Source organism: Neoarius graeffei, chromosome 28, assembly GCF_027579695.1.
Source record: "Neoarius graeffei isolate fNeoGra1 chromosome 28, fNeoGra1.pri, whole genome shotgun sequence".
Lineage (NCBI taxonomy): Eukaryota > Metazoa > Chordata > Actinopteri > Siluriformes > Ariidae > Neoarius > Neoarius graeffei.
Window position 1 is genome coordinate 6,925,094 of NC_083596.1, and position 144,179 is coordinate 7,069,272.

General features: G+C 43.4%; 6 protein-coding genes and 1 pseudogene across 13 annotated transcripts in view; 6 read left to right on the forward strand and 1 right to left on the reverse strand.

The window, feature by feature from the left end:
* Positions 1–16,297, reverse strand: part of golga2 (golgin A2) — a 48,399-nt gene extending 32,102 nt beyond the window's left edge. For 4 of the 5 annotated variants that reach the window (XM_060913109.1, XM_060913108.1, XM_060913105.1 and 1 more), the window contains exons 1-2: positions 16,204–16,297; positions 9,264–9,386 (exon numbers count right to left, since the gene is read on the reverse strand). In XM_060913109.1, coding sequence (XP_060769092.1) covers positions 9,264–9,386; positions 16,204–16,251 — 171 coding nt within the window. In that variant the 5' untranslated portion in view covers positions 16,252–16,297. Of the gene's footprint in view, positions 1–5,443; positions 5,525–9,263; positions 9,387–16,203 lie in introns of all 5 variants that reach the window. The other variant, XM_060913107.1, reaches the window with a different exon arrangement.
* A 13,062-nt stretch (positions 16,298–29,359) lies between these two features.
* On the forward strand, positions 29,360–43,737 carry haus4 (HAUS augmin-like complex, subunit 4). Its single transcript, XM_060913178.1, has 10 exons — positions 29,360–29,445; positions 30,180–30,240; positions 35,145–35,284; positions 35,458–35,592; positions 38,805–38,945; positions 39,116–39,212; positions 39,325–39,470; positions 40,459–40,589; positions 42,805–42,873; positions 43,130–43,737. The coding sequence occupies exons 2-10, from the start codon at positions 30,186–30,188 to the stop codon at positions 43,302–43,304; spliced, it is 1,089 nt and encodes a 362-aa protein (XP_060769161.1). The 5' UTR covers positions 29,360–29,445; positions 30,180–30,185; the 3' UTR covers positions 43,305–43,737.
* A 2,588-nt stretch (positions 43,738–46,325) lies between these two features.
* Positions 46,326–65,623, forward strand: ddrgk1 (DDRGK domain containing 1). Of its 3 annotated transcripts, none has more exons than XM_060912189.1 (9): positions 46,326–46,493; positions 57,290–57,460; positions 57,556–57,695; positions 60,863–60,964; positions 61,425–61,547; positions 61,674–61,712; positions 62,546–62,602; positions 65,197–65,245; positions 65,366–65,623. In XM_060912189.1, exons 1-9 carry the CDS (start codon positions 46,406–46,408, stop codon positions 65,524–65,526), a joined length of 930 nt encoding a protein of 309 aa, XP_060768172.1. In that variant the 5' UTR covers positions 46,326–46,405; the 3' UTR covers positions 65,527–65,623. The 3 variants fall into 3 exon arrangements, with proteins under 3 accessions (XP_060768172.1, XP_060768173.1, XP_060768174.1); XM_060912190.1 differs by having other exon boundaries at positions 57,293–57,460; XM_060912191.1 differs by lacking the exon at positions 46,326–46,493 and adding an exon at positions 53,082–53,573.
* Positions 65,624–67,203: 1,580 nt separating this feature from the next.
* LOC132876082 (transmembrane protein 127) lies at positions 67,204–89,114 on the forward strand. Its single transcript, XM_060913338.1, has 4 exons — positions 67,204–67,513; positions 80,526–80,705; positions 84,194–84,355; positions 88,089–89,114. The coding sequence occupies exons 2-4, from the start codon at positions 80,528–80,530 to the stop codon at positions 88,406–88,408; spliced, it is 660 nt and encodes a 219-aa protein (XP_060769321.1). The 5' UTR covers positions 67,204–67,513; positions 80,526–80,527; the 3' UTR covers positions 88,409–89,114.
* A 21,415-nt stretch (positions 89,115–110,529) lies between these two features.
* LOC132876007 (leucine zipper putative tumor suppressor 3) lies at positions 110,530–117,947 on the forward strand. Of its 2 annotated transcripts, none has more exons than XM_060913206.1 (6): positions 110,530–110,558; positions 110,687–111,307; positions 111,914–112,489; positions 112,599–112,919; positions 113,754–113,984; positions 115,625–117,947. In XM_060913206.1, exons 2-6 carry the CDS (start codon positions 110,777–110,779, stop codon positions 116,366–116,368), a joined length of 2,403 nt encoding a protein of 800 aa, XP_060769189.1. In that variant the 5' UTR covers positions 110,530–110,558; positions 110,687–110,776; the 3' UTR covers positions 116,369–117,947. The 2 variants fall into 2 exon arrangements, with proteins under 2 accessions (XP_060769189.1, XP_060769190.1); XM_060913207.1 differs by having other exon boundaries at positions 110,687–111,277.
* A 14,223-nt stretch (positions 117,948–132,170) lies between these two features.
* Positions 132,171–136,134, forward strand: LOC132876036 (FAST kinase domain-containing protein 5, mitochondrial). Its single transcript, XM_060913259.1, has 2 exons — positions 132,171–132,269; positions 133,569–136,134. Exon 2 carries the CDS (start codon positions 133,581–133,583, stop codon positions 136,023–136,025), a length of 2,445 nt encoding a protein of 814 aa, XP_060769242.1. The 5' UTR covers positions 132,171–132,269; positions 133,569–133,580; the 3' UTR covers positions 136,026–136,134.
* A 1,140-nt stretch (positions 136,135–137,274) lies between these two features.
* LOC132875579 (phosphoinositide-3-kinase-interacting protein 1-like) overlaps positions 137,275–144,179 on the forward strand; it is a 21,013-nt pseudogene continuing 14,108 nt past the window's right edge.

The following is a 144,179-nucleotide window of genomic DNA, read 5'->3' on the forward strand; positions in this document are numbered from 1 at the left end:
CCTCCTGCAGATGCCCAACATTGAGAAGCGGCTTTCATTCATTTAAATTAAAGCGGTGTTTCTCACCGCTGTTTATCAGTTCTGTGGCGCACAGTGCCTATCCTTGTTAATATTATCAACCGCTTGTTTTGTGTAGCCTTGTCTCCGGCCTGCTCACGGGCCGGCTGTCTTGTGTGTTATATTCGTATTGGTTGTTACTCCATTAAGCTGAGCGCTCTCGCTCGGTGGAGTTAGCTGACTAGCCCTCCGAGGCGTGTCCTCGCTGCTGGAGGCCGGTTTGTTGTCGCTCAGGTAAGCGGTCTTCATTCATTTAAATTAAAGCGGTGTTTCTCGCTGCTGTTTATCAGTTCTGTAGCGCACGGCACCATCCTTGTTAATATTCCCGACCACGGGTGTGTTCGCCCGGTCGTTTATTTTTTATTTCCGCCTGATAGTTTATTTTGGGCTACTTACTTGGAGCGTTCTCGCCCTATTTAAGTTCCTTTCTGCCAGCCAGGTGTCATGGACCCCCAGACGCTGGAGGGGACGAGCGCGGCATCACGGGAGCTGTGTGACGCGGCTCCAGGCCTTTGCCTACTCGTCGCGGGAACTGGGCCGGCTGATGTCGTATCTCACCCTCGGCCGCCAGCAGATATGGCGGGCACAGTCCCCTCTGGCCGAGCCCGACCGGCGTGTGCTGCACTCTCTCCCTGTTGTCCCCGGGGAGCTGTTTGGCGAAGCCACTCAGCAAGCCCTGGATCGGAGTGCCCAGGTCATCTAGGCGTAACAGCAGTTCGCTGGCCCCCGCCAGGCCCACCACCATGGCAATGCTGCCCAGTCCTTCAGGGGGCCCACACCGACTCTGTCTCGGCCACGCACCCGCCAGGAGACCAGACGGTTGATGACTTTCGCCGCCCCACCACCTCCCGGACCCGCGGTGCCGCCCCCTACACCCAGTCCACTCCTCGTCGCCCCCATGGTGACCGACGGGGGCGCTCTGGACGGCGCTGACATCAGCGCGCCGGCGGTCGGCCGCTTTTCCAGCGAACAGCTCCAAAGCTGGAGAGCGTTGACCCCTGGGTGCTGGTGACCCTCACCGAGGGTTACCGCATCCAGTTCTGCCGCCGTCCACCACGTTTCATGGGGTCAAACACACCACCGTGAGCCATCCGGGGAAGTCCCTCGTCCCCCGGCAGGAAATCGCCACCCTCCTGGAGAAAGGAGCAGTCTCTCCCGTCGACAGGCAGAGACAGCAAGGTGGGTTCTACTCCAGGTATTTTCTGGTTCCGAAGGACGGCGGTATCCGCCCGATCCTCGACCTGAGGTCCCTCAATTCCCACTTGAGGACCATGAGATTCCGCATGCTGCGTACAGTGGATGTCTTACACCACATCCAGGCGGGCGACTGGTTTGCCACCTTCGACCTGAAAGACGCCTACTTCCATGCTCCCATTGTGCCACACCACAGGCAGTTCCTGCGGTTTGCCTTCGAGGGCCAGGCTTTCGAGTTCAATGTTCTGCCCTTTGGGATATCGCTGGCACCCCGTGTGTTCACCGGGTGTGCGGCATCGGCACTACTTCAGGCAAGGGGTTTGCGTGTCCTGCCTTACCTGGACGACTGGCTTGTCTGTTCACGGTCAGCAGCTCAGGCCCGCACCAACATCGCGACTGTGCTCTCGCATGTCGTAGAGCTGGGGCTCAGGGTGAATTACAAGAAGAGCTCGCTGGTGCCTAGCCAGGAGACGACTTTCTTGGGCATGTACCTGGATTCGAGGTCATTGATGGTAACTCCCTCCCAGACCAGGATCCACAACATCCGCCTACTGCTTGGCCGCTTCGGACGGGGTAGGTCACTCGCCCTGAAGACCTTTCAGCGCCTGCTGGGCATGCTTACGGCAGCCTCCTCTCTGGTCCCGCTGGGACTTCTGGACTTACGCCGCTTCAGAGGTGGTTCAACGGTCTCCACCTCCACCCGGTGCTGCACGGGCGCAGCACATCAACGTGCTGGAGCTACGGGCTGTGTTCCTCGGCCTACAGCACTTCCTCCCAGGCCTGACCGGCAGACACGTTCTGGTGCGGACGGACAACGCCACGGTAGTGTACTACATCAACCACCAGGAAGGCACAAAGTCCCTCCAGTGCTTGGAAGTGGCTGGCCAACTTCTGCGGTGGGGCCATCGACATCTCTTGAGCCTGCGTGCCATGTACTTGCCAGGCACTGCCAACAGGGCAGCAGATCTGCTGTTCCCGCCAGGACCCCGATCCCGGGGAATGGAGACTCAACCCAGCGGTGGTTCTCGCCATCTGGGAACGTTTTGGCAGGGCAGAGGTGGACCTCTTTGCCTGCCAGGAGTCGACACACTGCCCTCTGTGGTTCAGCCTCCACGGCCCCAGTCCCCTGGGCCAGGATGCGCTGGCGCATGCTTGGCCGAGGCAACTGCTGTATGCCTCCCCCCCTCTGCTGCTGATCGTGCCAACCCTACACAGGGTTGCGATGGACCACCACGGGCTGCTGCTTGTCGCCCCTCGGTGGCCGGGCCGAGTGTGGTTTCCCAAGTTGCTGCAACTTCTGAACGGCGACCCCTGGTGCCTGCCAGTGAGGACGGACCTGCTATCACAGCTGGGAGGGCAGATCTGGCACCCGGATCCAGCCCGTCTGCAGCTCTGGGTATGGCCGCTGAAGGGCCGGACCCCCTGCGAGGTCCTTGTGAGCCGGCAGTGGTCAACACCATTGCAAGCTCTCGGGCACCCCCCACCAATGCCCTCTATGCCAACAGATGGAGGCTTTTCTCCAACTGGTGCTTAACTCGGGGGAGGAGCCTACATGCTGCCTCCTGCCGACCATTCGACTGTTCCGCCAGTCTCTGCTTTGATAAGGGTCTTACCCCTGCCACCATCAAGGTCTATGCAGCTGCCATCTCTGCTCAGCATGCCAGAGTTGGGGGAAGGACCGTGGGGTCCCACGCCTTGGTGGCACGTTTCTTGAAGGGTGCTCTCCGGTTGAGACCCCCCCGACGGAGCCGGGTACCCACATGGGACCTTCATTGGTGCTGCAGGCTCTCTGTGACGCACCGTTCTGAGCCCCTGCTCACGGCAGACATTTCATGGCTCTCCCTGAAGACTGCTTTTCTTCTGGCCATTACATCGACGAGGCGCGTCGGGGAACTACACGCGCTGTCAGTCAGTGGGGAGTGCCTGCAGTGGCACTCCGGCGACAGTGGGGTCACCCTGTGGCCTAACCCCTCTTTCCTCCCGAAGACCCTCTCTGCTACCTTCGTCAACCAGCCCCTTAGCCTTGCGGCGTTCGAGGCGGGCCATGGTGAGAGGTCGGAACTTTTGTGCCCAGTTCGCGCCCTCAGGGTGTACGTGTCGCGTACAGAGAGCTTCCGTAGGAGTGACGCCCTGTTTCTGTGCCACACAGGACCGACGAGGGGTCTGGCGCTCTCTAAGCAGAGGCTATCCAAGTGGATAGTCGAGGCCATATTACATGCCTACAGGCACAGTGGCTTCCCGATTCCTCCGGCTGTCAGGGCACACTCTGCACGGGGCGTGGTGGCCTCATGGGCATCACTGAAGGGCGTGCCCCTTTCAGACATATGCAGCGCAGCCTCCTGGGCTTCCAGCTTCACCTTCACCAGGTTTTACCGCCTTAATGTCGTCCCACATAATCCTGTGGCGACGGCTGTCATTCCAGGCCCGTCGCAGCAGCACTGGGTACGGGTAGGCACTCCTCATGACCTGGTTGGTATTAGTCATCCATGTGCTGAAAGCACCGCCTCTGGCGGTCAGTAGAAACGAAATAGAACGAGGGTTATGTATATAACCGCGGTTCTATGAGTTTCGGATGACCGCCAGAGCTTGGCAGTCACTCGGAGTGTACACGAGAAGATTTGCCAAGAGGTCACTTCCTGGGTTTACCGGTCTTTTATGCCGGGGTCACGGGGTGACGTCACCCAGGTCACACGTGACTTTGTTGTTACTATTACTCGACCTGCACGTTCGTGTGATGGATATCCATGTGCTGAAAGCACCGCCTCTGGCGGTCATCCGAAACTCATAGAACCGCGGTTATATACATAACCCTCGATTTGACCACTCAAAGTTTCTGCTCTTTCTTTGATCGGTGCGTTTTGGTTTTTTTGAGCCTAAAGACGGCCTCCTTTACTTCCATCAACACCTCTTTGGACCAGATATTGAGAGTTCACATGAACAGCTACCACCAAATGCAAAAATTCAACACTTGCAATCAACTCGACACCTTTTATCTTGTCATGGAATAATGAGGAAACAGGCCACAGCAGGCCACAAAACTGCTTACCAGTCAACTGTCCGGTTACTTTTGAGCCAATGAAAATGGAGGGACACTGTATTAGGAATTGGCTGCAATTCCTAAACAGTTAAAAGATTGGAGTACTTTTATTCAATGCCTAGAATTAGTTCAAATTCTACACTTTAAAGTGCATATTCTGGACCAATTTTGTGTGTGGGGGGGGGGTTTATATGAAAGTATGCCCCTTTACACACTCATCCAGAAGGGTAATTTTGCACGAGGCCGTCTGTCTACAGCAGAAAAAAATTAAATAAAATGTGTCTGGAAAAATCCCAAGGGAGTCTGGAGCCAGAATCGTGACGTCACCTGCGGAAGCGCCAGCAGGCTGCAAGAGCTTTGCACGGTTTCAGTGCACAGCCTGTGTAGACCAAGCGCTCCCATTTCTCTCTCGTTGTCCGGTCTTTTGGAAAACGATGAGTACTAATCCCATCAAGATTGGTGTTGCTACACCCACCTACAATACATCTGTTAACCATTTTAATAATTACGTGATAACGTTGAAGAAATTTGCAGAAAACCACCAGGTCGTTTTCTCATAAACAAACCAGCGCTGACGTAGGATTCAGAGGGAGGCGTCCCGCACGCGACGTCACGAAAATCAATGTTTGCCAGGAAATCCAAATGCCAAGTTTTTTCAGAGGCGGACCAATTCGCCTCAAACGGCTTGATTTCAACTGAATTTTTCTGGTATTGCGCAAGAATGCAGAATGTTACAGATATTTGACCAAAGTTTAATATAAAATAGGAGAATTACATTGATCTTGCTCCTGAATTTACCCGTGATATGCACTTTAAGCACATCTTGCTTCATTTTAAATCAACTGTGGTGTAGTACAGAGGCAAATTTATGAAAATTGTGTCACTGTTTAAATACTTATGGACCTGATGTTATATGCAAAGCAGCTTTCCTGTTAAAGGCCAGTGTGTTCGACATGCCAGGACTTTTATACAGCAAAGGCAAACAGCTGACAGATTTAAGATGCAAAAAGTTTTTTTTTTTATTGGGGGGGGGGGGGGGGGGGGACACGAACGAACAACTGAGCCTCACTAACTGGTCAAAGTAACTGCAAAATATACAAAATCTGTGCATGCAGAAACAGGAGGGAGGAAAGGAATAAGACAGGACCAGCTCACCTGGCTGCTGCCCAAAGAAGGAAGAGCTACTCCATTAGTCAGACTAAGATCAGACACCATAACTTTGAGAATATTCTCAATCTACAGGAGAAGGAAAAGGAGGAGTGAAGGAAGAGTGAACGAGGGAAGTGTCCAGGACAGTGAACAGGTAAGACAGGAGGTACAGCAAGAAAAGGAAAGGGCTGGAGATTTCTACACTGTTGTTAGTTTCAATTTTTTTTGGTCAGCCGTCCACCATTCAAATACCTATGAAAGAGCCGTTACTATAGAAACGATAACGCATTATTAAGGGGCGTACACACACACAGATCACGGAATGTCAATGAAATTCGGCGACTTATAGCGGTGACAGGTGAAATAACCGTTAGTAATGCAATACCAAGTTAAGCTAATCTGAAATTCGAGGCAGTGTGACTAATGCAGGGCTCGACATTAAGGACTGCCCGGGACAAGTGAAACACATTCAGACAAGTGGGATATGCCCGCGAAATGGCAGGTTGGAATTAGCATTTATTACGAACTAGCACCACAAAAATTAGGCTTTTTGATCCTTTATTTCAGTTCCTAAAAGCATCCCTCACTATGTATCCGCCATTATGTCTCGGCTGTTTTCTTAGTCTTGGTTTCATTTACTGCTTTGCAAGTTATTTTATATACCCCCGCTGGTGTAGTATGGTACGCGTACTATTTATAGACTCCTTGTGCATGACGTCATACATCACGTGATAATTACAGCTGGGATCAGACAGACACCGTCCTTCATACAAGTGAGGCTTAATCTGTCTTCAATAGGGTTCATTTTTGTGCTGTTTTTGCTTGTTCAAACGGAGAAATAGATAGGCATTACCGTCTCCCTATCAAGAAAAATGTTAACAAGTGAGAACAATGAGGAAATGAGTGGTTAAAGAATACGACGAGAGGAGAACTCAGCCTAAAAACTGAGAAATTCATGACTGTATTTAAAATGTATTTTTTACAAAAACAGAAAATCGGAAGCATGTATGGAAGAGTTCGCTTAAGAAGCTCGTTTTATTTTTTTCTGCTCGCATTTGAGTTAGCTCCTTCATGAAAGTGTTTGATTTTCTTAAAAAGGTGAAGCTGCTTCTTTATTCGACACAGAAAACCCAGATTGGTTTCAAACAACTCAGGCATTTAAAAAAAAAAAACGAACAGATTAAGAGCAGAGAGCGCTGGAGCTTTGTTTCTCTTATCAGAGGAACACAGTCCTGTGCAAAATCTTTTTTTTTTTATCAGCCACCTCTAGGTTTATTTAAAAAATAAATTTAAAAAAAAAAAAAAAAAAACACCACCACCACACTGCATCATGACAGACCAGCTGCACTGATTCAGTTACAGGTTGCCAGGTCTGTATAAAACACCCACAACCTACACAAGAAAATTTTGAACTCAAACATTATCCTGTCTGTCATGACGCAGCGCAGGTTTTTTTTCTTAACCTAGAAATGAATGATAAATAAAAAACCCCGATATATAAATGTTCTCAAACGGTACTGTTCAAAAGTCTTGGCACCCTATTGTTTTCTTCCTATAAACTTTTTTATAGATTTCTATTTAATGATTTCTCCATTATCGAGTAATGAACCTATAGTCAGAGAGTTCTACACAAACACACTGAACTTTACAACAGCTGCATGCGTGTGAAATGGAAATAAATCGACTAAGGCAGGAAAAAATATTTAGGATAAAATTGATATTGTCCGTTACCAGTAAAGTAACCAATCACCAAACTTAATCCATCCATCATCTGTAGCCGCTTAACCTGTTCTACAGGGTCACGGGCAAGCTGGAGCCTATCCCAGCTGACTGTGGGCGAGAGGCGGGGTACACCCTGGACAAGTCGCCAGGTCATCGCAGGGCTGACCAAACTTAATCAATAACCCAAGTTCAACTCAATGTGTGATCTTCATTTTATGTTGCAATTCACAACTATTCTATGGTTTTCCAAAAAACAAAGGGGGGGTGCTCGCAAAATGGGGGCAGGTGGAAATGAACCCCCACTTACCTCGCAGGGTAATTGGGTTTAAAAGTTAACATCGAGCCCTGTAAGGCAGGTACCAATGGACGTTAAGTATACCTTTGAATGACAGAACGCCAACAACGTGTTCTGAGCAGTGACAAGCGAATTGCTTTATATGCAGACAGCCCTAGCAATCAACCATCAGCTATAAAGTGATGTGCGACAAGCGAATCACTGTGTGTGTACGCAGCTTTACAATGAACTACCGTAAAATTATTCAACACCTTCTGAGCAATCAGATTTGAGATTTCAACCTCGCTGTATTAGCCGCAGTAATACTGAACACAGCACTAGCAATATCCAAACGTCCCAGTTTGCTTTACTGTATGAAAAGGCTTAAGTGCTGTACAGCAACAGAAACACAACGTTATTTTTATCCCCATCATGCTGCCTTAAAGCTCAGAGGCAACGGTTTTCAATTTATGCACAATTGAAACTTTATATGTTAAAAAAAACCCTTTGTAATTTTCTTCTGGTCCCAAGAATTATTGTTAATAAGTAATAATTAAAATAAGTCGGCACGGATTGCGGCAAATTTCTGCTCGGCGATTTTCGTGACCACTCGGCGCGTGACGTCATTCGAGACAAACCAACCGCTTGTGTTGAGTCCACTTCAGTTTATTTGCATTGCCGTTCAGCTTGAGTGCAGATGTGTGTTCAGGAATTTCCAAAGAAAAACGCCCCATGCCTTGTTGTTGCGCAGCGAACTGTAACAACGGGACCGGTTCAGGAAGAAGTTTTTACCTTTTTCCGAGAGAGGATAAGAGGCGGATAGACTGGATTGGCTTTTACCGGAAGAGGAGGAGCGAGTGGGTTGGCTTTTTCCAAAAGAGGACATGAGGCGGAGAGAGTGGATTGTGCGCGTGAAACAAAATCAAGCAGTCAAAGAAGAAACGGAGCAGCAACGCTCAAGCAAAAAGGAGGAGAAGATTGGAGGTAAACATTTTTACTTTTGCTTGCAATTGACAAGTCAAGAATCCTGAGGGATCATGTACAGTCATTGTGGAAATGAGACAAAGGGATAATTCCTCGCTTAGAGTCAGCTATAAATAGTATAATGCCGCGGATGGCAGGCTAATGTGGCCTACTGGCGCGCTGTCCAGTAATCGTTCCCTATATCCACTAGGTAGGGCGGTTTAATTATTCTTCAAAAGGGCTTTTATTTAGTATTACGACGAAAGTAGGAATTTATATCATAACTACCAGGATAAATCGTTTGGGCGCGAGTCTTGTTGAGGTCACCGCGATCAGAGTCGGCCGAGTCGCTGTCCGATTCCGAGGCCGCGCAGTCAAACCAGTGAGCCACATTCACTGATTGCTTCGCAACGGCCGTAGGTTCATACATGTATGGTTTCACCTCTCGATATTTAATTTGGAGAGTTCCTACTTCAAAATCGTTTTCAGACGTTTTACACAACCTCTCACGACCAAAGTCCGTACACGTGTGCTCGGTTTGCAAGTAAACACAGAACTGCTGCCAGTCTGTTTGGCTTAAATGACGTCTTACCGCCAGGGGACCGGCGTCATAAGTGCACATAAGTGAGATGTAAAACCTTCGGAAATTGGGCAAAACAGTATATTTTAACCGTTTTATTCACTTTTAGGGTGCAAATTAGAAACCAGGAAGATTGAATTCGCTTTTTGGGTCGTTCTAGACAATAAAGTCGATATTCTACGTTTCACCTCTGACCCTTGCCTATGACCTTTAATGGTTCTCACCACTAACCTGTACTCTCCATGATGCGAAATGCACCGAAATCAACAGCCAAAGTGCAGACTCACGTGTTCTGGCGAGTGTCTGTCGCTGGCTTGAGTTTCTGCCTGACCCCCTGCTTTCACCTTCCTCTTCTTCTTCGGTCCAGTGTTGACTGGGGACTGTGTACTCTTCTGCTGAAACTCTTTCAGCTGCCAATCAGAGACACAGAAGCGATCAGTTAGGAGGTAGAAGCACGGAAGAACGCAAAATTGGTCTGCATGTGATGGCAATTACCTAAAATCCAGTAGTCACACCTTTCACGCTATTTTTTGTGCCACTGCACTCAGTGATCTAATCATGGCTAAGTCAAATATACATAATCATGATGCCTAATGGAGTATTTACTTGGCAGTAGAAGGAAGTGAAACCCATGCAAGTTTTTGCATGCACGTCAATCATGAAATTACTTCTAATAAACGCAATATCACTTCATTTCATCCTACCGGTAAAGAACAAAATTACTCCGGCATTTTACTGACTGCAAATTGCACATGATGCTGTCATTTTAGCATTTGTGCTCATCTGCGTGTACATCTTGTGTCAGTCAGATGACCACGATGATGCGTTCTCATGGCTCGTAATGACTTTACCACTTTTTAAATGCTTTCTCCAAAGACGTACTGTATGTAGATAACAATACTAAAGCAGCACGGATACAAGTTAAACAAGTACACTTGCATCCGATTATTAAAACGGCGCACAAGAATCTCCAGAGTTGCGAAAGATCCACTAGACCCGAGTAAAGTGTTCGCGATGGGTTATACCGCTTCGCTAAGACATCCCAGAGCCTTAAATATCAAACAGGACGAGTGTAGCTTGGTGTAATGATCTCTTATTTACTTTTCCTGATAATAGACGCATGCCAGCCAGAAAGAAAAACACATTGTAGTAGTCTGATCTAGAAGTAACTCATTAACTAGAAGAGCACTCAGACCTCCAGTAAGGACAATAGTTAACTTCTAATACAGGAAAATCTGCAACTAGTTTGTGTGTCTGGATTTATTTCCAAAATAAGGAGAATTATGTGCCTGTGTGCGCATCCCCACGGATTGCTGGTACGTTCTGCTGTATCTCAGAAGACTGCATCGCGACATTACACTTTTTTCATTTCCGGTTGAGTGTACACTAGGGCTATAACAATATGCGTATCGAAATCGAGATACGCAGAGCCACGATCCGTGTCACGATACAAGAAGGCAGAATCGCGGTACACCCTTTCAAACTTCTCAGCCCAAAAACAGAGGTGCTTCCAAACTTCAATTTATGAATACTTTACTTTTTATTTAAATTACATTTTAAACTTACTTAAATTACTTTTATTTTTTATATCTATTAGCAAGTCGTTTTTTCGCCGACCTGCGACAATCTTCTGCAAGTCACGCAACATCCACACTCGCCACTGGCAGAGCATTCATTTCCTTTAAGCGGTCGCCATTCTGGTTGCGACGCGGGGAGCGAATCTGTAAACAAGCAGCTCATTGGCTGGCTAGGTGTGCCACAAGCCAATCACAATCACTTGACCGGAAAGGCATGCAGTGTTGCCAGATTGGGTGAGTTTAGGTGCTTTTTGGCCGGTTTTGAACATATTTTGGGGTGGAAAACGTTACAGTATCTGGCAACACTGACCATCTGCTTGGGCGGAAGCCTTCTGCGGCAGTTACATTTTGACACGCGAGCAATGTTTCACTATAAAAATTCCGTAATTTCCATCCGTTTTCCGCGATCACAGAAAATCATTGGCCCTATGAGAGTGAGACAGTGAGAGAGCCACCCCTGTACCCCCCCCAAAAAAAAAATCTTAACGGATTTACACGATTTGGAAAAATGACTTTTTCAGAACCGAAAAAAACCAGAGCTTCCGGCTCAACAGTATTATTTTGAGAAATAAAACAATCTTTGGATATACATTTATTCATTTTTGCATACATATTACTCATTCTCTGCAGTGGTCTGAATTATCTGTTATTAAATAGTTAATGTAAGTAAGTAAATGTTAATAAGTCAAATTTACTACTTTAAAAAAACATTTAAAAAAAAATATCGTGGGTGTATCGAATCGTGGGTCAAAAATCGCGATACAAATCGAATCGTGAGTTGAGTGTATCGTTACAGCCCTAGTGTACACTGTGAACATTTTGGCTGCTGCTTCTCACTGAGGCCTTTTATTTATTTCTCTCTCTCTCTCTCTCTCTCTCTTCCCCCAGGTTTTTTTTTTTTGTATGGGCTGATGTTTGTTCTTTGTTTGAATGCTTTGTCTGCTGATTATGGCGTAGCTCCAGACCCAGGTTTGAGCATCGCTTTCCTCAGGTCTTGGTCCACCATGGCCAAAAGATCGATCCACGAGCCGATATCGATTCACGTTCAAAAAATACGAGATCGATTCAAAAATGTGTGGATCGATCTCTTCCAGGTGGCTATAGGCACTATTTTCTCGACCACGCAAGGACCGCTATAAAAAGTGGGTGCCGGCAAACGAAAACGAAACTTAAGAACGCGAGACGGCTGAAGCTGCACAGCTAAAATCACCGCCTGGCTTGAAAGCTGATGTATGGCATTACTTTGGATTCAAACGTTACGAGGACAGAGACGAAGTCGACAGAACAAAAGCAGTGTGCAAACTGTGCCACATAGAGGTAAAATATATGGGGCTGTTCCTGTCAATAGGGACAGTTTTTACTTTAAAGTGACAATCCAGCAATATCTAAGTAGATCGATATCGGATCGAGTCGCATCGTGACCTTATGAATCGGAATCGAATCGATCCAGGAAATCTGGATCGATTTCCAGCCCTAACCATGGGTGATGCCTGTGCTGCTCACTATGGACTGCAGCGAGCTCAATGTGCTCTCGAACATCATGGTTGTCCAGCGCTCTGTGCGGCGGCGCTTCTGTTCTCGCTTTCTGGATCCACGGCGCGGTGTTCTGAGCAACGTTGATCAGCAGCATTGCAGCAGCTGTGCAGGCAGCATGGGACATACCTTCGTGCGCCTTTTGGTCAGATTGTGGGCAGCTACACCACTGAAAATACATCCTGACCTCCTTTGGTGGACTTTTTTTTTTGGTAACTGTAACGCGACTTTGGGTGTGAGAAAGGCGCCATTATAAAGCTGAACTTATTATTAACCATGAATAGAGATCGTAATATAAAGTCGCCATATTTCTACATTTGCTATATTTTGTCACTATTGAAATTTACTGCCATATACTGGATTTTAAAAGGGGCTGGCTCACCCTTCTCAGAACAGCGGGAATCTGCATTTTTTTTAAGCTACTCCGCTAGCTTTCTGTGCAGCAAAACCTCTGCAAAGTCACTGTTAGTGATCACTTCAAAACCCATCTTTAACTTTTTCCTTTGTGTGTCATAAACGGAAGTTTTGAGTAGAATATGCCCAATATTCTCTTGCCTTTGAGGCAGTCCACGAGACGGTCAAAGCTGGTTCTGGACCTTTACAAATGAATAACCATGCAAAAATGGAACGAATCAGTTGAAAGAATTCAAACTATAACTACTCTAAAAAAAAGTTCTCTTCAATTTCACGTCACAATTTACGATGTATGGTTTAGGATGTCGCCAGATTGTTTTTCAAACAATGGAATATCCATGGATGCAAAAACAGCGACTCACTACTTGGCGCAGAGGCTTCTGGGAAGGGTGACCCAGCCCCTTTAAAGTGCATATTCTGGACCAATTTTGTGCTTTTTTATATGAAAGTATGCCCCTTTACACACTCATCCAGAAGGGTAATTTTGCACAAGGCCGTCTGTCTACAGCAGAAAAAAATTAAATAAAACGCATCTGGAAAAATCCCAAGGGAGTCTGGAGCCAGATTCGTGACGTCACCTGCGGAAGCGCCAGCAGACTGAGAGAGCTTTGCACGGTTTCAGTGCACAGCCTGTGTAGACCAAGCGCTCCCATTTCTCTCTCATTGTCCGGTCTTTTGGAAAACGATGAGTACTAATCCCATCAAGATTGGTGTTGCTACACCATCCGACAATACATCTGTTAACCATTTTAATAATTACGCGATAACGTTGAAGAAATTTGCAGAAAACCACCAGGTCGTTTTCTCATAAACAAACCAGCGCTGACATAGGATTCAGAGGGAGGCGTCCCGCAGATGACGTCACGAAAATCAATGTTTGCTGGGAAATTCAAATGCCAAGTTTTTTCAGAGGTGGACCAATTCGCCTCAAACGGCTCGATTTCAACTGAATTTTTCTGGTATGGCGCAAGGTAAAAAAAATTGCAGAGAATGCAGAATGTTACAGATATTTGACCAAAGTTTAATATAAAATAGGAGAATTACATTGATCTTGCTCCTGAATTTACCCGTGATATGCACTTTAAGACGGACGACAAGTGCTGTATTGCACAACATTAATGAAAGTGAAAAATCCATGAGTCTGCCCTGTGACTCAGATCCACTCCAAAACGTAATGGGTTCTTCCTTGGCCCATGCCACACCTTTCCACCATATTTCATGGAAATTGGGTCAGTAAGTTTTGCAAAATTCTGCTTAAAGGCAGACAAAGAAAGAAAAAAAAAACAAACCATAGTGCACTGAAAACACAACCTCCTTGGCTGACATAATTAACTCGCACTAACTGTGCTTAGTATCATTCAAGAAACGAAAGTTTCTATAAATCTGTGGAATACCATCCTTCATTTTTCACTGCTGTTCTGCTGAATCTAACCGAGATAATGGTTATAAAAATCATCAGCGTGATAACAAATAACACAGCTCGAAATTCGCGGTGGTCCAGTCACCCGAGGCGACTTAATTTGTCATTTGGCGGGTAATTCCTGTCACTGGCCAGCCCGGCTGGCTAGTTGAAAATAAAAAAATATATATGAAGCGAAGATTCAGACACACCGTCAACTAAAGCCACCACATATTAAGCACGTGCCGTGTCTGTTAATCGATGTGTTTATCGGCAGGACGGAAAATACCGAAGAATTCCGAATCATATCGTGTACGAGTCAGGCTGTCGTTTTTTTTCCACTACTGCGCATGCATATAACGCATCTCGTTGAATATCGCGGTAATCACGTTATCAAATTCAATAGACGTGGCCACATTATCGCCCATTTAAACACGCGTTTTTGTTGTTTACATCTACATCTGCCAAAGCTACGTTGCAATGTGGAATTTTCTGAAAGGTGTACAGAAACCGCCAGAGACGGGGACAAAGCGACCTCGGTCTGAAGAGGAGGAAAAGGCCGGCGATAAAGCGTACGAGAAGGAGAAACGACAAAGGACTTATAAGCAAACGTGGGAGCAGGGTAGGCCTTGGCTGCGATACGATTTTTATGGAATAATTAATTTTTTTCAAGTTGATTCCGAGTCAATATGAAGCTCCTAATGCTCTCTCTCTCTCAAACGGTTAAATACAGAAAGCATGTTGGACATATTTTGGGTGCTATAGTCATGATAGTAAGTATATTTGTTTTCAATACTCATACACCAAGTTTTCCAATATATTATTATTTGTTGATATTATATTATGGTGCTCTGTGTTGTTCTCATTTATGTATTTAACAACAGTATCAAAATACTCGGGTCTTGAAATAAACGCACATTAGTCATGAACAATGGTAACTACTCTCTTTTGCGTTATCTTTGACAGAAGTAAAATTCATACATGAACAAATTTTGGCGAGTTGATTTTCTGTTTGGCGAGTTACTTTGGAAGGTAACTAGTCCGGCTGGCTGGTGAAAAAAAAAAAAATTTCTAGGCCTGAATAGCGACATGATGTTCGAGAACTGGGATTGCTACTAAAATGCTAAACCATAACAGGCCTAAAACCGAACCTTGTGGGATACGACTGCACGTTTTGGGTTTCTAGGAAAACATTCAACGAAGTTCTCGTCAGGTTTAGATGTCATCACTCTGAACGTTGATTAAAAATTTCACAGTCAACTTTATGGTCAAAGGCTGAACTCAAGTCCACCCTCAATATAAACCCATCTATGCAATACCTCCAGCAAGTGTAACAGCTGTCAGGGGAGGAGGCCGGCATCTGATAAAATCTGTCATAACTTAGATTCCTCTGTGTAATCCCAACTCAGAGTCAGAAAGTTCTCAGGAAGCAGAAGGACTGATTAGGACCAAACAACTTAAAACGAGTTTCTCTGTCCTCCTGGTTTGGGTGCCCTAAAGTCACCTGACTTCCACTGTGAATAGAGGCATTTTGAGTGTACTAGCATGCCCTGACCATCTAGATACTGACCAATCTCCTGACCTAGAACAGATTATTTTATTTTAACTCGTATTATTTAGTTACTATAACTTTTTGTCTCGCCAAAATTCAAGAAAGAGTGTCAACTTGTCAAAACATCAAACATCTGTTAAATCAGAAACTCAGCCTTGGCTAAGGTACACAGCTAGCGTGTGCAGATTTTACCAAATTATTATTATTATTATTATTATTATTATTATTTTGTACAAACCAAACTACCTATATTTAGTTGAAAGCCATGAACATAACTATTCTCTCAATCCGACTGGCATTTCAGTAGAACCAAACTCAAGTGGATGAAAATAGTAAACATGCCCAATAGGACGCCACATAAGCGTTAGCTAGCAGAATAATCACTACTAAATAAACCAACATATTTAATAATTTCACTCCACACAGCACCAAAAGTCAATCCCCAACCCCAGTGGCTTGAGATTAACTCATTAAACGCGCTCTAGGTCTTTTTATCCATCTATCTATCGATCCATCTCTCTTTCTCTCAGCTAGCTATCATGAAGGCCGCAGCTACATCCCCGGCGTCGAGTTACACGGTCAGCCCCAAACAAGCGCCGCAAAACCGGGGAACTCTGAAAAGCTGAACCGCAGACGTGGAAACGTCAATCATTGGCAAGCTAAAGCGTTTCCATTCCGACGTTTTTTAGCCAAAATGGTGAAAAGGTAATATGGTGTGTTGTAGATAGAAAGAAAAGATGACAAAAACAAACCTTTTTCTTTGCTGCGGCGAGTTTAATTTGCCTGCTCTGGTCGGCCATCGTCGTCCCGGCACCACGTCATCAAGTTTAGCATCCGCGTCCTGTAGAGTAGAGCTCCGGATGACTCCGCCTCCTCCTCCTTCTTCTTCTCCTCTTCCTCCTTCTTCTTCTTCTTCTCTTCCTCCTCCTCCTTCCTTTGGTGCATTATCTTTGAAAGCTTTTTCCACACATACACAGAGCTATTTACACATTATTTAACTTGTTGAATTTTCGAATCAGAAGCTGAGAGTCTCCTAAACAAAACACACACTTCACAGAACATTACTCCATTTTCTCAAAACCCAAAACACACTTCACTCATCTGTCTCATCTCATCTCATTATCTCTAGCCGCTTTATCCTGTTCTACAGGGTCGCAGGCAAGCTGGAGCCTATCCCAGCTGACTACGGGCGAAAGGCGGGGTACACCCTGGACAAGTCGCCAGGTCATCACAGGGCTGACACATAGACACAGACAACCATTCACACTCACATTCACACCTACGGTCAATTTAGAGTCACCAGTTAACCTAACCTGCATGTCTTTGGACTGTGGGGGAAACCGGAGCACCCGGAGGAAACCCACGCGGACAACATGCAAACTCCGCACAGAAAGGTCCTCACCGGCCACGGGGCTCGAACCCGGACCTTCTTGCTGTGAGGTGCCACCCTCACTCACCTGTACCAACCCCAAACTCCCATCCCAAAAGCAAATATCTCATCTCATTATCTCTAGCCGCTTTATCCTGTTCTACAGAGTCACAGGCAAGCTGGAGCCTATCCCAGCTGACTACGGGCGAAAGGCGGGGTACACCCTGGACAAGTCGCCAGGTCATCACAGGGCTGACACATAGACACAGACAACCATTCACACCTATGGTCAATTTAGAGTCACCAGTTAACCTAACCTGCATGTCTTTGGACTGTGGGGGAAACCGGAGCACCCGGAGGAAACCCACGCGGACAACATGCAAACTCCGCACAGAAAGGCCCTCACCGGCCACTGGGCTCGAACCCGGACCTTCTTTCTGTGAGGCGACAGCGCTAACCACTACACCACCATGCCGCCCCAAAAGCAAATATGAAACCCCAAATCATTCAGTCTTCCATGGGAACCTGAGAAACGGCTACCACATCCAAGGAAGGCAGCAGGTGCGCAAATTAGCCATTCCCGACATGGGGAGGTAGTGATGAAAAACAACGATACAGGTCTCTTTCGAGGCCCTGTAATCGGAATGAGCGTATCCTAAACCCATGGGCGAGGACCCATTGGAGGGCAAGTCTGGTGTCAGCAGCCGTGGTAATTCCAGCTCCAGTTACGTATATTAAAGTTGGTGCAGTTAAAAAGCTCGTAGTTGGATCTCAGGAGTGGGCTGGGCAGCACAGTGGTGTAGTGGTTAACATGGTTAACCTCACAGTAAGAAGGGTTCCAGGTTCGAACCCAGTGGCCGGCGAGGGCCTTTCTGCGTGGAGTTTGCATGTTGTCTGTGTGGGTTTCCTCTGGCTACTCTGGTTTCCTCCACAATCCAAAGACATCCAGTGGGGTGGCCTTGGGCTGAGGTGCCCTTGACCCCTGACTGCTCCTCTGGTGTGGCTCTGAGTGTGTGTTCACTGCTTCAGATGGGTTAAATGCAGAGGATGAATTTCACTGTGCTTGAAGTGTGCATGTGACAAATAAAGGTTTCTTCTTCATCTAAACCAGACCTTCCACTTTTCACAGGGCTCAGTGCTGAAACCAGTTGCGTTCTTCTACACCAACATCAGCAAACCATGTCTTCATGAAGCTTGTTTTGTGCACAGGAGCATTGTCATGCTGGAACATCGACCTCATTAGCTTTTTTCCACCATTAGTTTAGTTGTCACAGTTGCAAAATATTACAAACCAAAAGGATTATCTACTATACACAAACAGAAAAAAATATACATAGTATACTTTAAAAGGAGTTCATTTAGGCTAAATAAAAGTCTATCTTAATTTAGGTGTCTAACTAAATAATAATGAGATACACTACTGTTCAAAAGTTTGGGGTCACTTTGAAATGTCCTTATTTTTGAAAGAAAAGCACTGTTCTTTTCAATGAAGATCACTTTAAACTAATCAGAAATCCACTCTATACATTGCTAATGTGCTAAATGACTATTCTTTTTTTTAAAGATTTTTTTGGGGCTTTTTTCACCTTTATTGGATAGGACAGTAAATGAGTGGGAGAGAGAGACGGGGAGGGATCGGGAAATGACCTCGGGTCGGAATCGAACCCGGGTCCCCGGATTTATGGTATGGCGCCTTAGCCACGACGCCCCCTAAATGACTATTCTTTTTTTTTAAAGATTTTTTTTGGGCTTTTTTCACCTTTATTGGATAGGACAGTAAATGAGTGGGAGAGAGAGATGGGGAGGGATCGGGAAATGACCTCGGGTCGGAATCGAAACCGGGTCCCCGGATTTATGGTATGGCACCTTAGCCACCTGAGCCACGACGCCCCCTAAATGACTATTCTAGCTGCAAATGTCTGGTTTTTGGTGCAATATCTCCATAGGTGTATAGAGGCCCATTTCCAGCAACTCTCACTCCAGTGTTCTAATGGTACAATGTGTTTGCTCATTGCCTCAGAAGGCTAATGGATGATTAGAAAACCCTTGTACAATCATGTTAGCACAGCTGAAAACAGTTGAGCTCTTTAGAGAAGCTATAAAACTGACCTTCCTTTGAGCAGATTGAGTTTCTGGAGCATCACATTTGTGGGGTCGATTAAATGCTCAAAATGGCCAGAAAAATGTCTTGACTATATTTTCTATTCATTTTACAACTTATGGTGGTAAGTAAAAGTGTGACTTTTCATGGAAAACACAAAATTGTCTGGGTGACCCCAAACATTTGAACGGTAGTGTATATAAAATGTCTCCTCCTTCCTTAGGCAGCCTTCGGTCTCGAGAGACCATGGATAGTGCCATGGAAGGTCAGTTTCTGGTTTGTAAGCAGCGTCTAGAGTGGCTGAGGAGCCCTATTCTGGCATGGCAGTCCTTGCCGCACTTGTTGCAGATGAAATGCTGCTGGTTTTGTTGTCTCTGTTTCCTTGTCGCTCTTTTCTCCTCCAACTGGCGGGCACGTCTTTCATCACCACTCTTCACTGCTTTCGTGACAGCACTCTGCCAACGGCTTCGGTCATCTGTGAGGGACGCCCAGCTTTGGATGTTGATACCAGCGAGCTTCAGGTCGTGCATACACACATCCTTGTACCTGAGCTGCGGTCTGCCAGCAGGGCGGGATCTCTCAGCCAAAGCGCCGTAGAGAAGGTCTTTTGGGATGCAGCCATCCTCCATTCGATGGATGTGGCCAAGCCATCGAAGACGCCTCTGGCTCAGCATGAGGTCCATGCTAAGGAGACCTGCTCTGTCCAGGACCTCAGTGTTGGGAACTCGGTCCTGCCAGGAGATGTCAAGGATTTTCCTAAGGCATTGAAGGTGGAAGCTCTCGAGCCAGTTCTCCTACATACCTGACACATGTTTTCCATGATTCACTGCCATAGAGCAGGGTGCTCAGGACACATGCCTGGTACACTTTGAGCTTGGTGTTCTATGTGAGGCACTTGTTGTTCCACACCCACTTGCTCAGCTTGGACAACACAGCAGCGGCCTTGGCGATACGTTTGTTGATTTAAAAATGTCTAAACAACCTACATATAATAACTAATACAGTTTATGGAGCTTGATAAAATGCTTGTTTCGTGTACTAGAAAGAGTTAATGCAGGTTTTGAATTTGTACAGAGACTGTTGACATTTCATTTAGCTTTGGAGGCTGTTCCACAGATCAATCGAGCTTGGAAAAAATGAAGACCTGTAGTAATACTGCTTGAACTTCACCATTGGAACAAGATTGTTCTTGTCAATTTCTTGTTTGGTACCTTGTTTCATTAGGAACCAGGAGATAATCTCCTTCTGTGATAGCTTGTACATTCTTAAACTTGTATAGTTGGACCAAGTCAAATATCTGACGTCTGTGTTCCAGTGGTTGGAGTTCCAGTAGGAACAGCCTTTCATTGTATGTCACGTCCTTGGGATAGTTAAGAACGAACTTGGTGGCTCGTCGCTGTACATTCTCAATGAGTCGCTGATGTTTGACAGTGTATGGTGACCAAACACAGGAAGCATATTCAAGCTGTGGTCTCACTAGCGAGCAGTAAAGATGCTTCCTGGTTCTTATATCAGTGATGTGTCTTCCATATGTACGCTTCACCAGGCCGAGGGTCTTGTTTGCCTTGGCACACATATTTTCAATATGTTTGGACCATTGCGGTGCCAGTACCGGTGTCTAATTTACAGAGGTGGACAGTAACAAAGTACATTTACTTGAGTACTGTACTTAAGTACACTTTTTGAGTATCTGTACTTTACTTGAGTATTTTTTTTTTTTTTTGGAAACTTATGGCTTTAACTTCACTACACTGTAAAATATAATAAGTTGACTTTACTTAAAAAAAATATGCAAAGTCGTTGCCTCAAAAAAAGTCATTTATGTTGATTTAGATAAATTAGATTGGGTTAACTTATTTTTTGTGAGTTTGCAGTACTCAAATTAACCTAGATTAGTTTGATTACATTAACTTATTTATTTTGAGTTTGCAGTACTCACATAAACTTATATTAATTTGATTACATTAACTTATTTATTGTGAGTTTGCAGTACTCATCTTATATAATTTTGATTACATTAACTTATTTATTTTAAGTTTACAGTACTCAAATCAATGGCTTTCAGATATCTTTTTTCATAAATTTGACTTAATATTCATGAATTCCATTGATTTGAGTACTGTAAACTTAAAATAAATAAGTTAATGTAATCAAAATTATATAAGATGAGTACTGCAAACTCACAATAAATAAGTTAATGTAATCAAATTAATATAAGTTTATGTGAGTACTGCAAACTCAAAATAAATAAGTTAATGTAATCAAACTAATCTAAGTTAATTTGAGTACTGCAAACTCACAAAAAATAAGTTAACCCAATCTAATTTATCTAAATCAACATAAATGACTTTTTTTGAGGCAACGACTTTGCATATTTTTTTTAAGTAAAGTCAACTTATTATATTTTACAGTGTACATTTGAAAGGCAAATATCATACTTTTCACTCCACTACATTTCTGTCAAGGTCCTCGTTACTATGAAGCAGCTTTGAAAGTGGATGTTTTTTTTTTCTTTTCTAAAACGTGATTGATTTTTTCCCAGGTGACACTGAGAGCCTATCAGTAATCACTAGGGTCACGTCACATCCATAGACTGTATAAAATCAAGTTCAGTGATTTCTCAGCAGCAGTATTTAACACCAGTGGCGTGCACAGACATTTTGGGGGACAAGTGCTCAAAGGGCACTTTTTTGCGCATGTGGAACACCTTATTATAAGTGTAGAGGCTCGTTCGTAGTGAGACCTTGAGAAAAGTGCGATAGCTTACGCTGACGAAGTCTCTGTCCCAAAGTAACTGTTTCCACTCTGTGTCTGTGTGCCTTGCAATAAATCCACTTGAAACGACTTGAAAGTTGAACTTTAATCCTCGTTTAACAATTACAAAGGTTCTAAGATACAGAGAGTCGGTGAGTCAGAGGGTCAGTGAGTCAGGTAAGAAAAACTGTTCGCTTCCACGGCTTCTCGAGATCTGCCCTGAGAAGCACGAGACCATTCTTATATAGCTGAATGAATTCTAATTCTAATTCTTGAGAAGTGTGAGACAGTTCTAATTCTTGTTCTAATTCTTCACATATGAATTCTTAAGAAGCGTGAGGCAGTTCTAATTCTTAACATATGAATTCTGATTCTTTTAACCTTGCCACATATTATTCATCATCTTAATAAACTACTTGTATGAAATTACACACTCAAATGAAATTATATATACCATGTAACATAAATTGTAATTCACATCTATATGAATTCTACTTTGGCCGTTACAATAAGTCTGAGATTAAAAAAAAAAAAAACGCACAGGTTGAATGCAATTTGACATTTATTTGAAACATTCTCTAAAACTGAGTTTTTCAACCTATTTTCAATGGGAAAAAATAATCAAAAGTCACACCACAAGTGTTCTAACTTTCTCACGGGAGATACCTCTTTAAGACAGTAAAAGATATTACTGATTTTCAATCTTACCCGAAGCGGGACAGTAGTTGACGAAAGAAATGGAGATAGCCTAATCCACAAAAACGGAGAGACATCCAGAAGCATGTCTGTCTACTCATAATCATATCAAAGTTTTGGGTATTTTTCTGTAGTTCCATCTTTAAAAAGTCTGATAAAGTCTGAAAGTCTGATCTTCCCGTCACTGACTTGAGTCTCAAGACTGTGTTTATTCACAGATTTCCGTGAGATCATCTTAAAATTTGTAACGAAATATACACACTCAATGGGCTCAACAGAGCTCTCCTTTATTTGCATAACAGCGTGCATACTAGCATAACGTGATATTCTTAATCATGTTATAAAAACAGGTCGGAATTGATGGAGAGTGGGTTTGCCTCAATGGTTTAGGCTACATTTAAAATGTTGTTCAGTTTGTTTCTCCATATGGAAAGGGAGCAAATAAGCTGGCAAAGGCTGCCATGTGCAGTTGTTTCTGTATGCGACGGGCTACTTCACGACAAAATAATTACAGCTTGGGCTTAGAGGGCAAACAATACATTTTCACTCGATTCATGTGTTACCTGGCTGGTGGGGCAGGGGAAGAGCTGACTGACTGCCCGATGTGTTGTCTGCGCTACGACAAGGCCGTGGCTTCCAGGACGCTATGCTGCTGCAACCTCACATTGAATGCACTGCACGCTTGTTCACGTGACAGAGCAAGAGAGACAGAGGTCCGGTGTGTGTGCGGAGGGGGCACACATCGGGACATTATTTTCACACACGCTTTTAATGCCGCGACTTTTCTAAAAGATCATGTCGACATTGGCCTCAGTAAACTGTAAAAAAAAATTCAAAAGGGCACTTTTTTGGACAGAGGGCAGAGGGGCAGGTGCTTGAGCACCACCTCGTGTCTATCTGTGCATGCCACTATTTAACACGATCAGTTGATGGCAGAATGGAAGGAGGCAGTTCTTTTGGGGAATGCGTGCACTCATGACCCACGTTTCAGTTTTCTGAAAGGATGAAAGGTTCGTTTCATTGTAAATGTTTGCCGAAAACAAACCACATCACGGCCTACAAAAACCCGCCGTCCAATCTGCGGAAGCATATTGAGTTATGTAAATATTTTATTCCAAGAGAAAGCTTGCAATCAAGTTGTCTGTGCTTTAGAGCTAGTGATAACGTTGCAATAGCTATGCAGTCTGGTTAGTCAAATGACTTTCTATGGATTTGCCCGCCAAGTTGCCATCGCCTTGTCCACGGCTAACGTTTACACATAGCTAGTTAACTTGGACACTGTTAGTTAACATGTAAAAATGGAGTTACGCTAACATGAATAACGTTAACTTATCTGAAGTCCTTTCAGAAATATGTTTGAGCATAATCTTCCCAAATAAACAGAATGTAGAAATCTTTCTTTTCTAGTAACATTAGCGACCCAATGATTTCGAGTTTGAAAAGCGTTTGCTAGCATGTCAGGTGGAGTTTCACTGACTAGCTAGGTTAATGTTAAACCACCATGATGGCACAGCATGCGTTTATTTTGTGAATTCACATTTCTATCTTTGGTAACGGCGTTAGGTTTTGTAAGTGTTGTGGCAATAATACAACAATGCATTGACAGAAAATGTACTTTTAATACTTAAGTATTTTTTAAAAGCAAGTACTTCAGTACTTTAGCTTAAGTAAAAATTTGACTGGACAACTTTTACTTGTATTGGAGTAACATTTGACCAGTGGGATCTGTACAGTACGTTGACTTAAGTCATGAAATTGGGTACTTTGTCCACCTCTGCTAATCTAGAACCATTTCCATGCATTTTGACCAAAAAGAGCCTGGTGCCGTTTCCAAAAAGCTAGCACGGCACAGCACTACAAAGTTACTGCTCCCAAAATTGAAACCACTGATGTCAGTGGTTATAGAGGAGTGACCACTGGAAATTCACCACCATTTTGAAAAAAACATGAGCAAAATCAGAAATCGCTACACACAGGCAACCTTCAAATGCAAGATGTCCATCCATCCATCCATAACCACTTATCCTGTGCAGGGTCACAGGCAAGCTGGAACCTATCCCAGCTGACTATGGGCAAGAGGCAAGGTACACACTGGACAAGTCACCAGATCATTACAGGGCTGACACATAGAGACAAACAACAATTCACACCTACAGTTAATTTAGAGCCACCAGCGCAAACCCACATAGACAACATGCAAACTCCACACAGAAAGGCCCCTGTTGACCACTGGGCTTGAACCCAGAACCTTCTTGCTGTGAGTCAACAGTGCTGACTGCTACACCACCATGCCACCAATGCAAGCTGAAATGACTTTAAAAGTACATTTATAAAACGCAAGCAAAGCAGATTCATTCTATCCTATCCATCCTGATAAGATTTCAATGGAAATAACCTCAACTTCTGCTACGGTACATAACATTCAGTTCTCAAAATTGTCAAAGAGCTCTGCATTGGCACTGTCCTGGTCCATCTTTTGAATTTTCAAAGACCAAAGATGAGATTGTCTAGTGAAAGGAAACTGTAATGCTGCAGCATACAAAGACTACTACTTCTTCTTTTGGCTGTTCCCATGAGGGGTCATCACAGCAGATAATGTCTCCTCCTGTCCTCTGTATCTTTTTCTGTAGTACCAACCGTCCTCATGTCCTTCTTCACCACATCCATAAATCTCATCTTTAGTCTTCCTCATTTCCTTCTGTCTGGCAACTTCCCAATATACGCTGGATCTCTCCTCTATATGTGTCCAAACCATCTCAATCTCACCTCTCTCACTTTGTCTCCAAGCCATCCTACATGTGCTGTCCCTCTAATACTCTCGTTTCTAATCCTGTCCAACTTTGTCACTCCCAGTGAAAATCTCAGCAACTTCAGGTCTGCTACGTCCAGTTCAGCCTCCTGTCTTTTTTCAGTGCCACTGTCTCCAAACTAGAGCTGTGCAATATATCGTATTTTTATCACGATATCGATATTGGTGTCAAACGATATCAAAATTCATAATATCGATATGAAACGATTTTTTGTCATTTGTCGAAAGGGACGTGCACAATATTTCTACAATGGCAATAAAACAACAATAACATTGACGTGACAGTAAGGTAAAACGAACCCTTCTGTCCCCTAAGGCACACCGTAGCCTTGCATACGTCATCCATTCTACTCCCGCGATATCTCCGCAACAGTAAAAAATCAGTTCTTCTGTTTTCATACGTGTCGGGTGATTTGATATATTGATTTCTTAATATGTTGTTTGATTTGCTTGCTAATAGTTATAATAATACAATTAACATATATTTACGTCATATTTTTGGATGTGGGACTGGGTAATGTAAAAATGGCATCTACGGAAGAAAACAAGCACAACAATATTAGCACATATCCAGCTTGCTAGCTGTGTTAGATGTGTTAAACCGTGTGGATTTAAGTGGAATAATTGCGAGTCGTCCTGTGGTCAAGGCAGCGTTTTAAGGTAAGGCAATTTGGTTATTAATGTTGCTCGCCGCGGCATGTTTACTTGGGTTCATTTGATTTTGACTTGTGCATCTGCAGCTAGCATCATGCTTTGAAGTAGGTTCTGCTAAGGACGGGTTTATTGCGCGATGTAGACGGACTCAGATGTAATTACATTGTTTTTAAAATTCCGTGCGCTTAAAACGGTGTCCCCCTGCTAATCATGTAGCCCTAATCATGTGTTGCTTTTACTTTTCTTAATGGCGAGTGAAATATCTCTGCAAATGGTATTTCAATGCTGACATGCCAAAAAGATAGCGGAGTCCACATTTGGAAGATGAAGGAAGAGAAGCCTATTTTCATGTATGTTAATTCTTAAGGACTTGTCTCTATATTGTGCGTTTTTAATGTTGGTGTCTTAACAACACACAAGCTTACGTTGTAGTGTGTGTGTGTGTGTGTGTGTGAGAGAGAGATTTTATCCTTGGCTGGCTACGAGCCAGTGTGGACGTTACACAGTAATCACTGGTAATACCAGCGCTGGCTCCATCCTCTGTGATCGGAAATGTTGAGTGAGGAGAACGTGAGCCTTGTGCAGGCTATAGGACCTATGCAAAGTACGCGCTTGCACAGTAAATAGTTTAAGTAAAAGGCGTTTCAGGGTACAACGGGAAGGGTTGACAGGTAGCCTATGAGGCCTGTACTATAAAAATGTGGCCCGGTGCCTCAGGTGTTGATGATCAGGGCTTTAAAAAAAAGGTGTATAAATATCGTTTTAAAAATCGCGATATCGATATTTACTGAAAAAATCGTGATATTGATTTTTTCCAATATCGAGCAGCCCTACTCCAAACCATACAGCATAGTTGCTCTTACTACTGTCTTGTAATAATAATAAAGTTCAATTTATATAGCACCTTTCACAAAACCCAAGGTCGCTTACAAGGTACGCATTCCCTTTCACTCTTGCTGGCAACTTTCTGTCACAAATCACTCCTCATACGCTCCTCCATCCATTCCAACCTGCTTACACTTTCTTCTTCACTTCTCTTCCACGCTCGCCATTACTTTATATAGCATACAAAGACATTTTATACAATTATGTGCTTCCAACTTTGTGGAAACAGTTTGGGGAAGAACCACATATGGATGAGATGGTCATGTGTGCACATGGTTTACAGGTGGAATGGTACCACCCCTCTAGGATCTCTGGTTCAATCCTGAGCTCGGGTTATTTTCTGTATGAAGTTTCTATGTGTGTTCTCCCTGTGGGTTTCCTCTGGGTTCTTTCCATCTCTGAGTAGGTGGATTGATTTAAAAAAAAAGTAAATTAACCCTGAGGTGTGAACGAGTTTGTGTGTGTGCATGATGCTCTGTGATGGGCTGGCATGGGGGAAGCCACGGCCAAATGGTTAGAGAAGCACCTTTGGGACTGAAAGGTTGCTGATTTGATTCCCTGCACCAGCATGAATGGCTGATGTGCCCTTAAGCAAGGCACCTCAGGCTGCTCTGGGCAAATGTGCCTGCTAAATGCCCATAATGTAATGGCATCCTGTCCAGGGTGTATCCCTGTTTCATGCCCATTTTTTCCAGGATAGTCTCCAGATCCATCCATCCGTTATCTGTAGCCGCTTATCCTGTTCTACAGGGTTGCAGGCAAGCTGGAGGTGGGGTACACCCTGGACAAGTCGCCAGGCCATCACAGGGCTGGCACAGAAAAACAGCCATTCACACTCACACCTACGGTCAATTTAGAGCCACCAATTAGCCTAACCTGCATGTCTTTGGATTGTGGGGGAAACTGGAGCACCCGGAGGAAACCCACGCAGACACGGGGAGAACATGCAAACTCCACACAGAAAGGCCCTTGTTGGCTTGAACCCAGGACCTTCTTGCTGCGAGGCGACAGTGCTAACCACTACGCCACCGTGCTGCCCAGAAGAAGCTATCTATCCATTATCCATAACCGCTTATCCTGTTCTACAGGGTCGCAGGCAAGCTGGAGCCTATCCCAACTGACTATGGGCGAGAGGCGGGGTACACCCTGGACGAGTCGCCAGGTCATCGCAGGGCTGACACATAGACACAAACAACTAATTTAGAGCCACCAATTAGATTAACCTGTATATCTTTGGACTGTGGGAGAAACCGGAGCACCCGGAGGAAACCCACACAGACACGGGGAGAACACGCAAACTCCACAAAGAAAGGCCCTCGCTGACCACTGGGCTCAAACCCAGGACCTTCTTGCTGCGAGGCGACAGTGCTAACCACTACACCACCGTGCTGCCCAGAAGAAGATATCTATCCATTATCCGTAACCACTTATCCTGTTCTACAGGTTCGCAGGCAAGCTGGAGCCTATCCCAACTGACTATGGGCGAGAGGCAGGGTACACCCTGGACGAGTCGCCAGGTCATTGCAGGGCTGACACACAGACACAAACAACCATTCACACTCACACCTACGGTCAATTTAGAGCCACCAATTAGCCTAACCTGCATGTCTTTGGACTGTGGGAGAAACTGGAGCACCCAGTGGAAACCCACGCAGACACGGGGAGAACATGCAAACTCCACACAGAAAAGCCCTCGTCAGCCACTGGGCTCGAACCCGGACCTTCTTGCTGTGAGGCGACAGCGCTAACCACTACACTACACCACTGTGCCGCCCAGTCTCCAGATCCACTTTCAGAAATTTATGTAGGATGGAAGTGAGATTGAGGTGGTTTAGAAGAGAGATCCAGGGTATATTGGGAAAAGAATGCTGGAGATGGAGTTGCTAGGGAGAAGGAGAAGAGGAAGACCAAAGATGAGATTTATGGATGTGGTGAAGGAGGACATGAGGTGCTACAGAAAAAAAAAAGATTTGAAGGACAGGAGGAGATGGAGGAACATTAGCCGCTGTGGCGAGCCCTAATGGAGACAGCTGAAAGAAGAAGAACACTCCAGATCGACTTTCAATAACTAATTTGAAGATAAAGTGTTTCCTGAAGGTGAGTCAGAGAAAAATTTGCCCATAGTGAATCAAAAATGGGTGGCACGGTGGTGTAGTGGTTAGCGCTGTCGCCTCACAGCAAGAAGGTCCGGGTTCGAGCCCCGTGGCCGGCGAGGGCCTTCCTGTGTGGAGTTTGCATGTTCTCCCCGTGTCCGTGTGGGTTTCCTCCGGGTGCTCCGGTTTCCCCCACAGTCCAAAGACATGCAGGTTAGGTTAACTGGTGACTCTAAATTGAGCGTAGGTGTGAATGTGAGTGTGAATGGTTGTCTGTGTCTATGTGTCAGCCCTGTGATGACCTGGCGACTTGTCCAGGGTGTACCCCGCCTTTCGCCCGTAGTCAGCTGGGATAGGCTCCAGCTTGCCTGCGACCCTGTAGAACAGGATAAAGCGGCTAGAGATAATGAGATGAGATGAGATGAATCAAAAACATTTTTTTTTCATGAAAAGCAAAAAATGCTGGCGTACTTACACTCCAGGCCAGGAGGTGGCGGTAATACACTTTAACGTTGGATGTTAACATATTTTAATTCAAGAAGAAGAACGCTAGAGGGCGCTTATTTCCGGTGTGGAAGTTGTTTCGGCGGTAAATACAAATAAAGCAAGACGTTGCTAATGTAAAACGTATTTGTAAGTTATCTGAACCATCTTTGAATATTTTTTGAGCATTTTATTTTGGTAAATGTTAGTTAAACGAAGAGGATTTGTACGGAAATTTCTAGCTAGTCTGTGTACTGAGTTGCTCTTGGAGTGGAGGATTAGCTAGTCAGCTAGTTTCCTGTTTGCAGTAGTTGACTTACACTACCGTTCAAAAGTTTGGGGTCACTTTGAAATGTCCTTATTTTTTGAAAGAAAAGCACTGTTCTTTTCAATGAAGATCACTTTAAACTAATCAGAAATCCACTCTATACATTGCTAATGTGGTAAATGACTATTCTAGCTGCAAATGTCTGGTTTTTGGTGCAATATCTCCATAGGTGTATAGAGGCCCATTTCCAGCAACTCTCACTCCAGTGTTCTAATGGTACAATGTGTTTGCTCATTGCCTCAGAAGGCTAATGGATGATTAGAAAACCCTTGTACAATCATGTTAGCACAGCTGAAAACAGTTGAGCTCTTTAGAGAAGCTATAAAACTGACCTTCCTTTGAGCAGATTGAGTTTCTGGAGCATCACATTTGTGGGGTCGATTAAATGCTCAAAATGGCCAGAAAAACGTCTTGACTATATTTTCTATTCATTTTACAACTTATGGTGGTAAATAAAAGTGTGACTTTTCATGGAAAACCCACAAAATTGTCTGGGTGACCCCAAACTTTTGAACGGTAGTGTAGTTCTGTTTTGTTAACATCTTCTGGTGTGCAGGTTGTGATGCTGCAGTGTCCAGACTCATCAGTAGGTAAAGGAGACAGTCTCCATCAGCAAGGTACACATCTCTCTTCAGATTTTATACTGTATGTCATGACATTTTGTGGAGACCTGACCATCACACTCATCTTTAGTTGTTCCCAAAACTGTTAGAAGCACAGTTGGATCAGAGCCTCCAAAATCTAGTGGAGAGCCCTGTCAGAAGAGTGGAGGTTCTGATAACAGCAAAGAGAGACTAAATCTCGAATGGGATAAGATAAGATGGCCTTTTATTATCCCATAAGGGGAAATTTACATTGTTACAGCAGCAAAATATATAAAGAGAAAAAGATAAAGGCAGTGAAGGCATATTTGCCAACTTTTCAAAATTCTCATGGGGGAGAAAAGTGCGTGAACGACATTTTCAATTGGACGAGGGTCTGATGCGTGTTTGAAATGATAAAAACGGTGGATCCCAATTAATTGCAAACCATTTGAAATTTATACAGTTAGAGTTTTTGAATTGTTGATATCTCATCTCATTATCTCTAGCCGCTTTATCCTGTTCTACAGGGTCGCAGACAAGCTGGAGCCTATCCCAGCTGACTACGGGCGAAAGGCGGGGTACACCCTGGACAAGTCACCAGGTCATCACAGGGCTGACACATAGACACAGACAACCATTCACACTCACATTCACACCTACGCTCAATTTAGAGTCACCAGTTAACCTAACCTGCATGTCTTTGGACTGTGGGGGAAACCGGAGCACCCGGAGGAAACCCACGCGGACACAGGGAGGACATGCAAACTCCGCGCAGAAAGGCCCTCGTCGGCCACAGGGCTCGAACCCGGACCTTCTTGCTGTGAGGCGACAGCGCTAACCACTACACCACCATGCCACCTGAGAGCTATATCATCATATATAAATTAAATTTTAATAAGATTTGATCAAAATCGTAACAACTCAATTAAATAAATATTGCACTGTCTTAGTACTACTAAAAATGCATCTCTCTCACTAAACACTTTCCAACAGAATTTTGAAAAAAGCACTAGGAATCCTATCGGAATGCATCATTTGCCAACTTTGAAAGTTTTCAAACAAAATTTTAAAAACGGCACTATAAATACTACCATACTATCAAAATATACTCCACAAAGAAATTCACTCGAACGCAAAATTTTAGTACTACCAAAATACTCACTAATAATCTTTCACTTAAAACTTTAAAACTCTATCAAAAGCAATCACTTTCCAGATAATTCACTTGTAAACTTTCAAACATAAATTCAAAATAGCATTAAGACACGACCACACTATTCAAATACACTCATCGAACAAATTCGATAGTTACGGCTACCCGACCCAGCATTAAAAATTTTCCAACTGAAATAAATTCACGAGACCTGGATGTAAACATACAGACTTCTAAACTTTGACCTGTGCGGTCAACTAATTGCTTACCTTGCAAAATGCGTTGGTCTGGCTGGTCAAACATTTGCTTATCCATGGAAATCCATTCTCCTCTGCAACCTGGTATTTGCATTCATATTTTTGCCATTTGGTATTTGGTTTAGTGGCCATGATGAATGACTGCTTGTAAAAAAAAATGTCGGACAGCCTGGGTGAATCCGACATTATGGAAGTGACTGTCATTCTGTTCGTTGACTGGTTAAATCAGTTGACGTCAGCAGTTTTTCTCTTACAATTCTGATTGGACATAATCGGGAGTATTTTTAACTTGGCGGTCGGGATTTCCCAAAACCGCGAGATTATCCAGTTTTTAATAAATACAATCGGGAGACGGCGGCTAAAATCGGGAGCCTCCCACCAAAATTGGGAGGGTTGGCAAGTATGTGAAGGAGTAGTGCAAAAGTACTAAGTGTACAGAAAAGGATATACAGTCAAGCCGGAAAGTCTGCACGCCCCTTTCACCTTCTCTCTGTTTTATTACGTTACAGACTTATTCTACAATAGATTGAGTTCATTTTTTGTCACAAAATAGCCCATAATGACAAAGTGAAAGTAGGTTTTTAGAAACTATGCAATTTTATTTTACTGACAAAAATAGGTTATTTAGGGGTTACATATCTGTACACACCCTTAGCCGAATACTTGGTTGATGCACCTTTGTGGCAGCAATTACAGCTTCAAGGCGTCTTGGGAAAGAAGCTACAAGCTTGGCACACTTGTTTCTGGACATTTTTGCCCATTCTTCTTGGCATGTCCTTGCAAGCTCTGTCAGTTTGGATGGGGAGCATCGGTACGCAGCCATTTTCAGCTCCTTCCACAGATGTTCAATTAGATTCTGGCCGGGCCACTCAAGGATATTTTACAGACTTTCTCCGAAGCCACTCCTTTGTTCTCTTGGCTGTGTGCTTCGGGTTGTTGTCATGTTGGAAGCAGGGTTTTTTCTAGAAAAATTTAGTATGAGGGTGCTCACCATGGCGAGGGAGCGAAGCGGGGGGGGGGGATGGTGCCGTTGTCCCCCCCCACCGTGCAAAGCCTTTGAAAAATGCTCCAATGGGACATTCTGAGGCTGAGAGGGAAATTGTAACAAATTGTCTGTCAACATTGAAAAAGAGAGAAGTAATCATCTTCTGCCCCGGACAGTCTTTGGCTTTCTTCCGCTTCGTGCCGCGGGATGACATCTTTAAATGCCCAAGTGTCAACAAAAACAACTCGCGAACTAAACTACTTCTGTCAAAAATTCCTGCGCCGGTGGGTGAAAGGTCATTCAGTCTCAAGAAATCTCGCTCTACAAGTCAGCTGACCTTGTATGTAACCCATGTCAAATCTCGCGAGAGCAGCCGCGACAAGTAAACAACTAAACAATATGGCGCCTCAGTCTGGAAAACGCCAATTCGGATTGTTTTTGCACCGTCTGGCGGTGTATCTACTATGATTGGAATATTTTTGGAGCAATTATAACGTATTTGATGATCAGACACATTGTCACGTAGTGTTGCTGGGATGTTTTCACAGAGTCGGTAAGGGGGCGCACGCTGAGAGTAAGAGGGCGCAGCGCCCCTGTTCCCCCGTTTAGACGAAAGCCTGGGAAGGTAAACCTTCACCCCAGTCTGAGGTCCAGAGCGCTCTGGAGCAGGTTTTCTTCAAGGATCTCGGTGTACGGGGGCGTCGTGGCTCAGGTGGTTGGGGCGCCGTGCCGTGAATGCGGGCGACCCGGGTTCGGTTCCGGCCCGGGGTCGTTTCCCGATCCCTTCCCGTCTCTCTCTCTCTCCCGCTCGTTTCCTGTCTCTACACTGTCCTATCCAATGAAGGTGCAAAAAGCCCAAAAAAATATCTTTAAAAAAAAAAAAAAAGGATCTCGGTGTACTTGGCTGCATCCATCTTTCCCTCTATCGGAACTAGTCGCTCCATTCCTGCTGCTGAAAAACATCCCCACATCATGATGCTGCCACTGCCATGCTTCACTGTAGGGATGGCATTAGCCAGGTGATGAGCGGTGGCTGGTTTCCTCCAGATGTGACGCTTGGTATCCAGACCAGAAAGTTCAATTTTGGTTTCATCAGACCAGAGAATCTTGTTTGTCATGGTTTGAGAGTCCTCTAGGTCCTTTTTGGCAAACTCCAAGCGAGCGGTCATGTGCCTTTTACTAAGGAGTGGCTTCCGTCTGGCCACTCTACCATAAAGGCCTGATTTGTGGAGTGCTGCCTGGATGGTTGATCTTCTGAAAGGTTCTCCAATCTCCACAACGATATGCTGGAGCTCTATCAGAGTGACCCTCGGGTTCCTGCTCACCTCTCTGGCCAAGGCCCGTCTTCCCCGATCACTCTGTTTGGCCGGGCAGCCAGATCTAGGAAGGTTCTTGGAGGTTCCAAACTTTTTCCATTTACAAATGATGGTGGCCACTGTGCTCTTTGGGACCTGTAAAGCTACAGCAATTTTTCTGCACCCTTCTCCAGATCTATGCCTTGACACAATCCTGTTTCTGAGCTCTGCAGATAATTCCTTTGACCCCATGGCTTGGAGTTTGCTCTGACATGCTCTGTCAACTGTGGGACTTTATATAGGCAGGTCTTGGCAATCCCCAATCATGTCCGATCAATTGAATTTACCACAAGTGGACTCCAGTTAAGTTGTAGAAACATCTCAAGCAGCATCACTGGAAACAAAATGCACCTCAGCTCACTTTTGGGTGTCATATCAAAGGGTGTGCACACTTGCACACATTTTTGATTTTTAATAAATTAGCACAAATGTCTAAAAACCTGCTTTCACTTTGTCATTATGGGCTATTTTGTGTAGAATTTTGTGACAAAAAATGAACTCAATCTAAGTCTGTAACATGATAAAACGTGGAGAAGGTGAAAGGGGTGTGCAGACTTTCCGGCTTGACTGCGTATAAAAAAAAATAAACTACAAATTTAGAGATGGAAAAAAAAAATTAACAAATTTGCACAAATTATTTATATATGCATATGCACGCGCATGCATGCATAAATTGACAGGTTTACAGGTCGCTGTAACGTACTGATGCTGATGGTCAGTGCACACGGTTTAAGTTCAGAGGGGTTTCTATGGATGTAGAAGTGATCTGGACAGTATTTGTTCATTCTTGTGAGGAGCGTCTGGTGCTGTGCTTGATGAGGTGCCGGTTGTACAGTCTCCCAGCAGTAGGGAGGAAGGAGTTGCTATATCTCTCCTTAACACACCGCAGATGGAGCTGGTCACTGAAGGAGCTGCCCAGTGCTGCTACTGTTTCCTGCAGTGGATGGGAGGTGTTCGCTATTAAGGATGACAACTTGGCCAACATCCTCCTCTCTCCCACTACATCCACTGAGTCCAGTGCACAGCCCAGGACAGATCCTGTCTTCCTGATCAGTTTAAGTTTTTTCCTCTCTGCTGTTGTGATCCTGCTCTCAAGAGTGTGATGGTCAGGTGTCCAGTAATGTACTGTATTTGTATGCATTCTTTATATGTCTCTCGCTCTTCTTGGTTTTTTTTTTCCCCTTCAGTTTTGTCTGCTTTCCCGCTGTGCGATCTGAACGAGGATGATCTGATCCAGAACCCTCTGTTCTGTAAGCTCCTGGCCACTCTGTCACAGCATGTAGATCGCACCGGACTGACTTTACCGTTGAGAAAAGAGCTGGAAAAGGTGGTTATGATTTGGTTCGGCATAGACGTGTGTAAATGTTGGTGTGGTTTTTTTTTTTTGGCAGGAATTAATTTAGATGACTCACTGACACTACGAGACAGCGAGGTTGTTGGTGTCGAGGTCTGTTTGTGGCTGAGAAATTGTGATCTATAACGAAACGATTTCCCATGCAGGCAGAGAAGGAGCTCCGGTTGCAGAAGTTGGGATGGCTCCGTTTGGAAAGCATACACAGAATCCTGCAAGAGATGGTGCAGGAACATCGCTTCAGACAGCAGAACCACTCCACTGCAGCACCAGCTGAGGACACGGTAGGAGCTGTGCCATCATTAGCCATCATTGGTTATTGTGGTGTGACTGTGCATGTTGGATATTTGCTGTCGTATTTATAGTTGGGTTGTAATAACGTGTGTAGATGGGTGACAGATTAAAGGAAAAAACAGGAGTGTCTTTTTAGTGCAGTGTTGGGGTGCGCAATTCTTCTGAAACATGTTCCTTCAGTTGGTGTTATGATGATGATAGAGAGTGCTGTCTCACAGCGCGACAGAATCACCCAAAACATTTAGTGAGCTCGTGCCTTGTGGATGGAGGCGGAGTCATCCCAGAAGAAACCACACCCACCAGCAGGACACATTAACTTTTAAACCCACTTACCCTGGGAGGCAAGTGGGGGTTAATTTCCACTTGCCCCCTATTTTGTGAGTACCACTTTTTTTTTTTTTAAATAGGAAAACCATAGAATAGTTGTGAATTGCAACACAAAATGAAGATATCACACTGAGTTGGACTTCGGTTATTGATTAAGTTGATTATTTTTTTTTAAAGATTTTTTTTGGGCTTTTTTCACCTTTATTGGATAGGACAGTGTAGAGACAGGAAATGAGCGGGAGAGAGATGGGGAGGGATCGGGAAATGACCTCGGGTCGGAATCGAACCCCGGTCCCCGGATTTATGGTATGGCGCCTTATCCACCTGAGCCACGACGCCCCCAAGTTGATTATTAAGTTTGGTAATTGGTTACTTTTTACTTCTAATGGACAATAACAATTTTATCCAAAATAGTTTTTCCTGCCTTAGTCGATTTACTTCCATTTCACACGCATGCAGCTGTTGTAAAGTTCAGTGTGTTTGTGTAGAACTCTCTGACTGTAGGTTCATTACTCGATAATGTAGAAATCATAAAACAGAAATCTATATAAAAGTTTGTAGGAAGAAAACAATAGGGTGCCAAGACTTTTGAACAGTGAGTTTTGAATATATATATATATATATATATATATATATCCCCTCCACCTCTAGGTTAAAAAAAAAAAGGGCTGCGTCATGAAAGACAGGATAATGTTTGAGTTTAAAATGATTGTGTGTAGGTTGTGGGTGTTTTATAGAGACCTGGCAACCTGTAACTGAATCAGTGCAGCCGGTCTGTCATGATGCAGCGCTGGGACATTTTTATTTTTTTTTAATAAACCTAGAGGTGGATGATATAACAAAAAAAATCTAAATGTTTTGCATAGCACTGTGTTCCTCTGATAACAGAAACAAAGCTCCAGCTCTCTCTGCTCTTAATCTGTTCTGTTCTTTCAGGATTTATCGCACGTCACTCCTTGATTTTTATTTATTTATTTATTTATTTATTTATTTATTTAACTGCCTGAGTTGCGATAAGGCACCATACCATAAATCCGGGGACCCAGGTTCGATTCCGACCCGAGGTCATTTCCTGATCCCTCCCCGTCTCTCTCTCCCGCTCATTTCCTGTCTCTACACTGTCCTATCCAATAAAGGTGAAAAAAGCCCAAAAAAAATCTAAAAAAAAAAAAATGCCCGTGTTGTTTGAAACCAATTTGGGTTTTCTGTGTCGAATAAGGAAGCAGCTTCACTTGTAAGAAAATCTCAAACTTTCATGAAGGAGCTAACTCGAATGCGAGCGAAAAAAATAATAATAAAACGAGATTCTTAAGCAAACTCTTCCATCCTCACTTCCGACTTTGTTTTTGTAAAATGCATTTTAAATACAATCATGAATTTCTCTGGCATTTTTAGGCTGAGCTCCTCTCCTTGTATTCTTTAACCATTTATTTCCTTGTTATTCTTGAAGCATTTGCTTCTATTTGTTAGCATTTTTCTTGATAGCGGGGAGACAGTAATGCCTTTTATCTATTTTTCTGTTTGAAGAAGTAAAAACAGTGCAAAAATTAACCATATTGAAGACAGATTAAGTCTTGCTTGCATGAAAGACGGTGTCTGTCTGACCCCAGCTGTAATTATCATGTGATGCGTGACGTAATGCACAAGGGGTCTATAAACAGTATGTCTACCATACTACAACAGCAGGGGGATATAAAATAACTTGCAGAGCAGGAAATGAAACTGAGACTAAGAAAACAGCCAAGACATAATGGCGGATATGTAGTGAGAGACGCTTTTAGGAACTGAAATAAAAGATCAAAAAGCCTAATTTTTGTGGTGTGAGTTCGTAATATATGCTCATTCCGACTTGCCCGGTTGGGCGTTTCGAGGACATATCCCACTTGCCCGACTGCATATTTCACTTGTCCCGGGCAATCGGGCAGTCCTTAATGTCAAGCTCTGACCAGGATAGAAACTGATGCTCTTTTATGCGGGATAAAGGTGATCAGGCAGAAGAATTATTTTTAATTGATTTGCAGTGATGCTTCACTCTAAGGGGATGGGTGGAGTCAAGTCATATGAGCAAAAGTAAATGCCCTCAAGTCATAATATCATCATAGCCACCCCCCCCCCCCCCCCCCCTTAAATTGTAATCTGTTTATAGTGATTTTTAGATATTGTAAATGTGATTTTTAAAATATTGGTTATGGATATTGATCCTGACCTGAAGAACAAATTTAGATGAATATGAACAAGTGAGGGTGGCACGGTGGTGTAGTGGTTAGCGCTGTCGCCTCACAGCAAGAAGGTCCGGGTTCGAGCCCCGTAGCCGGCGAGGGCCTTTCTGTGCGGAGTTTGCATGTTCTCCCCGTGTCCGCGTGGGTTTCCTCCGGGTGCTCCGGTTTCCCCCACAGTCCAAAGACATGCAGGTTAGGTTAACTGGTGACTCTAAATTGAGCGTAGGTGTGAATGTGAGTGTGAATGGTTGTCTGTGTCTATGTGTCAGCCCTGTGATGACCTGGCGACTTGTCCAGGGTGTACCCCGCCTTTCGCCCGTAGTCAGCTGGGATAGGATCCAGCTTGCCTGCGACCCTGTAGAACAGGATAAAGCGGCTACAGATAATGAGATGAGATGAACAAGTGAAAATAATTTGGTTGGGTTTCTTGACTTGAACAGATTAAGACTTTGCGATTGTGAGTCCGTGTTGTGACACACGCGCGCGCTCAAAAAAGCTCCTGTTTAACAGGCTTTAGGTTTAGTTTTACGATGGTTGTTGTTATTAGTTAATCCAGTAATTGATAATGCATGGATACAAAATGACCATTAACTCTTTCCATCAGAAAATTTCATTTATGTTTGTTTAAACTGATTCAGTTGGAATTCTCTTTTCAGTTCTACACCACTCTGGAGCGGTGTTTACTCATGGCCCGGTGTGTCCGCCAGCTGGACCCGAGCGGCACCGTCGGCCAAGATCAACCCCTCGTCCTGGGGCTGTCTGCAGAGAAAGTGCTGCGTCAGCTGCCTCCTCAGCAGGTAGGTTTCCATCACATGTAGTCGCCTCTGAACTTAAACACAAACGCGCCAGAGTAAGATGACGTTGTGTAGGAATGTGTGTGTGTGAGTGAAAATGTGGAATTGGAAGCTGTTAATCTGGCCGTTTTCAGTGAGAAATGTTTAATTCATGTTTTTTTCTCTCCCAACAGGATGTGTGGCAAATGAAACAGAGGCTACCGACAGAACTGCAGAAGCACCTGAAGAAGAAACTCTTTAACCTCCTCTCCTACTACCAGCCTGAGTGGGGTAAACAGCTTCTCAAATGCTCTGACTCGGGGAGGAAGCTGGGGCCGGAGCTCTGCCATTGTACAGCGCATGTGATAACGACAATGATAGTTACACTGGCTTTGTGTTTTAGAGAATGACAGCGAGGGTCTCAGGTGTGTGAAACTGTCGAAGCTGCCAGGACTGCTGGAGAGCGAGCGCAGCAGAGCAGAAAGTCTGGCTGAAAAGAACCGAGAGAACGCCACCCTGCTGCAGCGCCAAACTCACGCCTACCTTTCTGTGAGTCAGGGGGAGTCAAGTCTCCCCTCCGCCTTTCTTGCGAGCCAGCCGCACGCCCCCCCCTTTCTTGCGAGCCAGCCGCGCGTCCCCCTCCGCCTTTCCTGCGAGCCAGCCGCGCGCCCCCCTCCGCCTTTCCTGCGAGCCAGCCGCGCGCCCCCCTCCGCCTTTCCTGCGAGCCAGCCGCGCGCCCCCCTCCGCCTTTCCTGCGAGCCAGCCGCGCGCCCCCCCTCCGCCTTTCCTGCGAGCCAGCCCCGCGCGCCCCCCCTCCTCCTTTCCTGCGAGCCAGCCCCGCGCGCCCCCCTCCTCCTTTCCTGCGAGCCAGCCCCGCGCGCCCCCCTCCTCCTTTCCTGCGAGCCAGCCCCGCGCGCCCCCCTCCGCCTTTCCTGCGAGCCAGCCCCGCGCGCCCCCCTCCGCCTTTCCTGCGAGCCAGCCCCGCGCGCCCCCCTCCGCCTTTCCTGCGAGCCAGCCCCGCGCGCCCCCCCCTCCGCCTTTCCTGCGAGCCAGCCCCGCGCGCCCCCCTCCGCCTTTCCTGCGAGCCAGCCCCGCGCGCCCCCCTCCGCCTTTCTTGCGAGCCAGCCCCGCGCGCCCCCCTCCGCCTTTCTTGCGAGCCAGCCCCGCGCGCCCCCCTCCGCCTTTCCTGCGAGCCAGCCCCGCGCGCCCCCCTCCGCCTTTCTTGCGAGTCGAGACACTGAGGTTTTTTTATTTTATTTTAAATCTGTTCATTTTGAGTCTGCTCTCATTCAATTGACTATCTCGGAGTCATCTTTTCAGGTCTCTGAGTCTGCTTTATTAATTAAATCTACTTATTCTGACTGCTTCCTCTGAGTCTGCTTGTTGGCTCTGAGTTTAACTGGTACATGCCGGTTCAGAGATCGTTAGATCATATGACACTGTTGAAAATAGATTTGTATTCCACAGACCTAATGGACTTGGAGTAATGTGATTAAAATGCGCTGACGTCTTGTTGATAGTATTTTTGTTCTGGTAGGAACTGCTGGAATGCATGCAGCTCTTACAGACTCTTGTCCTCGACCTTCGACTCAAAGTGCAGAAAGAACTGGACAGGAAGAAGATTGAATACTTTGAGGCCAAATGTGAGGTTGGAATTCAGAAGATTAGGTATTTTTTCTTTCTTTCTTGCTTTCCTTTTCTTTTAATTGACTTGATCAGCTGAGATGAGTTTCGTGCGTGTCTTTATTTAATCTGATGCCTTAAAGTGCATATCCTGGACCAATTTATTATTTTTTTTTTAATATGAAAGAGTGTCCCTTTACACACTTATCCAGAAGGGTAATTTTGCACAAGGCCATCTGTCTACAGCAGAAAAAAATAAAAAACGCATCTGGAAAAATCCCAAGGGAGTCTGGAGCCAGATTCGTGACATCACGTGCGGAAGCGCCAGCAGGCTGCGAGAGCTTGCACGGATTCAGTGCACAGCCTGTGTAGACCAGGTTTAGCAGCTAGCGATTTTGCATTGAAATATGGAATTGTCACCTGAGCGCAATGTTACTTCACCTTTGGATGAAGAATATAATGAGATGTCAGAATTATTTCTTACCCTGGCAATAGTCAACTTGTGAATTGCCAATTTTCTTGGTCTTTTTCTCGGCTCTGCTTGGTCCTCGGCTTCCGGGTGCCTCGCACGAAGCGCTCCCATTTCTCTCTCATTGTCCGGTCTTTTGGAAAACGATGAGTACTAATCCCATCAAGATTGGTGTTGCTACTGTACACCCTCCTACAATACATCTGTTAACCATTTTAATAATTACACGATAACATTGAAGAAATTTGCAGAAAACCACCAGGTCGTTTTTCTCATAAACAAACCAGCGCTGATGTAGGCTTCAGAAGGAGGCGTCCCGCACGCGACGTCACGAAAATCAATGTTTGATGGGAAATCCAAATGCCAAGTTTTTTCAGAGGCGGACCAAGACTACGTTCAGACTGCACCCTGAAACGACCCATATCCGATTTTTTTTTTTGCCCATATGCGACCTGTATCCGATTTGTTATTGACAATCTGAACGACACAGATCCGATTTTTTTCACATGCGACCCAGGCCGCTTGGATATGTGGTCCTAATTCCGATGCATATCCGTTATTTTCACATGCGACTGCAGTCTGACCGGACAGGTCGCATTCATGCGACCTACACGTCATCAACAAGAGACAAACATCACTATTCTGCGTTGGCTAATCCCGCCTCTTTGGTGGAAAACAACATTTGTACAGTTTTCAGAATTTAAATAGACTTTTTTTATATAATTGATCAAGCTAATGGTGGATTTGGTAGGGACCTGGATGTTGATCTGTTAGCCTGATTAAATAAAACAGTTTCTATAACTGATTTATAACTTAAACCATCCTGTATTACAAGATTGTTCTGGAAATTTCCAGTAATTTGACACCTTCGGTCTCATTAGTCTGCTGCCCACATTAATCAGATTATTGTGCGAGTTCCGCCGCCGCCACAAAAACCACATCGCCGGGTCTCGCCTCATCTCCATAGCAAACTGCACTGGTGTTTCTGCACCTTGAGCCAGCGCTGAGAGAAGTTGCAGAATTCAGCTGGCTATAAACAATCTAAATAAATGTTTATAAAAATGTAGAAAAAGTTTATTAATATGACGAAATAAATATGTGCAAATTATTAAGCCTGAATTAAGAGTTTGGTAATACAGCGGCCGTATCCCAAATGACTGCCTACTGAAGCTCGAGTGCACTATATAGAGTTTAAAAATCCATTACTTCCTAGTAACATGTAGTGCACTTATATAGAAATTAGAGAGACATTTAGGAGTCAACCCTCGTTACCAGGCTACACGTTTTCATTTCAGTTCAGAAACAAAAACACACACGAGACCTCACACTTTAACACTAACCAGATAATTAAACAAACAAACAAAAAAAAGAAATCATTAAACTTGAAGAGTGCGCTTTTTTTTTTTTTTGTTTACGTATTAGGTAGACGTGCTTATTACGTGTCAATTTGCGCATGCGGGACACTTTTGGGTCGTTTTCCGTTCATATTGGAGATCGCATACAAGTCTCATATAATTGGTAATGTGAACGGCCTAACAAAAAAATCGGATTTCACAACAAATCGGATATGGGTCGTTTCAGGTTGCAGTCTGAACGTAGTGCAATTCGCCTCAAATGTTTTGGTTTCAACTGAATTTTTCTGGTATTGCGGAAGGTAAAAAAATTGTGCAAAACGTGACAGATATTTGACCAAAGTTTAATATATAATAGGAGAATTACATTGATCTTGCTCCTGAACTTACCTGTGATATGCACTTTAATTATGGCACTAATGTCATCGTGTGTCTGCAGGGCAGAGATGCTTGAAGTGCAGCTCGATACTTACACACGAGATAAGATAGCAGCGCATCAGAAAATCACGTGAGTAACCATCATTCCAACTTTCTTTCAGGATAAACCAAACAGATACAGTGCACTTGTCTCTATTTCCATTTTATCTTCCCTTCCTTTCCCTTTTGCTTTCCATTTGCTCTCCTTTTTTATTTATTCCTTTTTAATTTTGGTTAACTTTTTGCTTTCTTTTTCACCTTGCTCTTTTTCTTTCTTTCCAATATAAAGTTTTTTTTTTTTTTTGCTACAACTTTCACTTTTAATCTTTTTTTTCCCCTCGTCTCAGGGAGAAGCTCACTGCAGAGCTGAAGGCGTGCCAGGTTGAGAAACAGTCGCTGGAGTCCAGACTGGCGTCCTTTGAGATATACGGCAAGGAGTTTGAAGTCCTGGCGGAGGAATATTCCAGACTGCGGCAGGAAGTCGCTACAAAATCCTGGGCACTGAAAGAATTTACAACATGAACCATCAGAGCAAGCAGGCAGAACTAGTACGAGTTAGACCTGATGTTCAAAAGTGCCATACTTTATCAGTAAAGATGAACAGTTGTTACTTTGCTTGTGTCTTTTCCAGATACGCAACTGTTAACAACATAAGAGTTTAAAATTTATTTCGAGTATTAAATTATAACCTAATGACTCAACTCATTGTTAGGATGCCCTTTGGGGGATCTTTTCAGGTTCTCAGCAAATCTGATTAAACTTTCTTCTCTTCCGTGCTGCGTTCAGGGGTAGATTAGATTAGATTGGATTAGATTAGGTTAGGGATATATGTGATATGTATATAGATGAGTTTATAGAGGAATAAAAACATTGAATTTCTTTCTATCAAACTAATGTGTGAAACATTTTCCAGCATTTTTATCTGAGCAAACATTAAAACCTTTCTTGATTTTTTTATTGTTTGTCTTTTGAGGTTATTTTGTAGACCATTACATAGCTAATATAAATACGGCATTGTCACTAAAAGTGAGAGAACACAGTGTAATGCTGAAAATGCAGTTGCTAGAATTATTAAAATACGCAGAGTTTTAATGACTGAAAATTGATTATTTGGATTTGCTGCGTGATTAAAAATAAACATATAAATACAGGTGGAAAAATAAAATGTAATTTTTAAACAAAAGTTCTCTCTCATTCTTTTGAAAGAGGAGGAACATGATGCTGTTTAGCCAGAGCAACATGCAGTACCCCATCTACTCCAGGTATAGTGTTAGGCCAAGTCAAGTTTATTTGTATAGCGCTTTTAACAATAAACATTGTCGCAAAGCAGCTTTACAGAATTTGAACGACTTAAAACATGAGCTAATTTTATCCCTAATCTATTCCCAATGAGCAAGTCTGTGGCGACGGTGGCAAGGAAAAACTCCCTCAGATGACATGAGGAAGAAACCTCGAGAGGAACCAGACTCACAAGGGAACCCATCCTCATTTGGGCAACAACATGACTATAACGTTAACGGTTTTAACATGAAGTCAGTTTTGTTGATGTTATAAACTCTTCATTGATGGAAACTTGAGTGCAAAACTGTTCATGACAACGGTAGTCCTAAAGTTAGCAAGTCAACTGTAGTCCTTTGCCATAAAAGCATTACTGTAAGAGTCCAGAGCGTCCTCCAGGTGTGACTTTCAACTGTCCTCATGGGGCCGTCCTCTACAGGAGCGATGCGATGAGACTCCAACCAGACACAGGGCATCAGGATGGATCAGGCAGGTCAGCATCTCGATTCCAGGACTGACATGTAATTCAGAGGGACAGATTTGGGGAGAGAGAGAGAGAGAGAGAAAACACAGGTTGTGAGGTATGCCCAATGTTACCTGAATAAGTAGGAACAGTATACATATTGCACTGAGTACAAAGCACAACTTTATCACACACTTGTGAAATTTCCTCTCTGCATTTAACCCATCTGCAGCAGTGAACACACACACGTGAGCAATGAGCGCGTGCACACATATCCAGAGCAGTGGGCAGCCATGCTAACAGCGCCCAGGGAGCAGTTGGGAGTAAGGTGTCTCACTCAAGGCCGTCCCATATTAACCTAACCACATGTCTTTGGACTGTGGGGGGAAACCAGAAGAAACCCACGCGGACACGGGGAAAACATGCAAACTCCACACAGAAAGGCCCTCACCGGCCGCTGGGTTTGAACCCAGAACCTTCTTGCTATGAGGCGACCGTGCTAACCACTGCGCCGCCCACCAGTGGGCTTCTTTTTAAAAGAACCTTCTGGACAAATACTCATCTCATCATCTCTAGCCGCTTTATCCTGTTCTACAGGGTCGCAGGCAAGCTGGAGCCTATCCCAGCTGACTACGGGCGAAAGGCGGGGTACACCCTGGACAAGTCGCCAGGTCGTCACAGGGCTGACAAATAGACACAGACAACCATTCACACTCACATTCACACCTACGATCAATTTAGAGTCACCAGTTAACCTAACCTGCATGTCTTTGGACTGTGGGGGAAACCGGAGCACCTGGAGGAAACCCATGCAGACACGGGGAGAACATGCAAACTCTGCACAGAAAGGCCCTCGCCGGCCCCGGGGCTCGAACCCGGACCTTCTTGCTGTGAGGCGACAGCGCTAACCACGACACCACCGTGCCGCCTTGGACAAATCTCATCTCATTATCTCTAGCCGCTTTATCCTTCTACAGGGTCGCAGGCAAGCTGGAGCCTATCCCAGCTGACTACGGGCGAAAGGCGGGGTACACCCTGGACAAGTCGCCAGGTCATCACAGGGCTGACACATAGACACAGACAACCATTCACATTCACACCTACGGTCAATTTAGAGTCACCAGTTAACCTAACCTGCATGTCTTTGGACTGTGGGGGAAACCGGAGCACCCGGAGGAAACCCATGCAGACACGGGGAGAACATGCAAACTCCGCACAGAAAGGCCCTTGCCGGCCACGAGGCTCGAACCCGGACCTTCTTGCTGTGAGGCGACAGCGCTAACCACGACACCACCGTGCCGCCTTGGACAAATCTCATCTCATTATCTCTAGCCGCTTTATCCTTCTACAGGGTCGCAGGCAAGCTGGAGCCTATCCCAGCTGACTACGGGCGAAAGGCGGGGTACACCCTGGACAAGTCGCCAGGTCATCACAGGGCTGACACATAGACACAGACAACCATTCACATTCACACCTACGGTCAATTTAGAGTCACCAGTTAACCTAACCTGCATGTCTTTGGACTGTGGGGGAAACCGGAGCACCCAGAGGAAACCCACGCGGACATGGGGCTCGAACCCGGACCTTCTTGCTGTAAGGCGACAGCGCTAACCACTACACCACCGTGCCGCCCCAGACTTTATATATGACTACAAAATTTGTTTTAGGCCATTAAATTCCTAATACATGATATAGAAGATGTAATAAAAGATAAACACCATGTTGTGCACAACACCAATGCAAAAGGATTGAGGCAGTGGATCATGGCGCCTCCGGGCCGCTGGGTGGCGCTATAGGCCAGGAAATAGGGGGCAGAAGCAGCGTCAGCTATTGGCATTTATGCTTTGTTGCCTAATGTGGTTAAATTGTATTTAATTCCCAAATGGATGTTGTTATTTATCTCGTAGCAGCAGCGATTTTAATTGTTCTTATAATATTCGCTGTGAAAATCCGAGGACGCGCAGCAGAAGGTGAGAGTCAAAACCTTGTTGAAGAAATTCTGACAGGAAGCTAAATGCTAACTATCTGCTTCAGTCAGAGTAGCAGCTGTGTGCTGGAAGTCTTCGACATGTTTTCTGTTCACACTTTAACGCCAAAATGGTAGGAATATTTACAAATATACTAGTGCATCTCAAAAAAATTCGAATATTGTGAAAAAGTTCAATATTTTCCATCAGTTATTTAAGAAAGTGAAAATGTTATATATTATAGACTCATTATACATAAACTAAAATGTTTCAAGCATTTTTCTATTTTAATTTTAATCAGTATGGCATACAGTACAAAAACATAAAAAAAACTCATCTCAAAATATTAGAATATTTCATTTCGAGTTTGAGTAAAACAGTATGAACACAGTGTATCTCTCGGTCTAGTTCAGTACACACAACCACAATCATGGGGAAGACTGCTGACTTGACTGTTGTCCAGAAGATGGTCACTGATGCCCTCCACAAGGAGGGTAAGCCACAAAAGGTCATTGCTGAAAAGGGTGGCTGGAAAAGGTGCGCAAGCAACAGGGATGGCCGCAGTTTTGAGAGGATTGTCAAGAAAAGTTGATTCAGGAACTTGGGAGAGCTTCACAAGGAGTGGACTGAGGCTGGTGTCAGTGTAGCCTGGGCCCGCCCATCCTAAGTGTGACGCAACACGAGGGCCTGTTGCGAGCTTAGTCTGGCAAGGCAAGCTATCTCCAGCTCAGGCAAGCTATCTCCAGCTCTTCCAAGCTCCCGAAAAATCGGGAGCCAATCAACTTTGAGCATCTCCAACGGCCCTGGGTAGAGGCGCGTTCAAGGCACTGACGTAGTAGAACTGCGACCGGAAGCCATAGATTGTTTACAGAATCTATGCCGGAAGCGCTTCATTCACTAGAAACATTACAAACATGGAGCAGCGGCAAGCCTTTGACACAGCGGTAGATGGTGTATTGAAAGCATTCAACGGGAAGTTCTCATTGAAAACGGAGCAAAGAGCAGCCCTGGAGGTATTTATCTTCTTCCTGTTACTCAAGCAGTTTCCGTCGCATCACATACGTCAGAGGAAAGAGTGATGTGATTGGTTTAAGCTTCGTCACAGCCTTTTCTGGCTTCGACCAGTAGCAAACTGAGGCATTTCAGGGAGGCGGGTCAGCCACGCCTTTGGGAAACAGTTGGGCTTAATATCTTTGCCAGACCAATGCTCGCAGAGCTTTGAAGTCGCGTTAGCCAGACTAGGTGTCAGTGTATCAAGACCCATCACGAACAGACATCTTCAAGGAAGGGGATACGACTTTCGCATTCCTAATATCAAGCTACTCCTGAGCCAATGTCAGAAGTGTCTTATCTGGGCTAAGGAGAGAAAGAAATGGACTGTTGCTCAGTGGTCCAAAGTCCTCTTTTCAGATGAAAGTACATTTTGCATTTAATTTGGAAATCACAGTTCTAGAGTCTGGAGGAAGAGTTGAGAGGCACAGAATCCAAGGTGTTTGAAGCCCAGTGTGAAGTGTCCACAGTCTGTGATGATTTGGGGTGCCATGTCATTTGCTGGTGTTGGTCCACTGTATTTTATCAAGTCCAAAGTCAACACAGCCATCTACCAGGAGATTTTAGAGCACTTCATGCTTCCATCTGCTGATGAGTTTTTTGGAGATGCTGATTTCCTTTTCCAGCAGGCCTTAGCACCTACCCACAGTGCCAAAACTACTACCAAATGGTTTGCTGACCATGATATTACTGTGTTTGATTGGCCAGCCAACTTGCCTGACCTGAACCCCATAGAGAATCTATGGGGTATTGTCAAGAGGACGACGAGAAACACCCGACCCAAAAATACAGATACGCTAAAGGCCACTATCAAAGCAACCTGGGCTTCAATAACACCTCAGCAGTGCCACAGACTGATCACCTCTATGCCACCCCGCATTGATACAGTAATTCATGGTGAAGGAGCCCCAACCAAGTATTGAGTGTATAAATGAATATACTTTTCAGAAGTTGGACATTTCTGTATTGTAAATCCTTTTTTTGATTGATCTTAGGGAATATTCTAATAATTTAGATACTGGATTTCTGATTTTCATGAGCTATAAGCCATAATCATGAAAATTAAAACAAAAAAGGCTTTAAATATTTCACTTTACATGTAATGAATATAGAATATATGAAAATGTACCTTTTTGAATTAAATTATGAAAAAAAGGAACTTTTTCATGGTATTCTAATTTTTTGAGATGCACAGTGCTCAGCGTAAATGAGTACACCCCACAACAAAAACTACTACATCTAGTACTTCGTATGGCCTCCATGATTTTTAATGACAGCACCAAGTCTTCTAGGCATGGAATGAACAAGTTGGCGACATTTTGCAACATCAATCTTTTTCCATTCTTCAACAATGACCTCTTTTAGTGACTGGATGCTGGATGGAGAGTGATGCTCAACTTGTCTCTTCAGAATTCCCCAAAGAAAATAATTTCTTTCCACCACAAAGGTGAAGGCTACAAGAAGATCAGCAAAGCTTTCCTTATCAGTTAGAATACTGTAGCAAAAGTGGTACAAAAATTTAAGAAAGATGGAACTGCAACCTTCTCACAGAGACGTCCAGGTCGTCCACGGAAGTTAACACCTCGACAGGAGCGTCTTCTGATGAGAAGGGTTGAAGAAAATCGGCATGCAAGTTCACTGCAGTTATCTAAAGAAGTAGAAAGACAAACTGGGGTGACTATTTCCCGTGACACAATACGGCGTACACTGCAGAGGAATGGCATGCATGGATGCCGTCCACGAAAGAAGCCTCTCCTAAAGCCCAGGCACAAAAAAGCCCTCCGCCAGGGCCCATGCTGACAAAGATGAAGACTACTGGGACTCTATACTCTGGAGTGATGAGACCAAGATAAATGTTTTTGGAACTGATGGCTTCAAAACTGTATGGCGTCGCAAAGGTGAGGAATACAAAGAAAAATGCATGGTGCCTACAGTGAAACATGGTGGTGGCAGTGTCCTTATGTGGGGCTGCGTGAGTGCTGCTGGTGTCGGGGAGCTGCATTTCACTGATGGCATCATGAATTCACAGATGTATTGCTCTATGCTGAAAGAGAAGATGTTACCATCACTCTGTGTCCTTGGTCGTCGTGCACTTTTCCAACATGACAATGATCCTAAACACACATCTAAGGCCACTGTTGGATTTCTGAAGAAGAACAGGGTGAAAGTGATTCAGTGGCCGAGTATGTCTCCTGATCTGAACCCAATCGAACACCTATGGGGAATTCTGAAGAGACAAGTTGAGCATCACTCTCCATCCAGCATCCAGTCACTAAAAGAGGTCATTGTTGAAGAATGGAAAAAGATTGATGTTGCAAAATGTCGCCAACTTGTTCATTCCATGCCTAGAAGACTTGGTGCTGTCATTAAAAATCATGGAGGCCATACGAAGTACTAGATGTAGTAGTTTTTGTTGTGGGGTGTACTCATTTTTGCACCACCCTAATTTGAGTAAAACTGAAAAATGTGTAATCTAAGTTACATTGTTAACCTTACTTTCACGTTACGAGTTAAACAGATGTTATATTAAACTTTGTCTTGTCGGGGGCGTCGTGGCTCAGGTGGATAGGGCGCCGTCCCATAGGTCCGGGGACCTGGGTTCGATTCCGGCCCGGGTTCATTTCCCGATCCCTCCCCGTCTCTCTCTCCTGCTCATTTCCTGTCTCTACACTGTCCTATCCAATAATAATAAAGGTGAAAAAAGCCAAAAAAAAAAACATCTTTAAAACTTTGTCAACATTTTGGAAATTGTTTGTGTTCATTGAGATATTGTTTAAAATGTTACTTTTCAAAGGGGGTGCACTCATTTACGCTGAGCACTGTATTGGCACAAAATATAGAAACACCTACCAAAATGACAAAACAACACAAAATTTGATATTTTTGTTCTCAAGTTCTCTTCACAAACTAAACATTTTCACAGTAACAAATGTTATAAATAACCAGAGTAAATCATCATAAAATATTATCAATATTTGGTCTGGAACCCCTTGACTTTGTGAAGTGCACTGACACGATCATAAAGTTTATGAATAAAATCAAGTGGCATTGATCTTCAGATGTCTTGCAACACTTCCCAGAGCTGTGGCAGATTTGAAGGAGCCCTTTTCACCTTCTCTTGCTCCATGTAGGTCCAGACTTGCTCAATTATTTGAGCAACTTCACTGAAAGTCAGTGCGGGTCGGACAGAACACCTCCAGTGTCATCACTCTCGGCACAGGCTCCCCTCAGGGCTGTGTCCTGAGCCCTCTGATAACACACGACTGCGTCCCCAGGGCTGCCAGCAACCACATTGAAAGCACAACTTTATTCATCACACACTTGTGAAATTCCTCTCTGCATTTAACCCATCTGAAGCAGTGAACATGTACGTGAGCAATGAGCTCGCACACACATACCCAGAGCAGTGGGCAGTCATGCTAACAGCGCCCGGGGAGCAGTTGGGAGTTCGGTGCCTCAAGGGCACCTCAGCCCAAGGCCGTCCCATATTAACCTAACCGCATGTCTTTGAACTGTGGGCGGAGGAAACCCACACAGACATGGGGAGAACATGCAAACTCCACACAGAAAGGCTGGGCTCGAACCCAGAACCTTCTTGCTGTGAGGTGACCGTGCTAACTAACCACTTGCACCACCGTGCTGCCCATTGTGAAGTTTGCAGACACAACATTGGTAGGACGATAACGACCTGGCCTATCGAGAGGAGGTGGAGTAGCTGGTACAGGGAAAACAACCCGATCCTGAACTTGGATAAAACTAAAGAGATCGTTGTTGATTTCAGGAAAAACCAACCCAGCCACGCTCCACTTCTCCTCAACAACACGTTCGTGGATGTGCTCAATAGCACCAAGTTCCTGGGGGTGCACATCACAGACAACTTCACCTGGTCTGTGAGCACTGTGTCACTGGTCAAGAAGGCACAGTAACGTCTGCACTTCCTGCATAGGATGAAGAGAGCCCACCTGCCCCCACCCATCCTCACTACGTTCTACAGAAGCACCATAGAGAGCGTTCTAACCAGCTGCATCTCTGTGTGGTGTGGAGGCTGCAGTGCCTCTGACTGGAAGAATGTGAGGACAGCGGAGAAAATCATTGGAACCTCTCTCTCTTTTCTCCATTCAGGACATTGCACCAAGGCGCTGCATGTCTCGAGCCAGAAACAACATCAGTGACCCCTCACACCCTCATTATGGACTGTTCTCACCTCTGGAAAGAGGTTCCGCAGCATTCGGTGCAGGACCACCAGGTTCTGTAACAGCTTTTTTCCCCCAGGTCACCAGACTGCTGGAGTCCAAACCTAAACTCTAAGCTACATAATTTAATACACTTCATATTTAATTCTGTGCTGAGCCAAATTGCAACGAAATTTCATTTGGTGTACACTTGTTGCATACTGAATGACAATAAAGGTTGTCCAAGTCTAATTATATTCATGTCAGGACTTTGGGCTGGCGAATCAAGAATTGTCAAGCTGCCATCTTGTTCTTTGTTTTGTAAATACTGTTTAACCACACTGGATGTGTGTTTTGGGTCATTATCTTGCTGGAAGATAAAATTGTTGCCAGTGAGAGCTCTTCCAGAAGGCACAGCGTGATGAATAAGGATTTGCCTGTACTTGTCAGCAGTGAGGGTCCCATCTATTTTGTAGAGATGACCAACTCTATTGTAGGTGATGGCTCCCCATACTTGCAGGGCCCCTCTGCCATGTTTTACTGTGGGAGAAATACAGTTTGCCTTGTGTCTTTCTCCCTTTCTGCGCCTGACATACTGTCGCATAGCGTTGCCAAGTAATTCAAATTTCTTCATCTGAAAACATGACCCTTTTCCACTGCTCAGAAGTAGAGGTCTGCGCGGGCCGGATTTTTCAGTCCCGCGCCCGCATTGTGCAGTCCCGCTCCCGCAAAGAATTATGATTTTCAGTCCCGCTCCCGCCCGCGCCTGCCATATTTTGTCCCGCTCCCGCCCGCAGATCCCGCATGATGCAGACGTTCGCGTTATTTCTCACGAAAGTTCTTGTCTTGACACAGCGTGATGGTGCCCCGCCCCCTACTTTGAGTGGATTTGAGCATAAATATCTACAGCTCACGTTCACGTTTGTTATTACTTACCTTGTTTCTGAATTCGGAATGTTGAAATGGCAACATGTAGACCTAATAATAATAATTATTTAAGTAGGCTAATCATTTAAGTATGCGCTCTCCCGTGGTGCGTCTCCTATGAATAATTAGTGTGAAAGGAGAGATGGATCGCACTCTTGAACTTATTCTTTTAGTTACATTTCTTTTCAGTTGTTTTTAGCAGCAGAAGGAGACAAACGTTTCGGCTGTTGCCTTCGTCAGTGTCTCTACGTAATAATAATAATAATAATAATAAACAATAAAAAAAGACAGGCGAGCACGTAATTCCAAGTGGAAATTTGGCATATTTATTGTTCAGCCATACAAAACATTAGGCTAACCCAGTTTACATTTGTAAAGCATTTCTAACTAGAATATCCTATAGAATACCCTATAAGCATAGCATATATAAATGTCATAACAAAACACAGTCCTAGCCTACAACAACAAAAAATCGACAGTATAGGCTACTGTAGCCATTATAGGGCTATGGTTGCACATTTCTAAAACTATTTGGGCTTGAGCCTCCGTGCAAGTGTTAAACTCAATATAACACAGCTGACCTTGTTTGAATATGAATAAGAAAAACGAGAAAATCAAACGCAGGTAAACGAAACAACTAAGCCTATGGACCCTTTTCATGTGACGTCACGACAAACGGGGCCGCCGTTTTGGACATGTACTACCAGTAGCTTACCACAGCCAACATTGAGGAACAGCAGCAAAGAAAGTGTTTATTTTCAGCAAGACTTCCATCATGCTACTATATTGTTGTGCACCTGGATGTAGTAACCATCAACAAACAAGGCAAGGTTTATCATTTTATCGGATCCCGACGGAGAAGATGGATAGCGGCCATTAACAGATTGTCATCCCTCGGCATACCAACGCTTGTGTAGTGACCACTTTGTTGGAGGTAAGACGAATAAAATTAGCCAGAAAAGGCATTACATTGCTGTTAACATTCTGTGGCGGCGAGTGTGTAACCAAATAGGCTAAAATAACCCATTGTAACCTCTTTGTTCTTCTGTAGTAGCTATTGTTGACTAGCTAATGTCAACAACATAGTAGCTAGTATGTTACTGTAGCAATGTTTACGTTCAGTCATTTGGATGACTGTTAAAACCTTTCAGTCTCAAGTTTTTCCTTTACTGTATTTACTAGTTTACTGTAATTATGATCCGGCAGCTATTTACACCGGATCCAGTGTAAATAGCTGCCGGAGCCAACGTCCGAGAATTAAGCAGTGCACTCTGGCTTGCTCGCCCTCAAATTAAGCAGCGCGCTCCGGCTTGCTCCCGGAGTGCTCCGGCCGAGGTTCCGGAGCGCGCTCCGGCTTGCTCCCCATCAAATTAAGCAGCGCGCGCCGGCTTGCTCCCGGAGTGTTCCGGCCAAGGTTCCGGAGCGCGCTCCGGCTTGCTCCCCATCAAATTAAGCAGCGCGCTCCGGCTTGCTCCCGGAGTGCTCCGGCCGAGGTTCCGGAGCGCGCTCCGGCTTGCTCCCCATCAAATTAAGCAGCGCGCGCCGGCTTGCTCCCGGAGTGTTCCGGCTGAGGTTCCGGAGCGCGCTCCGGCTTGCTCCCCATCAAATTAAGCAGCGCGCGCCGGCTTGCTCCGGAGCAAGCCGGAGCGCGCTGCTTAATTTGAGGGCGAGCAAGCCAGAGCGCGCTCCGGAACCTTGGACGGAGCACTCCTGGAGCAAGCCGGAGCGCGCTCCGGAACCTCGGACGGAGCACTCCTGGAGCAAGCCGGAGCGCGCTCCGGAACCTCGGACGGAGCACTCCTGGAGCAAGCCGGAGCGCGCTCCGGAACCTCGGACGTTGGCGTGTATGTGCATGGCATGGTGATGGGTTTTTAACGACATAGGTATACAGATCATGCGGGCCGAAGTCAGGTAAAGACGAGGGCTTCGTGTACTTCCGTACGTCAGTGAACAATCCTGGTGGAAGCAGGTAAACGTCGTTCTCTAAGCCTGCTAACCTCAATTTTTGCAAATACCTCTCCCTCTGCTCGCCCTGTAAATGTCCTACGTCGCTGGATAGTGAAGGTGTTTTCTGCATCTCGCTCCTTTTTCTTTTATGTTTTTCGTTTGTCGCCTTCCTCGCATTCAAACTGATTCGAGCCGAAGTCCACTACATGTCCAAAATGGCGGTCGCGTTTACGAAGGTCACGTGACTGAAAAGGGTCTGTTGCTTAGGCTATCGGGTTCTTTGAACAGCTATGGAGAAACAGCAAATTGTTCACTGCTGAGGGCTTCAACATACTGCACCTTTCCTCCAGTATGCGACCACATATGCTGAACGCGCGCTCGGATGGTGTGCTGGAACCTGGAATGGCCAGTACATGCCGTGCCGAGATCTCAAACACGGAAGAGGAAAGGAATCGGAAACGTACGAGAGATATTTATCCTCTCCTGGATCAGAATCAGAATTCTGATGACCAGCTCATCTAAGGTGTCATTGAGGCATCATGTTAGTGTGGGTCACTGGAGGCTGGGTGTGAACGGCGAGTCATTAGAGTGATCAAAGGATTGCCCGTTAGGGTGATCAATGGCAATCTGACTCTCTCTGCAAATTTAGGCATCTTAATGTTTTTATTAATGCCAAATAAAATATCCAGCACAAATTATATATGATAGACATAAATTAATAATTTATAAATTTTATTTTAAACACGTTTTTAGTTAGCGGGACTGCAGCTTATCACCGCTCCCGCCCGCGCCCGCAATGAGCTTTCAAAATTTGTCCCACGCCGCACTGCTTTGCCGCGGGACTCCCGCGGGAGTGCAGGGCTCTACTCAGAAGTCCAACTCCTGTGAATTTTTGCCCAGTTAAGTCTCTTCTGCTTATTTCCACCTCTCGACAAAGGTTTGCGCACGGACACATGACCTTTGAGGCCTTCTGCTGAGAGCGTCTTCCTAACCAGTCGTGGGGAGACATCCTTGACGTCATGGCGCTCGTCGAGGCAGACGTGTTTGCTCACGCCGCTCTTGAATGAACTTAGCTGTAGCATCTTAGAGGTCCTGTTCCAGTTCCTTGCTGGAGTTCTTCCTCTCTCATAGGGATGTAGTCTTGAGGTACTGGACTTGGTCAACTTTTTCTTCCTGAAATGTTCGTGAAGTTCCCAGTCTTCTGGTGACGCTGGAGGCATTTCCACATAGCACTGTGGGTCACGTGCGGTTTCTTTGCTATGGCTTGGTATGAATGGCCCTCCTCCCTCAAAACCTTCATCCTAATACGCTGCTCTTCTGTACTTTCTCTCTCTGGTGCCATTTCTGGCTGTGGTCAGAGGATAAATACTTTTTTTTAAAATTAATTATTTGTAGAGACCACATGATTTAGTTAATGGTTTTCATCTTGGAATGATTAGCATATCATGGTAGGATTGCCCAACAAGGAGTGATTAAGGTTTTTAGGGCTAAACTAGACAAAAAGATGTACTATTTCCAATGTTTTTATGATGTTTATCACACAACGATGGTCAAAATTGCTAAATATAGTGTTTTCATGGTTAAAGTATAAAATTGTGGTTAAAAGGTGTCTCTGTATGTTCATAATGTATTTCAATTGCCTTCAGTGCAGATTCTGATGTCATTTGCACTGATTAAGGGGTAGTATCTCATTGGGCTGCGACAGCCCGTGACTAGTTGGAGACCCAACAATTGCGATAAAATATGCGAATTAGCGACAGTTTTCACTTGGAATCACACTGAATTGATATTCGCAAATTTTACCGCAATTGTTGTGTCTCCAACTAGTCGCAGGCTGTCGCAGCCCGGCTTTCCCTCGGCAGGCAGGGAAGTAGAGGAAGCCTCACGGAAACTGACTTGAGAAGGGTTCGCGACGGCTTTGCGACACCAGTGACGCGTTTGCGGCTATTTTGAGAGAAATTTTGTCACATGAATTTTTTGAACATGCGACGAAGGAGCGACACTTTGCGACTCGTGAGGAAATTGAGAAGCCCCGCGAATGTTTCAAGACACTTTTGAAACTCTCTCGTGAATGGTGGCTCTGTGAGTATGCGCTTGAGTCGGCTCTCTAAATCGAGTCTCTGAGTCGGCTCTGTTGGTTGAACGTTGACTGCTAATTTGCGTACAGGAGCCTTTTGAGCGTTTTTATATTTTGTAGATGTTTGAAATGCCGTTATTTTTGAGTAAATTAATTAAGATGCATTCACAGATTAGCATGAAGGGTGTGTGTGTGTATGTGAGAGAGAGAGAAGGAGGGGCAGTTTGACAGGGAGGATATGTTGTACTACTATTTGTCGAGATCCTGTGAATAGTCATGAGCCATTTGGGAGTCTAAAGACTTGGCTCTTGGGGGCGTCGTGCCGTGGATCCGGGGACCCGGGTTCAGTTCCGGCCCGAGGTCGTTTCCCGATCCCTCCCCGTCTCTCTCTCCAGCTCGTTTCCTGTCTCTACACTGTCCTGTCCAGTAAAGGTGAAAGAGAGCCCAAAAGAAAATCTTTAAAAAAAAAATTGGTTTAAAGACTTGGCTCTTACCGGTGAAATGAGTCATGATCAATGAAAGATTCATTCACTTAATGGAACACACTGTTCAAACTTTTAATGTTAAGACAAAATGGATTTTTTTTTTTTTTTAAATGTGAACGATTCATCCGCTTTGTCTCTCAGTAGCTGACCACGAGGACCGTCAGAATGTCATTGCACGGGTTGCAGCACCTGCACGGGTTGCAGCGCCTGCACGGGTGGCAGAGGATCGAGGAGCAGGAATGCCACGCCGCCGCCGAGGTCTCGACAGGATGATGGCACAGAGACGTGCACAGCGAGATGCCACACAGATTGGTACAAACAATTTCCATTCAATGAATTCCTTGAAATGTGGGCATTTTTGCATTGAAATGGTGTGTTTTGTGTCTTTTTTGTTGTTTGTTTTTTAGAAAACCTTCCTGTCGAGGTTGATGACGATGAGGAGGATGAAAGACCGCAGACTGAAGAGAGACCTCAGGCTACAGGGAAAGTGGGCGCTAAGAAGCAGAGAAAACTGGAGGAAAAGCAAGCCAGGAGAGCGCAGAGAGAGGTGGGAGATCATGGCGGGAGATCTCGGTTACCCAGCGTTTGCGCTAACGAGTGACAAAATGGCAACATTTTCATTTTTGGTTATTTGGGTCGTGCTTTTAACATCGGCTACTGGCAGACAGTCTCAAAGTCCATTCTCATTGCAGCTGATCGGTCCTGATTCATTTACTTTCGTGACCCTTTAAAAACAGAATCATTCATAAGCCAAATAATTGTTCGATCGCTATAGACTGTTCAAGCTAGATGTGTCATTCCAGAACTCCCTTCTGACTTGGCTGTAATACTTAGCTCTTTGAATCAGCAGGTTGAATTGGATCTTTGAATCGGTTGTAATGCTTGGCTCTTTGAATCATCTCTTCAACTCTGCTCTAATACTTGGCTCTTTTGAGTTGAAGCTTCGACTTAGCTTTAGTAATTGACTCACTGAATCATCTCTTCGACTCGGCTCTAAGACTTGACTCTGAGTCATCCTTTGAGTTGGCTCTTTGAGTTGGCTTTAATACTTGGTTCTTTGAATCATCTCTTCAACTCGGCTTTAAAGTGCGCATCTTGGGTATATTCAGGAGCAAGATCAATGTAATTCTCTTATTTTATATTAAACTTGGGTCATATATGTGTCACATTTTGTGCAATTATTTTTTGACCTTGCGCAATACCAGAAAAATTCAGTTGAAATCAAGCCGTTTGAGGCGAATTGGTCCGCCTCTGAAAAAACTTGGCATTCGGATTTCCCGGCAAACATTGATTTTCGTGACGTCGCGTGCGGGACGCCTCCTTCTGAATCCTACGTCAGTGCTGGTTTGTTTATGAGAAAACGACCTGGTGGTTTTCTGCAAATTTCTTCAACGTTATCGCGTAATTATTAAAATGGTTAACAGATGTATCGTAGGAGGGTGTACAGTAGCAACACCAGTCATGATGGGATTAGTACTCATCGTTTTCCAAAAGACCGGACAATGAGAGAGAAATGGGAGCACTTCGAGCAAAGCACCTGGAAAAAGCCGAGGACCAAGCAGAGCCAAGAAAATCGGCAATTCACAAGTTGACTGTTGCCAGGGTAAGAAATAAGAGAGACTATACTCTAAATTAGGTGTTCCTGTATTACACGGATAATGTTATTTATTGTCTTAAATAAATATCGCTGGGCGATAATACACTTCACCTGTATCAAGGGATCTGCGTGTCAGGGCTTGAGATCTTGGGACCTGTCAAACACGTTAAATGTATATACAACCCTGCTTAAGGCCTCTGCATGCTCTTGCGACAAGGCTTTCGCAGATAGCTTTTCGCAGACAGTTGTAATTTATCGTTGAGCGGGGAGTAATAGGCGTGCGTGATGTTATTCACCGTCACAACGCAAGGGGGCGCGAAGTCGCTAGGAGTAGTTGGTGGGTGTGGTTAGTGGAGTGTTTATCCTCCGGTTACTTATAATGACTAGAACTGGAGTCGTATAGATGTACGTACTTCCTCAATCAACCGCTCTTCATGCTGCTCCATCTTCGCTCGTGTTTTTAAAAATGCCGGTCGTGAAAACAAACCAAACCGGGAAAGTAGGGAAGCGGAAGTGTGTGTACAGTACAGCGGATGTAGAGTGGACCAATCAGAGCCCTCTTGTCTGCGACGCTGTCTGCGAGGCTTCTGTGGTGGTCACAATTTTTGGGAGGTGCGCGCAGAGCGTCTGCGAAGGTGGGGGGGCTACGCAGACACCATCTGCGACGCTATCTGCGAGGACTGGGTTGTCAGCATAAATTGGCCTTCAGCCGATTCCATGTGTGGAGCTCATGAAATCTTTCTCCTACAGTAGCCAGTACTCTTCTAAATGAAGAAACATATCAATACATAATAGTAATTAGAAAAAATATCTCATCTCATTATCTCTAGCCGCTTTATCCTGTTCTACAGGGTCGCAGGCAAGCTGGAGCCTATCCCAGCTGACTACGGGCGAAAGGCGGGGTACACCCTGGACAAGTCGCCAGGTCATCACAGGGCTGACACATAGACACAGACAACCATTCACACTCACACTCACACCTACGCTCAATTTAGAGTCACCAGTTAACCTAACCTGCATGTCTTTGGACTGTGGGGGAAACCGGAGCACCCGGAGGAAACCCACGCGGACACGGGGAGAACATGCAAACTCCACACAGAAAGGCCCTCGCCGGCCCTGGGGCTCGAACCCGGACCTTCTTGCTGTGAGGTGACAGCGCTAACCACTACACCACCGTGCCGCCCCTAGAAAAAATATGATTTATGTAATAGACAGATGAGCATTGATACATGAATCCATGGGTTTAGCAGCTCAGGCGACAATTCCATATTTCAATGCAAAAATCGCTCGCTGCTAAACTTGGTCTACACAGGCTGTGCACTGAAACCGTGCAAGCTCGCGCAGCCTGCTGGCGCTTCCGCACGTGACGTCACAAATCTGGCTCCAGACTCCCTTGGGATTTTTCCAGACGGGTTTTGTTATTTTATTTTTTTTCTGCTGTAGACAGACGGCCTTGTGCAAAATTACCCTTCTGGATGAGTGTCTAAAGGGACATACTTTCATATAAAAAACCACGAAATTGGTCCAGAATATGCATTTTAAGACTTTGACACTAAGTCTTCCTTTGACTTGGCTCTTTGAGTTGGCCCTTCAACTTGGCTGATACAAGAGTCATCTCTTTGACTTGAAAATTCATCTCGTAGACCGAACATTTTTAAAGAATCAGTGCAATTTGATCAAAATGCATCAGATTCATGTTTGCGTTTTCAGTGCATATCAAATTCTTTTCCACTTTGATTTTAGATTCCTTTAACCTCCTAGGGCTTAGCGGTCACATGCGTGGACAGCACTTTTTAGAAATTCGGAACAAGAATCCACATATGTGGACATACTTTTTCTCTAAAAGTACATCTTATCAAAAGATGATGCTGAGTTTTTATTCTAATCAGGTTCTAATAAGCCCAAATAGCAAAGAGAAATAAAAAATGCATGTAAAAAAACAGCTTGGGCCTTAGGAGGTTAATATTACATTTTGGGAAATGAACACAAAAACTGTCTGTGTCCCAAACAGTTGATGAAAGATGAACACAAAACACAATGCGTGTGTTATTTTACTGTCTGAAAGAAGTCCTGCTGTACTGAGTGTTTTTGCCAACATGGTGCTGTCTGTATGGCAGGCAGAGCTGGAGGAGCGAGAGGAGAGGAGGCGCATACAGGAGCTGAGAGAGCAGGAGCGAAAGAAAGAAGAGGAGAAAGAGAGACTGCAGGAACAGAAAGAGGTCAGTGCAAAGCTGAATTACTCAGAGTCGCCACTTGGTGTCACTACACTCCATTAATGTGGAGGAATCTTTTGTTTTTTGTTTGTTTTACATGGGTGTTGCCACTTTCCCCATGCATATCAGGGTGGTCAAACTCCATTAAGAGTTCAAACTAAATGTCATTTAAGTTAACATGTTAGTATACGAGTACATTTGAATATTAATTAGTCTCCGTTTATCCCATGTGACGCAGGGAAAAGTGATAAAGGGGTCACCATTATTTCTTATATAATTCCAAATGTTTTTTTTTTTCCTTGTTGTTAATATTTAATCTTGATTTACCTTCCACTTTACGAACAGTGCATGTAGTGTAATTGATTTAACGAGATTTATCTCTTGCATGAGAATAGGTTTCTTTTTCTTTCTTTCTTTTTTTTTTGTTAGTCTAACACTTGTGTGGTTTTTTCCGTTGGTCTGTCAGGAGGAGGAGCAGCGTCGTGCTAAAGAGGAACAGGAGAAGAAAGAGGAAGAGGAGTATCAGAAACTCAAAGCATCCTTCGTCGTCGAGGAGCAGGGAGAAGTGGAGGAGCTGACCGAACAGGAGGTGATGACTTTTTTTTTTTTAATTCTGCTTTAATACTGATTTCACATAAACATAATACTTTATTTTTATCAAGATCATCGTCTCAGTTTCGATGATTTTAAAACTTTTGCCCATTATTTCTTTCAGTCTCGTAACCTGCTTCAAGAGTTTATCCAGTATGTGAAGGTACAGGACTCCCCCCCCCCCCCCCCCCCCCCCCCCTTCTTATTAATTTAAAGGAACAGTCCACCGTACTTCCATAATGAAATATGCTCTTATCTGAATTGAGACGAGCTGCTCCGTACCTCTCCGAGCTTTGTGCAACCTCCCAGTCAGTCAGACGTGCTGTCACTCCTGTTAGCAATGTAGCTAGGCTCAGCATGGCCAATGGTATTTTTTGGGGCTGTAGTTAGATGCGACCAAACTCTTCCGCGTTTTTCCTGTTTACATAGGTTTATATGACCAGTGATATGAAACAAGTTCAGTTACACAAATTGAAAGTGGTGATTTTCTATGCTATGGAAAGTGCGCACTATAATGACAGGCGTACTAACACCTTCTGCGCGCTTCGGCAGCGCATTGATACGGAGCTCAGATATCAATGCGCTGTCGAAGCGCGCAGAAGGTATTAGTACGCCTGTCATTATAGTGCGCACTTTCCATAGCATAGAAAATCGCTACGTTTCAATTTGTGTAACTGAACTTGTTTCATATCACTGGTCATATAAACCTATGTAAACAGGAAAAACGTGGAAGAGTTTGGTCGCATCTAACTACAGCCCCAAAAAATACCATTGGCCATGCTGAGCCTAGCTACATTGCTAACAGGAGTGACAGCGCGTCTGACTGACTGGGAGGTCGCGCAAAGCTCGGATAGGTACGGAGCAGCTCGTCTCAATTCAGATAAGAGCATATTTCATTATGGAAGTATGGTGGACTGTTCCTTTAAACACATTTAATGTATCACTTTGTTCTGATTGTGCTGTTTCTTAAGTGTTTAACTGCTGTGGTTTTTGCAGGATTCCAAAGTGGTGCTTTTGGAGGACTTGGCATCGCATTTTGAAATGCGCACTCAGGTATGTACAGTTGTGGTCAGACGTTTATATACGTTGACATGAATGTCATGGGAAAGTACGAGTGCCATTCAGAACGCCTCGTCCAGCTCGTTGCTTCGTTGCTGAAGCGTTCCAAGGGTCTCCTTTGCCGAGTCCTCGAGTTGAACATGGAATTTGATGGTTTGCTGTCTGGACTATAATAAAACAGCAAATGCACACGTGCACCATGTCACAAAAACCTGTGTAAGACAGGTCCTGATGTTGACAGTGCAACGTCATGTGGCATGCTGACTCGTGAGAGTTACTGCTTGCTCCTTCTGTACGTGCATGACCTTACTGCACTTCGTTTGTTTGCAAGAGGAACAGTCCAAGAATGTTTTGACCGCACCTCGTATTTTCGTCAGGGCTGATTGTTAGCCTACTTTATCAATTCCACAACCAGGTTTGGGGTCATTGTCCTGTTGGAACACCCAGTTGTGTCCAATTTTCTGGTTTTGAATTTGAGGTTATGCTGAAAGAACTTTGAGGTAGTCCTCCTCCTTCATGAGTCCATCCACTTTGTGTAATGCACCAGTTCTACTGGAAGCAAACTAGCCTTAGAGCATGATGCTACCACCACCATGCTTAACATGGTACTTAACAGTGTTCCTCTGTACCTTTTGGTCATTATGGCCAAACAACTCGATCTTTGTCTTAAAGCTTTCTGGCCTTTTTTTTTTGTGGTCAGCTGCAAACTTTAATCGAATTGAACGTGTCAATTTCAGAGCAGGGGATTCTTTCTTGGACCGCAGCCTCTCGTTTATTGTTGAAATAAAACTCACTTGACTGTAGACAGTGACACTGGTATTCCAGCAGCTTCTAATTCATGGCAAGTCTACAGTATGTCTTGGTGGTTTCTCAGTTGTTCCTGACCGTCTGAATCCAGTTTCTTCTCAGCTGAAGGGGACATTTGGGTCCACTTTCAGCAAAGTGGCTCCACCTCCAAATAACTTGTACGTACACACAATTGTTTGAGCTGATGATCTTGGAATCTGCAATTGTTTAGAAATGGCTCCTGAATGTGTAACTCTGATCCTCTTTCTAAGATCTGTACTGAGCTCTTTGGACTTTCCCATTGTACTGCGTTGGTCAAACTAACTTGTGCCCTTTTTTATGTTGGCATTGAGAATCTATCAACTGAAGTCAACCATGATCCCTAACAGGAAGTTAAGAGGCCTCAGGAAGTTAACCCTTTGATGCAAAACATGGGTCAAAAGTGACCCGGCTGAGTTTTTATCTTCTATATCTTTGCAGTAAATTAATTCCATCATTCAGTATTCAAGGTATTCCTCAATTAACTTGTTTTTGATCATCATACATCCTTATTTTATTTTTTCCTTTCTTACTTTTTGAATAAAAACCCTTTTTGTATCACTACCCTTCTAATGCACAGCATGGGTCAGAAACGACCTGCATTCATTTTCCAGGTTATTTCATGTATGGCTGAGTGTTTCTATGATCTACTTTTGAAATAAATTCATTTTGTCATTTACTTTTCCAAATATGCAGTAAATATCTTGTTTTTGTTTAGCACAAATCATCATTTTTATTTTTCCTTTCTTAAGTTATGAACAAGCACAGCTTTTGTAATTCTACATCAAGTTTACACACATGGGTCAGAACCGACCCGCATGCATTTACTCCAGCGTTTGGTGGGAACTGTGAATTGTGCTTGTGTCAGACATTTCACAGCTCAGCACAGCGCCCTTTGCCCATCTAATACATGGAAGTAATGTTTTTCAATTGTTCTAACATTACCTTAGAAAAAAATGGATTATGTTTAGGTTCCCTTGAGAGTGAGTCGATTACTTGTCAGAAAGTTACAAGTGATTACTATTAGCTACCGAGCTGTTGACATATTCTACTTTAGTTAGCTAATTTTATTGTAGTTGGCTTAGCTAACTACATAGTTAATAAATAAATAACTGGCCCTTCACTGCTAAAGTAATTACTTGAAACAAATTATTATTATTATTATAGTATTAAGACATTTAATTTTAAATCACACTTGGATGACCCATGTGTAGTAATATATATATAAGTATTTTTGTTCATAAAGTAGGAAAGAAAAAATTAAATTAATTATCTGTGGTAATTAAAAACAAGATATTTAAAGAATACTTGGAATATTCAATCATAAAATAAATTGATTTCAAAAGATAGAGCAAAGAAAAACTCAGTCAGCATGAAATAACCTGGAAAATGAATGCGGGTCATTTTGGACCCATGTTGTGCATTAGAAGGGGTGTGCATACGTTTTGCATCAAAGGGTTAAAAAGACATTTCAGAACTCTCATTACCGCTGAGTTAATAATCTAAGTGGGTGTATGTAAATTTTTGGCCTTGTTTGTATTAGGTTGACTTCAGAAAACCCAAAATAAACTAAAGGTTCTGCACCAAATTCTTAGTTTTTCTGTTTCAAGATGTATATTGTATGATCATTCTGTCAGAGAAAAATAACAGTACAAAGAAATGATTGAAAGCTCAATATTGCCATGACGTTCATGTCCCTGTATGGAAAACTTCTGTAGTGTGTGTGTGTGTGTGTGTGTGTGTAATGGCTTTTTTTGTTGTAGGATGCCATCACGAGGCTGCAGGACCTGATAGCAGAAGGTTCAATTACAGGTTCGTAAGTTTTTTTTTTTTTTTTTTTTTTTTTTTACTGACACCAACCAACCAACTAACTAATATGACCTTCTGATGTTTTGTTTAATTGCGCTGATGGTCCTCTGCTGTCTTCTGCAGGCGTGATTGACGACAGGGGGAAGTTTATCTTCATCACTCCAGAGGAGATGAACGCCGTGGCTCAGTTTATCAAACAGAGAGGAAGAGTCTCCATATCTGAACTCGTGCAAGCCAGTAACATGCTCATCAACCTGAATCCTACGATGCAGACCACATCCTGATCCCACACACCAACAACATTAACAGACACTGTGCAGCATTTCTGAACGTTTGTGCCAGGCATATTTCTATTTTTAAATAAAAGTGGATTGAACTGTTTGGTGGTTTAATCAATTATTTTGTCTTTATGTTCAAATTAAGTATAAAGTTGAGTTGGTTAACTTGCATTATAATTCTGTCCTAATTTAATCTTGCCAAGTTCTCTCTCTTTCTTTTTTCCTTCTTATTCTTAAATTTAATGTATTAACATCTCATCTCATTATCTCTAGCCGCTTTACCCTGTTCTACATGGTCGCAGGCAAGCTGGAGCCTATCCCAGCTGACTACAGGTGAAAGGCGGGGTACATCCTGGACAAGTCGCCAGGTCATCACAGGGCTGACACATAGACACAGACAACCATTCACACTCACATTCACACCTACGCTCAATTTAGAGTCACCAGTTAACCTAACCTGCATGTCTTTGGACTGTGGGGGAAACCGGAGCACCCGGAGGAAACCCACGCGGACACGGGGAGAACATGCAAACTCCGCACAGAAAGGCCCTCGCCGGCCACGGGGCTCGAACCCGGACCTTCTTGCTGTGAGGCGACAGCGCTAACCACTACACCACCGTGCTACCCCGGATGATTAGCTCAAATCTTTAGTTTTCTATCAAGCTGCTTTGTGACAATGACTATTGTTAACAGTGCTATCCAAATAAACTTGAATTAAGTTGACTTTCATGTCAATAGTCCAGTTACTTTTGAGCCTGTGAAAATGGAGGGACTCTAAAAAATGGCTTTATTTCCTAAACGGTTAAAAAATATATATGAGTGATTCCACGCTTATGGGTACTGAAATGGGGACATGAACTTATTCACCTAAAAGCATTTCTTTTTTTACCATCAGGTCACAAAACATGTAATCTTTAATGAATGATATGTTAAAAGATAACTTTAATTTTCTGAGATGTAATAAAAACATATTTATATGCCAAAGTCAAGCCTATGAGTTCCAAAATGATGTCTGTTACATTACTTCTGTTACGATTGTCCATCTCGCGTCTGTTACAAATGAATTACAATCTAGCTATATACCATGTTAATCTTATTGAAAGAATGTGTATGTTTATTCTACTACACATGTTTATTAATTATATTTGCTAAAACATCACCTTCCTATGTTTCAAAAAGTAATTCTACATTGTTAAAATTGAGAATATATATGTCCACAACACTTCTGTTACGTTCTGACTTTGGCATATAAATATGTTTTTATTACATCTCAGAAAATTAAAGTTATCTTTTAACATATTCATTAAAGATTACATGTTTTGTGACCTGATGGTAAAAAAAGAAATGGTTTTAGGTGAATTTTTAAAAATAAGTTCATGTCCCCATTTCAGTACCCATAAGCGTGGAATCACTCATATATATATATATATTGGGAGTTAAACCTGTCAGCTTGCTTGCTTATGTATTTATGTATGTATGGTTGTTTCTCAGATTGGCCACACGGGGTCGCTGTGTCTCATCGCCTTTTTTCATGTCCCGAACTTAACCATAATAACGTCATCTTACGTAATGAGGGTCAGTTCCAAACATCCTGCTCCTCTCTACATAAGCCTACTACCTAGGGAAAGATAATCCAACCAGTGTAGTGCACTTAATATCCCAGAGTGTTTGATTGAGGATGAAACCTCAGTGTTTTCATCAGACAGGAAAGAGGAGGTTACTTTTGTTTCAATCCTGCTCGAAAAGTAAAAAAAAAAAAAAAAAGGGGGGGTTGTTTATTTATTTATTTATTTACTTGTATTGCAGTATGTCATGTGCCTTGGGCTGCATCTGGAGTTCTGGGAGATGAAAATGTTTTCATTCTAACATCAAGCTGTCAGATAGTTGGTTGCTTTAGTCTCAGCAAACAAGGCATGAGGAGTTGATTTTACTCATTAAATATAGATTCATCTGGTGATGTGGAAAAAGGGAGATAGAATTTCACACTGAGCAGGTGAGTGAGGATTCTGTTGTAAGTTCTGTTGTCTTTTTTTTATTATTTTATTTTATTTAATAGCATAATTAAAACCCTGGTCTAGTCAATGTGCACTGTCACGTGATTTCTGTTTGCTTTGGATGGCAGTATGTGTCTTTTTCTTGTGCTTGCTCTTTTAAAGCATTGTTAAATCCACTCCATTATCAGGATGAAGCACAAAAGATCTTTTACAAGAACCTGAATCCATGTCGCAGTTTAAAATAAAGCCTTGTCATCTGTTTCTGGATGATTTTAGATTTGTAGCAGTAGCTTTCAGTGTGTTGCAGTCTCTAGGATTAAATGTGGTGATGATTAACAACTGCACACACACAAAACAAACAAACTACAAAACCTTTACTTAAAACCATTTCCTTTGGTTACAAACTTGAGCTGTGGTTCATTCTTGGCATGTCCACAACTGCACCCTACTGTCTGAAAGCAAAATGGAGAATATCTCCAGCATTATCTTTATCTTCATTATTTCATCACAAGATAAAATACATCATCTCATCTCATCTCATTATCTCTAGCCGCTTTATCCTGTTCTACAGGGTCGCAGGCAAGCTGGAGCCTATCCCAGCTGACTACGGGCGAAACGCGGGGTACACCCTGGACAAGTCACCAGGTCATCACAGGGCTGACACATAGACACAGACAACCATTCACACCTACGGTCAATTTAGAGTCGCCAGTTAACCTAACCTGCATGTCTTTGGACTGTGGGGGAAACCGGAGCACCCGGAGGAAACCCACGCGGACACGGGGAGAACATGCAAACTCCGCACAGAAAGGCCCTCGCCGGCCACGGGGCTCGAACCCGGACCTTCTTGCTGTGAGGCAACAGCGCTAACCACTACACCACCGTGCCGCCTAAAATATATCTTATGTTGCAAAATATAATATAACTACAATTTTAAAAAAATACAACGTACTATATATCAAATAAAATTGAAAGAAAAATTAATCTTATAGTGCAAGATCATATCTAAATTTCTTAAACTTCTTAAAACGATCAGTGTTAAGGTGGTGTAGTGGTTAGCGCTGTCGCCTCACAGCAAGAAGGCCGGGTTCGAGCCCCGTGGCCGGCGAGGGCCTTTCTGTGTGGAGTTTGCATGTTCTCCCCGTGCCCGCGTGGGTTTCCTCCGGGTGCTCCGGTTTCCCCCACAGTCCAAAGACATGCAGTTAGGTTAACGTGGGGTGGCCTTGGGCTGAGGTGCCCTTGAGCGAGGCACTGAACCCCTGACTGCTCCCCGGGCGCTCTGGTGTGGCTGCCCACTGCTCTGAGTGTGTGTGTGTGTGTGTGTGTGTGTGTGTGTTCACTGCTTCAGATGGGTTAAATGCAGAGGATGAATTTCACTGTGCTTGAAGTGTGCATGAGACAAGTAAAGGTTTCCTCTTCTTCTGTTAACTTTTGGGTGGCAGCTGAAGTTCTTTCTACAATTGTACTTTTTCTTTGGCATCAATTCCCTTAGAGGGTGTTGGCTTAAATACATTACTTTCTTAAAAATTCTCTTGTCCTGCCTTTCTAATAATTCATGCACATTAAAAGCTCTTGATGTATATTTACGTTGAAACATTGTACAGTTGTTAATTCAGCATCAGACGCACCATAAATAGGAAGGCCATACTTGATATTGGGAAGGACGATACTAGTAAAAAGGTGATCAATCTCGAACTGATTATATCCTTCCTGTTATTAATCTGTGGTTGGTTGAAGAGAGCAACTGGACTTGCTTGAAGATTGTTGAAAACGTTTCGCCTCTCATCCGAAAGGCTTCCTCAGTTCTGTCTGACTAATAGTGAGTATCCAGTATTTATCCTCTCATGGATCATCATAGAATCTGAATCAGAATGCTGATGGCTGCATTGTAGGTGGCTGATAAAAGATGTCATAGACACCCACCTCTGTTCAGTGATGGTGGTTGACAAAGTTTCTACGCACTTTGGGATGAGATCCCTTCGACTGGTGCGGGAGTATGAGAGGACTTCCAGAAAACTGGCAGACATCTTAGCCAGAGAGGATCGTTCATTTTTGTCAACCTGGAACGACCATCACTGAACAGAGGTGGGTGTCTATGACATCTTTTATCAGCCACCTACAATGCAGCCATCAGCATTCTGATTCGGATTCTATGATGATCCATGAGAGGATAAATACTGGATACTCCCTATTAGACAGACAGACCTGAGGAAGCCTTTCGGATGAGAGGCGAAACGTTTTCAACAATCTTCAAGCAAGTCCAGTTGCTCTCTTCAACCAACCACAGATTACTATGTACCTGGATGACTGAGATTCTTCACAGATATCCTTCTTGTTATTCCATTCAATCTCGTCATACATGACTTATTGCTGGGTTTCAGTCACGTGACTTTTCTTAGCGGTTTTACTGGAAGTGAAATAGCTGATGGTTAAACAACTAGCGATAACTTATCAGAGTACGCTCGTAATCTAGAAGCCACTGCTGGCTTTAGATCTATTCAGAAGATTGCTATGTGCAATGGAATCGACCCCTACAGTCTGGGAAAGAAGGATTTGTCATACGATCTCGAAAACTACCCTTCAGTCGAGTTCCCCGACATCTCGAACTATCTGGTGTTGCAGACGTCCTTCTACACCGCAAAACAGATGAAAGCGTGGAAGAGTATGGAGGCTTACAACTTTTTTTGTATGTGTCTGGGTAAAGGACCTCAGGATCAAGTCGCTCCCGAATGAATCCTGGATTGTTTTTGCCCGTCTAAGTATTTTATTTTATTTTTTAAGCTTTGCGTTCACGTCTTTCCAACGAAGCGCTGCAAGTTGAAGTGTAAACAAACAGCAGTTCACTTGATTCTCACTTGTGTTGGCTCTTATCTCTCAGCTAAATCATTCACAAAGATCATCAGAAACCCCTTTAAAGACCTGGATCTTAGTTAAACAAGACGGAGAAGTGATCACGGCGCATTGTAACTGTACGGCTGGGGAAGAATTTTGTCGCTACCCTTCATGCATCTGGACTTTGTGAGGAGTAAACAAAGAAACAGCTGGGGACTTTAGCGCTTCGTGACTAAAAAAAGTACCGTAAAATAACGACACATAGCAAGAAAAGTACTTGGAAAACACTAAGGACAGAGCTGAGAGGGAAATACAAACCTTTCACCAAGTGATCACTGCAAACTCGAGCACGCTTCGACTCGACTCCCTTCGATTTCACCGAGAGGTTCAAAAGCCACCTTTCTCGACGTCTTTTTTTTTTTTGTCTATTAGTTCACGGGGAACCCTGAAGAAACTTTTATCAGTTTTACAGTTTGATCAATTCAAACAACCTAAAAGGCATTTTTATAAGCAAGCAATGCACTTTCTCCGTACAAACGCTTTGTCAGCTGAGCTTTGGTAGACCACCAGCTAGAGTTTTGGATAACTAATGAGGTGGATGTGACGTCACGTTAAACCCAGCAATAGCCTACTTGGCGCTACGCGCCTCGTCGGCTATCAGCTCATGTACGATTCGGTTTCGTGGAATAACTGTTAATTATTGTATGTGCAAACTTGCAAAGTATTTCTGTCATATATGTACCATATGTTTTACATTTGTCGTCTTAAACATGCATTACAAATAAAATACTTACAGTATTCTTAACATACTATAGTACCTTTTTATATAAACATATTTTATACTTTTGAGCACACTTATAGACAGAATAGAAGAACATATAATAAATATAAGGGTTGTAATGTGATGTGTCATGTGTTACTCTATAAATGTACAATTCTGAGGGAGGCCTTAGTGCAGTGGTTCCCAAACTTTCTCTGCTGGGCTCCCCTTTGGTAGATAAGAAAATTTTTGCGCCCCCCCAGACAAAAAGAGAGAGAAAAAAAAAAGATAAACAGGACACACATTTTGTTTTCAGACTCCATTGCAGTGTATTAGTACAAACCTCAACCTTTTTTGAACAAATAAAAGTAAACTGCCATAAACTACAGGTTGCAATATAATTATTTTAAGTCTAACTGTTTTCAAGCACCTTAAAGGGGTACCAAATATAATATATACAGTTGCTGATGCGACAAAGTAACGTATTCTTAAGTATTCTATCAAATTTATATACTAGAAAACAACGAAATATCTTGGTAATTGTAAATATAATAGTCGGTACGCTAAACGGCACAAGAGTCGCCATTTTTAAAAGACCGTGACGTCAGCCCTACCCACTGCACTAGGAGAGAAGCGTGTAATCATGGCGTCGGGCGCATCAAATGAAAGCGACAGCTCTGTCGAATCATACGAAGAGATCCCGCAAGACACACTGCAAGCAGGCTATGGCTTAGAAGGGTACCAGTTTGAACCAGTTTGTGTAGCCAATCACTTACAATTCATCCTACTTTCCGATTCACACGTGCTATTCCCAACCTCAATGAGCCAACACAACTGGGCACATACATACGTCATGAGTGTTACGCAGAGAAAATGAACGTGCATTCTGATTGGATAAAAGTAATATCATGGCGGGCTGGGGCGTCGTGGCTCAGGTGGCTAAGGCGCCATACCATAAATCCGGGGACCCGGGTTCGATTCCGACCTGAGGTCATTTCCCGATCCCTCCCCGTCTCTCTCTCCCGATCATTTCCTGTCCTGTCTCTACACTGTCCTATCCAATAAAGGTGAAAAAGCCCAAAAAAAATCTTTAAAAAAAAAAAAAATCATGGCGGGCTGTTCAAACTGCGGAAATAGTTTGCTCGAGCTACTTTCAAAACACTATAACTTTCCAACCTTAGAACAAAAAACTTTTGTAAGTCTTGAATAAGGTTCGTTAATGTGTGTTTTATTGTTATATTTACTCTATATACTGCCCTCTGTTCCCCTTTAACTGTGTAGCAGGTTTCTTTTTTTAATATTCAACATTATCAATGCAGTTTTCAAACATTGCCTCTCTGCAAAAATGGGTTTTAAAACATGACCAACTCCCCGAGAAGAAAAAAACAAAAACCTAAAGATTTGTTGTGCAAAAATGACAGCTTTAATCCTCGCATCTTTTCAGTGACTGGTGTGGGCCTGCTTCATGCTGCAGATCTTCTCAAATCTGGGCTGCAGTCTTGAGATTGCCACTCTGAGTTCATTTTCAATGTCCAGCTTTGATCTGTTGATTGAGGCCACAGCAGAAAAACCTCCCTCACATCGGTAGGATGTGGCAAAAGGAAGAAGCATGGCCAGGGTTCTCTTACCTAGCAGTGGGTAAGCTTTCTCCACTCCAATCCAAAATGCAGCCAGTGTCTTTGACTGAAACTGCAGCCTCATTGTTGAATCAGAGGTGACATCAATGAACTGTTCCTCCTCTGATTGTGCTGGAGTCGGCAGGTGGTGTTGCACTGAAGGGGTCACGGATCCAGTCATATTCTTTGGGATCCTGCATCAGGAAATATTTCTGGAAATGGTTCTGAAGGGGGGCGGCACGGTGGTGTAGTGGTTAGCGCTGTCGCCTCACAGCAAGAAGGTCCTGGGTTCGAGCCCCGGGGCTGGCGAGGGCCTTTCTGTGCGGAGTTTGCATGTTCTCCCCGTGTCCGCGTGGGTTTCCTCCGGGTGCTCCGGTTTCCCCCACAGTCCAAAGACATGCAGGTTAGGTTAACTGGTGACTCTAAATTGACCGTAGGTGTGAATGTGAGTGTGAATGGTTGTCTGTGTCTATGTGTCAGCCCTGTGATGACCTGGCGACTTGTCCAGGGTGTACCCCGCCTTTCGCCCGTAGTCAGCTGGGATAGGCTCCAGCTTGCCTGCGACCCTGTAGAAGGATAAAGCGGCTAGAGATAATGAGATGAGATGAGGTTCTGAAGGGCAGAGATGTGTGCTTTCATGCATGGGATCACTGTGTTCTGCAGTTTGTTGTCTTCAATGAATGATTTCAGGTTCTCAAATGAGTCCACATTTCCAACCTTCACTCGCTGCAGCCGTGTCTCAAGTTTTCTGGTGAATGATGTGATTTTATCTGCCAGATGTGTGGGAGGTGTGTATTTGTGCCCTGCAACTGCAAATTCACTTCATTGAGTTTCAGAAACATGTCACTGAGGTATGCAAGTTTCATGAGGAACTTGTTACAGTAAAATTTGTGGGCAAGATCATTGCCCTCTTCCTTCAAAAAGATGCGGATTTCATCTCGCAGTTCGAAGACCCTGGACAGCACCTTCCCACCTGACAGCCATCGGGACTCGCTGTGAAACAGAACAGCTGTGTGGTCGGAGCCCATTTCCTCGCACAGTGCCGAAAAAAATCCGGGCTTTGACAGGTCGTGTTTTGATGTAGTTGACGGTGGCAATAACGTCGGTCATTACATCATTCAGCTCGGGACTCGGCTGTTTAGATGCCAGTGCTTCGCGGTGTATCATGCAGTGCGTCCACTGCCCATTAAGGGAGACGCGCTTGATGAGCGCTTGCAGCCCTGCCCGTTTCCCAGCCATAGCCTGCGCCCCGTCAGTGCAGATCCTCACACAGTCCTCCCATTTCAGGTTGGCCTCTTTCAAGTAAGAGTCAATGGTTTTAAACAGTTCTTCTGCTGTGGCTCTGCCAGTAACTTTTTTGCAGAAAAGCAATTCCTCCCTCAGGTCATCTCCATCTATGAATCTGACGTAAGTAATTAATAAACAGTCTTTGTTACTGTCCGTGGCTTCATCCATCTGAAGAGAAAAGTGGCTGTCACGCACTTTGTCATTTAAGCTGCTCCTCTATGTCCTTTGACATGTCATAAATGCGCCTGCCGATGGTGTTGTTGGACAGAGGAATAGCCCTTAGTTTGCTGGCTGCAGTGTCATCAAGCATAGTTGATACCATGTCCATAGCACAGGGAAGTACTAATTCCTCTGCTATTGTGTGCGGCTTTTTACACCGTGCCATTCGGTAGGCAACTTTTATACAACCTCGGTTCCAAAAAAGTTGGGACAAAGTACAAATTGTAAATAAAAACGGAATGCAATAATTTACAAATCTCAGAAACTGATATTGTATTCACAATAGAACATAGACAACATATCAAATGTCGAAAGTGAGACATTTTGAAATTTCCTGTCAAATATCGGCTCATTTGAAATTTCATGACAGCAACACATCTCAAAAAAGTTGGGACAGGGGCAATAAGAGGCTGGAAAAGTTAAAGGTACAAAAAAGGAACAGCTGGAGGACCAAATTGCAACTCATTAGGTCAATTGGCAATAGGTCATTAACATGACTGGGTATAAAAAGAGCATCTTGGAGTGGCAGCGGCTCTCAGAAGTAAAGATGGGAAGAGGATCACCAATCCCCCTAATTCTGCGCCGACAAATAGTGGAGCAATATCAGAAAGGAGTTCGACAGTGTAAAATTGCAAAGAGTTTGAACATATCATCATCTACAGTGCATAATATCATCAAAAGATTCAGAGAATCTGGAAGAATCTCTGTGCGTAAGGGTCAAGGCCGGAAAACCATACTGGGTGCCCGTGATCTTCGGGCCCTTAGACGGCACTGCATCACATACAGGCATGCTTCTGTATTGGAAATCACAAAATGGGCTCAGGAATATTTCCAGAGAACATTATCTGTAAAACACAATTCACCGTGCCATCCGCCGTTGCCAGCTAAAACTCTATAGTTCAAAGAAGAAGCCGTATCTAAACGTGATCCAGAAGCGCAGACGTCTTCTCTGGGCCAAGGCTCATTTAAAATGGACTGTGGCAAAGTGGAAAACTGTTCTGTGGTCAGACGAATCAAAATTTGAAGTTCTTTATGTAAATCAGGGACGCCGTGTCATTCGGACTAAAGAGGAGAAGGACGACCCAAGTTGTTATCGGCGCTCAGTTCAGAAGCCTGCATCTCTGATGGTATGGGGTTGCATTAGTGCATGTGGCATGGGCAGCTTACACATCTGGAAAAACACCATCAATGCTGAAAGGTATATCCAGGTTCTAGAGCAACATATGCTCCCATCCAGACGACGTCTCTTTCAGGGAAGACCTTGCATTTTCCAACATGACGATGCCAAACCACATACTGCATCAATTACAGCATCATGGCTGCATAGAAGAAGGGTCCGGGTACTGAACTGGCCAGCCTGCAGTCCAGATCTTTCACCCATAGAAAACATTTGGCGCGTCATAAAACGGAAGATACGACAAAAAAGACCTAAGACAGTTGAGCAACTAGAATCCTACATTAGACAAGAATGGGTTAACATTCCTATCCCTAAACTTGAGCAACTTGTCTCCTCAGTCCCCAGACGTTTACAGACTGTTGTAAAGAGAAAAGGGGATGTCTCACAGTGGTAAACATGGCCTTGTCCCAACTTTTTTGAGATGTGTTGTTGTCATGAAATTTAAAATCACCTAATTTTTCTCTTTAAATGATACATTTTCTCAGTTTAAACATTTGATATGTCATCTATGTTCTATTCTGAATAAAATATGGAATTTTGAAACTTCCACATCATTGCATTCCGTTTTTATTTACAATTTGTACTTTGTCCCAACTTTTTTGGAATCGGGGTTGTATGAGGCGAGTTGAGCATTTGCTGGCACGGATGCAGCTTTAGTAAATGGGGACTGTTGAGCACGGCAGTTTACGAGTTTTTGTCTGAAAAACTCAACTGGCTTGTCTTTGTGCTCTGGATGTTTTGTCTCCAAGTGGCGTCTTGGCTTGTTCGGCTTCAAGCTGTCACAAGCTAGCACTTTAAGACAGACAACACACTGCAGTCTCTTCTCATTACCCACCGTTGTACAGGTGAAGCCAAAGACAAGATATGCGTCGTCATATTTTCTTGTCTTTGCCTTGGAATGAACTTGCTTTGGAAGCACATTTGGCGATGCTTCATCCTCTGATTTGCATTTATGTGGGAGCCCTGCGCCCCCGCCAAAAACTTCTCCATGTTATGCTAGCAGTGTAATTCATTCATTCATTCCATCCGCGCCCCCCCTGCAATGGCTCTGTGCCCCCACTTTGGGAACCACTGCCTTAGTGAATCAGTTTAAGGAGTGGTCGAGTTATAATAGTATGTCTAGTAACCTGACTAAGTGTAAGGAATTGATTTTTCGGAAGAGAGGTTGTACGGAGGAATTCCCAGTGGTATCAGGAATACCGCAGACCAGTGAGCTTTCCATCTTGGGCGTAACGTTTTGAGATAATAGTAGATTTGATATTCATATTCATCAAAAGCTTGTTAAGGCCAATAAGTGTCTTTTTATCTTAGGATCGTTACGTATTTTGAGAAACAGAGCATTTTTATTTTTTGCAAATGTGATAAATAAAAACTTTATACAAAATGTCCTACAAAATCATTTCCGCGTAGAATGTAAACAAACCGGTGAAATGACAGGAGCAATTTGTGAAAAATGCGATAATAATAATTCTTGAAAAATTAAAAACGTATGTATGTGTGATATATAATGTGTATGTATGTGTGTGTTCTTACCATCAAATAATTTTATTCCATATTTTGTTGCTTTTTTTAAAATATTTTATTGGGTTTTGTTTTGGAGTCAAGTTTTTTTTTGTCCTCGGTTGGTTCAGCAACACACTCCGCCATTTTGTTTTTCTCTACTCATGGTATATGAGCTGATAGCATAGTAGTAGTGTTGCCAATCAGACCGCACGATTGCTCATGTCCAGTGAATGTGGATAGAATAATTTAACATATTATACAGTATATTTAATCTAAAAACTAGAGCTGGCACGACAACACTTCTTCTTTTCCGATACCAATACCCATTTCGTAGTTTTCTTTAAAACCTACTAAGCTTTAAAATGTTTCTTTTAATTGCAGAACGTCACATTTCGCACAAAAATCACTTGCATTGCAAATATAATAAAATAAATCCGAACAACTTTTCCAAATCTGATTCCAGTCTTTGCCATTTGTTACAGTGTCCGATATGTTTTCTGTAATATCAGTTCTTTCTTTCTTTTTATTTATTTGTTAGTACCAATGCGATCCGTTTACTGAGTATCGGATCTGTGCCATCTGTTCTGAAAACACATCTGAATGTATATCATGAAAAGTGTGAAGATACATGTCTTTTCTTTAAGAGAACAATATACAAACACAAAACATTACACGGCCCCATTTCCACAGTAACTATTCACCATTTCCATCACATTATTACATGGTGACATTTAAAATTAGCATGCGCATGGATATTTGATACGCTTTCATATTCAAGGAATGCAAATCAGGGCTTTTGCTGTCATGTAAGGACAAAAATAAATGTGTCTGTCTGTTTAATCCTGAGAGAAACAACCAGTATTATCCAATATAATGGATTAAAGTAGCACTATGGGACTATATTGAAGCACAACCTCAGATAAAATGAACTTGACAGACTGTCACATGACTTATGCTATAGGCTACTGCAGTACTAAGGCTACGTTCACACTGCAGGCTGAAGTGACTCAAATCCGATCTTTTCGCCCATATGTGACCTGTATCCGATCTTTTATTGACAATATGAACGACACAGATCCGATTTTTTCAAATCCGACCCAGGCCGTTTGGACATGTGGTCCTAATTCCGATTCCTATCTGATCTTTTCATATGCGACTTCAGTCTGAACCGCCAGGTCGCATTCATCCGACTTACACGTCATCAACAAGCCACAAACGTCACTATTCTGCGCTGAAGTAGGCGGCGGGTCTCTCAAAAAAAGTTACAACAACATGGCGCATGACATCAATGCGGGGGACGCTTCGGGCTGTGAAGGTTCTGAATCTTCTCAATGGAAGGACGCAGAGGTTAGGGAGCTGATTTCCATTTGGGGGGATGCAGCTATTCAAGCTAGATTGGATGGGTCATACCGCAACCGGGCGGTTTTACTTCCGTAAACACTGGCCATGCTCACTGCGTGTGACGTCGTTGTATCCTGCAATGCGCATGCGGAACACTTTTAGGTCGCTTTTCGTTCATACTGAGGATCACATACAAGTCGCATATATTTGTTAATGTGAACGACCTCACAAAAAAATCGGATTTCACAAAAAAATCGGAATTGAGCATTAAGCCTTGCAGTGTGAACGTAGCGTTAGTGAATTTTTAGAGTAAACCCGTAATAGACAATTGAAAGTTGACAACTTGGTTGTTGAGCCTTCAGTCTCGTAACTCCGTTTTAAGCTGTTTTTTTTTTTTACCTTTGATTTTTGCATCAAGTGTGTCTTTCCAGGATGAGAAACCTGAAATTAGCCCCCCCAGAAAGGAACAGACAGACATATTTAACTTCCTTTTTTCCCTCAGCCTTTATGTGGGAAATAAGGGACAGTATCTCCACCATAAACCCACGTTTCCTTTTTCCGTTTTTTTTTTTTTGCATTGTTTAAATCATACAATAGAAATGGCTCTGTACATCATCGACACACTGTTTGCACTTTGTTTATGGAATACCATTATGATTATTTGCTCTAAATCATTGACGGTCCTGTCCGCTGCTCCTTCCCTGAGTCTCGTATGGGGCAGTATGGTTCTTGCCCCCAATGAGCTTCTCATCGTGCTTGTTGCAGTTCCCATTTTTGACTATGAGCTGAAATAATAACTCTATGGAAGCTAAAGGAGGCAGCGAGCACACTGCACATGATGGTGCAGCATCTAGAAAGTTGACCAAATCATCTGAATGTCAGCTTATAGCTATCAGAGAGCAATATTTATTTAAATCGCTGTTCACTCAAAAGTATTTTAGCAGAAATTAAGACGTATAGCGTTGTGAATAGTGACTGTATGAAGATTAATATTAAACAGCTGTTAGAGAGTTTATGGCGGATCACTGTTGCTCCTTTTCCACCAAAGCAGTTCCAGGGCTGGTTCGGGGCCAGTGCTTAGTTTGAATCCGGGTTTTCTGTTTCCACTGACAAAGAACTGGCTCTGGGGCCAGAAAAACCGGTTCCAGGCTAGCACCAACTCTCTGCTGGGCCAGAGGAAAGAACCACTTACGTCAGCGGGGGGGCGGAGTTGTTAAGACCAACAACAATAACAAGACCGCGAAAGATCGCCATTTTTAAGCGACGAGAAGCAGCAGCTGTACAAACGCAAAGTCATCCATTATTATTGTTGTTGTTGCCGCTGTTGCTTCTTCCGTGTTGTTTTTGCTTTGATATTCGCGCCAAGGTTTATGTAAACGTAGCGATATAACTGACGTATACAGCAACGTAATGATGTGGCTCCGCTTAGCACCGCGAGCTATGGAAAAGCAAACTGGTTCTCAGCTGGCTCGCAAATTGAACGAGTTGTGCACCAGCACTGGCCCCGAACCAGCCCTGGAACTGATTTGGTGGAAAAGGGGTATGTGTAACCTGCCCCTATGGATGAGCTGCCACTGGGATTTGGAGACCTCTCTGGTTGAAATATGTAAATGCAACAAGGAAGTTGGAGAAAACATAAGAAAATAAGCAAACCTGTCAAAACGCAATCGTTCCAGTAGAATTTGAGTAACGCTACATCTAAGATGAGATGTTACATAAAATAATGAGGTACTAACTCAAAATAATAAGATATTAACAAGAAATTATGAGTTTGTAAGTCAACAAAATAACAACCTATCTTGGTATAACATGATAACCATTCCGAGTAATGTCATTACATCTTGAAATGAATTGGTAACGATAATGAGGTATATCTTCAATTATTAAGTCAAAATAAAAACTTGCAATCTGGAAATAACAAGATATTCTGTACTTGTGCAACCATTCTTGTGCAGATGAGCCTCCTGACAAGTTAACACACATTCAAGGAGTGTTGAAGTATGAATGAAATTATCTCCTGCCGTGCCATGAATTTCTCCTCTCGGCCTTAATGAATTATCGCAAACCTTTAATTTGCATCTTTCAGCAGGACTTGTAGTTCCTGAGTATGACATGAAGTTGGTCTTAGACAATCGTTATGAGTGTAAACAGGCGTTACATTCTTGTCTCTCATAATCACAATGATTAAGATTAAAAAAATGCTTGCATGTTTATTTTATTAAGCAATACGTTCCTAATTTATGCAATACAAACGATCTTCCTCATCCCCCCCACAGCCATGCCCCTGACGTTGAGTTTATCCCCGGCCGCTGTGTGTCAATGCTTCACTCTGGTGTCCCTTTGCACCTCCATTGCCGACCCGAACTGGATCCAAGTGCAGAACAGAACAGACCCGAACCAGCTCATTTACGGCGTGGCCTTTACAGTACATGCTGCACAGAACCTCTCTAACACCGGTACCACACACACTTCACTTTGATGCATTTGTTGTAATTAATGCCATTAGTTTTAGCACAAAATATGAATTTGGAACATTGGAGTAATGAATATATTTAGTGATCAGATGTTGTTGTTGAAACATTAGTATAATGTATAATGGGTGAAAAACCATAGCCTAATGGTTAGAGAAGCAGCTTTGGGACCAAAAGGTTGCTGGTTTGATTCCCTAGACCAGCAGGAATGGCTGAAGTGCCCTTGAGCAAAGCACCTAACCCCCAACGGCTCCCCAGGCTGCTCTGGGTATGTTGTACGTCGCTCTGGATAGGAGCGTCTGCTAAATGCCGTTAATGTAGAATAAGGGAAAATGTTTTGGATAAATTCCTGTCCTCAAACAGGTTCAATGATGCCACTTCGTTGTGATGAGTAGCATGCTATAGATGCACAATGGTGTAACATAGGGAAAAAAATTAAAAATTCAGGTTTTGATTTTATGTACTGAAATAACTATTAGGCACAATTTTTACAATATCTATATAAATGAGTTGTTTTTACCCATTTTAACCTTGAAATCAGCATTTTAATGATTACCCATAATGCATCGTTTATCGCGCTAAAACAAGCAAAAACGTCATAAGACAGTGGAAATACTACCTTTACTACCTTCACGTGGCGTCTTTCTCGATCGCACGTGCCTAGAAGCGTACCTTCTAGAACATTCCTGGGTGGTCACGGACTGTCACGTAGCCTAGTTCGGTTGTGAAACTCGCTAGGATGGAGTATTTTCGCGAGTTTAGTGGCAAACTTTTGCGCCGCAATTTCTCTATTCTCGAAATTTGTAACCTGAAACCCTACAAGAAATGTTTCATAATGTTTGGGATTTTGAAAAATGCTTCTAGCAAGTTTATTTCGCTGTATTTTTTCCGTGAAACTTGGCATAAATCATCCGTAAGTGATGAGCGTGACATTGTTATTTTGGTATGGGTCACGGAGTTAGTTGGAAGCGAGAGAAATGAGAGTTTCTCAACTACAGCACTTCTCACCATAGATGGCTGGCGTGTTTCACAGCGTTTGGGATTTACTAAATCGACTAAATCTCTAGATCTACTGAAGCTACGAGGATATAAATCACCAGGATTCTAATTTACTGGGTGAGAAGTATTAATATATTTTTTTGAAAGGTTTATTCGCGCTACAAGTCCATGAAAGTTGGAATTGTTCGTGAAGGGGTTAGTTAGATTTTGGTAGCGTGACGCGCACAACAAGCAAAAGAAAAACTAATTTTCTTCCGAATTTCCTTGCTTTATCAAAATTATTTTTTGATACATTAAAGGACCCATGGCATGGTGGTTTGTTGATGCTTTAAACGGGCTCGTGGAGGCTTCCGGATGTTATATCCGCAGCCTTTCTCGAAATGAACCCTCGGCACGTAAATATAGCCTCCTGGGAGAAAGCCCCATTTCAGCGCTTTTCCCAGTGCGTCGTTTTGCTAATGAGAAGCAGGAGGCGGGGAAGGGTAGAGGGTGGGGGCGGGCCATGGGGGGAGGGGGAGAGGCTTGACCAAGCTGCGCACACACATACTCGCTGCTATCAGCGCCTGTAGCCACGCTGCTAAGACAAAACCCCGTTCTCCCTTGGACTCCTTTCGTAAACTCAACGTGACACAGAGAGTGAGAGTGTTCGGAGTGGTAGTTTACGAACGTATAATACCCTAGGCTTGAACACGCACTCCATAACCAAAGAGGATAGAAGCAGCAACTACAACAACATATCGCTTATCCAACAGAAGACATGCATTGCGGAGCAATAGTCAAACATAAGCTCATAAGTTACAGTCAATTTCCAGACTAAACTCAGTTTAACAGAGCATGCTGCATGCTCTTTAGTTTTGTAGCGCAGATTACCTGGCTAACTGCAGGAAGCGGTTAGCTGCACAGCTAATGTAGCCATTGCTAGGCTAACTCACCGATTTTAAAACACGGCAAAACGACCAGTTATACACTTACTTGTTCGGTGTTTGTGGCTGATGCGGCAGGGATGCTTGGTACGGACCCAGGCTTCAGTGACAGTTGATGTGCAAAACCTGCCCTGTACTGTCCCAAGTTGTGGAAACATTCCTCAGGAAAATGCTTCCAACAAACATACACCGTCTTAGGTAGACTCGACGGCGTATTATTGAAGTAAATAAAATTAAGCCACTGCGTCTTCAGGGGCTCTCCCGTCGGCAGTAAAAACAGACTCTTTTCTCTGTTGTCACATCCATGTACAGCGCAATTTCCATGTTTCGCTCGTTTAGGTGATGCCATGTTGTTGTGTCCTCTATGGTCTCCTCACTACAACTGGGCGGGGCAATCCATACAGTGGGTGGGAATCCAGAGGGGGGGGCGTGGGGATCATCTCCCTTGCTGACGTAGAAAAGGGAAGAGCTTATCAACGCGCCGTTTTGACGCGCCATTCTCAAATGTTGGGCATAGTTTGGTTTACACATTATGAAATTTCTAGCCACTGGGGTGACTTAAGAAGGTCAGAGGAACCCATTTTAACGTTAAAAAACCTCAGAAAGTGAAAATTTCATGCCATGGGACCTTTAAAAGACTGTGTGTTTATAATATTTAAGCGTTTTTTTTTTTATAGAGAATATTTGATCAAAACTTTCAAAACAGCATTCAAAGTGATTTTTCACGGGTGTAAATGTTACGCGTGACGTCCATAATTACGTTCAATTTTAAGAACTAAAATTCTGTTAAAAATCCTAGATTTGTGCTATCATTCTGGGGTTTTGCTGAATAATACTTTAGGGAGTTCTCTTACAATGCTGAAAATTCAATGAGTTTTGGTGAAATTCTAGAAAAGTTATTTACATTTTAACGCGCCTGATAGCGATTGTGCTCACACAGCGTGCTACTCATATGTTTGTTTGGTTTTTTTCCTTTTGCATTTCCCCACCAATTTTTCCCCCTAATTTAGATATAGTAAGTTCTCACCCACCAAACTGGTCTCCCCGGTCACATGACCGCTACCAACCAGGGAGGGTGAAGGCTATCATGTCCTTCCTCTGAGGCACCTGATGCCAGCCAACCACATCTTTTCAAACTGCTTCATATGCAACATTAAGGGGTGGTGTAATACACTCGGACGAAAGCGCAATCCGCCCACTTCCGTATACATGAGCTCACAGACACCCATGATTGGCTAGTATGGCTGTAATTGGTAATGTCACTTCCTCATATTTAGGATGCAGTGAAGGCGGTCATTTTGGTAAACAGGAATCAATTTTTTTCACTTTTAACACCGAGCATGTATACACATCCTTATGGGATAGATAGATAGATCAATAGATCGATCGATCGATCCTGTGCAAGACTATACAAGCAAACATTAGGGAAGTGGAAAATTGTGTGGCGTTGAATTTTTTTTTTTTGCCAAACCATTACCTTTTAGGAACAGAATCAGTTCTCGTTTGGTGTAATGATGAGAGGTTAGTTTGTTGTTGTTGTTGTTGTTTCAGCACCTTTGGGTGGGATGCACGGACTGGGCATGGCTTTGCTCTACCTGCTCGCTGCTCTGTGCTACAGCGCCGTTCTGCTCTCCAGCTCCTCCTTCTTGGTGGATTTCATCGGGATCAGGTTCACTCGCCCCAGGCTGGTCATGTCACTTCACATCACCACAGGTGCTTATTTTAGCTGTTATTTTGGAAGCTGCAAGCTTTTATGAGAAGCGTCTATAAAATCTGGATTAAAGGGTTCGGGCTTGGTGTCAGTAATGAGTCTGTTATGTAACGGCTTTAAGGCTTGCAGGCTGTTCTGATGGATAAATATCCCCAGTAGATGTGCAGTACTCAATGCTGACTTGTGCACACAGCGTATAGAAATGCTACTAACTAGAAAATGCTAAACAGACCAAAGAAATGGCCAAAAACTGTACAGTAAGATCTCTGACTTTAAAGGAGAACTGAAGGCAATTTTTTTTATCATCAAAATTCTATTTCTCTCATTTTATTAAATATCGGAATGCATTTTTGATCGCTATTTTGTCGCTGCTATAGCAAGTTATGAGTGTTTGAAATATGCTCTGTAATATATCAGTCCACATGTCAAAGCAATGGCCGTAAACGAGATTCGTTGAGACCTGTGCGAGACATCGTAGGACGGAAGTAAAACGTACAGTGGAAATCAAAGCGACCTACATCTGCCAACGTTGTCGAAAGACGCGCGCGCCCTCTTTCGAATGCTGATGAAATCAAGCCGGAAGTTTTGTTTGTTTTGATAGCGATCAGGAAAGTTTGAAAAAAGTAGGCAGTAATCGTCATTTAAACTCGTTTTTGTGCAATATTTCGTTTGGAAAACAGTTTTCAAAATGGCGGCACTGACACCTGGCTGACACTTCACGTTTCCAAGTCTCGCGAAGATCGCGCGGATAAGCGACGCCTGCCGTGGACCAAACGAACTCAATTCAACATGGCTAAAAACCGAACAGGCCGATAAGTATAATATTTAATTGCAATTAGTTGCCAATACGAGTCACGATATAAGGTTACTAAAACCGAAAACGTAATTGAATAACACGTTAATTAAGAAATAAAGCAAGTTTAAAAATGACTTCAGTTCGCCTTTAAAGGAACAGTCCACCGTACTTCCATAATGAAATATGCTCTTATCTGAATTGAGACGAGCTGCTCCGTACCTGTCCGAGCTTTGCGCGACCTCCCAGCCAGTCAGACGCAGTCAGACGCGCTGTCACTCCTGTTAGCAATGTAGCTAGGCTCAGCATGGCCAATGGTATTTTTTGGGGCTGTAGTTAGATGCGACCAAACTCTTCCGCGTTTTTCCTGTTTACATAAGTTTATATGACCAGTGATATGAAACAAGTTCACTTAAAAAAATTGAAACGTAGCGATTTTCTATGCTATGGAAAGTCCGCACTATAATGACCGGCGTACTAACACCTTCTGCGCGCTTCGGCAGCGCATTGATATCTGAGCTCCGTATCAATGCGCTGCCGAAGCGCGCAGAAGGTGTTAGTACGCCTGTCATTATAGTGCGGACTTTCCATAGCATAGAAAATCGCTACGTTTCAATTTGTGTAACTGAACTTGTTTCATATCACTGCTCATATAAACCTATGTAAACAGGAAAAACGCGGAAGAGTTTGGTCGCATCTAACTACAGCCCCAAAAAATACCATTGGCCATACTGAGCCTAGCTACATTGCTAACAGGAGTGACAGCGCGTCTGACTGCGTCTGACTGACTGGGAGGTCGCGCAAAGCTCGGACAGGTACGGAGCAGCTCGTCTCAATTCAGATAAGAGCATATTTCATTATGGAAGTACGGTGGACTGTTCCTTTAAAGCAGTCCTCATGCAGAGCTGTGATGGGGCTGGAAGGAGTGAATCACTTTAGGGTGTGTTGTTATGGGTAAATAATCAACAGCAGGGCAGTATGATGCAGTCCGCTCCATTACCGATCCAGAGCTGATTTATTTTCTGATGTTTTATTCCTCTTATACCACAGTGGGTTCTCTCTGGTCCTGTCTTGAAGATTTCTCCATTGCTAAAGCACAGACACTGGAGTCTCCTTCCATAAATATACACAATTCGTTTTTTGTTTTTTAAGATTTGGTAAATAACACTTTAAAAAAAAAAATCCCTGTCCTGAACAGTTTGTCATTTTTCCAATCAAACCTTGACGAATCTCTGCAGTGGTGTAGGGTGTGTTCGGAAATAGACTGACCATTAAAAATTCGCTCATAATCAGATCTTCAGTCAAATATGGCTGCTGATGGGAGTATAAAAACTTTACATTACAACCAATTTCCTGTCCACTGAATGCTACGATATTTGCTTGTTAAAGAAAATATCTTGCAAATAAACAGACTGAGCTAAAAGTTGGTCTTTACGTCTGTCCTTTATAAAAAAGCTGCATGTTGAATTTTTTTTCTTAATGATAGAACCGCTAAAGTGATGAAAATAGACGGGACTACTTTCTGTCAGGGAGGCCGCCATAACTCCATCGTGCGTGATGTTATTTTCCGCGAGCGCAGCGGAGGTGTACAAGTGCAGGCTATACTAGCGTCAGCAGGGCAAAGTATTCTGTCAGGGATGGTTGGAGACTGCTGTAAGTGCAGAAGATCTTTATTATAAAGAAAACCGCAAACAGTCCAAATCAGCAGGCGTATATCATGAACGGTAAAACAGGCAAAAGGTCGAGCGAGGTACAAACAGAATATCGTAGACGAAAGCGGGATCAAAAACGAGGAACAGGAATCAGAAACAAGGTTTGGTAATGTGTCACAAGAGCGCAATACTTCGCAAAGTAAAGAGTCCTTATTTAGGAGCGCAGATTGTGCCTTAATCCCGTGCAGGTGTGCGTCATTCGCAGCGTGTGCGTGAGTCAGTTCAGTTCAGAGCACGCCTGAGAGTCCTTCTGTTGTGACAGTTAGACTATAGTATAATATTATGGTCTAGCGTGACTTCTCGGTCAATTTGTTTGCATTTCTCGACAAAAATTATGGCAACACAGGATTAGAAAAGGAATCACAATAAAGTAGTGGCTAGTTTATTGCCTGTTTTATTTTTTATTTTTAAATTTACCTGCTTATCTTCCATCCGTTTGATGCGTGACATGGCATGCTGTCGTGCGGAATCCTACGTCACGTAGCGCCACCCTCATTTTCATCAGTCCGTTGGGCCATTTCTCCAGGTGTGGCCATACCGGATATCTGGCTAATCCAGTATGGCCACGCCCAGAGAAATGGCCCAACGGCCAAAATTAGGCTGACTTTAAGCTAAAGTCAACCTAATTTTTTTTTTTTTTTTGTCTAGAACATCTCGTATTATTATTAATGTATAATGACATTTCATAACCCCATAATTTCAAAATTTCCTGGTTAATCACTTTAATGGCTTATTGTTGACAGACTACATTATATGTTTGAGGAATTGTTTACTGAAAATAGTATTCATAATTAATCCAATTATTTACATTTTATCAAAGCATTTTTTAAAAAGGTAATAAATCACATGATGGTCCGCGCTATAGGAATTTTATCATGGTTAAACGAGTCTGAGACACTGCTACATGTGTAAAGACACCGTTAGCCGTGATAAACTCACTAACGCACACCCTGGATTGGTTTCTTGCTTTATTTTATACTGGGAATAAATAATCTGAACCTAAACTGTCATTTATCCTCATTGTTGTCATGCTGATCGAGAACCGTGATTAGATTTTGGATCTATATTAACGCGCACCTGTTATTCAGCAGCCAATCAGAACTGAGTATTCTGTCTGGTCAGGGTATAAACAAAACCACACGTGCCTTGGTGTGCACTGGGTCTATAGCGGTTTCTGTAACTCCAGGTTGAGATTATACTCACATGATTATACTCACTGCGTGTTTCCAGCTGTGATGTGCGTGGCGATCCTGGCCGTGAGTGGGACGTGTCTGTGGGTGATCCAGCAGAACGTGCAGAAAGGAAGAGTGAGCTGGGTTTGGCGCACTCCCTCGGCTCCACCCAGCGGACTGAGCACCTCGCCTGGAGAGAGCTTTTACATCGAGATACTGGCTCTCGTTTTCTCCTTCATGGCCGTCGTCCTTAGCCGTCACGGTCTTCCTGAGTCCGTTGCGAGTCCGGCGCATTTCTACCCAGTGGAGTCTGAGGACAGAGAGAGGGAGTGTCTCATCAGTGAGCCGGGACCTGACGGAGACGAGTGGGGTGACTGAGTAGACTTCACATATCGGATAACAGCACTGTGCAGTGCTAACGACTGAATATGCCCAAAAGTTACTTGGCAGTTGATGAAAATATGTGCACTGTTATGTTTTTAATTATGATTCTTATTGTTTTTAACAAGGAATAACCAGAATTTTTATACACTTTAACGATGCCCCTTTTGACTAGAACTAGAAAAATCTAAAAACGGACTAAAGAGATAAGCAAACGGTACAGTAAGACCTCTGATTTTAATCTGTTTATGCTGGAATGTGTCGGGCTTTTCAGAAGCAGTAAACCATGACGGCACGGGCGTGCTGTTATTGGAAAATAATCAATGACGCAATGCCATTGTTACCCCAGAGGTGATTTTTTTGTTTTTCTATAACAGCTTGTCCTGATGTGCTTTATTCTTCTTATACCAGAGCAATTAGAATTGCGCATCATACTTTTTATCCATTTTTAGCTACATTTAATACTATGGAACAGAAACAAATTATTTCTCTTTTTATTTTCATTATAATAGATATAATCTCTCTATCTATCTCAGGTAATAAGACAAAAACATTAACTTTTTTCATGTTGCTGGTAAACCACAAACCATAAAGTCCTCTGTGCTGCGGACTCTCAACAGCGCAGCGCTTTAAATTATGTTTGACCTTTTACAAAGCACTGACACTTCTATAAATGTTTAAATAAAATTCGTCTTAAAAGCTATTCACCTGTGAATTAGTTCCTATAGTGAAGGTAACGTATTGGGCTGAGTGATTTGCAGCTGCACGACTGTTAGAGCTGCTATTAGAGAAAATTAATCAACACCTTTGGACCAGTCAGAATGGAGAATTCATCAGCTCGGATGTAGAACTATTAATGAGTAGATCTTTCTAAGGGAGTTAATCTTACAGACTTACTAAAACCTTCTAAACCATCTTCTCGGAGAATGAAGAGTATGGTCCGACCTACGAAGCCATTATACCACAGCAGTTTGTCTTGTGAACTTAATGACAAAAAAACGCAGCTTGTTGTGTCACTAAGAAATCTTGATTGATGAGGCGCTCACTTGACTGAACAGATTATTTTTTTTTTATAGTCAGATTTTTTTCAATTTGCTGATTTTGTAGGGTTAAGATTAGTTACATAATAAAATATACTATGTCAAGTACGATCATTCATAGAAAACCTGACATTCATTCAGACTTGTGTTTCCTGACCGAGAATCTTCAACTGTTGATATATTTCCGTAAGTGATGAACCAAAATGGAAGCTGATTCACATCATTACGCATTTATATAAAAGATATCATCAATACACTACCGTTCAAAAGTTTGGGGTCACCCAGACAATTTTGTGTTTTTCATGAAAAGTCTCATCTCATTATTTCTAGCCGCTTTATCCTTCTACAGGGTCGCAGGCAAGCTGGAGCCTATCCCAGCTGACTACGGGCGAAAGGCGGGGTACACCCTGGACAAGTCGCCAGGTCATCACAGGGCTGACACATAGACACAGACAACCATTCACACTCACATTCACACCTACGGTCAATTTAGAGTCACCAGTTAACCTAACCTGCATGTCTTTGGACTGTGGGGGAAACCGGAGCACCCGGAGGAAACCCACGCGGACACGGGGAGAACATGCAAACTCTGCACAGAAAGGCCCTCGCCGGCCCCGGGGCTCGAACCCAGGACCTTCTTGCTGCGAGGCGACAGCGCTAACCACTACACCACCGTGCCACCCCTCCATGAAAAGTCACACTTTTATTTCCCACCGTAAGTTGTAAAATGAATAGAAAATATAGTCGAGACATTTTTCTGGCCATTTTGAGCATTTAATCGACCCCACAAATGTGATGCTCCAGAAACTCAATCTGCTCAAAGGAAGGTCAGTTTTATAGCTTCTCTAAAGAGCTCAACTGTTTTCAGCTGTGCTAACATGATTGTACAAGGGTTTTCTAATCATCCATTAGCCTTCTGAGGCAATGAGCAAACACATTGTACCATTAGAACACTGGAGTGATAGTTGCTGGAAATGGGCCTCTATACACCTATGGAGATATTGCACCAAAAACCAGACATTTGCAGCTAGAATAGTCATTTACCACATTAGCAATGTATAGAGTGGATTTCTGATTAGTTTAAAGTGATCTTCATTGAAAAGAACAGTGTTTTTCTTTCAAAAATAAGGACACTTCAAAGTGACCCCAAACTTTTGAACGGTAGTGTATATCTGTAATCAATCAGAAGTACAAGCAGTGCACTATTCTCAATAGGTACTGTACATTATACACTCGCCGGCCACTTTAATAGGAACTTGTTCTTGATTCTAAGGGTGTTTTCACACCTGGTCCCCTTTAAAGGAACCAGACTCAGTCCTCTTTAAGTGGACCAAAAAGTGGACCAACAGAAAAAGAACTCGGTTCTTTTTGTGTTCACACTGTGAATTTATTACAAGGAGGACTGGGTTCTCTTTCTGGTCCAGTTAAGCTTTGATGGGGCCTCAGTCCTCTTTCTGTTCACACCAGGTCCTCTAGAGCCCTCAGACCCCCAGTGCATGGAATTCTGGGTAATTTTCTCTTGAATCAAAATGTCTGCTGCCATGCTTGCTCTGCTGTATTCTTTGATCAAAATAGTGCGGGTTAAGGAAAATAAATTTATTCCAGCGGCTGTGGTAAGTTCCAAAAGGAAGTTGAGTTTCCCTGCTGCAGTCACATGACCAACTACGGCAAACGAAGAAGGTTAAACTACAGTGAAAAAGGCGAAGTGAACCCGGTGCGCTTTTTGTTCACAATGCGCAGATTAGGCGAACCGTACCGTTGATCTTTAGCGAACCGTACTGAGACCACCTCCTGAGGTGGTCTCAGTCTGGTTCGCTTTAAAGGGGTCTGGGTACGGTTGGAGTGTTCACATATGCGCAAAAAATGCTGAGTCATCGATCTGAGTTCGGTTAGATGGCTGAAAGGGACCAAGTGTGAAAACACCCTAAGATTCCTGTTCTTGGCTGCAGGAATGGAACCCAGTGTGGTCTTCTGTTCTGCTGTTGCATGCTGAGATGCTTTTCTGCTCACCACAGTTGTAAAGAGTGATTATATGAGTTACTATATCCTTCCTGGCAGCTCGAACCACCTCGAATCTGGCCATTTCCCTCTGACCTCTCTTCTCAACAAGGCGTGTGTTTCCACCCACAGAACTGTCGCTCGCTCACTCGATGTTTTTTGTTTTTCGCGCACCGTTCTGCGTAAACTCTAGAGACTGTCGTGTGTGAAAACCCCAGTAGATCGGCAGTTTCTGAAATACTCAAACCAGTACCCATGCCACACACTGCAAAAAATGATATCTTAGCAAGTGAAAATATCTTGAAAATAGTTGAAATGATCTATTAGAAGAATACAAAACATCAATTCTGAGATTATTAAACCTAGCTCTAGATTGCAACCAATTTATTCTAAGATGTCTTATCAAGTGAAAATATCTGTCCATGCAGCAAGCTAATTTCACTAGTATTAAGTAATTTTCTCCTCAAATTCGGTTTTCAATTTTTTTGCAGTGCAGTGAAAGAAAGTCACACTTTGCACTGCAAAAAATGATCTCTTGTTGAGAGAAAATATCTTTAATATGGGTGAATTTATCTATTATTTCTTATTAGAAGTCTACTAGAACTCAAATATAAGATTATTTAGCTTACTTTGAGACGTTTTTACTAATTTCAAGCCTTAAATTTTCTTATTCTATTGGCAGATAATTTTGCTCATTTTAAGCATTCAATTCTAGAAAGAAGCAAATTTATCTGCCAATAGAATAAGAAAATTTAAGGCTTGAAATTAGTAAAAACGTCTCAAAGTAAGCTAAATAATCTTATAAACTCAACAAAAATAAAAACTTTTACACTCGTTTCAAAGTCAATAATTTGAACGTTTTGGAAAATAGGTTTGAAATAACGATTGTATTCAATTATCTTGTCATTAAAGATGCTATAGCATACAGATCATGTTTGTCATGGAATCGGTTCCACCGGAAATGCGACGACAATGTCCATGATCAAAAACTGTGAGTCACAACTTAATGAAATCATGTTAATATCGGGTGTGTCCTCCATGGGCGTTCACAACTGCAATACAACGCCTCCTCATGGATTGGATGATGCGTCTGAACACAGCTTGGGGAATGCGCCGCCATATTTGTACCAACATGGCACCAAGCTCCTGCAAGTTCTGTGGAGGGTTCCAGTGGTGCCAGTTTGATGGAGACGTGTCTGGAGATTATGGATGGTCTGTCGACTGCATCCCGTAACCCTCGCGACGTCAGTGACGGATGTTCCCGTATTCAGCATGCCAATGGCACGTTCACGCTGGATGTTTGACAGTCGTGGCATTGCAAATTAACGAATAATTAACCATAAAACCTTGTTTTTCTGAGATGACACTCTACTCTGCTACCGTGAGATCAATTGCACGTGTATCAATAGGTCACGTCACTTGTGTCACGTGGAAACGTGATTTTAGCGTGCAGTGCTCTCGCACGTGCTACGTAGGCCCGACCAGTAGAATGAATGTGTGACGTAATGCCCTTGACAATGCATTTAACCATAATCACAACAAGAACTCTCATCTCATCTCATTATCTCTAGCCGCTTTATCCTTCTACAGGGTCGCAGGCAAGCTGGAGCCTATCCCAGCTGACTACGGGTGAAAGGCGGGGTACACCCTGGACAAGTTGCCAGGTCATCACAGGGCCGACACATAGACACAGACAACCATTCACACTCACATTCACACCTACGCTCAATTTAGAGTCACCAGTTAACCTAACCTGCATGTCTTTGGACTGTGGGGGAAACCGGAGCACCTGGAGGAAACCCACGCGGACACAGGGAGAACATGCAAACTCCACACAGAAAGGCCCTCGCCGGCCCCGGGGCTCGAACCCGGACCTTCTTGCTCTGAAGTGACAGCGCTAACCACTACACCACCGTGCCGCCAACAAGAACTCTTTCAAGAAAAGTTTCTAAACACTATTTGAAAAATAATGAGTGTCAAGTTTTTATTTTTTCTGAGTATATTTGAGTTCTAGTAAACTTCTAATCAGAAATAATAGATAAATTCACCCATATTAAAGAAATTTTCTCTCAACAAGAGATCATTTTTTGCAGTGTGAGATGACAATTTTTCCCATTCTGATGTTTGAACATTTGTGAACATTCACTGAAGCTCTCGATTTGTATTTGTGTGATTTAATGCATTGTGCTGCTGTCAAGGGATCGGCTGATTAGAGAACTGCACAAAACCGGTGTAGGGGTGTTCCTATTAAAGTGGCCGGTGAGTGTAGTTGCATGTACAGTTTAAGTGTAACTTTGAAAATACTAGAGAATACCACTTATTATAATAAAATTCAGACCTTGAATGTTCTGGGAAAAGTGTATGATACAGGCTTTCTCGTGTTGAGTTTAAACTACTGATAGATCTCCCACTGAATGGAGACCTGAGTGCTCATTTTCTCAGTGAGAGATTATTCTCATGTCGAGAGAGAAAAGTATTTTCAGGTGAAAATCAGTACTGACATTGTGGTTTCGTCCAAAATTAGACACGCTTTTGGCATCTGGGAGATGAAGAAATAAAAAGGAGTAGTGATGTCATGCATGTCTTGAAACACGAGGAAAATCATGAGTGAGTGCTCATGACATCAGTGTACGTGCTGACATTAAGATTTGTAAAGGATGAGCTTTATTTTTACAATGTCGAGTTGAAACACATGACCAGTATTTCTCTCAAGCTTTGCTTTCTGTTTTGTAGTTGTAATATACAAGTAGTAGTAATATTATTAAGTGTATTTATGTCATGTCTTGACACTTTATTGTAAATATACTGTATTTTCCAACACACACATTATTACAGCTTTTCGTAGATGGAAAAATATATGGATCAGAACTGCAGTTCTGTGCATTTCACATATAATATTGTTTATACACTATGGGTAAATGTATTTCAAATAAAATGTGTAATATATCAAGATTTTATCATACACACTGTATATACTGTGTGTGTGTGTGTGTGTGTGTGTGTGTATATCTCACTCACTTTGTGTATATATAGGCTCACAACAGTGTAGGAGAGATGACGGCAAAGCAAATAAACCAAAAGGTGACTTATTAGATATACATAAAATATGAAAATGAATATATACAGTCCTGTGCAAATGTCTTAGGCATGGGTAAAGAAATGCTGTCAACTAAAAATGGCTTAAAAATAATGAAATGTTTCAACATTTAAAAAAAAAAATTACTATAAACAGCAGTAAGCCATAATAAATCAATATAACAAAAAGTCAGTATTTGGTGTGAGATGATGCTTTGCTGAAGAAAAAAAAAAAAAAAGCAGTCTGAAGTCCAGTGAGGTCAGTTTTATGCGGAAATGATCTGTAGGTTTTACTGAGCATCTTCCAGAACCAGCCGCAGTTCTTCTGGACACTTTGACTGTCACACTCGCTTCCTCATTTTGCACCAAAACCCAGCAGCCTTCATGATGTTTTCTTTTTTAATCTGAAAAGTGCTCTCTTATGGAATACGCTGCTCGGATACAAACTTTTTTTTCTGTAACGTTTAATTTTATGCTGGAAAACAAGCGTTTGGAACTCTAAAATGTTTTTGTACCGACTCGATAATGTAGAAGTCATCGAATAGAAATCTATCTCGAAGTTTGTATGAAAAAAAATATAGGGTGCCTAAGACTTTTGCACAGTACTGTATAGAATCTATAACACACACATACAGTGTATTAGTGATTATTCTGTTGTATATCACACTGTATTTCTGTTATATATATTCTGTGTCCTCACTAACCATGTGACTTGTAAATTGTACTTATTACCAATGTGCTCAATGTTGAACCATATTTATATATGTCCACTACAATACATCAGACCACTGATACTGCATATTCGGAGATTTTCATGTTTTGACCCCGCCGGTTACGCTCTGGAATCATGTTCCAAAGTCTGATGAAATCTTATTACACACTCGGAGAACATTCATGCAGGAGTTGCTTGAACCCAAGCGTGGTCTAGTTGTATGCAAAAATCTGGGCACCCCTGACCAAGTTACATATTTTACTTCAGCAAACTATTTCCAAAATATCTTAGTGCGCAATTACTTTGTCATTTAAAAAATAACCATATATAATTTAAATGTAATTTTCCAGGGCTGTGCAAAAACTTTTGCATATAACTCTATCGCCAATTCTTCTTTTTATCCATGTTGTGAAGTGTCTCTGGTACTGTTGCTGATGGAGCAGTGTGAAAGATGTGCTCTGTCTTAACTCTGTATTTTTTAAAATGTTGATTTTTTTTTTTTTTGCGCAAAACTGATTGCCAATAAATGTAAATATTTATGAAGTCCACTTTAAGAAGTGCCAAAAAATCCATCTATACATCAAATCCCAAATTTCCAATCTTGACATTTTGTGTTCTGTCACAGAGAGCAAATAATACAGTATGTATCCTAAGTTCTCTGTGGTTAAAGGAGCAGTATGTAATGTTTAGAGCCCTCTGCTGACTGTGATGAAAATTACAAGTGCAGTAAAAACACTGACCAGCCTTAAGGCCTCTGCATGCTCTTGCGACAAGGCTTTCGCAGATAGCTTTTCGCAGACAATTGTAATTTATCGTTGAGCGGGGACTAATAGGCGTGCGCGATGTTATTCACCGGCACAACGCAAGGGGGCGCGAAATCGCTAGGAGTAGTTGGTGGGTGTGGCTAATGGAGTGTTTATCCTCCTGTTACTTATAATGACTAGAACTGGGGCGGCACGGTGGTGTAGTGGTTAGCGCTGTCGCCTCACAGCAAGAAGGTCCGGGTTCGAGCCCCGGGGCCGGCGAGGGCCTTTCTGTGTGGAGTTTGCATGTTCTCCCCGTGTCCGCGTGGGTTTCCTCCGGGTGCTCCGGTTTCCCCCACAGTCCAAAGACATGCAGGTTAGGTTAACTGGTGACTCTAAATTGACCGTAGGTGTGAATGTGAGTGTGAATGGTTGTCTGTGTCTATGTGTCAGCCCTGTGATGACCTGGCGACTTGTCCAGGGTGTACCCCACCTTTCGCCCGTAGTCGGCTGGGATAGGCTCCAGCTCGCCTGCGACCCTGTAGAAGGATAAAGCGGCTACAGATAATGAGATGAGATGACTAGAACTGGAGTCGTATAGATGTACGTACTTCCTTGATCAACCGCTCTTCATGCTGCTCCATCTTCGCTCGTGTTTTTAAAAATACCGGTTGTGAAAACAAACCAAACCGGGAAAGTAGGGAAGCAGAAATGCGTGTACAGCGGATGCAGAGTGGACCAATCAGAGCCCTCTTGTCTGCGACGCTGTCTGCGAGGCTTCTGCGGTGGTCACAATTTTTGGGAGGTGCGCGCAGAGCGTCTGCAAAGGTGGGGGGGGCTACGCAGACACTGTCTGCGACGCTATCTGCGAGGACCGGGTTGTCAGCATAAATTGGCCTTTACGCTTCTTCACAACCGAAAACTACACTTTTTTTATGTAAAAGTAACCGAGCAAAAGATGTTTGGACGTGGGTGAAGCTAATTTCAAGGCTGGAAAAATACATATGAAAACTTTAAATTCCTGAATAAAGAATGTCCCCTCTTCATGCAATGGGAATATTGTGTATAACAGTTTTTAGAATCTGGGAATGCTTTCAAACCGAATAACTCAACACGAATAGCGTTTCTCGCAAGTCAATTCACACCTGTGACATGCTAGCTGAACTACTTCTTAAGTGACATTCAAACAGGTTTTTCCCACAAATGAATTACGAATGAATGGTGCGAAAGTGTAAAACTGTGATCACATGTCATAGTTATCTCTCTCTCTGTCATATGACAGCAGCTGGTGCTCCAGTTGGATGGAGACCATCGCCATAGTAACCTTGACAAATCGTTGATGTCACCAGTTAATTTGTGAATGGAGAGAGAAAAGCGAGAAAGAAAAGCAGGAGCGTGTGAGAACCTGTTCTGGAAGAACAGTGCAGAAAAAAAATGAAAAGGTTAAATGTTTGCATGCTGTTACCTGTATTATTCACTGGGATTTGTTTTCATCGTGTGTGTGTGTGAGAGAGAGAGAGCGAGAGAGAGAGAGACCAAACACAGCTGAAATCACAGCTTACTGATATGGTGTTTGGATGTTGAGTAGCTATCAAACACCATATGGGCTCTGGGATAAACATGGCATGTAGACAATATGAAATACTGACTACGAGAAAGCGCTGAGCCTGTAGAGTGCTGCTGTTCTGTGTCACGTGACCGGAGCTATTTTCTGTTCCTCCTCAGCTGATTATTCCTGATAATAATGAGAGAAAGGAGTAAGGAAGCTATGTGTCCGAAGGTTTATGGACACCTGACCATCACACCCATATGTGCTTCTTCCCTAAGCTGTTGCCACAAAGTTGGAGGCGCACAATTGTATCGGATGGCCTTATATGCTGTAACGTTACTGTACAATTTCCCTTCACTTGATCTAAGAGGCCCAAACCTGTTCCAACACGACAAAGCTCCTGCGCACAAAGCAAACTTCATGAAGACATGTTGGAGTGGAAGAACTGTAGTGTCCTGCACTGAGCCCTGACCTCAACGCTTCTGAACACTTTTGGGATGAATTGGAATGCTAAACGCGTTCTGGTCCTTTTCACCCGACATCACTCATGCTCTTGTGGCTAAATGGACAATTCCCCACAGCCACGCTCCAAAATCTAGTGGAAAACCTTCCCCAAAGAGCGGAGGCTGTTACAGCAGTGAAGGAGGGATTAATCCTGGAACGGCATGTTCAACAAGCGCATATGGGTGATATACGTATGTGATGTGTCAGGTATCTATAAACGTTTTGCTGTATCATGTATCAGTGCCTTGCTCTCGATTTGTCTGTTTTGTCCCTACATACAGTATCTTCACTTTTAGGTACAAAATCCAAGAGTTGAGTTGAGTTGAGTTGACGGCGAAGAGTTTTGGTCAACACTGTCAGAAATAAAGGTACCATAATAACTGTACTTTACTTTTCCTTCTATAATTATCTTTGACCTTGGAAGGTGTATGTGAAAGATAACTGTAGAAGGAAAAGTAGGCTTACCTTTAATTCACTAAAGGTACCTCAGTCTCATCTCATCTCATCTCATTATCTCTAGCCGCTTTATCCTGTTCTACAGGGTCGCAGGCAAGCTGGAGCCTATCCCAGCTGACTACGGGTGAAAGGCGGGGTACACCCTGGACAAGTCGCCAGGTCATCACAGGGCTGACACATAGACACAGACAACCATTCACACTCACATTCACACCTACGCTCAATTTAGAGTCACCAGTTAACCTAACCTGCATGTCTTTGGACTGTGGGGGAAACCGGAGCACCCGGAGGAAACCCACGCGGACATGGGGAGAACATGCAAACTCCACACAGAAAGGTGGGGCTCGAACCCGGACCTTCTTGCTGTGAGGCAACAGCGCTAACCACTACACCACCGTGCCGCCCCAGGTGAAAAATACACAGTAAATATGTAAAAGATATATATATATATGTTATTTACCAGCTGGTAGGTCCGTATCATGAAATACCATGACCGAGGTCTTGAAAGAACTGAGCAAGGCCCTCTGGGCCGAGGTCAGTATTCAAGGCCGAGGTCACGGTATTTCACCATACGGACCAACCTTAAGCTGGTAGATAATATATATTTTTTCTTTACCAAATTCTAACAGAAAACGAGAGCGCCCAAAAGGGAAAACCGAGCCGAGCCGCCATTTTGAATCCTCATTCACAGCTGTAATGCAAATGGCTTCCTCCTCGGTATACAAGTGCACTTCCATGGCAGGAAAAAAAACTACATTTTGCCGCCTATGTAGTCCCCTATTTATACAAAATTGAGTCATTCAGGATTCAGACATGTTTTTGCTCGGCATTAGCAAGTTACAGGTTTTTAGCTTTCTCCTGAAATGTTTTCTTTTATTTCTTCTTCCTCAGGGTAGTAAAACTCGCTTTCGCTGTGAACACTGTCGTTATCGCTATCCATGCTGTAAAATTAATGCTATTCTCCTGAGAAATGCTGGCAAAAATTTATAAGATTTTTGATAATCTTGTGGCGGCACGGTGGTGTAGTGGTTGGCACTGTCGCCTCACAGCAAGAAGGTCCGGGTTCGAGCCCCGGGGCCGGCGAGGGCCTTTCTGTGCGGAGTTTGCATGTTCTCCCCGTGTCCGCGTGGGTTTCCTCCGGGTGCTCCGGTTTCCCCCACAGTCCAAAGACATGCAGGTTAGGTTAACTGGTGACTCTAAATTGAGCGTAGGTGTGAATGTGAGTGTGAATGGTTGTCTGTGTCTATGTGTCAGCCCTGTGATGACCTGGCGACTTGTCCAGGGTGTACCCCGCCTTTCGCCCATAGTCAGCTGGGATAGGCTCCAGCTTGCCTGCGACCCTGTAGAACAGGATAAAGCGGCTAGAGATAATGAGATGAGATGATAATCTTGTAAATAAATCTCATAAAAAAATTATAAATGTTGACAAAAAAAATGCTACTATGTTTGTTGTTGTTGTGAACGAGCGAGTTGCCAGAGGTCCATAACCGGGGTCCGTACTGTAGGATACGGACCCGCTCGCCAGCCAGTCAGAGCGCGGGATTTGGACCATGAAAAAAATAAGTACTCTTTATGGTACCACCCCAGAGACGAGGAAAAGTACGTGCTGACTCCCAAGAGCGATTCACAACCTTCCAGTTATTGCTATTGTCCCAACCTCCACTTGTTACTTGTGATTGTATTGTTGGCTTGTAACCTGACACTGAGATCATTGTGTTTCTTTACATAGCTTCTAATGGTTTTCTGTGATCAGTGTTTGTGCTGTATGTGTTGGAAGTAGGGGCTCGCTGATGGGTTTTGCATGGGGTTTTGTTGGTATGAGGGTCAGGGAAGTCATCTGTGTGTTTTGGTTTATGTTTTGTTCTGCATGATGGTGGTGTAGTGGTTAGCACTGTCGCCTCACAGCAAGAAGGTTCTGGGTTCAAGCCCAGCGGCTGACGGGGGCCTTTCTGTGTGGAGTTTGTATGTTCTCCTCGTGTCTGCGTGGGGTTCCTCCGGGTGCTCCGGTTTCGCTCACAGTTCAAAGCCGTGCAGGTAGGTTAACACGGGACGGCCTTGGGCTGAGGTGCCTAAGAGTGGCGGCGTGCACGTACGCAGTGGCTTTGCTCTCCTATGATGAACTGAATTTCGTGCAGTGCAATAAAGGCATTCTATTCTATGGGATACTAATTATTGTTTCTTTATTAAACAGTTATACAGCAATATCTTGGGCTAATTCTGTCTGCACTGAAATACAAGTCAAAGTAAAGTTAGAAATTACTGCTTTATTTTATTATCTGCATTTTCTGTTCCACACACATATATATAGTGAAGGCTATAATGAAGGCTACTGGGTTTTGCTGAAAAATAAGAAGTGTGACAGTCAAAGTCCCTCAAACTGGAGCTGATTCTTACCGGAATAACGGTTCTTAAAACTTACCAGCTCATTGCCTGCGCAAATTGTACCTGAGGTGATTATTAGCAAAGTGTTGTCACACTAAATATTGATTTAGTTTCATTTATTCAATTATTATTGAAAGAAGATGGAAAGAAGATCTCAACTCGAACCCAAACGACAACGAAGAAAGGAGAAGGCTTCGCTACCACCACCACTCCCAACGGCACAGTGGTGTAGTGGTTAGCACTGTCGACTCACAGCAAGAAGGTTCTGGGTTCAAGCACAGTGGTCGACGGGGGTCTTTCTGTGTGGAGTTTGCATGTTCTCCCCGTGTCTGCGCGGGTTTCCTCTAGGTGCTTCGCTTTCTCCAACATGCGGTTAGGTTAACATGGGGTGGCCATGGCCTGAAGGCTGGGCTGAAATGCTATTGAGCAAGGCACCTAACCTCACAACTGCTGTAGCATAGCTGCCCACTGCTCTGGGTATGTGTGTGTGTTCACTGCTTCAGATGGATTAAATGCAGAGGAGGAATTTCACTGTGCTCAAGTCAAATTAGGGTTAGAAATATATTATTTCAGTTGCACGGTGGTGTAGTGTTTAGCACTGTCGCCTCACAGCAAGAAGGTCCTGGGTTTGAGCTCAGTGGCCAAAGAGGGCCTAGAGTGTGGAGTTCTCCCCGTGTCTGCGTGGGTTTCCTCCGGGAGACAGTTCAAAGACATGCAAGTTAGGATAATTGGTGGCTTTAAATTGACCGTAGGTGTGAATGTGAGTGTTATGTGTCTCTATGTGTCAGCCCTGTGATGACCTGGCGACTTGTCCAGGGTGTACCCTGCCTTTCGCCCGTAGTCAGCTGGGATTGGCTCCAGCTTGCCTGCGACCCTGTAGAACAGGATAAGCAGCTACAGATAATGGATAGATGGATGTACCTTTTTGAGGGCGGCACGGTGGTGTAGTGTAGTGGTTAGCACTGTCGCCTCACAGCAAGAAGGTCCTGGGTTCGAGCCCAGTGTCTGACGAGGGCCTTTCTGTGCGGAGTTTGCATGTTCTACCCATGTCTGCATGGGGTTCCTTCAGGAGACAGTCCAAAGACATGCAGGTTAGGATAACTGGTGGCTCTAAATTGACCGTAGGTGTGAATGGTTGTGTGTCTTGTTACCCCTTTTCCACCAAATCAGTTCCAGGGCTGGTTCGGGGCCAGTACTGGTGCTGGTTCACAACTCGTTCAACTTGCGAGCCAGCTGAGAACCAGTTTGCTTTTCCATAGCTCGTGGTGCTAAGGGGAGCCACGTCATTACATCGCTGTATACGTCAGTTACGTCGCTGCGTCTGCATAAACCCTGGCGCGAATATCGAAGCAACAACAACAACAACACGGAGAAGAAGAAGCAAGAACAACAATAATGGATGACTTCGCGTTTGTACAGCTGCTGCTTCTCGGCGCTTAAAAACGGCGACCTTTCGCGGTCTTGCGATTGTTGTTGGTCTTAACAACTCCACCCCGCTCACGCTGACGTAAGCAGTTCTTTCCTCTGGCCCAGCAAAGACCTGGTGCTAGCCTGGAACCGGTTTTTCTGGCCCCAGAGCCAGAAACCGCTTACGTCAGCAGGGAGGGGGGTGGAGTTGTTAAGACCAACAACAATCGCAAGACCGCGAAAGGTCGCCGTTTTTAAGTTCTTTGTCAGTGGAAACAGAAAACCCGGTTCCAAACTAAGCACTCGAACTGCTTTGGTGGAAAAGGGGCAGCCCTGCGATGACCTCTCGCCCATAGTCAGCTGGGATAAGTGGCTACACACATCTCATCTCATCTCATCTCATTATCTCTCTACAGGGTCGCAGGCAAGCTGGATCCTATCCCAGCTGACTACGGGCGAAAGGCGGGGTACACCCTGGACAAGTCGCCAGGTCATCACAGGGCTGACACATAGACACAGACAACCATTCACACTCACATTCACACCTACGGTCAATTTAGAGTCACCAGTTAACCTAACCTGCCTTTGTCTTTGGACTGTGGGGGAAACCGGAGCACCCGGAGGAAACCCACACGGACACGGGGAGAACATGCAAACTCCGCACAGGGGCTCGAACCCAGGACCTTCTTGCTGTGAGGCGACAGCGCTAACCACTACACCACCGTGCCGCCCGGCTACACACATGATGGATGGAATATATATTATTTCATTGCTCTACAGCATCTCTTTTGCACAGATGTGTGTGTGTGTGTGTGTGTGTGAGAGAGAGAGAGAGAGAGAGAGGAATAGTATGCATTACATGGTAGTAATAGAGTATAACATTATGCATTGTAATATTCTAGAATGGCATTATGCCAGCAAAATTAACACGCACGCGCATTAAGTACCTGGTGTGGTTATGGGGGGCGGATCCGTCGTCCGCCAAAAGGAGGCGGGGCGTCGGTGGGTGTGTGTGACACAGCTGACGCTCTCGAGCCTATACCTCCATCACCTCATCATCCTCCAGCTCCGGTGTGAGAGAGAGAGAGAGAGAGGGATAGATAGATAGATAGATAGATAGATAGAACGCGCGCGCGCGTGTGTGTGTGTGTGCGCGTACACACCGCGTTTTTTTTTTCTTTTCCGTTTTCTCCCCCCGCCCCCTACCCTTTACCGTTTCCCCAGGAATCTGCGGAACCGAACCGAGCGGCGGCGGCGGCGGCGGAGAGTCGCGCGCTCACGGACGGTAAAAGACGAGGAAGACGAGTCGCGCGACCAGTAAGTACCTGCGGCTCTCTCAGCCCGCTCGGCTGCCCCGAATACTCCCCCTAACACCGGGGAAAAAAAGCTGATAATGTTGCTTTACCGGCTGCGTTTTGGTTTAACGGGAGGTGCGCGCGCGCGACACACGCGCACACACGGAGCTCGAGTGAGAGCGTGTGCGCGCTCCACGCGCGCAAGAGCGAGAGCGCGAGCGTGTTTTATCACGGTTGCTTATTTAATTGAGAATAAAGATTTTATATGATGGGGGGAAGAAAGAAAGGGATGGACGGATGGATGGATGGATGGATGGATAGATGAATGAATGCATGCATGCATGGATGGATGGATGGAAGGATGAGAGGGGTTCAGGATGCAGAACCGCAGCTTGAACGCGTTTTGGTGTCCCCCCCCCCCTTTTTTTTCCCTTTCTTTCTTTCTTTCTTTCTTTTTTTTTTTTTTTGCTTGACCTTATGTAATTGTGTAACGCGTAAAGAAGATGGACAGGGAATAAAAACAGCGCGAGCTGGATCATCGTGCATCATCCGTATAGCAGGTCTCTCCATTGTGCTCTCAGGATGGAGAGCACATTTCTAAGAGAAAACATTATGAGCACCTCACCTGATCTCTCTCTCTCTCTCTCTCTCTCTCTCTCTGCATGTGCATCATTAATGCCAGGCCTGTAAATCCTTTGTAAGGTGCACTGATGATTTGATTTGATGTGATGTGTGCAGCTGACAGGATGCTGCATGTTTGCAAATGCATATATATATATATATATATATATATATATATATATATATATATATATAGGATGTGAATGTCATAAAGGTTCAGGTGTTGGATATCTGTGGTGGACTTAGAGCAGAAGCACGAGGGCCTGGAGAGGAATAAAAGCTGAGCAATACAGCAAGCTTCTCCGGTCTCTCGATGCAGGCCGAACCATCTCACAAACATCACATCATCATCATCACCACTGAACCTGCATCCATTCTTCCGTGATCATTCATCCATCTCTCTTGAATGCACTGTGTGACACCGACAGAGCTACCATTAAGCAACCTGTCATGGTTGAAAGCATCATGGCAGCCTATAAGTTTGCATCTGCAGCATCACAGATGCCTCATTGAAGCAGGTGAATGTTGTTCTGCGACGCCACTTTTAGACGTCTGATGTCCACCAGGACGTGTGTATCGCAAGCATCATCATCATCATCACCATCACTGTGTCTCAGATTATCCGGAGGTGGGAATTATCGAGGTGTGTGTGTGTGCATGGGAGTGATGATGTAATGCGTGTGAGTGAGCGACTGTAGCAGAGAGAGAGAGAGAGAGGGGTAGTGGAGGCACGTGCCACTGCCAATCCAATGCAGAACCCCTGCTGGATAAACGAGGATACTGCACTCAGACATGACCACTTCTTAAGATGGCACATGACTTCCAGTGCACTGTAATAACCTCAGTGTAGGTTATCACTTCCCTAATGTGTGTGCACACATGTGTGCATTCGCTATATTTCAGTCATATTTGTGTTACAAGTGTCATAGAAAGCTCAATGCATCACCTTCGGTGAGCTTTAGGGCTACACTTAACCATCCACCCGTCCATTATCTCTAGCCGCTTTATCCTGTCCTACAGGGTCACAGGCAAGCTGGAGCCTATCCCAGCTGACTATGGGCGAGAGGCGGGGTACACCCTGGACAAGTCGCCAGGTCATCGCAGGGCTGACACATAGACACAGACAACCATTTACACTCACTATGGTCAATTTAGAGCTACCAATTAGCCTAACCTGCATGTCTTTGGACTGTGGAGGAAACCGGAGCACCCGGAGGAAACCCACACGGACAGCATGCAAACTCCGCAAAGAAAGGCCTTCATCGGCCGCTGGGCTCGAACCCAGGACCTTCTTGCTGTGAGGCGACAGTGCTAACCTCTACACCACCATGCCGCCCTGGCTACACTTATCTATTTGTATAAATAAATATATGCATAATGCCTTATACAATAATCATTCATTCATTTTCTATACCGCTTATTCATTGCGGCTCGCAGGTAAGCTGGAGCCAATCCCAGCTGACATCAGGTGAGAGGCGGGGTTCACCCTGGACAGGTCACCAGTCTAACACAGCCATTAAGACTCACGTTTGCATGTATGGGCAATTTAGAGGAGCCAGTTGATCTAACACGCATGTCTTTGGACTGTAAGAGGAAACTGGAACAACCGGAGGAAACCCGTACAGGCATGAGGAGAACATGCAAACTCCACACAGGAAGGTCCCTGTCTGCGTTGTACAATATACCGCGAGTAATATACTAAGTATTGTAATATACTCAGTATATTACTGTGGACATTTTAAAATATTCCATTCTGGTTGAGGCTGGTTAGGGAGGTAAATCTTGCTAGCTGATATATATTGAATTATTATACATTCAGGACACTTCTATTTCCTTCTAGCGGGTTTGGTTTGATAGCATGCAATATTGTTAGCATATCGCTTATCCTATGTGTATTACGTCACTCTGCCCAATGGAGAATGAGCACTGAATATAGTTTACGATATTGCATGGTTGTCAAGACAACATGATGTTACACGTCGGAGACGTAAAACTTCCACGCTAGCGAGCGACTGGGACAATTTGTAAACAAACATGGCCACCAGGTTTGCTTCGTTAAATACGGAAGATTTTGAGAGAATTTTGTAAGAGAAAGACGCATTGAACACCCGAAAGGAATGTGTATGTATAATAATAATAATAATAATAATGGCTGGCGTTTTTCGTGGTATATCAGATATATTCCATTCAGCTACTTGTCTTCGACTCATTCAATATCATGCTAGCTTAATGGAATATATCTGATATACCACTCAACATCCAGCCAATATTATTATCCCCCGCTAGCCAAAAGGCCCGAAGGGGGATTATATTGTGGCGATGTCCGTCTGTCTGTCTGTCCATCCCGGGAACGGTACTCACCTTCTGAAATCAACTCACAATTTTCGGAGGAATTTCACGAAACTTGACAGGTTTATTTGTTATATGTCGGTAATACGCGTATTGCAATTTCGTTCAATTCAGTCGCATTTTACCAGAGTTACGGCATAGTTGCCAGCAGGGGATACTGTGCTCTCAGAGGACTCTTGTTTAAATATTTCTGACGTGACTTTAGACGTGGGTGGCACGGTGGTGTAGTGGTTAGCGCTGTCGCCTCACAGCAAGAAGGTCCGGGTTCGAGCCCCGTGGCCGGCGAGGGCCTTTCTGTGCGGAGTTTGCATGTTCTCCCCGTGTCCGCGTGGGTTTCCTCCAGGTGCTCCGGTTTCCCCCACAGTCCAAAGACATGCAGGTTAGGTTAACTGGTGACTCTAAATTGAGCGTAGGTGTGAATGTGAGTGTGAATGGTTGTCTGTGTCTATGTGTCAGCCCTGTGATGACCTGGCGACTTGTCCAGGGTGTACCCCGCCTTTCGCCCGTAGTCAGCTGGGATAGGCTCCAGCTTGCCTGCGACCCTGTAGAACAGGATAAAGCGGCTAGAGATAATGAGATGAGATGACACTTTAGACGTCATGGGTCGTATTGGTGTCACGGGGGAAATTGTTATTGCTAGCAGAGTTACAATGGGGTTTAAGAGAAGAAAAATATTTTTTCACAATCTTAATCTTTGATTGAGCTGTTAGCTCTTAAAAACAAAAGAGCAAGAGCAAGAAATTCTTCATTTTCCAGTGACATATTAATCAACATGATAGCAATGAGAAATCAAGTGTAGAATTATTGGGGACGTTATATTATAGGCATTTAGCGAACACAACATACCCAGAGCAGCCTGGGGGGTAGTTAGAGGTTCAGTGCCTTGCTCAAGGGCACTTCAGCCATTCCTGCTGGTCCAGGGAAATGAACCAGCAACTTTTTGGTCCCAAAGCTGCTTCTCTATCCATTAGGCCATGGTGCAAATGTTGGACTCAAAGTTCCAGAATGCAATGCAGCTATATGAAAGATATGCTGCATTCCATTTCCATCAGAAGTCTGATCTGGGAATGACGTCACACCTGAGTTGACCGCGTTCCAGTACAAGTTGGAAAACCAGTCCCAGCAATTAGCAATACCAGTTGATAACATATTACACAGTATTTTGCGCATACAAACACCATCCACAGATAGAAGTTGGACAGTACTGTGTGTACAACTAATTTAATAAAACACAAATAAGACAGAGCTGCTAATAAACAGCATATTAGTACAGCTTTTAGTACTGTTGACGCACAGGGCAACCATCTTGGATTTTGAACTCAGGGTTGGTGAGGTCCTCTGACTTTCCAAGTCAGAAATCCGACTTTAAGGAGCATCCCAGCTGACGTTTCCAACTGGGAACTTGGAAATCCTGACTTTCCAGTATAAATGGAATGCACCATTACAGCAGAAACTCAGCTCAGCTAGTTAGCGATCTATGAGATGATGAGCATAATGATGCTGATGGTGGTATTAGTATGAAAAGTTGAAGCTTTGGAAGCTGATCTGCTTGAGCATGGTGTACTGATGAAGAAGTGAGAGAGCCGGACAGACTGAAGGACTAAAGTACATTGCTTTCTTTACGTAGAGCCGAAACGAGGGCTAAATCCCACTGGCGATGCTATTAGTAAGAAGCTATTAGTAAGAAGTCGCACAGGTATTGTGTGTGATGTAGGAAACCATGTCGAAGAAACTGTGTGTGCAGTTAATTTAAAAAAAAAGATATAGAAATCATTTAGTGCTCGGCGTGAATATAGTAATATTGTTGTCATATAATCTTGATAAATCATGAAAAAAACTCATTTACACTTAAAATGCAGCAATAAGTGATAAACATATTTCTAAATACTTCATTTTCTATATTTTAAAATAAAATCAGTAAGTACATACTGGTGTATTATAATACAGAAAAAAAAGTGTATTAAAGTGAGGTGTGAAATTTCAGTAAAGGTGTCGAGTTGTCTGTCTTTCGCGAGAGAGTCTGGTACTTGCCTACTTTCACAGGAAGACGGTGTTTCACTGCAAATGCCCAACCACGTTTACAAAATGTAAAGACAGGATGCTGTGGGAATACTGTCAGAACATCTTCCTCTGAAAATCTTGTAAACATAGAATTCATAAATTTTTCCCCTTTGGAAACTCATTGGCATGCAAAATTGCCTGTGTGTGGAAGTGCAGCCTCTATGATTCTGAAGCTTGTGGCCAGAAAAGTGTATAAAAGATGTCAGGCTGACGCGAGCTGCTGATCAGCACATATGTCTGTAGTTTTATGTCTATAGCACATATGTCTACGCTTTTCTGTTGCATACTGCAGTACTGCAATCTTTAACAGCAGTATACTGTCGATTTTATTTCACTAGATGCTTCGAGAAGTAATATGAAACTTGAATAATTTCACATTTCATATTTATTCATTTGTGGTTATTTACCCCAAATCACAGCAGGTTTTTTTTTAGCAATATTATGCTTGATTTGATATTTTTACTTACACATAGAGTACCAGTCAAAAGTTTGTACACCCCTACTCATTCATAGGTTTTTCCATATTTTGACTATTCTCTATACTGTAGAACAATACTGAAGGCATCAAAACTATGAAATAACATCTGGAACATATATATTATTTACCAGCTGGGAGGTCCGTATCGTGAAATACCATGACCGAGGTCTTGAAAATACTGACGGTCAGTATTTTCAAGACCTCGGTCACGGTATTTCACGATACGGACCGACCTTAAGCTGGTAGATAATATATACATTTTTTTCTTTACCAGATTCTAACAGAAAATGAGAGCGCCCGAAAGGGAAACCATATTTAGAACAAACCTGCTACAAGCTCATCAAAAACCTGTTTGACAAGCTACGTCAGCTCAGAATTTTCCAAAAATAAAAAACTTGATCTAGGCGACACAAAACCAGGTGCTTTCATCATAGTAAATAATATATATTTATACTAATAAATGCGAAAATAAATGTTGACAAAAAATTGCTATTATGTTTGTTGTTGTTGTTGTTGCTGTGAACGAGCAAGTCGCCAAAGGTCTGTAACCGGGGTCTGGATCGTAGGATTCCAGACTGCTCGCGAGCCAATCAGAGCACATGATTTGATGGAAACTGGGCCACGAAAAAAGTAAATGGAGTTATGTGGTGAACAAAAAAGTTGTTAAAATAAAACAAAATATGTTTGATATTTTCGATTCTTCAAAATAGCTACCGTTTACCTTGATGACGCTTTGCACACTATTGGCATGATCTTAACCAGCTTCATGAGGTAGTCACCTGGAACGCTTTTCAATTAACAAGTGTGCCTCGTCAGAAGTTATTACTGGATGAGTTTCTTGCCTTCTTAATGCGTTTGAGATCAAACAGTAAATAGCAAATAATAAAAACACAGGAATTAGCCCTGTTCCACACCACAACTGTAGTAATCCATATTACATCAAGAATCGCTCAACTAAGTAAAGAGAAACGACATCCATCATTACTTTTAGACATGAAGTGACACTTAATTTATACAAATAAAGAAAAACCATTGAATTAGAAGGCATGTCCAAACGTTTGACTGGTACTGAACCTGAAATCCAGCATCTTCAAGTTGAGATAATTGCAAATGGCTTCCAGTTCACTGTGTTTGCTCGCTCATTACTGAGAGTATGTTGTAATGACTTTGTAGACTTAATGACGGAACGACAGTGCACTATAGAGACAAAAAAAAAATCACAATTTAAGTTTCGCTCATAGAAAAACTGCAACTTCAGGAATTTCTGTTGTATTTTAATGTTGTCTCACACTCAAGTTCAAAACTAAATGGATACGGGCTATGGTGTCAGATTGATAGCAGGATTTTTTTTTTAAAGATTTTTTTCACCTTTATTGGATAGGACAGTGTAGAGACAGGAAATGAGCTGGAGAGAGAGACGGGGAGGGATCGGGAAATGACCTCGGGCCGGAATCGAACCCGGGTCCCCAGACTTATGGTATGGCGCCTTATCCACCTGAGCCACGACGCCCCTGATAGCAGGCTTTTTAATGCATTTCCAGCTTACCCTTTTGCGTCCAGTGAATTATTCCTATGTGTTTCCTTCTGCTTTTTTCTTTTGTGCAGTGTGCGTACCTGCGGCCCAGCCCGGCTGCCTCGCCTGCCCCGGCCCATTGGTGCCGTGGCCGGCTGAGTGAGGGGCTCTGAGCTCCTGGTATGGGCAGCGTGGGCAGTGGAGCCTCCAGCCAGCGGGCCATCACCATGCGAAGTGTGGGCACGCGGACCACCCCGAACGGGCCCCTGGCGCCCGCGCTGCCCCCAAATTCTGTCCGCCGGCGTCTGGATGACCGCAGCTTCAGCGCTGATCGCCTGCCAGCACCGGCCACCAAGACAGCAGGCGTCACTGCCAACGAGCACTCTGAGCGCACAGCCGCTTCTCACAATGCTAATCGGCAGCACACCGTCAACGGCGAGCGGCTGCTATCGAACGCTGCTTTCTCCAATGGGCCTATGAGGAGGGAACCAGGCCACAGGCGAGGCGAGAGTCTGGATCTGTGTGGAAACAGCATAGTACTCAACAACAACAATGAAAACAAGAACAGCAGCCATCAAGCACCAGCGCAGCAGCAGCAGCACAAGGACAAGAGCAAAGCCAAGACAGACAACCACAACCCTCCCAACATCCTGCCCATCTCGGGCAAGCTGGAGCAAGCACAGGTACAACACGGCCTGAGCACCGATGCGAAGGTATTGCATTTTGATGACATATCTGGTGTAGAGTAACTGATAGATCCGATGATTTCTTATTAAAGTTCCAGTGCTTGTCTTATTAAAGTCCATTTTGCCTGTCACTTCTTAGTATTCAGTGTACGATAAAATATACATTTGGTTTATGTTATGCCCATAGATATACATATTGGTGGCTAGTTTATGATGTCATTCCATAGATAGCAATGAGGAACTATTTACTGGTTCTTCTACAATTTGCCCGCAACATGGTGATACAACAAAACTGCTGATATATACCCTATTTCCTGAAAGTATACCCAAATTAAAACCAAAGTAAATGGATAACATGGCACAGTCCATATTATCAGATGCTACTCTGCAAATAGCTTGCATTTTCCTAGCAGAGAACCAAATCCCCAAATCTCATACATCCAGCAGCTTTAAGTAGGTAGACATTTCATTTCCTGTGAAAGTATCCAGCATTTCCGGAGATTACAACCAGTCCCTGATGCTTGGTCAGTCATTTTGTCAAAACCCGTGCTCTGTGTACTTTTATATGTCTAATTTAAATATTTGTATTTAATCAAATACAACAGGTGAACAAGCTGTTACTTTCCTATTTAGGACCCTGATGCGCTTGTCCGTCCCTCCGCCTTCAAGCCTGTGGTGCCCAAGAGCTTTCATTCCATGCAAAACTTGGTGTGCCCCCTTCAGGCCAGCGTGGGTGCAGGTGGGGGCACATCAGGCAGCGGTGCAGGAGAGAGAGGTGGCCAGGGCACCTCGGGAATCCGCCCGGACGAGGAAACCCCTAACAGTCGAGGAACACACACTGGTGGAGGTACCCGAGCTGGCCAAGGCAGCCTGTCTGATTCTGGCAGGAATTCGCTGACCAGTCTGCCCACGTATACAGGTACAGGCTCAGGCTATGGTCCTCCACCAGCCCTTGGGCCCCTCAGTGCCTCCACCAGCCACATCAATCGCCTTGGCACTGCAACAACCGGTCTGGACAAGCCAGATAAACCAGGCTACCAAAATGGTCTGAGTGCCTCTGACAGTGGCCACTCGTCTTCGGGCAAGAGCTCGTCGTCTTATCAGCGCCTCAGCCACTTGAGTGATGCGCCAGCACCCTTGCGGCCATCGCCATCCTCCGATGATGTCATTCGTGACCTGGAGGACCGCTTGTGGGAAAGAGAGCAAGAGGTGAGGATGAAGGTATATCATTGTAGTTCAGTCATGTAGAAATTAAAGTCCATGTGCATTGTTCCTGCACTGATCATGCTTTCTGTGTTCTCCCATTCCTCATTTCCAGGTGCTCCATATGAGACGGAACCTGGATCAGAGTGAGGCAGCAATCGTACAGGTGTTCGAAGAGAAGCAACGGGTGTGGGAGCGTGAAATGGAGGAACTGAGGCAAAACTATGCTGGGCGGCTGCAGCAGGTGACCCGTCGTGCCCAGCGTTCACAGCAGGCCCTGCAGGCCCAGATCAGCCGCCTGCAGCAGGACAAGCGCAGGCTCCAGGACGAGATGACGCTGCTCCTGGCCCAGCGTGAGGAGCTGGAGAAGAAGTGCCTGGACTACAGGAAGGAGCAGGCCGACCTCCTGCCCAAGCTGGAGGAGACCAAGTGGGAGGTAAGATGAAAAACTTTGGTCTCCTTACTGCAAATATAATCCGTCAAGAAAGACATATATCTCAGGTTTTGAACAAGAAATGCAGTGTAGTTGAGAAGTAGCTTTACGTAAATATCTTTGACCGATCGCCTACATTTGAGATATGAGGAACGTTTTGAAAATTGTTATCTTTGGCCAAACGTTTTTATTCATTTAAGGGAACATTTAAGGCTACTTCAAAATTATATAAACTGGCCATTATATACTAGAGCCAGACCAGGCTCTACCTTTGCTAGATAAGTCTGTTACATTTCATCAGTGATCCCATTTATAACATTTCATGCATGTTGGTTCACATTTTTCCATGAACGTGCTCTGGAAAGCTCAGGGTATCACTTTGTTAGTTTTCTCACTGGAAAGGACCAATCAGATTGAAGGACCAATCAGACTGCAGTCTTCAAGATCCTCAGGGTTGTGGCCAGAAAAGTGTACAACAGGTTTCAGATGCTCCATATCCTGTGGATGGAGTGTCTGAGGCTGAGACTCCCACCATCCTGACAGCAAGTTACTATGAGCTATTAGCATCAGTTAACCCTGATATGTTACACCAGACCTGTTTAATGAGTTGCCTGTGGCCTGGTTTGACCCATTAAAATTTTTTAATGGCCCACTTGAGGCTATCAGTTAATTAGTAACCTCTCTCTAAAAGTCACTGTTACCAGTATCAGCCTTCTGGTGGTATGGCCAGTGTACCCCATGTGCTCCCCCCCCCATTTAGCCCCCTTTAACTAAAGATTATTAGCCATAACCTGGAGCGCGCTCGTATGGCCATCATTCGCTCTGCTTGCTCTCCAGGTGTGTCAGAAGGCAGGTGAGATCTCCTTGCTGAAACAACAGCTGAGGGAGAGCCAGGGCGAGGTGACCCAGCGTGCTGGAGAGATGGTGGCCCTAAGGAATCAGCTGAAGGAGCTGAACGCCCAGCTGAGGGAGCGAGAGCAGGCCGAGATCAGCCTGAAGGAATCATTCTGTACCAAGACGCTGGAGCTGGAGCGCTGCGAGGCAGAACTGCAGGCCATGCTGGCCGAGGTGCTGACTTAATCCAAACCCGACCCTTATAAGGGCTCTGCCTGTATATCCATACACTAGTATTAAAAATAAATTTCATGCATCAGTGCATAAAGATGAGGCAGTGCACGGGGACAGAGGTATTGTGTCAGTGCCTGTTATATCAATCTTGTTATGTTTTTACACCTTGTTTGGTTCATGTCCTACATTACATTGTAGAGAAGGGGTTCGTCGTCCTGTTCCTAAACTGCTAGTTATGGACAACTACAATGACCAGGAATAAACATGGTCATACCATAGCCATTAACATCACTATGTAACAGCTCTAACATACATAAACCATTCTACAACTTATGTTGACTGTGAAAAAATGTACAAAACAAAAATACATCAAGAAGATAAACTGGTCTCAAAAATGGAGTGTTTGCATCTGTAATCTCACTGGGACTGTCAGACGCACATGGCTTAATTAGTCCAATTAACTGATGTCTTTTTATACGCTACTATTTAACAGGTATTCCACGAAATCGAGGCTTACACGACCTGAGTCGGCTATTAGCCGCGTACGACGAGATTGAGTGGAATAACTGTTTTATTCTATCCACATTCACTGGACTTTGAGAAACAGAGCATTTTTATTTTTAGCAAATTCGATAAATAAAAACTTTATGCAAAACATCCAACAAAATAATTTCTGCTTACAATGTAAACAAACCGGCGAAATGACAGGAGCGTTTTGTGAAAAATGCAATAATAATGATTTTTGAAAAATAATTTAAAAAAAAGGTTTTGCCATCAAATACTTTTATTCCATATTTTGTTGCTTTTTTCCTGTATTTTCTGACGTTTTGTTTTCAAGTAGAGTTTATAGTTCGTCCTCGGTTGGTTCAGCAACACGCTCAGCCATTTTCTTTTCTTCTTTTTTTGGCGGTTGGCAAACCAACGTAAAGGTGCATTACCGCCACCGACTGTGCTGGAGTGTGGAAAAGGAGATACCGGGGGGAAAACACTATATTCTTTTATTTAGCTATTTCTGTTTCTTTTAAATACTTCATAACAAAGTGATATATCTGACTAGATGCGCTCTGCCATTTTGTTTTTCTCTACTCACGGTATATGAGCTGACATCCTAGTAGTAGAGTAGCTAATCAGAGCGCGCGACTGGTCATATCCAGTGAATGTGGATCGAATAAAATCTAATCTACTCTAAATTCTTTGAAAGCACAGATTCGTTATGATGGGAGAAAAAGTTTATTTCAACACACAAGTAACTCGTTGTAGCTTCTTGATGTATCAACCATGTCAAAATGGTGTTTCTTGTCTAGTAGACCAGCCAGCTCTAGGAAGCGGTCACTTTTTATCCTTAAAGTCTCTATTTTCATTTTCCTTCCAGTAATACAAATCAACATATCCACTCATTACCAAGACTTTCATGATATTAAAGGTTTCATCTGTGCAAAATGTGCAGGGAAACCCAACTCCAGCACTGAACAGTCATTGTAGTGTACTACTACAATGACTGTTCAGTGCTGGAGTTGGGTTTTGAATGCTCACTGCATTCAAATGTCTGTAGACTTGAGGCATGTAACTAAGTGAAGTCATTGCTTGGTGCTCATTCGTTCACACCGGTTCTCTTTCTCCAATTTTGTCCTACCCTGTAGGTGACCGTCCTGAGAGACAAGCTGAGTGCATTTGAGACGGAGGTAGCCGGGTTGAAGAAAGCCCTGAGTGAGCTTAGCAACACCGCTAGCACTCACAGCACCGAGTCCAGCTTGGCTGATATGGGTCAGCTGGTGCTGTCTCGGAGCCGTGAACGCATCCTCTCGCCCCTGAGCCCACCAGAGACGCCCACCTCTTTGCCCCCTCTTTCGTCGCTGCCCTCTGTATCCTCGCTCCCCCCTTTGCCTGCACTGCCTGCCCCGGACCCACTGCTCAGCCTGCAGAGCGATGATTCCAAGGTGCAGCGGCAGGAAGCGGGAGACCTGCGGCGCCAGCTGGAGCTACTTCAAGGGGAGCTGCGTCTGGAGCGGCAGCAGCGTGAGCGCCAGGCACTCACCTTCGCCCATGAGCGCCAAACCTGGCAGGGAGAAAAAGAGCGTGTGCTCAAGTACCAGGCACAGCTGCAGCTCAGCTACGTAGAAATGCTGCAGAAGAACCAGGCACTGGAAGAGCGCGTCGACCAGCTCGGGGCCCAGCTGGCCACTCCGATCCTGGTATCGCCGGCAACACCGACTTCGCCGCCTTCCTCTGCTAGTCTTGAGGTGCCCACGACAGCACCTGTGGTCGTGTCAATCACCTCCCCGACACCCCCAGTCGAGGAGAAAAAGGTGCCCGCCCTGCACCAGCTGGCGCCCCCGTGGCCCGTTCCCACTCGTCTGGAGAGGATCGAGTCAACAGAGATATGATGCCAGTAAATGTGACCTCCTTGATGCAGTATTAAAAAAAAAAAAGAGAAACAATTAGAGCACCAGTTACAATAGTGTTAAGTACAAACCCTCCTGAAACAAAAGCGTCATGTCTATAACTTCTGAGGACAGTCCAAGGATGCCCTGCTGAGTGAGGCAGACGTTAGGGTTGAGGAGTGCGGGTTGCTAAGTAATATGTTTGTGTGGCCTTATGACTGACCTAGGAAAAGCTCTGGATCCTAAAAGGTGTTGGTTTGGGTGGCGGGGGTGTAGGAAGAGCTGGCCCTGAGTCTGTAGCCAAGAGGAACGTGAGTACATCGAACACTCAGGGGATAAGGGATCAGGCATTAATAATCCACATTTCAGGCTAGACTGATGTAAGCTAGCTCTCAATGAACGGTTCACGATAACAAATGTGTCACGGTATAAATCTATTACAAACAGCTGTCAAGTTTAAACTTAAAAAACACAACTGATTATTTAAAGGTGCAGTTTTGTAAACTATAAATCTATAAACATATAATTTCAAAGAAAAACTGTGTTTTGCAATATTGCCATACGTACAGTGGCTGTACAGCTAGTTTCTTCATTTTGTTTCGCTTAAAAGATTTCCAGCCTGGAAATGTGTTTAATTCCCGCCGCTGGAAGAGTGTTACTTAACTCCGCCCCTTTTCCCTTATAAGGCGACGCATACGTTTTCTAATATATTCACTGCAAGTGCATTTCACATCACAGGGAACAACCACAGGGCTCAACAAATTACAAACTGCTCCTTTAAATAACATTTCTCTAAACCCTACAGCAAACAAGATCAAGAATATATAGAATAGCATCCATATCAGCTGAAGAGACTGAAGAAAGATTTTTTTTTTTTTTAAGCTTAATTAGAAGCTACAGGGAGAGACGTGACACACTTCCTGTCTATGGTGCTTGTCCAAACCACACCAGTGTGTGTGGGTGTTTTTTTTTTTCCCAAAATGAAGGACCAAATACAGTATTTAGGAGGCGTTGCTGGTCTCGAGTTCCCTCATAATGGACGTAGTCGTGGTAGTGATTACCAGTGGACTCCAAGACCTGGTGTGTTGTATAGGAGCGTGCCTCAACCCTCCTGATCTGATAGCGAAAGCAGCGGCGGAGGACCGACACGTGGTCATTTGACTTGAAATCATATTACTAGAACAGAACATTTCTGCTTTTCACCTTTGTATTCCATCTTTCCGAAACAATGTAGAATATATTAGAGAGCAAGCGAGAGGTATTGAAAAAACAACAACAACAACATACAAACAAAAAAACAAATAGTTTGATGCACTTTGCTTTGGTCTCAGACAATGTTTCTTTTTAAGAGAGGTGTGTGTTTGATGAACAGCATCTGCTGAGTGATGTTTGGTTTATGAAGCTGCTAGTTAGTGGAGGAGTCAGCGGCTGAGCCAAAAAAAAAAAAAAAAGTGCTAAGAGGACAATTAGAATAGCGCGTGGTCCGTCCACCGCTAATGAACTAATGAGTCTGTGTAAGTGGGACCTTACCTTCTTCCAAAAAAGAATATGTGTCAATGTATACTTTCTGAAAGTATCATTTAGAATATTTGACTTAAAAAAAAAATTATATATATATATATATATATATAATATGCAGTAGATTGAAGTGATGTTTTGAAGTAAGTACACCGTGTACACAGGCTTCGTTGCCATATCTGAGTGGGATATAAAGACTGAAATGTGACTCGTGTGGTTGTTGAGGAGGAGTAGGTAGTGCGAGTGTGTAGTATGGATTCAGATGGATTAGATATATTTACAACCGCCGGTGACGAGAAGATGGAGGTGGAAAAGTGGTAGCATTAAACAGGAAAAAAAAAACAACAACAATACAGTAACACCGTTTGTCACAAAGCCTACATCGTCATCATATCGTGATGATCACGGGTGCAACAAATTCTTTTATATTATTCTTTTATCATTGAATGGTCACTGATACCCCATTTGCCCACTTTTTCCTGTTATTAATGGAAAAATTGCTACTGTAAGTGTTTTTTTTTTTTTTAGAAACAATACTTAAGGAAATGAGTACATCGACAAATGAAATCACTCAGGTATCACTTCTGGTGTCGAATTGCGAAAAGGGGCACAGTGGCTTTCTTGTGCTCCGTATAATGCAATACACCTTAATTAATGTAGGCTACATGCCAATTAGGCATCTGATAATAACATGTAATACAATACACCGTGATATTCAACACACGTAACTTAAAAATATCATTAAAAAGTATTAATTCTGCCTTTGTACACAGCATTGATCAGGTGTGTAATGGGCAAGTGAGTGTATAGCCAAAATATCATATCACGATACTTCACGATAAATTTTACAATATAAGTAAACGCCAAAATATTTAGGTCCGTGGACAAAATGCCACGTTTGTTCATTGATGTCTGGTTTTGAACTTGAGTTTTGTAAATCTTGACATGTTTTCTTTAGAATTACTGCACCAAGTTTGAGCTTAAATTTAAACCAAATTTCATTTCGTTTCAGTTTGTTTGTAATGCCGTTCAACAAGTCAACTTGCGTTCAACTTATCCGAAATGAAAAATTGATTTTGGCGGCACGATGCATTTCAAATTCAGCGACTCAAATTCCAAAATACTGTAAAGTGCGACATGGAACAAAATGAACGCGGATCCAGTCGTTTGGCCAATCAGCAATCAGGAAACGACAGACAGGGCAGCCCGTGGTGAGTCAAAGCGTAATAAACTGAATTAGAATAGTTTTGTACCGACAAAAGCCAAATTCTACTTTTTTCTGATTATTTTAAAAATTAATTTCATTCAACCGAAACTTTAATTCAACCTCACAACCAAAAAATTTACAAAATTTTAAATCCAAATTGTAATGCCATAGCTATGAGTACATAAACGTCAGTATATCATTTTAACCGAAAAAAAAAATATATCATACAAAACCAAATGTACAAAAAAACCCCTTTCAATAATTTCTAAGTAATGATGGATATTATAAAAGTTCTGACGGTACTAATGATGTTATCGAGAAGGTTATTGCGATATCCGTATCAGATGAGCATATTACCCAGCCATTATGATGCACATGCTTTTTGAAATCTGATATCAGAGCTGTGACTGATACCGGATACCGAATGGATATTGATCTTTTTTTTCTGATTTAAATAATTGAAAAAGCTGTTTTAAAAATGTTTCATTTGTAGTTATTCTCTCTATTGATACCCTTAAGGTAGAAATAGTGACTGTAACTGAGTCACTTAATTTTACAAAAATGCCAGATTTTCAGAAAACATCATTCACAGGAGAGATATATATATATATATATAACTAGTCAAAAGTTTGTACACCCCTACTCTACTCATTCATAGATTTTTCTCATCTCATCTCATTATCTCTAGCCGCTTTATCCTTCTACAGCAGGGGTGTCAAACCTGATCCATAAAGGGCCGTGTGGCTGCAGGTTTTCATTCCAGCCATGCAGCAGCACCCTGATTTGGCTTATTCAATCAACTGACACACCCACCCTTTAATCAAGGGTGGGTGTGGCTGCAAGTATTTGACTGTGTGAAGACAGTTCAGTTGATTGAATGAGCCAAGTCAGGTGTGCTGCTGCATGGCTGGAATGAAAACCTGCAGCCACAAGGCCCTTTATGGATCAGGTTTGACACCCCTGTTCTACAGGGTCGCAGGCAAGCTGGAGCCTATCCCAGCTGACTACGGGCGAAAGGCGGGGCACACCCTGGACAAGTCGCCAGGCCATCACAGGGCCGACACACAGACAACCATTCACACCCACATTCACACCTACGGTCAATTTAGAGTCACCAGTTAACCTAACCTGCATGTCTTTGGACTGTGGGGGAAACCGGAGCACCCGGAGGAAACCCACGCGGACACGGGGAGAACATGCAAACTCCACACAGAAAGACCCTCGCCGGCCCCGGGGCTCGAACCCAGGACCTTCTTGCTGTGAGGCGACAGCGCTAACCACGACACCACCGTGCCGCCCCTAGATTTTTCTCTGTTTTGATATTTCTATTTTCTACATTGTAGAACAATAATGCTGAAGACATCAAAACTGTGAAATTGTGAAAACACATGGAACATGTATAGGATTATATGGTAAACAACAAAAAAAAAAGAGTGTTTTAGAAAACCTCCAAAATGTTTGATATTTTAAATTCTTCAAAGTATCCAGCTGTTTATCTTGATGATGCTGTGCACACTACTGGCATTAGCATAACCAGCTTCATGAATGCTTTTGAATTAACAGGGGTGTGTCTTCAAAAGTTAATTACTGGACGGGTTTCTTGCCTTCTTAAATAGGAAATAATAAAAATACAAATAATAAAATGGCTCTATTCCATCCACAATTGTAGTAATCCATATTACGTCCAGAACCGCTCAATTAAGTAAAGAGAAACGACATCCATCATTACTTTAAGACATGAAGTGACTTTTAATTAATAAGAATCAAGAAAAACCATTGAATTAGAAGGTGTGTCCGAACTTTTGACTGGTACTGTATCTGTATGTGTAAAATTCTGATTTGATAATGATCCAGCATTTCTGGCCGATATCCATCAGCAGCTCATGACTAATAATTGAATTATAAACTGTAATAAGAATCGAGATAAATATGATTATTTATAATAGTTTTTTTAGGCACATGCCTAATACTAATTTTAATCCTAAAAACTAGACTGCTGTAATATCCCACACAATATACACAATTATAATCAATTTTTTTTCTCATCATGTGACCAGATTTATTTTTTTCTGTAGCTTTATGACACTGGGTGTTAACCAAGACATAATCTACAAAGCTTTAGATGGACACCACCCCTCTACTGTCTTTGGCCACATTTGCTGCTATGTAATTCTGTTGTGTCCTGCTGTGTTCTTGGTAGAGACAAAGGGGCAGTCGACTGCATGTAAATATCATTGTTATTTATGTGTACATATCTATTCTATCCAAATATACCGAGCTATTGCGTGTGAATACTTTTGTGAATTAATGAGACTGACATGTCAGCTTTTATTTTTCAAACTATCGATATAGGAATATAATATAATATATTAAAATCTTTAAAAAAAAAAAGTTCAATCGGCCATTACGTGTTATAAGAAGGGAAGACCATGAAAGCCCCTGATGTCTATTTTCCCCTGTCTCATATTTCTCAAAATGTTTCTCAAAGGGAGGACAAACTGTCACCACTGTTTTCATTCTGATTTTTTTATGCTTCAAAAATTGCTTGGAAAAAAAAGCATATCTTAGCAAATATGAATTCAATTAATAAAGATGTGAATAAAATTAATTAAGTATGAGGGTCTTTTCAATTTTTCTTTGTTTTTGTCATTATAGGATCATAGAATGAACTAAAGTTTGGGAGAAGGGCATGACACGAGATACAGTGACGTGTTAAATCTCATCTCATCTCATCTCATTATCTCTAGCCGCTTTATCTTGTTCTACAGGGTCGCAGGCAAGCTGGAGCCTATCCCAGCTGACTACGGGCGAAAGGCGGGGTACACCCTGGACACGTCGCCAGGTCATCACAGGGCTGACACATAGACACAGACAACCATTCACACTCACATTCACACCTACGCTCAATTTAGAGTCGCCAGTTAACCTAACCTGCATGTCTTTGGACTGTGGGGGAAACCGGAGCACTCGGAGGAAACCCATGCGGACACGGGGAGAACATGCAAACTCCGCACAGAAAGGCCCTCGCCGGCCACGGGGCTCAAACCCGGACCTTCTTGCTGTGAGGCGACAGCGCTAACAATTACACCACCGTGCCGCCCGCAAAACACACTCAAAAAAAAAAAAGTTGGGACAGAGGCAAAATAAGGCTGAAAAGTTTACAGAATAGTCAAGTAACACCATTCTGGAAGATTCTATAATAAGCAGGTTAATTGCTGTCATGATTGGGTATAAAAGAAGCAGCACCAAAGGCTCAGTCTTTGCAAGCAAGGATCCAAAATTCATGAGAGAATTGTTAGTCAATTCAAGAAGAATATTTCTCAACCAAGATTTTTGGTTTTTCAGAAACTACAGTACATAATATTGTGAAAAGATTCAGGGAATTTAAAGTCATGTCCATGCTTAAAGGGCAAGGTCGGAAACCACGGTTGAATGGGTGTGACCTTCGAGCCCTTGGGCAGCGCTGCCTGAGAAACTGTCATGCTAACGTGACAAATATAGCCACATGGGCTCGGGAGTACTTCGGAAAACCTTTGTCACTTTACACAGTCCTCTGCTGCATCCAGAAATGCAACCTGAAACTGTATTACGCAAGGAGGAAGCCATTCATCAATTCTGTGCAGAAAGGCTGCTGATTTCTCTGGGCCCGAACTCATCTCAAATGGACCAAAAGACAGTGGAAACGTACTGTGGTCAGATGAGTCCGCGTTTCAGCTTGTTTTGGGGAAAACCGGACATCAAGTTCTCAGTGCCGAAGGTGAGCACGACCATCCAGTTTGTTATCAGAGAAAGGTGAAAAAATATGGAGGGCAACAGTGCCTACAGCATGGGTGAGTTGCATGTGTGTGTGAAGGTACTATTGACACCAAGGCGTATATTGGGACTTTAGAGAGACATATATTGCCATCAAGGCAATGCTTCCTCCTGGGAAGTCCATGCTTATTTCCACAGGACAATTCCAGACCTCATTTTGCACGGGCTACAACAGTGTGACTTCATAGACACAGAGTGCATGTGCTTGACTGGTCTGCTGCCCATCCAGATCTGTATGGTGCATCATGAAGAGCAGAATCAGACAGTGGCAATCACGGACTTGCACAAGTCTTGTATCAAGCAAAAATTCCAATTGCAAAACTGCAACAATTAGTATCCTCAGATCCCATATGATTAAAAAATATTATTAAAAGGAAAGGTGATGTAACACAACGATAATAATGTCTCTGTCCTAACTTTTATTGCGTGTGTTGCAGGCATCAGATTCTGACTTTGTTTATATTTACAAAATACAATTAAGCGGGGCGGCACGGTGGTGTAGTGGTTAGTGCTGTCGCCTCACAGCAAGAAGGTCCGGGTTCGAGCCCCGTGGCCGGCGAGGGCCCTTTTTTGGGCAAAAAATCCAATCTTTCCTCAAATTTGGTCAAACTTCACGGCCAGCCTCTTACTACCTCCCATGTCATGTATACCACATTTTGGGAATTTTCGTCCATGGGGGGCGCTGTTTTTGGCCGACGCAATATCTCCAAAATGGGTTTTTGGTTAATAATTCCATAATGCTTTTCCTTCACACCACTACCTTGTGATAGTACGTTGCTGTTGTAGACACTTATTTTTCCAACTCATAATCGCTCATGTACAGCATAGCGCCACCTACTGACATGGGAAAAACCAAAAAATTTATTCTTCAAAAATCTATATCTCATCTTCTATTTACTCAATTTTCATCGCACTTCATATGCAAACTCTTCATAGCTCACCTGACATATACGCCAAATTTTGTGCACTTTCGCCCCTGGGGGTGCAGGTTATGGCAGAAATGCTATTGCAGCTTCTGATTTGTCAACCTTGGCAAGCAAACTCTTTACAAGACCCTTATTGGGGCGCTTGCCATGGTCGACAACGCTCGAAATTTGGCTCCTTTTTCTTAGACTGCCACCGCTACTGAGAACCAGAAGCCCAGATCCAGGCGGGCCTCAGGGCCTCTATAGCGCCCCCTAACGTGTTGTGATTTTTGCCTCTCGCATTAAGGTGCCTGGTTGCCATGTAGCTTGTAGTAGTGGCATGCCCTTTGGTACGCATATGTATCTCACCAAGCCGGACAAAAATGTAATGCCACTGCATTAGCCACGCCCTACAGGAAGTGAGGTAATTTCACTTTTGAGCGAAATGCATGGCCACGAAGACGGCGCAACTCCTCCTAGACCGTTCATAGGAACGTCACCAAAATTGATATACATCATCTACAGACATGGCTGACAAAAGGTGCTAAATACGTTTCACGTAGCTTAAACCGTTCAGAAGTTATACGTCAATCATTTTTCAATGCAGAATTTTACATGATTAAAAATTCATAACAAATCTTCTAATTGCTCAACACTGCTCATACTTCACACGCAAATCACTCATTGGGCTTCTGACATGTGACCCAATTTCTGTGATGTATCGCCACTGGGGGCGCTATTTTTGGGCAAAAAATCCAATCTTTCCTCAAATTTGGTCAAACTTCACGGCCACCCTCTTACTACCTCCCATGTCATGTATACCACATTTTGGGAATTTTCGTCCATGGGGGGCGCTGTTTTTGGCCCACGCAATTGCTCCAAAACGGGTTTTTGGTCAATAATTCCATAATGCTTTTCCTTCACACCACTACCTTGTGAGTGTACGTTGCTGTTGTAGACACTTATTTTTCCAACTCATAGTCGCTCATGTACAGCATAGCGCCACCTACTGACATGGGAAAAAACAAAAAATTTATTCTTCAAAAATCTATATCTCATCTTCTATTTACTCAATTGTCATCAACCTTCATACGCAAACTCTTCATAGCTCACCTGACATATACGCCAAATTTTGTGCACTTTCGCCCCTGGGGGTGCTGCTTATGGCAAAAATGATATTGCAGCTTCTGATTTGTCAATCTTGGCAAGCAAACTCTTTTCAAGACCCTTATTGAGGCGCTTGCCATGGTCGACAACGCACGAAGTGCGAGACCCTATTGTTGCCATGTGTCCAATTCTGTGCTTTGTCGCCATTGTGGGAGTAATGTCTCTTGCCGCAGAAGCTGTGGAAGGTATTTCGCAGGGACGCATGCCCCCGCCCCCCTTGGCCGCTGGGCCATTTTCGGGGCGCTTGCCATGGGCGAAAACGCACGAAATTTGGCAGCACTTCCGAGAATTGCCACCGCTACTCAGCACCAAAAGCCCAAACTTGGCCGGGGCTCAGGGCCTCTATAGCGCCCCCTAAGTCGTTGTGATTTTGGCCTCCCGCATTAAGGTGCCTGGTTGCCATATAGTTTGTAGTACTGGCATGCCATTTGGTACGCATATGTATCTCGCTAAGCCGGCCAAAAATGTAATGCCAATGCATTAGCCACGCCCAACAGGAAGTGAGGTAATTTCACTTTTGTGCGAAATGCATGGCCACGAAGACGGCGCAACTCCTCCTAGACCGTTCATAGGAATGTCACCAAAATTGATACACATCATCTACAGACATGGCTGACAAAAGTTACTAAATACGTTTCACGTAGGATGAACCGTTCAGAAGTTATACATCAATCAATTTTCACTTCAAAATTTTACATGCTAAAAAATTCATAACAAATCTTCTACTTGCTCAAAACTGCTCATACTTCACACGCTAATCACTCATTGGGCTTCTGACATGTTACCCAATTTCTGTGATATTTCGCCACTGGGGGCGCTATTTTTGGGCAAAAAATCCAATCTTTCCTCAAATTTGGTCAAACTTCACGGCCACCCTCTTCCTACCTCCCATGTCATGTATACCACATTTTGGGAATTTTCGTCCATGGGGGGCGCTGTTTTTGGCCGACGCTATTTCTCCAAAATGGGTTTTTGGTTAATAATTCCATAATGCTTTTCCTTCACACCACTACCTTGTGATAGTACATTGCTGTTGTAGACACTTATTTTTCCAACTCATAATCGCTCATGTACAGCATAGCGCCACCTACTGACATGGGAAAAACCAAAAAATTTATTCTTCATAAATCTATATCTCATCTTCTATTTACTCAATTTTCATCACACTTCATACGCAAACTCTTCATAGCTCACCTGACATATACGCCAAATTTTGTGCACTTTCGCCCCTGGGGGTGCTGGTTATGGCGTAAATGATATTGCAGCTTCTGATTTGTCAACCTTGGCAAGCAAACTCTTTACAAGACCCTTATTGGGGCGCTTGCCATGGTCGACAACGCTTGAAATTTGGCTCCTTTTTCTTAGACTGCCACCGCTACTGAGAACCAGAAGCCCAGATCCAGGCGGGCCTCAGGGCCTCTATAGCGCCCCCTAACGTGTTGTGATTTTTGCCTCTCGCATTAAGGTGCCTGGTTGCCATGTAGTTTGTAGTAGTGGCATGCCCTTTGGTACGCATATGTATCTCACCAAGCCGGACAAAAATGTAATGCCAATGTATTAGCCATGCCCTACAGGACGTGAGGTAATTTCACTTTTGTGCGAAATGCATGGCCACGAAGACGGCGCAACTCCTCCTAGACCGTTCATAGGAACGTCACCAAAATTGATACACATCATCTACAGACATGGCTGACAAAAGTTGCTAAATACGTTTCACGTAGCGTAAACCGTTCAGAAGTTATACGTCAATCATTTTTCAATGCAGAATTTTACATGCTTAAAAATTCATAACAAATCTTCTAATTGCTCAAAACTGCTCATACTTCACACGCAAATCACTCATTGGGCTTCTGACATGTGACCCAATTTCTGTGATGTTTCGCCACTGGGGGCGCTATTTTTGGGCAAAAAATCGAATCTTTCCTCAAATTTGGTCAAACTTCACGGCCACCCTCTTACTACCTCCCATGTCATGTATACCACATTTTGGGAATTTTCGTCCATGGGGGGCGCTGTTTTTGGCCCACGCAATTGCTCCAAAACGGGTTTTTGGTAAATAATTCCATAATGCTTTTCCTTCACACCACTACCTTGTGATTGTACGTTGCTGTTGTAGACACTTATTTTTCCAACTCATAATCGCTCATGTACAGCATAGCGCCACCTACTGACATGGGAAAAACCAAAACATTTATTCTTCAAAAATCTATATCTCATCTTCTATTTACTCAATTGTCATCAAACTTCATACGCAAACTCTTCATAGCTCACCTGACATATACGCCAAATTTTGTGCACTTTCGCCCCTGGGGGTGCTGATTATGGCAAAAATGATATTGCAGCTTCTGATTTGTCAAACTTGGCATGCAAACTCTTTTCAAGACCCTTATTGAGGCGCTTGCCATGGTCGACAACGCACGAAGTGCGAGACCCTATTGTTGCCATGTGTCCAATTCTGTGCTTTGTCGCCATTGTGGGAGTAATGTCTCTTGCCGCAGAAGCTGTGGAAGGTTTTTCGCAGGGACGCATGCCCCCGCCCCCCTTGGCCGCTGGCGCGAGGGCCCGTCGAGGCCGCTTGCGGCTTTAATTATTCTTCCGTCTTCTTCTTCTTCTTTATTTTTCTCCGCTGTTGGGCCATTTTCGGGGCGCTTGCCATGGGCGAAAACGCACGAAATTTGGCACCAGTTCCGAGAATTGCCACCGCTACTCAGCACCAAAAGCCCAAACTTGGCCGGGGCTCATGGCCTCTATAGCGCCCCCTAAGTCGTTGTGATTTTGGTCTCCCGCATTAAGGTGCCTGGTTGCCATGTAGTTTGTAGTAGTGGCATGCCATTTGGTACGCATATGTATCTCACTAAGCCGGACAAAAATGTAATGCCAATGCATTAGCCACGCCCAACAGGAAGTGAGGTAATTTCACTTTTGTGCGAAATGCATGGCCACAAAGACGGCGCAACTCCTCCTAGACCGTTCATAGGAATGTCACCAAAATTGATACACATCATCTACAGACATGGCTGACAAAAGTTACTAAATACGTTTCACGTAGCTTAAACCGTTCAGAAGTTATACGTCAATCAATTTTCGATGCAAAATTTTACATGCTTAAAAATTCATAACAAATCTTCTGATTGCTCGAAACTGCTCATACTTCACACGCAAATCACTCATTGGGCTTCTGACATGTTACCCAATTTCTGTGATTTTTCGCCACTGGGGGCGCTATTTTTGGGCAAAAAATCCAATCTTTCCTCAAATTTGGTCAAACTTCACGGCCACCCTCTTACTACCTCCCATGTCATGTATACCGCATTTTGGGTATTTTCGTCCATGGGGGGCGCTGTTTTTGGCTGACGCAATTGCTCCAAAACGGGTTTTTGGTAAATAATTCCATTATGCTTTTCCTTCTCACCACTACCTTGTGGTAGTACGTTGCTGTTGTAGACACTTATTTTTCCATCTCATAATCGCTCATGTACAGCATAGCGCCACCTACTGACATGGGAAAAACCAAAAAATTTATTCTTCAAAAATCTATATCTCATCTTCTATTTACTCAATTGTCATCAAACTTCATACGCAAACTCTTCATAGCTCACCTGACATGTACGCCAAATTTTGTGCACTTTCGCCCCTGGGGGTGCTGGTTATGGCGTAAATGATATTGCAGCTTCTGATTTGTCAAACTTGGCAAGCTAACTCTTTTTTAAGACCCTGATTGGGGCGCTTGCCATGGTCGACATCGCACGAAATTTGGCTCCTTTTTCTTAGACTGCCACCGCTACTGAGAACCAGAAGCCCAGATCCAGGCGGGCCTCAGGGCCTCTATAGCGCCCCCTAACTCGTTGTGATTTTGGCCTCCCGCATTAGGGTGCCTGGTTGCCATGTAGTTTGTAGTAGTGGCATGCCATTTGGTACGCATATGTATCTCACTAAGCCGGACAAAAATGTTATGCCAATGCATTAGCCACGCCCAACAGGAAGTGAGGTACTTTCACTTTTGTGCGAAATGCATGGCCACGAAGACGGCGCTACTCCTCCTAGGCCGTTCATAGGAATGTCTCCAAAATTGAAACACATCATCTAGAGACATGACTGACAAAAGGTACTAAACACCTTTCACGTAGGATAAACCGTTCAGAAGTTATACGTCAATCAATTTTCAATGCAAAATTTTACATGCTTAAAAATTCATAACAAATCTTCTGATTGCTCAAAACTGCTCATACTTCACACGCAAATCACTCATTGGGCTTCTGACATGTTACCCAATTTCTGTGATATTTTGCCACTGGGGGCGCTATTTTTGGGCAAAAAATCCAATCTTTCCTCAAATTTGGTCAAACGTCACGGCCACCCTCTTACTAGCTCCCATGTCATGTATAGCACATTTTGGGAATTTTCGTCCATGGGGGGCGCTGTTTTTGGCCAACGGAATTGCTCCAAAACGGGTTTTTGGTAAATAATTCCATAATGCTTTTCCTTCACACCACTACCTTGTGATAGTACGTTGCTGTTGTAGACACTTATTTTTCCAACTCATAATCGCTCATGTACAGCATAGCGCCACCTACTGTCATGGGAAAAACCAAAAAATTTAATCTTCAAAAATCTATATCTCATCTTCTATTTACTCAATTGTCATCAAACTTCATATGCAAACTCGTCATAGCTCACCTGACTTTTACGCCAAATTTTGTGCACTTTCGCCCCTGAGGGTGCTGGTTATGGCAAAAATGATATTGCAGCTTCTGATTTGTCAAACTTGGCAAGCAAACTCTTTACGGTATTTCGCGGGGACGCATGCCCCTGCCCCCCTTGGCCGCTGGCGCGAGGGCCCGTCGAGGCCGCTTGCGGCTTTAATTATTATTATTACTGTGTTGATGTCAGATTAGTATTATCGTTTAAACACTTATGATATTCATAGTAACTTTTTCTTCCATATTTTATACAGTGCTGAGCGTAAATGAGTGCACCCCCTTTGAAAAGTAACATTTGAAACAATATCTCAATGAACACAATTTCCAAAATGTTGACAAGACAAAGTTTAATATAACATCTGTTTAACTTGTAACGTGAAAGTAAGGTTAACAATATAACTTAGATTACACATTTTTCAGTTTTACTCAAATTAGGGTGGTGCAAAAATGAGTACACCCCACAACAAAAACTACTACATCTAGTACTTCGTATGGCCTCCATGATTTTTAATGACAGCACCAAGTCTTCTAGGCATGGAATGAACAAGTTGGCGACATTTTGCAACATCAATCTTTTTCCATTCTTCAACAATGACCTCTTTTAGTGACTGGATGCTGGATGGAGAGTGATGCTCAACTTGTCTCTTCAGAATTCCCCAAAGAAAATAATATCTTTCCACCACAAAGGTGAAGGCTACAAGAAGATCAGCAAAGCTTTCCTTATCAGTTAGAATACTGTAGCAAAAGTGGTACAAAAATTTAAGAAAGATGGAACTGCAACCATCTCACAGAGACGTCCAGGTCGTCCACGGAAGTTAACACCTCGACAGGAGTGTTTTCTGATGAGAAGGGTTGAAGAAAATCGGCATGCAAGTTCACTGCAGTTATCTAAAGAAGTAGAAAGCCAAACTGGGGTGACTATTTCCCGTGACACAATACGGCGTACACTGCAGAAGAATGGCGTGCATGGATGCCGTCCACGAAAGAAGCCTCTCCTAAAGCCCAGGCACAAAAAAGCCCTCCGCCAGGGCCCATGCTGACAAAGATGAAGACTACTGGGACTCTATACACTGGAGTGATGAGACCAAGATAAATGTTTTTGGAACTGATGGCTTCAAAACTGTATGGTGTCGCAAAGGTGAGGAATACAAAGAAAAATGCATGGTGCCTACAGTGAAACATGGTGGTGGCAGTGTCCTTATGTGGGGCTGCGTGAGTGCTGCTGGTGTCGGGGAGCTGCATTTCACTGATGGCATCATGAATTCACAGACGTATTGCTCTATACTGGAAGAGAAGATGCTACCATCACTCCGTGCCCTTGGTCGTCGTGCACTTTTCCAACATGACTAAACACGCATCTAAGGCCACTGTTGGATTTCTGAAGAAGAACAGGGTGAAAGTGATTCAGTGGCCAAATATGTCTCCTGATCTGAACCCAATCGAACGCCTACGGGGAATTCTGAAGAGACAAGTTGAGCATCGCTCTCCATCCAGCATCCAGTCACTAAAAGATGTCGTTGTTGAAGAATGGAAAAAGATCGATCTTGCAAAATGTCGCCAACTTGTTCATTCCATGCCTAGAAGACTTGGTGCTGTCATTAAAAATCATGGAGGCCATACAAAGTACTAGATGGAGTAGTTTTTGTTGTGGGGTGCACTCATTTTTGCTGAGCACTGTATGTATGTAATTTGTCACACAGAGAGTCATGTTGTTTCTGAAACATTTCTAACAGAGTTATTTCCACTGACATTAAACTCTATACCCTGTACCAAAAGGACTACAAACAATTATAATATCATAAAAACATAAATATCAGTGCATATCTCGGTTCAAGGCAGAAATAGTACAAATAGAAATAGTGCAGCGGCCTAACCCAATCAGATCTACCAGATCGCAACAGAAAAATTTACTATTAAAACCAGTTGTTAAAACAAAGTGTGGTGAAGCAGCTTTTAGCTACTATGCAGTACAGCTATGGAACCAACTGCCAGAGGACATTAAAAATGCTCCTGCTGTTGGCAGCTTCAAATCTAGGTTAAAGGCCAAGCTGTTTTCAGATGCTTTCTGTTAAATAATTAATATTTTTACATTTTTTATAATTTTTACTTTCTCTGCATGTTTTAAATTTACTTTAACTTTATTCTATTTTATTCTGCTAGTTTTTTTTTCCCTTTCTCTTTCTTTTTCTCCTTTTTCTTTTTGGCATTTTAATATTTTATTTCTACTATTGTTTAATTCTTATTATTTTCTTTTAATTCTTTTAATTAATTATTTTAGAATAAAGATAAAATTATTTTATGTAATTTTATTTCTCTATTGTTTACTGTTTTTGTTTTTACTTCTGTAAAGCACATTGAACTGCCATTGTGTATGAAATGTGCTATATAAATAAACTTGCCTTGCCTTGCCAAATGAAAACCGACTTCCTCTACGAGCCTAATGTCCTATATGGGCCACCGTGTCACGTGACGCATGACGTCTACCCTCAAGCATGGAGGCGCACGTGTTGCGGAAGTAAAGCTGACCTGGTGTGAAATGGATTTGTGTATTATTGTGTGCGAAATGTTTTAGTAAATTGAGACATATGTGCTTTGTAAGTATATTTGTATCTATATGTTTATGATCATTAACAGAATGAATAATAAGGCGATAGATAATAAGTTGATAGCTGTGAGCAGCAGCCACTGGGCTAAAATGTGACATGCAAGGTTAACTGATATTGTCTTTGTGTGTGTATACGGGTTTGAAATATAAAAAATAAAATCAATCAATGCTCACTTCTCAGTCTAGGAAGCCCTAGCTAGATTAGCTTTTAAGTTATTCTGGGGCTTCCTGCACCTCTTTCCAAATTACATTTATATATATATACACACTATCGTTCAAAAGTTTGGGGTCACCCAGACAATTTTGTGCTTTCCATGAAAAGTCACACTTTTATTTCCCACCATAAGTTGTAAAATGAATAGAAAATATAGTCAAGACATTTTTCTGGCCATTTTGAGCATTTAATCGACCCCACAAATGTGATGCTCCAGAAACTCAATCTGCTCAAAGGAAGGTCAGTTTTATAGCTTCTCTAAAGAGCTCAACTGTTTTCAGCTGTGCTAACATGATTGTACAAGGGTTTTCTAATCATCCATTAGCCTTCTGAGGCAATGAGCAAACACATTGTACCATTAGAACACTGGAGTGATAGTTGCTGGAAATGGGCCTCTATACACCTATGGAGATATTGCACCAAAAACCAGACATTTGCAGCTAGAATAGTCATTTACCACATTAGCAATGTATAGAGTGGATTTCTGATTAGTTTAAAGTGATCTTCATTGAAAAGAACAGTGCTTTTCTTTCAAAAATAAGGACATTTCAAAGTGACCCCAAACTTTTGAACGGTAGGGTGTATATATATATATATATATATATATATATATATTCCTCTACAAAATTAATGGTTTTGGTTTTTAACTTAGTTTATTGATTTTTTTTAAATTATATTTATACTTGTGCTTAGAGGTGTAAATTAAAAAAATGTTTGCTTGCTTGTACATGTGACAAAAATAAAGTCTTCTTCTTCATTCAAAGGTGAGGTTTAGGATTAAAGAGGCAAAAGGCTGGATTTGAGTTGTCGATGCTATTTTAATGGCAATGACAAAAGCAATAGCTGTGCTTTGATGTAAAATGAGTCAAGTTTGGTCTCTAAATCCAAAACCAGTGTCAGTCAACCCAAAGACTTTTAAAGACTAAAGTAAACATGTGCTTCAGCAAGTTTAGAAAACATGGATGCATAGATGAGTGGAAATTACGCATCACTAAACTCCGTTAGGCCATGAAATGCTGTACTGGTTCAGATTCAAAACACGAATCAATAATTGTTCTCCATTTCCCCCCACAGTATCTGTTGTAGATGTCTGCAAGAGCGTTGTGGCGTCAAGCAGCTACGCTGCGCGTGTTCGCCCATTCACCATGCAGGCCAGTGTACAGAGCTCAGCATCTCTCATCAGAGAGGAACCATGGAAAAGTCCAGAAGGAGAAAAAGAGACATACGGCGCAACAGGCACCAAGTGCAGAAAGTGGCGAGAGGTGCTCGCTGGTGTACAATCCCTCTGCTTACTACCAATCCAGAGCAGAGCACTCTGCCATCCAGAGAGGTTCGGTGAGAGAAAAGGAAACCTCTCAGCCCATCCCAGGTGCTGGATTCAGACAGCAGAGTAATCACTATACAATCGGTTCTTCACGCTACTTATCCATCTCTAAAAACGCCCAGCATGGTTTTGTTTTTAATAGAGATGTAGCTGACAAAGAGCGTAAATTTGATCATCCTAAAGATGATATCGCTACGTATATAAAAAGGGACACGCGTGCCTTCCAGAGATGTAGGCCTGAGTACAGCATGATGACTTATGACGTGTCCCAGCGTCCACCTACTCTTCAGATAAAAGATGGCTTGTCACTACTTCATAAAGCAGCCTTGATGAAAAACATTGATGCCTCAGATATAGCTCATGTTTTTTGTGAACTTGGCTGCTTGGAACTCGAACAGACTGTGACGGTCAGAGCCAACATGCGGTTCTCCACGCTGTTGTACAACAGTGTGGAGAACCTGCAGAACTTCACACATCTGCAGCTGATTGAGATTTTGCGTGCCTTTGTGAGAATAAGATTGTCCCACCACCACAGCATACTGGACTTGTACGAAGCTGAATTCAGCCATCGGACCAACGACATGGAGCTGCACCAACTTCTACTTGTGGCTGACCTCTGGCGATGCCTCGGCCGGTCAGTCCCGCAGTACGTGGACAAATTGTGTGACTGCATTAGCAAGCATTTTAACCAGATGGGTCCAGCAGAGCTAGTCCAGTTTGTCTATATACTAGGAGAAAGCCGACAGTGCCCTGCATTTGTTCTTAAGGGTCTAGAAGGCATTATAATGCGCCATCTGGAAGAGCTGAAGGGTGAAGAAGTGGGTGCTGTTTGCTTGGGTCTGTTTAAAACTCAGAACTCGCTCTCGGAGCAAGCATTGCGCAGGCTTGTGGACCGAGCCTGTGTTGTAGTTAAGGAAATGAGTGACTTTGGCATTGTGAATGTGATGAAACTAATAAGATTCAGCCACTTGGACCACCTTCCCTGGTTGGAGATGCTGAGTTCTGAAGTGCCCCGCCGTGCTCCGCAGATGGCTGTCCAGGGCTTGATGCACATCGCTTTGACCTGCTCTGCACTGCACTACCGTAATGACAATGTTCTCCTGGCTGTAGCAAAACACCTGCCCCAGTTACCATTTCAGTACAGGAGCAAAGATGCTGCTAAGCTTCTGTGGGCGTTTGGCAACCTGGGCATTCTTCCCAGCCAGTGCCCAAACCTTCACCCTCGACTCACAGAAGCCCTGCGAGACCGAGAATCGGAATTCCGCACTTACCCTGAACACCTCCTGACGGCCCTGCTTGGCTTGGCATTTGTGGGTCAGTTCCCTCATGATTTGCTGAGTTTGGCTTTAAGCCCCGAATTCACAAACCAAGTGACAGGATTGATGGATTTGAAGAAGGATCTCTTCACACTGGATGGTACAGTAGCGATTGAGCTGCCTGGCTGGACCGGGGCACGGATAAACCCCGCAATCCAGGAGGAGGTGACTAAACAGTTGTGGGACTTTGCCCAGTCAGAATTGTGTCAGAAACCAGAGGTTCTTGAGGCAGAGGCTGTTCTGCAGGAACTGCTGGGAGGAAAGGTATTCGTGCACAAGCGAATGATCCTACCGCACATGCGCTCTATCGACCTCGAAGTGCACTTGGATCCCAGTGGAAATCCTCTGCCTGTTGCATCTGAGACCTACCAAAGCCACTGTCATCCAGATAAGGAATCTTTTTGGCCTCTGAATTGGAAAGAAATGCACACAGGAGTGGCCCTAACAGATGATCTGTTGGCGCAGTTGACCAGTGGCAAAAAAACTGCCATGTCGGTGACCATGTCCAGCCAGCAACCAATTCTGCGTCCGGTGGAGGCATCCACCAAAAGGGAAAGTATTCTGAACGTTGGAGTTGACCTGACTGATGATCTCCTGCATGCTATAACAAAACAGCGGGAGCATTCTTCCATTCGCGGCCATGCTACCTTAGTATCGGGTATTGCTCGACTCGCGATTCAAGTGACCAGTAGAAACCATTATTGTTACAGGACACAGCGGTTAACCGGGCTGTACGCGATGAAGAGGAGGCAGTTAGCTTTGGCAGGGTATACAGTTGTAGAGGTGCCACATTGGGAATGGTTCCCACTGCTCCGACGCTCCCTCGCTGAGAGACTTGCTTACATGCACTGCAAAATTTTTAGTAGTTTTGACTCCCGACATAAGAAATGATATTTCTAGTTTTGTTGTCGTTGGTTGATTGATGATGATGATGATGATGATTTGTGGATGTGAACTGTAATTGTAATATATAAAAAGTGAAAATAAAACTTAAAAAGAAGGATTTAATGTTTTTGGGAATTAAAATTTTCAGGGTTTGTGTACATCAGTGTTGGAACTCAATCCGGTAGCTCATCTCATCTCATTATCTGTAGCCGCTTTATCCTGTTCTACAGGGTCGCAGGCAAGCTGGAGCCTATCCCAGCTGACTACGGGCGAAAGGCGGGGTACACCCTGGACAAGTCGCCAGGTCATCACAGGGCTGACACATAGACACAGACAACCATTCACACTCACATTCACACCTACGGTCAATTTAGAGTCACCAGTTAACCTAACCTGCATGTCTTTGGACTGTGGGGGAAACCGGAGCACCCGGAGGAAACCCACGCGGACACGGGGAGAACATGCAAACTCCGCACAGAAAGGCCCTCGCCGGCCACGGGGCTCGAACCCAGGACCTTCTTGCTGTGAGGCGACAGCGCTAACCACTACACCACCGTGCCGCCGATCCGGTAGCTTTAATTTCAAATTATTATTTACCTCAGGATGTCTTTCCTCAGCTAGCTTTGTGAAAGTCTCGCTAGTTAGTTAGCAATCCCAATTTGCTAGCTAATAATGGGGTATACACTTTTTCGAATTCTAGTAAACCTGGGAAAATAAAACAAATGATTTTATGAACAATATTTTAGTTTTTCTTTGAGTCCTCAGAGGGCAAATTTACATTTTGACCTTTTTTCCACCTCAAAATCGGCTTAACTTGTGAACTTTCCAGACAAATCCAGAACTATCATATACTAAAAACTTTTATGAGTTGTTATAATCTCTTAAATATGAATAGAACAGAAATATCCAAGGACAGGAAAAAAATAGATTGCATTACCTCAGAAACTCAACAGAAATCTCAGGAACGTGGTCATGGGGTGACCAGGAAAGTCTCGAACTCAAAGAATGTGTTTGGCGCCATCAGTTGGTCAGAAGAAAGAAAAATGGTAGGTTAGATCTTTCACAGGGATGTTGGGGAGACTTTATTACTTTTCTCCTGCTGGTAATACGAAGGAGGAGTGGAATGCGAGTGTATTCAGTGGCATTTCTCCTCCGACGCTAAGGGCTTACTGATGCATCTGATGTTCATAATGATGGTTGATGGTTTTTAATGGTCGCTCGTGCGGTTTTAAATTTAAAAGTCAATTTTTAAAAAATGCTCCCACGTGGATGCGCGTGCATGGCTTTTATACTCACCGTTGGCTCGTCAGTCATCCGCGGTAAGTCACCTAAATGGACACGAAGTGCACTAGATATGAGATGGTTTTGTGAATAGACAAACTTTCAAATAGTGCTGTAGAGAGTATTGGGTTTTAAAATTCAAATTAAAAATGGATTTTTCAAGCTTGAACCTTTTCTTTCACATGAATGTAAAAATGGTCATGAAGGTTGAATGATGTTAAAGAAGTGTCTGTTACCTATAGCTTGGGTACTAAAGGTACTAAATGGCCCACTTTAGGGTGCTTAGTATATAGCCTATCATTCCCTTCTAAAATTATGACTCATTTATACCTGATTTGTCTGTTTTCCATGATTTATAGCTATCTTCATTGATTTATTCTTTTTTATTAATGTGCAGCATGTTTATGATGAAGACTTCTTCTTCTTTTGGCTGCTCCCGATTACGGGTCGCCACAGCGGATCTTTCGTCTCCATTGCTCCCTGTCTTCCGCATCCTTCTCTACCACACCTGCCACTTTCATGTCCTCTCTCACCACATCCATGTATCTCCTCTTTGGCCTTCCTCGTTTTCGTGTGCCTGGCAGCTCCATCCTCAACGTTCTCCTTCCAACATGCTCTGCATCTCTTCTCAGGATGTGCCCATACCATCTCAGTCTCATCTCTCTTAGCTTAATTCCCAAGCTCTCCACATGTGCTGTCCCTCTGATGTGCTCGTTCCTTATCCTGTCCAACCTCCCATCGCAAACCTTAACATCCTCAACTCCGCCACCTCCAACTTTGCCTCCTGTCTCTTCGTTAAGGGTACGGCCTCCAATCCGTACATCACAGCTGGTCTCACTACTGTCTTATACATCTTACCTTTCACTTTTGCTGGGACTTTCCGATCACAAATGACTCCCGACATCCTTCTCCAACTGCTCCACCCTGCCTGCACTGTCTTTCTCACCTCACTATCGCAACCCCCATTTTCCTGCACAGTTGACCCCAGGGACTTGAATTCACCAACTTTCTTTACGTCTACTCCTTGCATCTTCACTACACTCTCATCCCCATTCTCACTGACGCACATGTATTCTGTTTTGCTACTGCTCACCTTCATTCCTCTTCGTTCCAATGCATACCTCCATCTCTCCAAACCCAGCTCAATCTCCTTTCTTTATGATGAAGACTTTAATTCTGTATTCGATCTGTAAAATCTTAACACAGCTAGAATAATTTGCATCCCCATAGGGCAGAATAAAGAACTTGATTTACAGCAACAAGACACTGAGTTTCCAGACTAAGAACAAAATGTTAAGCTGTCAGTCTTTGCTCTATAGCATTTCTTTACGTGTGCCTAAGATTTTTGTAAATTACTATAGAACATCAGTCATTATTATATACATTAAGGTCCATAAATATTTGGACAGAGGCAACATTTTTCTAATTTTGGTTCTGTACATTACCACAATGAATTTTGAACAAAACAATTCGGATGCAGTTGAAGTTCAGACTTTCAGTTTTAATTCAGTGGGTTGAACAAAATGATTGCATAAAAATGTGAGGAATTAAAGCATTTTTAAACACAATCCCTTCATTTCAGGGGCTCAAAAGTAATTGGACAAATTAAATAATTGTAAATAAAATGTTCATTTCTAATACTTGGTTGAAAACCCTTTGTTGGCAATGACTGCCTGAAGTCTTGAACTCATGGACATCACCAGACGCTGTGTTTCCTCCTTTTTAATGCTCTGCCAAGCCTTTACTGCAGCGGTTTTCAGTTGCTGTTTGTTTGTGGGCCTTTCTGTCTGAAGTTTAGTCTTTAACAAGTGAAATGCATGCTCAATTGGGTTGAGATCAGGTGACTGACTTGGCCATTCAAGAATATTCCACTTCTTTGCTTTAATAAACTCCTGGGTTGCTTTGGCTTTATGTTTTGGGTCATTGTCCATCTGTATTATGAAACGCCGACCAATCAGTTTGGCTGGATTTGAGCACACAGCATGTCTCTGAATACCTCAGAATTCATCCGGCTGCTTCTGTCCTGTGTCACATCATCAATAAACACTAGTGACCCAGTGCCACTGGCAGCCATGCATGCCCAAGCCACCACACTGCCTCCGCCGTGTTTTACAGATGATATGGTATGCTTTGGATCATGAGCTGTACCACACCTTTGCCATACTTTTTTCTTTCCATCATTCTGGTAGAGGTTGATCTTGGTTTCATCTGTCCAAAGAATGTTCTTCCAGAACTGTGTTGGCTTTTTTAGATGCTTTTTTAGCAAAGTCCAATCTAGCCTTTTTATTCTTGAGGCTTACTGTATGAGTGGCTTGCACCGTGCAGTGAACCCTCTGTATTTACTTTCATGCAGTCTTCTCTTTATGGTAGATTTGGATATTGATACGCCTACCTCCTGGAGAGTGTTGTTCACTTGGTTGGCTGTCGTGAAGGGGTTTCTCTTCACCATGGAAATTATTCTGCGATCATCCACCAATGTTGTCTTCTGTGAGTGTCCAGGTCTTTTTGCATTGATGAGTTCACCAGTGCTTTCATTCTTTCTCAGGATGTACCAAACTGTAGATTTTGCCACTCCTAATATTGTAGCAATTTCTCGGATGGGTTTTTTCTGTTTTCACAGCTTAAGGATGGCTTGTTTCACCTGCATGGAGAGCTCCTTTGACTGCATGTTTTCTTCACAGCAGAATCTTCCAAATGCAAGCACCACACCTGAAATCAACTCCAGGCCTTTTATCTGCTTAATTGAGAATGACATAACGAAGGAATTGCCCACACCTGCCCATGAAATAGCCTTTGAGTCAATTGTCCAATTACTTTTGGTTCCTTTAAAAACAGGGTGGCACATGCTAAGGAGCTGAATCTCCTAAACCCTTCATCCAATTTTAATGTGGATACCCTCAAATGAAAGCTGAAAGTCTGGACTTTGTCCATTATATAACTATAACTTGAATATGTTTCAGTAAACAGGTAAAAAAAAAAAAAAAAAAAAAATTTGTGTCAGTGTCCAAATATATATGGACCTACAGTGGGGCAAAAAAGTATTGTCAGTCACCAATTGTGCAAGTTCTCCCACTTAAAAAGATGAGAGAGGCCTGTAATTTTCATCATAGGTATACCTCAACTATGAGAGACAAAATGAGAGAAAAAAATCCAGAAAATCACATTGTCTGATTTTTAAAGAATTTATTTGCAAATTATGGTGGAAAAATAAGTATTTGGTCAATAACAAAAGTTCATCTCAATACTTTGTTATATACCCTTTGTTGGCAATGACGGAGGTCAAATGTTTTCTGTAAGTCTTCACAAGTTTTTCACACACTGTTGCTGGTATTTTGGCCCATTCCTCCCTGCAGATCTCCTCTAGAGCAGTGATGTTTTGGGGCTGTCACTGGGCAACACAGACTTTCAACTCCCTCCAAAGATTTTCTATGGGGTTGAGATCTGGAGACTGGCTAGGCCACTCCAGGACCTTGAAATGCTTCTTACGAAGCCACTCCTTCGTTGCCCGGGCGGTGTGTTTAGGATCATTGTCATGCTGAAAGACCCAGCCACGTTTCATCTTCAATGCCCTTGCTGATGGAAGGAGGTTTTCACTCAAAATCTCATGATACATGGCCCCATTCATTCTTTCCTTTATATGGATCAGTCGTCCTGGTCCCTTTGCAGAAAAACAGCCCCAAAGCATGATGTTTCCACCCCCATGCTTCACAGTAGGTATGGTGTTCTTTGGATGCAACTCAGCATTCTTTCTCCTCCAAACACAAGTTGAATTTTTACCAAAAAGTTCTATTTTGGTTTCATCTGACCATGTGACATTCTCCCAGTCCTCTTCTGGGTCATCCAAATGCTCTCTAGGAAACTTCAGACGGGCCTGGACATGTACTGGATTAAGCAGGGGGACACGTCTGGCACTGCAGGATTTGAGTCCCTGGCGGCGTAGTGTGTTACTGATGGTAGCCTTTGTTACTTTGGTCCCAGCTCTCTGCAGGTCATTCACTAGGCCCCCCCCTTGTGGTTCTGGGATTTTTGCTCACCGTTCTTGTGATCATTTTGACCCCATGGGGTGAGATCTTGCGTGGAGCCCCAGATCGAGGGAGATTATCAGTGGTCTTGTATGTCTTCCATTTTCTAATAATTGCTCCCACAGTTGATTTTCTTCACACCAAGCTGCTTACCTATTGCAGATTCAGTCTTCCCAGCCTGGTGCAGGTCTACAATTTTGTTTCTGGTGTCCTTTGACAGCTCTTTGGTCTTGGCCATAGTGGAGTTTGGAGTGTGACTGTTTGAGGTTGTGGACAGGTGTCTTTTATACTGATAACGAGTTCAAACAGGTGCCATTAATACAGGTAACGAGTGGAGGACAGAGGAGCCTCTTAAAGAAGTTGTTACAGGTCTGTGAGAGCCAGAAATCTTGCTTGTTTGTAGGTGACCAAATACTTATTTTACCGAGGAATTTACCAATTAATTCATTAAAAATCCTGCAATGTGATTTCCTGGATTCTTTTCCCCCATTCTGTCTCTCATAGTTGAAGTGTACCTATGATGAAAATTACAGACCTCTCTTATCTTTTTAAGTGGGAGAACTTGCACAATTGGTGGCTGACTAAATACTTTTTTGCCCCACTGTAACTGTATACAGGACGCTTTTTTGATGGAATAAAAACGTGTTCTATTCCTTTCTAGCTGGTTTCATTCATTTGGTTTGATAGCCTGCAATATTGTTAGCATATCGCTTATCCTATGTGTATTACATCACTCTACCCAATGGAGAATGAGTGTTGAATATGGTTTACGATATTGCATGGCTGTCAAGACAACATGACGCAATGCGTCGGAGATGTAAAACTTCCGCGCTAGCGAGCGACTGGGACAAGTTGTAAACAAACATGGCCACCAAGTTTGCTTTGTTAAATACGGACGATTTTGAGAAAAAGATGTGTTGAACACCCGAAAGGAATCCGTATGTATAATAATAATATTGGCTGGCTTTTTTTTCATGGTATATCAGATATATTCCATTCAGCTAGCATGGGACTCATTCAGTTTCATGCTAGCTGAATGGAATATACCTGATATACCACTCAATGCCAGCCAGTATTATTTAAATATTTGCATTTCTATCTGTGATGATGGTGATTAATATTTCCAAACAACTCGTATCTTTTGAAAAACATCCCCTCCATCGTAATATCCATGTAGAAGTCAATGGGTCATGAAAAACAACCTCTCGTACTACAGTATTTTCCTGTTTATTTCGCTTTATGTTTTGGATTTTTAATGTTGCACATGTACCGTACGTCTGTGAAGTTGGTTCTTGTTAGTTACCACAGGATTACTGTTACTACCTTGTTGATTATTTTCCAATAATAGCATGTTCTGAAGTGTTTTATTCCTCTTATGCCAGTTGTTAAAGAGCAACATATTCTTATTTTTATCCCTTTATAGTTACAGTTAATGTTGTGGAAAGCAGTTAGTTCCAGCTATAAACTGTCCTCTCTTGAAGACTTTCCTTTGTAGGAAGTTACAGCTTTATGTGTTCTGTGACCATTTCAAATCATTAACACTTGAGACTCCTTTCACGAATGCGAAACGGATAAACTGAAAATAGTAAAGGGTTAAACATTAATAGAAACAGCTGGAAATGCAATGTAACTGTTTTAAACTGGCCAGGATGATGATGATGATGATGATGATGATGATAAATTCCTTCACAAATGCTTAGATTTCAAGAGTTTCATCCAATGTTTAAGACTGTTGTTACAGGAAATCTTGGAATCCCCCCCCCCCCCCCCCCCAAATACAATGGTGGATGCAAACATCTGGACTGAACTGTGTCAGAATTTTCTTAATACAGTACATGGTGTTTTTACGTGACATCATTATGACATTATCTTACTATCACTTCATTCTCAGAGTGTATTGAACTAAATGGAAGGTCTTATAAGGGAGTAAAACAGACCAGCTCCTCTGGACGGAGCTGCTTAAACTGGTTGAATGTAAGCAACACGTACAACCTGAGCATTGACCTGAATGCTGACCCAGGTAAAAGACTTTTTTTTTTTTTTTTTTTACTAGTTTCCAATTCATTCGTACACTAATGTAACGTGAATCATTAAGTGCTGCCATGGGCAACTAAAACGTAGACTAGAGAACTTGCTGGTGTTTTATAAGGTTGAGCAGATACTATTTCACTGCACAGTACCTAAAGTCAAAAGCGTGCAGCGCCATATGAACACGACAGGCTCCAAATGCCAAGTTAGCACTCCTGTGTGGCATTCAGAGACGCAGCCCATGTAGATGTTCCATGTTTGCGTGTATGAAAAGTGCTGTTGAACTTGTCTTGCCATGCTGTAGTGATGTGCCATATGTATCTTCTTTTTCAGGGGACTGGGATCACAGCTACTGCCGCAACCCAGATGCCTCTGGCAAGCCGTGGTGTTTTATAGCTGCAGAGGAAAAGGGCATTGAGAAACAAGACTGCGTTTTAGAGATATGTCAAGGTATATAGACAGGTACACACAGGCGTAAACCTCAGCTGAGTATTAGTCTTCTGCAACATGCAGGATGTCAGCGGTCCAGAGTGAAAGAAAACAAAAATAATCAAATAATTCTTCTGAAAATTGTCCAATTAGAAACCTTGAATTTTTCATATAATGATACATTATATACTGTGCATACACTCACTGGCCACTTTAACGTTCTTGATTCCTGTTCTCGGCTGCAGGAGTGGAACCCAATGCGGTCTTCTGCTGTTGCTTTTCTGCCGAGATGCTTTTCTGCTCACCACGGTTGTAAAGAGTTGCTATGAGTTACTATATCCTTCCTGGCAGCTCGAACCTGACCATTTTCCTCTGATCTCTCTTATCAATAAGGCGTTTG

Bases quoted from the DNA above. Each gene is read 5' to 3' on its own strand.
- LOC132876007 (XM_060913206.1), top strand. From the start codon at position 110,777: ATGGGCAGCGTGGGCAGTGGAGCCTCCAGCCAGCGGGCCATCACCATG. The intron at 112,920-113,753 runs GTAAGATGAAAA...CTTGCTCTCCAG, and splicing joins TGGAGGAGACCAAGTGGGAG to GTGTGTCAGAAGGCAGGTGA. The intron at 113,985-115,624 runs GTGCTGACTTAA...CCTACCCTGTAG, and splicing joins TGCAGGCCATGCTGGCCGAG to GTGACCGTCCTGAGAGACAA.
- LOC132876036 (XM_060913259.1), top strand. From the start codon at position 133,581: ATGTCTGCAAGAGCGTTGTGGCGTCAAGCAGCTACGCTGCGCGTGTTC.
- LOC132876082 (XM_060913338.1), top strand. From the start codon at position 80,528: ATGCCCCTGACGTTGAGTTTATCCCCGGCCGCTGTGTGTCAATGCTTC. The intron at 80,706-84,193 runs GTACCACACACA...TTGTTGTTTCAG, and splicing joins ACAGAACCTCTCTAACACCG to CACCTTTGGGTGGGATGCAC. The intron at 84,356-88,088 runs GTGCTTATTTTA...GCGTGTTTCCAG, and splicing joins GTCACTTCACATCACCACAG to CTGTGATGTGCGTGGCGATC.
- haus4 (XM_060913178.1), top strand. From the start codon at position 30,186: ATGCTGCAGTGTCCAGACTCATCAGTAGGTAAAGGAGACAGTCTCCAT. The intron at 38,946-39,115 runs GTAGGTTTCCAT...CTCTCCCAACAG, and splicing joins GTCAGCTGCCTCCTCAGCAG to GATGTGTGGCAAATGAAACA. The intron at 39,471-40,458 runs GTGAGTCAGGGG...TTGTTCTGGTAG, and splicing joins AAACTCACGCCTACCTTTCT to GAACTGCTGGAATGCATGCA.
- ddrgk1 (XM_060912189.1), top strand. From the start codon at position 46,406: ATGGATGTTGTTATTTATCTCGTAGCAGCAGCGATTTTAATTGTTCTT. The intron at 57,461-57,555 runs GTACAAACAATT...TTTGTTTTTTAG, and splicing joins GCGAGATGCCACACAGATTG to AAAACCTTCCTGTCGAGGTT. The intron at 62,603-65,196 runs GTATGTACAGTT...TTTTTGTTGTAG, and splicing joins ATTTTGAAATGCGCACTCAG to GATGCCATCACGAGGCTGCA.